General features: G+C 43.2%; 2 protein-coding genes across 2 annotated transcripts; one reads left to right on the forward strand and one right to left on the reverse strand.

Moving 5' to 3' along the window:
• Positions 1 to 60,729: 60,729 nt before the first annotated feature.
• Positions 60,730 to 96,346, forward strand: LOC309807692 (BCL-6 corepressor-like). The gene is given in 20 exon segments (XM_082627547.1): positions 60,730 to 60,858; positions 73,157 to 73,284; positions 74,604 to 74,623; positions 74,626 to 74,681; positions 75,630 to 75,686; positions 75,688 to 77,811; positions 77,813 to 77,833; positions 77,837 to 78,454; positions 79,097 to 79,150; positions 79,617 to 79,803; positions 85,172 to 85,417; positions 85,859 to 85,915; positions 85,918 to 86,085; positions 86,667 to 86,848; positions 87,076 to 87,330; positions 92,219 to 92,385; positions 93,536 to 93,681; positions 94,117 to 94,194; positions 94,359 to 94,515; positions 95,942 to 96,346. Coding segments are annotated over 20 exon segments (5,127 nt in total). The 5' UTR covers positions 60,730 to 60,744; the 3' UTR covers positions 96,234 to 96,346.
• A 2,970-nt stretch (positions 96,347 to 99,316) lies between these two features.
• On the reverse strand, positions 99,317 to 100,807 carry LOC309808873 (uncharacterized protein; the record flags this gene model as incomplete). The annotated part of the gene is made up of 1 exon (XM_082629448.1): positions 99,317 to 100,807. Exon 1 carries the CDS (start codon positions 100,742 to 100,744, stop codon positions 99,317 to 99,319), a length of 1,428 nt encoding a protein of 475 aa, XP_082485574.1. The 5' UTR covers positions 100,745 to 100,807.
• Between the last annotated feature and the right edge of the window lie 43,372 nt (positions 100,808 to 144,179).

Consider the following 144,179-nt stretch of genomic DNA (forward strand, 5'->3'; position numbering starts at 1 on the left):
CAAAAGTTGTAAACTTAACAAGTGACATGTCTAGGATTCAGGCACAAAAGATTTGAGCCCAGAGGCCATGCTCTTAACCATGAAGTTAAACCCTCTAGGAAGAAGTTAACACCTGTTCAAGGGAAATGGAGGGTCCATACTAGCTCCCTTATTTATACCAGCCTCCAGAGGGGAAAGTTTAACAGAAAAGTGCTCCCATTTAATTTTTCTATTTCTTTAACCACTGAATTAAACAATAACACATCCTCCTTAAATGTAATCTCTCTTTGATTCAAGCTTTCTGATTATTTCAGAAACTTCAGTGAATAGTTTATATCTTCATAATTGTTTTCTTTAATTTCAGAACTTTGTGAGAAGGATAATGCTATTTTCTTTTAAGTGATTAGATAATTTTGTAATTTTCTATGCTAAAAAGTATACTTACAGTATATATAAAATTCGATGTATTTAATGTGTACTTTTGTTAAAGCATTGTAAAATAACAACTGAATTGTACTCAAATAAATACATCGTTTTCCTCAACATTGACTTAATGTGCACTATAGTTCATATTTTTTTCTGATTAGTTCAGAGTTATCAAATTAGAGAATTATCATTTTGAGACTGGTTTTTACTAACTCTAACTTCCATGTTCCTAACGAATAAACTAAGCTTTATTTATCCTTAATATTTTCTGACCTCTTCACTTCAATTGAAATCTGGATTGTTTCAAATGATTCCCCTACCATCTCCACCACAAATTTACCTTTCTCTTTCTCTAGTATAAGAAGAGCCAGACTGCTTCTTACATTTATGCCACTTTCTGATTATTATTCTATGATCTCTGCATTCCCCTAATTTTAACTTACTGTTAGGAAGTAAAGTTGGCCCTCTCTCTATGCAAACCACTCCTGTATCCTCCAGAACCAGTGCCCACTTCTACTTTCCTGAACGAGGTCAACTACAGTTCACCAAGCTTACCATTTTTAAATTTTAATTAATTAATTAAAATAAATTAATTTTATTGAAGTATAGTTGATTTACAGTGTGTTAGTTTTAGGTGTACAGCAAAGTGATTCAGTTATACATATACATATATCTATTCTTTTTCAGATTCTTTGCTCATATAGGTTCTCATAGACCAAGCTTACCAATTTTATAGTTTCATTGCCTGTCTGCATCTATGCCATGACCTCATTTCTCATTCACGTCTCAAAATTAAACTTTCAGAACTCTACTGCAACAACGATCAGTGGTCTAATGAACTTGTATAAGATGACCAGAAGTTGAAGTATTGTAAGCATTAGTAATATAAAAGTCCAACTACTGTCTGTTCTGCAAATGAATATATGTTTAATACTAAAAGTTTCACCATGGTAGTGTGAGTCTTTCCAAAATTTATTACATTCCTATTATATGCCAAGCACTGACTTACTCTTTGATTTCATTTTTCCCCCAATTTTGTTTTCCAAACACAGAATGACAACTTGGTGAAAAAAACCCTGCGGCATATACCAAATACCAAGATGTGCATCCTCTGCCCATCCTCATTTCTGTATTCCCACTCATCCCATCGTAATTAGATTCTGCCACTTTTCTCCTGAGCCCTATAATAGTCTCATGTCTACTCACTTCCCATCTCTTCCCCGTCTTTTAATCTCAAATACAGTTCATACATACAGAACATCACCTGAATGATGTTCATAACTGATGGCTGCTTGCTTTCTTAAGAATGCTTAAAAGATGCAGTGTTGGAAGAGAAAGCTGTCACCACCTGCTGACTTGTGCCCAAAGTCTCCGAGGCTGAAACTTCTGCTTTCATAAATGGGGAGGCCCAGCACAGAAGTGAAATGAAGAAGTGCCATAAAAGAGCTTATGAGCCTTTTAAAGACTTCCCAGGAGATATACACACACACATACATGTACACAAGATGTTCAGTGTGATTTCAGAGAAATTCTCAGAGACCTCATATGTCTCGAACACTGGGTAAGACCTCTGCTTCCAGACATTCTAAAATTTACTCTTGAATAATGCAACCCAGAGAGCGGTGTACTTGGACCAAATTACTTATATCCCTTATAGTATTATTTCTGGCAAATTACCCCATCTGCTTTTGGCTTGCATAACAGACAATGGCAAGAATTTCTTTTCTATCTATTGGTAGAGGTCCTCTTCCATCACATCCTTTATACAAAGACTATATAAATGCACATAATGTCTTACATATTATTTCATAGGTTTAAGAGATACTTGGTGTCCAATGTAGAATAACATGGACTATGGGCTAACCATGTTCTCTAAAGAATAAAGTAGTTCTTTGTAAACTAGACTGTTTATATATTTCATACACACTCTGTTTCCCAGTTATTCTCTCTTATCACTTAATAAATTCTTTTGATGTCTTTTCTATATCATTTGTACTAAAGTGAAACAAAGCGAGATGTTTTTGATTGCTCCATACCTGGACAAAAGTGTTAGAATGGAAGCCTAGAGGCTGCTATGGTGGTAGCAGTCATAATGAAAATGAGAGAACCCCTAAATGGATGTGGTTTTCCTGCTTCAATTACCTGGAGATTGTTTTCCAGTGCTGACACCAGGATGTTCTGAATTTTGCTTTAGTGAAAGGAATTAGTGTTTCCTCTACAGTTTTAATTATAATTTTGTTTCCTCCAAAATTGCTATGTAATTTCATTGACCATTGAGTTAATACAAAGTGAACTCCTTGGCCTGGCCCTCCAGGCACTCCAACTGTTCTAACCTATCCCTGCTGCTCCATCACCTCCCCTTCTCCTACACATGGGCCTGTGCTGCCATCAAACTGCACAAACCTCTCTTCTCTCAAGTGCTGGGGAGTTTTCTAATCTCTGTGTCACTTTTCATTCTGCTGATTATGTCAGGAATTGGCTTTTCTTAGATGTGATGCATATTAAATCTACTTTACATGTATAACATGTTTATATAGTTAATAAATTTGACAAAAAATTATTAAGTGATGCCTAATGATGACTACGTTACAAAATCATATATATATATGCCTTTTCATATATATCCATGTCTTTCAACACTAACCTCACCCTCTACATTCTCATAATACTTAAAATATGCTTGCCTTATGTTTTCCAGGCCATTGCATGTGGTGCTCTCTTTGCCTGGAGTTCTCTCCTTCCTCCGTTCTTCTACTTGCCACCACTGCCCCATGTAATGACCTGATTTGGAGAAGACTTGTGTCTGCCCCTCTTATGGGTTCCCTTAGTACCCTATTCTAAGTTCTATTAATTCAGACTGCATTGTAACTCCCTGTTCATTGCCTTACTTCATCATTGTGTCCCCAATGCGTATACAGCACCTAAGGTTTGGAAAGTACTCAAATAAATGAAAGTTGGTGACATTGAAATACATGTATAACTGGTTTAGAAGAGTTAAATGATCATTGTTATTGAAAGTCATAAAGATACTTATGCCTTTGACCCAGTAATCCAGGAGTCAAAAATTCACATGCTTTCAGGGTCAAGCAAGTAATCTAAATGTGCCATGTTGGCCTGGGGGGGGAAGGCAATAGGAATACAGGTTACTGTACTTGCCTCACCTAAACACATTCAGATTTACACTTTTATAAATACTGTCGATACAAGCCAAACAACCATAACCCCTGTCTCATTCAAAGAAACAATTCTGTAGAGGAAAAAAATATTCATAATAATGTTATTTGTGAATCTATCTGTAATAAGGAAAAAATGAAGACAAATGGCTAGTAATAGGAATCTGATTAAATTAAATAGATTGTATCCATTAAATATCATGTATTCTTTAACATTAAAATAATCCCCCAATTGTAATATATGAAAAATGCTTTAGTTATTGGAAATAGTGAAGGAATAACACAAAACCCTGTGTTTGCTGTAATTGCAACCATGTAAAAATGTACATCCTTGTTTAAAAAAAAGGATTAATCAAAATGAAGATAACTATGTTAGGGTGCTCAAAATAGAAATGATTTTTGTAAAGTGCAGCATTTAATAATGCCGTCGTTTTTCCAATCCCAGTCTCTGGAGAAAACTTTGGCAATATCTCTTGGAGACTTAGAAGATGATACCTAGCAAGCAGAACCAGGTTACTTTGGGTAAAAGCTGAAGAATATGAATTGTGGGCTGAGCTACAAATAACATTGTCATAGCAACCTCCAAAGACTTCATAGAAAAGGCATGACTTGGATTTCTCTTTTTTTTTTTAAGGAAAATGACTAACAAGATCCCTTTTGAAACAGTTCTGATGCAGTGAGGGATAAGATACAATAAGTTTGATAAAGAGTTTTGTTGAGAACTTGGGATAAACTGGAATAACCTTGAGATCAGAAGTGAGACTCCCTAGTGTAGTGAGACTCCCTAGTGTAGCCTTAGCACATTATTTTGTGTGTGTGTATTGATTAGTTTTCAGTGACGTAACACTTATGTGATGCCAATCTGCCTTCCATGCAGATAATATTTATTTAATAATAAAATATTAAGAACAATATAATAATTCTATAATGATAATAATGGTTATTATAAGTAAAAAAGTTCAATTCTCCTTGTTAAGAGACATTTAGTATATTTCTCTGATTCTTTATAATAAAGGCTTGATTATCTGTTCTCAGGGTTCTTCTGTGATACTATATATAACCTCCTGGAAACAGGACTGTGGAAATACTGATAGTATCAACGGAAATCATTGTAACTTCTTCCTTGGAAAGGGCGTATTCCATCAGTCTCATTGCCTCATTTGTTAAGCTGAATCGCCATCCTCAGTGAGAGATCATTTCAGTGTCCAAACTTCCTGCAAGGATTTATGTATTAAGCCCATTCTGTTTGAGTTTAGACCAGGAGTGTCCCGTAGGTTATTTTATGAACCCAGGTTTCCTGTAGTTTGCAAAAGCTGGCCCAGCCCACTGGCAGAAAATCTGCTTCTGATAGCATAGTCCTGTGGTAACAACTTTGGTATCTTGCACAGATAAGCAGCCTTGATATAGGTCCATGTGGTTAAGGAGGAAGACATTGTCAGTAATTACCTTTACGGGGGATATTCTAGTTAGCAATTTTTTCCCAGTTCGAGGTAAACATGTAAGTCTGGGCTTATCATAAATAGCAATATATGCAAAGTATCATTCTCAGACTACACACACATTTTTGACTCTAGCTTTCTGTGTAACGTTAGAGAAACAAACAAACCAAAAAGCATAGTCAGATCACCTGTTACCTCAAAATAAGGAGCTGTGTGGCAGCATCAGGAGGCATAACGAGTGAAGCCAGAATTAACAAGCAGCGGGCGGAGTGGGAAACCCCTGCGGTTCAGGCCTGACCATTGAAACTGGCACCTGATTGCCCTTACAAGTACTACCTGTTCGCTCAGTTCTTGAAACAATCAAATATGTACAGTAAATATCATGGTTCTGCTAACACCTTTTGTATGTTTTCTGAAGCCACTGGTAGAGCTAACCTTTTTAACCATCTGCTGAGGACAGAAGTCACGTTATAAGTCAAGTGGAACTTTGAGTTCTATTTCCATTTCTAAACGTTTGACCACAAAATTAAACCTCAGATTCTTAAAGAAGAATTCAGTCTTCTGGGTAAGTGGGTTAAAAGATGTTTGAGGAGATTACTGTCTCAGTTAGCCATCCAACTAATCATCACTCATGCTGAAGTTTTGAATCAGAAAAAAAAAAAAGAGTTGAACCAATATTTGTTAAATTTTGCACACAAATAGCCCTAGGGAGCACAGAAGGGAAGAGTTTTTCCATTGAAAAAATGTATGACTTTTCTGAATAAATTAATATGTATCTTAATCATGTATGTTTCAAATGAGGCAAAGATTAATTTAATAGAATCATTCTGTAAAACCACTACTGCTTTGAATCCTATGAAAACTTGTTGCTAATTTGAGGCTTTCAAATTTAAAGTCATAAGATAAGTTGAGCAATCAATAACCTTGAAATTTAGGAAAGTGACTGACATGGACTAGCCAGAACGTTTTTTGCAGTAATTTGATATCTAAATCTGCCCTAATCACTCTTAAAAATCAGCTAGACAGTAAAAAGTTCTCTACCTTCAAACCTCTTGATAAAGTTTTGCAGATTAATCTGAATGGGTTTAAAATTTGATGAAAGGATGGAGAGCATCTAAATTTAGTTTTTCTGGATAGCCACGTGCAAAAGAATGAGATTAGACCACTATCTTATACCATACATAGATATCAACTCAAAATGGATTAGAGACTCCAATGTAAGATCTGAAACAATAAAACTCCTAGAAGAAAACATAGGCAGTATTCGCTTTGACTTTGGTTTTAGCAATATCTTTCTGCATAGGCCTCCTCAGGCAAGGAGACAAAAGCATAACTAAACAAATGGGACTATTATCAAACTAAAAAGCTTCTGTACAACAAAGGAAACATCAACAAAATGAAAACCTACCAAATGGGAGAAGATATTTGCAAATCATGTATCTAATATCCAAAATAGATAAAGAATTCATGCAACTCAACAACAAAAAAGCTAACAATCCAATTAAGAAATGAGTAGAGAAACTGAATAGATATTTTTCCAGAGAAGGTATATAGATGGGCAACAAGCATGTAAAAAATGTTCAACATCACTAATTATCAGGGAAATGTAAATCAACACAACAGGGAGATATCACTTCACACCCATTAGAATGGCTATTATCAAAAAGACAAGAAATAAGTGCTGGAGAGGAAGTGAAGAAAAGGGAACCCTTGTGCACTTTTGGTGGGAATGTAAATTAGTGCAGCCACTATGGTAAATTACATGGAGATTCCTCAAAAAAATTAATAGAACTATCACGTGATGTAGCTATTCCACTTGTGGGTGTTTATCCAAGGAATACAAAAACACTAATCTGAAAAGATATATGCACCCCTGTGTTCATCACAGCATTATTTAGAATAGACAAGATATGGAGACAACCTAAGTGTCCACTGATGGATGAATGGATAAAGAAGATACACACACACTTACAATGGAATAATAGCCATAAAAAGATGAAATCTTGGCATTTGGGACAACATGGATGGACCATGTGGGTATTACGTTAAGTGAAATAAACCAGATGGAGAAAGACCAATACCATATGATTTAACTCATATGTGGCATATAAAAACAAGCAAAACAAAATGAATGAAGAAACCAAACTGAAACAAGTAGATACAGAGAACAGAGTAGTGGTTAGCAGAGGAGAAGGGGGTGGAGGGAGGGCAAGATGGGTAAAGGGGGTCAACAATATGATGACAGTTGACAACCTTTTGGTGGTGAGCACACTGTAGTTTATATAAATGTCAAAATATAATATTATACACATGAACCTTATGTGTTATAAACCCATGAAAATATAAATAAATAAAAATTTAATAAATAAATTTACTTTCATTAACTTATGAAACAGTAACATACTTTGCCCAATTTACTTAGCTTCAGAATTTTCATTTGTACAGTTTGAACCAGAAGAAGTACCTTTATTGGTTTATTTTTTTTTTCTAAAATTCTAAGACTAAATTGTTATTACAATGTCTTCAAAAAATTATTAATAGAATGCTTTCATAATTATCTCACGTAAATATTTAGGTAAATAGCTATGTAATAGCTGAATTTTCTCAAACTGTTAAAATATTATTTCTAAAGGTATATTTCAGGTTAAGAAGGATTAAGCTGCAGAGATATAACGTTTAATGATATTTCTCAAGTGATAAGAACTTACTATCAGAAGCATGTACTATATTAGTACCCTCATTCTGAAGTTCAGATTCTCCAGCAGAAAATGCTCAGGGCATATGTGAGTGATGATAATTTTTTTTCTATGCCTATATTCCTATAGCATTTCTTATCATGATGTCATTGTGTAACTGCATTTAAAGTGGGCTCTTAGGGACTTCCCTGGTGGCACAGTGGTTAAGAATCCGCCTGTCAATGCAGGGGACACAGGTTCGAGCCCTGGTCCGGGAGGATCCCACATGCCATGGAGCAACTAAGCCCATGCGCCACAACTACTGATGCCCACGTGCCTAGAGCCCGTGCTCTGCAACAAGAGAAGGCACCGCAATGAGAAGCCCGCACACCGCAATGAAGAGTAGCCCCCACTCCCCGCAACTAGAGAAAGTCCACGTGCAGCAACGAAGATCCAACACAGCCAAAAATAAATAAATTTAAAAAAAAAGATGATTCTTTAATCAATCAATCAATCAATAAATAAAGTGTGCTCTTAAGCATTTGCCAATTAAAGAAACTCAACATAAAGACCCAAAGACCCCATCTGAGTTTGCTAAGGGATGCAGTGTTAATAAAACTGTGGCTCATTGGAATCTAGTGTGTTACAGGATTTTTTGCACACTTAGCTCTTCAACTGATTTGGTTTGGATTCTAGTCAAATTACTTGGTACCTTTGTTAAGTGGGCTTGTGAAAAATACTGATGTATACAACCAGTTCCTATGGAGCTAATAGCTATGTGTTTGCTAAGTATTTTGTGAGAAGAAAAGATCAGAGAGCAAAGAAAGCTGGATTTCCTTAAAAGCACTGAACTAACTGTAACATGTATGTAAAGACTGGGTAATTATTGGGCAGAAAGAGGCCTGCCAGTAAAAGCCAACTATATGCAGCTCCCTTCTTTTGCTGAAAATCTGTCCTAGTTTCATGTTAAATTATATATTAAAAGAATACTACATTTTTCTATAATGATGTTTTTATAATATAGAGGGTATGTTTCTGACCAAAGACTCTACATCCACAATATATGATAAAAGCAAAGGTATAATGATAAAATATCATACTCAACTCATTTAAGTAGTAAAGTATATTCTAAACCTCATAATGGACAAATATAGTCACTGTGAGGTGGTTCTATAAGTCTCTAATATATTTTAAAAAGGTATATATCATATTCAAACGAATTTCTACTATATCTTAAATTATAACTATATAAAAGGAACACATTAACTTTAATGACCACTTATTTACACTAATATAAGTCTGTTCCCCAACAAGAAAGATGTACATATGTACATGGGTGTTTGTATGAGTTAGGTAACTGGCATCTTTTAAAAAAACTGTTCAAGAAAGTTTGAAGTAATGAATTTTCATGTAGCATGAGGAGGTAATCAAAATCATTCTCCCATATTTCCTTAATTCTAAGGTACCGTATGTTGTATATGTCCTTAAGTTAGGGAAACTTTTTTTGGAAATAAAAAGCAAGTACACCAAATGTGCACATTAGAAGGAAAATTCTGGTTTTATAAATTTTATAATGAAAAAAGAAAATGGAATACATATTTTTATTTACCTTAGAATGAAATTTGAATTTAAGCTTAATTTCTACAGTAACCTTTAGAAATTTTTATTATGCAGTCTTTCTTGATGATAATTTGTAATTTGCTATGATTGATTTAGAATTTCCAAATTTCCATCCATTTTTAGAATTCAAAATTTTGGCTAAAACCATCAATTATTTGAAATCCTCTCTCAATCTAGACTGTGCCTGAGGCCAGTACCTGAGCTGATCCTCTAGAGAGCTTCATGGAGAGTATAATAAGGGGAGCCCTTGTTGAGTAATTTATACTTGATTAACATCATCACGAATTGCTCCCAACTTTATTCATGATTCTGAACACTTGAGATAATTGAAATACCAAAAGAATGAGTATAAAGCTATTAGGACGAGTGGATACTTGAGCCTGCTCAGAGTCTCTTTGAGGCAGAGACTCATTTTGTGCATAAGTGTAAAGAAATATATTTTTGGAAAAATAATTCTAGTTCCAGTTAGAAGATGGTGAACTCAGAGATTTCATTTATCACTGCTCAAAGTGTTTAGAGCCATTGAAAACATTTCCCCCTAGACATTGACATGATGGACTTATTTTAATCAGCAATTACAAAAGTTGACCAAGTGCCAGGCATCAGTGAGTAGATTATTGGGCAAAAATCCGTTTTTTCCCCTTGTACACAACCTGGATGCATCCTGTCCAAGGACAGACTTAAACAGGCAAGGGAAAGTTGATTGCAAACGATTGCAGTTGGAGAGAGAGATTGGACTAAACTCTGCTGAAACAAAAGGTGGGACAGTTTATCAATTCTGGAGTGAGCTAGTGGACTGGTACTGGAGGACATTAGGAGGAGACTGGTTAATGTGATTAGGCCATCTGTGTTTGCTAATCAGCACTTATTGAAGTTAGACTCTTGCCGTCCCACAGAGAATGTGGTGCTATCTTTCTTGATGATTACATTTCGAAAAATGGCTCCCATGTCCGTGAGAAAGACATTCCTGGGTTGTAAATCTGGCAAGATTACTAGAAGAAGATTTACGTGTCAAAGGGGTGAAAAAAGAATTTGCATGTTTTTTAGAGTAAATGTTCTAAATAAGGGGAGGTCAAGGGCCTATAAGTCAGGAAGAAACCTGTCTAAAGTTTTATTAAGCTGAAAGGAATGTTAAGGCTGTCTTGGTCAATCTAAACCTTGAACACAGGTACAGATGTTTACCAACTCTAGAGAAAAGCCTACAAGTACGACCAGCTCCTTTACCTTTAATTTCCCATCCTCCCTAATCTGATTTAGGTCTTTCACTTGTGTTGTCACAGGCTTACCAATATCACAGAATTTATCGGGTCAAATTGCAATTTTTTGTCTGTTTACTACTCTTGACACTAGACTGTAAGGTACCTGAGAACAGGGATCCTGTTTACATTTGTAACCATAGGACCTACTGTAATTCCCCTTACCTCAATTAATGCCTGCTAAAATAAACTGAATTCTATAAAATTAACAGAAAAGTAGCTGAGATAGGAAATAAAAATGTGGGAATTACAAAAAAATTAAGAGCCTTTAGTTTAGTAAAATGAAGATGGTAAGGGAATATGATCAGAAGCCATATATTCCTAGAAGGTATGAAATTTTCTAGTAACTCCTAGAAAACTAGAAGTTGGCCACACCCAGTGGAGATAGGAAAGAGGGCTCACATTTAATGTACACTATATGGTAGACACTATGTTAGCATATCAAATTGCATCGTTTATCTGTGAAGAAAGCACTGCAAACCCTATTTTATAAGTAAGAAAACTGATTCCTGGAGTGGCCATATACCACCTACAGAACAGTGAACCAAGACTGAAACACTCACCTTTATGGCCCCAAGTCATAAAGCTATTAAACGTGGCTGCCTTAAACGTAAATTATAATAGTTTAAGTTTAGGAGAGAAAAATGATCAATACTTTTAACTTTGCATATGAGATGATATCCCTAAGAAGGGATCACCCTCAAAATATAAATGGAATCAATAAGTATCAGATGTACCTTTAAATACTAGAGACAAGCAAGGGTGTAAAGAAAACGGGTGATGTTTGGGGGCACCTTCCAAAACTTTTGAAGGTGGTGTCACCACAAGGAGACTCTGTCTCTTGGTGGCACCATCAGCTCTGCTTCTGGATTGGATGGATATTGAGATGACGTTAGAAGTGCTCTTCTCTCAGAGTTAGGACATTCTCTGATTCTTTAGTAATGAAATACCTTTGATTCTTTGCTTTATCACCAAAAAAGATTGTTTAAAGGAACAACCTTTTTGTTTTTCCAGATACACACTGGGAATGCTATTTACCAACTCTCACTACATGCTAGAGATATGATGGTAGTCCCCTTATATATCCCAGTATACCGTACAGAAAATATTAAGGCTACTGGCATCAGTCCCATATGGTTAAATAAGCTATTTAAAGGAGGATATTCCTGAACTGGAGAGGGATGTCTGGGACAAGAGCAAGCAGGATGGAGAGGATTTAATCAACAATTTAGTTTTATCTGGAAGCCTGATAAAATTCAAATACCCATGTCTCGCTTACATGGGACTTATTTTTCAACATAATATGGCTTGACAATTTTTCTTAAGAATTTGGGATTTGAGAAGGAAAAACATAATAATTTAATCTAGTCAATAAAAGGAATATTGATGTTCTTCTTATTTCTTTGAAATCCTTTGCTAAATTTCTTGACTTGTCATCTGACTGACTTTTACCCTTTTCTAGAAAAAAAGCATAACGGGAGGAAGTAAGACCTAGTGCTTTTTAGTGTACTCTTGGCATTCTTCCAACTCTTCTGGCAAACATCATTCTATCACTTATATTCCTGTAGAACTGTAAGTTGAAATGAAGAACCCTCTTACCCAGCCTCTTACACAAAAGTATCACGATATTCTTTAAAAGACCCTATCCAAACGGACACATTTTAAATAATTATTAGTTCACCATCATGACCCAACAAGACTGCAAGGTTGCTTAGCAACAGAATCAGGCACTCTTAACAGGAACATGCATGGGAACAATGGTGAAAAGTGATGGAGATCTTACAAAGGCAAATTCTTTGAATTAAATCTTTGTGAAACGACATCATAGGGAAAATGAGTTTTTTAACCTAAGAATTGTTTCCTGAGATTGATACATTATTTCATAGCTAAACATCAACCACTTTCCATAGAATAGATAGAACAATGGAACTTTTAGTCTTTACATAATTTAGGGCACTTACAAAACATTATTTATCAGTGTTAGCTTGAAAGTGAATAATATTTCTGTGTCGTCCCATTATCTTTAAAACTGTATAGATATATAAAGAAAGGAAGTTACTTACAAAAATAAATACTGCAAATGTATTTGATTAACGATGTTCTATTTTTATGTCATACATAAGTAGACTATAAAAATTGTATTCTTTTAAATTTGAACAAGATATAAGTATATATATATATATATATATATGTATACATACATACACACAAACATGCATTATCTATCTAATTCCCATTTCCAGTGGAAAAAAAAAGAAAAGAAAAGAAAAAGCCTGCAAAGCATTGTCTCTTTGGGACTCCTAGATTGACTAATTTTTGGCTGAATGGGCTGATTTTATACTACAATACCTGTAAAGGCACTAACTTCCTTCTATTAGTAAATGGAAGAAAATCCAGTACATTTGGGCTCTGTTGATGCAATATGTAAACACCCAGCAAGTTCAAAGAGTAAGCTCAACATCCTGGCAGAAGACCTCAACTTTGACCCTAGTCCCATCTCTGGCTTGGACAATTCACTTAACCACCATAGACCTCATATTCCTCATCTCTAAAAGGAGGCCTCCAAGATTATTTTCAGCTCTAAAATTCCTAAAGTTCATGTCCATCAACTCTAAGTAGCATCATTCTTTTTTCTCACAGAAGAATTGTTTGTTTTAGTGCATTGGTTATTTGACTACTGTCTTTATGTAAATACTAGAAGTAGCAGGCTTGTTCGCCAATACATTCAAGTATCAGGCAGAATATTTTCAATACTGGGTTTTTGTTTGTTTCTTTCTTTCTTCGTGGCTGATTGCATGTTGCAGAGGTGATTTTTAGTTTCTGGAAGTTAAAAACATGCAGGTGTAGATATAATATGCTGCAGCCATTTATATCACCAGCCATAATGTTTTAAAACAACTGGCTTTTTTGCATAGTCTTTAGAAGAGGGTTAGATGAGCACTTCTGTTTTCCTTTCCTTGAGAAGTTTTATAACAACACCGAAAAGTCATCTTTAAAATGTCAGACAATATTAACAACAAAATCTTGGAAGACAGCCAGTCCACCAAGGAAACAAACCCAAAGGACTCTTTACAGATGCAAATCTTAAATAAGCAACAGAACCTGAGAGTGGGGTGAGGGCAGGGGAGAGAAATACTTTGTAGCAAAGAAATACATTCAAGAGATGCCTCATGGCCTTGAACTGTTGGAAAGGAGTAGCAGTAAACAAACCTGGCCCCCAGCAATTGCTAAAGGGCACATTCATTAGGAAGTTGGAAGCAAGAAGTCTAAGATCATGAGTCAGAGAAGCAGAATCATGAGCCACACCCACACTGGGTTCTATATGCTATTGTTAAAACCAAGAGAAGTTGATGTAAATATTTTAATTGCAAGGAATTTGAAAAAGTGGTTTTTAATCTCACTAGTTGATGCCAGGCCAGGTTTTTGATTATACAACTGAGGATGTAGCTCTATAGTCCTGACAGCTGAGTAGTAGAGAAGATGCAGTTTTCTTCCCACAAAAATACCACTTCTCCTACTAACAATTCTAAAGGGAGAGAAAGCCTTTAACAGAGAACACATTAAAGGAGAGTCACAGTTATTTAAAACCAGAAACTTAAATATTGATGGAAGAAGCAAGTAGGTTTAGGAAGAGAGCAAGCTACAGAAATTGATAAAAGCTTTGCACTTTTAGTTGAAATTTTTAAAATTATAAACAAAAATGGAGAATTCTCTGCAATTTGTATTTTATCCAGTATTCAACTAAGTGGCCTATTAGTTTAGTAGGATGAAAAGTATCTTGCTGGCAAATGTGGAAGCTAATACTGAAACAAAAATAGAAGGCAGAGACATATTTTTTTTTTTTTTTTTTTTTTTTTTTTTTTTTTTTTTTTCTTTTTGCGGTATGCGGGCCTCTCACTGTTGTGGCCTCTCCCGCTGCGGAGCACAGGCTCCGGACGCGCAGGCCCAGCGGCCATGGCTCACGGGCCCAGCCGCTCCGCGGCATATGGGATCCTCCCAGACCGGGGCACGAACCCGTATCCCCTGCATCGGCAGGCGGACTCTCAACCACTGCGCCACCAGGGAGGCCCAGAGACATATTTTTGTAGCAGAGGATTTCACCAGCTTTGTCAAGGTTGACACAAGAATCATATTATAGTTATACTTAATATAAATGTTAGATTATGTAATACATAAATGTATATTCAGTAGAAATAGTCAATAAATTGTACATAATGTACTACAGTAGTAAATGTTAGGTTCTTTTCAATGAATACTTTATAGTGTTTTTGCGATCTTTATAAAGAGCCTAGTTTTTAAATAAATACTATTTCAAATTTGGGGAATGAGAAGTTTAAAATAAGATGAACCAGATTTCTACAGTCCATTTTCTGATGCTCAAAGTGGGCAGACTACAAAATGGAGCATGGCTGAGGCCATGTGGTAATCTGTGTGTTCCTTGCACTGTTTGAATTATATTATACATCCGTAATATGCAGGGGCACAAATCACTCATAGGTTCTGCTTTTTAGGCAAACTTTTACACACGAATAACAACTAATTAGAATAGACCTTAGCAAAACCGTGATGTTTGCTTGTTTCATCAAGCTCCACTTTCTGAGTTTCCCCTGTGAGTCTATTTATTGCTCTGTCTTCTCTATTCCCTGATACCCTCTGCAGAACACTTATACCCTCAAGTTCTCTTCCCTCTTGCACATCATCAAAACTTGCTTTTGGATCATTCAGGCTGAGGTAAAAATGACTACGATCTTAAAGCACAACCAGTATTTGAATTTTAATGGGAAAAAAAGATTTAAGCTAAAGGGATGAGATTCCGAGATAAAGGGATGAGAGTTGAGTGCCAACCATCAGTTAGTAGATGAGAAGACATTTTTAGGCATCAAAACTTTTCTGCATCTCTAGTCATAATACTAATTCTGCAAGCTGTATAGTTGGAGAGATGCAACCATACGAAAGGCTCAAGATATCAGAAAATAGAAACCAAAACTACTTCCTCTTAGTTCATGAATAGGGTGTAGGTTTACTAAAGAGGACATTAAAATTACTCCCTGTTTCCTGAACCCAATCCAACCAGCAAGGGAAAGGAGTTGAATAATGTGGCATTTGAGTTGGTTAATGGCAGGGAGAATTCAGAGTGGAATTACAGATGTAAAATGGATATGAGGATGTTATTTGTGTGTATGTGTCCGTTGTGTATGTGTATAGAGGCCACCTCTGTCATCTAGGAAAAGACATTTAAATCTTCCAGAGTTATAAATTCACTGAGAAGAAACGATAAACTTCAGCATCATTTTGTTGCTCAATTGGGTCCTATTTGAGGGATGAATCAATAACAATGATTTCCTTGAATGGTCTCTTAAGGCTATTGTGTTTTTTTGTTGTTGTTGTTGTTGTTGTTTTTTGTGTGGTACGCGGGCCTCTCACTGTTGTGGCCTCTCCCGTTGCGGAGCACAGGCTCCGGACGCGCAGGCTCAGCGGCCCTGGCTCACGGGCCCAGCCGCTCTGCGGCATGTGGGATCTTCCCGGACCGGGGCACGAACCCGTGTCCCCTGCATCGGCAGGCGGACTGTCAACCACTGTGCCACCAGGGAAGCCCAAGGCTATTGTTTTTTTATGGCCTTGGTATGCAAGGGGGTTGTTCTGAAAGGACACAAACAGGTAATTCTCTCTTTCAAGGATTTTGGTCGTAGTAGTTGAGCAAAAACTACAGTATGATAGAAAGCAGTTCGTTTTCTTTGTCTCATATACAGAGTTAAAATTAAAAAGTGAAAAGACCCTACGTTTTATCATTTTATATTCAACACTTATCTACATAAGTGTTAAAACAAATTGATCTTGCTACCCATTATGATTATTAAGGTACCAAAAAAAATTCACTTTGAAAACGATTCCTGAATATGGATACATTTTGTATTCAGAATCACATGGAAAAAGAAGCCTCTTAATTTACATGGGCCAGTGTCCCATAGTTATTGATCATTATTCATGGGAAATAAATTAATTTTCTAACATTCCATCATTTGCTATTTTTTTTAACAAAAGAGGGATTTTATTGTTCAGCACAGGGAAATATAGCCATCATTTTATAATAATTAAATGTAGTATAATCTATAAAAATATTGAATCACTATGTTGTACACCTGAAACTAATATAATATCGTAAATCATTTATACATCAATAAAAAGAGGTATTTTAGTTTTCTTATCAGCTGTTCTGTTCTTTGTTAAGAAGTGAGGGAAAAAACACTTACTGATTCTAAGGAAGTCAGATCCTTGATTTGCCTGATGATTATGAATATGGAAAAAGTGTTCTCTACAGAACAGTAGCTCTTAATCAAGAAAAGGCCGGCTCTAACATATTCTACAAAGAAGAGTGTGCCAAGATATAGCAATCCTTTTTGATTCTTTTGAAGTTTAAACAAATAGTGTACTCCGCATGAATTTTATCTTTCAACTAAATCATTCTACTGTGGAATTTATGATGCTATACTACTAGTTTACGAAGCAAGTGTAGTAGGCTTCACATATCTCCATATCTTATATTGATGGCATTTAAATTCTAATACCAAACTGTTATTGTTTCATGAACTAGGAGAAAATTACGCTTATAACAAGCAGGAGAAGCTGGCAGAAACAACAGATTTTCCATTCTTTGCTTTCTATTGTTTGTAAGCCTAGTTACCCTAGTTGACCAGTTAATGACAACACATGATGAAATTTTCCTGACTGCTAATTAATTAGCTCTAATTTCACTAGTTTTGTTACTGCTAAGGCTTCCACTAATTCTATGTGTGAATGTCTTCTTACCCTACTCCTCCTACTTTCCTCTTTGAACTTCCTCATATGTAGAGAACCCATTTGATTGACTTAAGCATCAGAAGATACTTATAATCAGAGAAAAAGCAAAAAAGAATGACTATAATGCCAATTAGTATAACTATTAATTAGAAATTATGTCTTGAGGATGTACAGACAGAAGAGGAGTAGAAATGATAATAGTTTAGTTTTAGGAGAGCTGTGGTACACAAATAGAACCCCAAATCACACCACAGAGAATTTTGCAGGAATTTAATATATCTGATATACACTCAATTTGTGCCCATGAATGGTGAGCAACTAGAAGTAAAGGAGAATCACATAGTTACATTTCTGGACAAATCAGGTTATCAGAATGAGGTAATAATGGCAGTTTACCTCAATCACTTCTTAGGCTTTCTTATTTACTATGCTAAATGTTAAGTGAGGTTTCTGAGTAAAAGCATTACAATGACTTCAGCATTGTGGGACATGAAACACAGTGAGAACTCAGAGCAAGGAAGGAAATAAGGCAGGTAAGAAGGAAAAAGAATTGAAAGAGCTGAAAGATGTATTACTTGGCTGTCAGGTGTTAGGAGAGTTTATTTGTGCTTTTTCTTAATCTTCATAATGCTCTTGTCAGAATGGTAGTAACATACCCATTTTTTTTTTTAGATGAGCGACCTTTAACTGTAGGTTGCACTTGATTGTCTGCCAGGTTTTCAAGTCTGTGATGGGGACAGTAATGTCAGAAATTTCAATCCCAGTCAAATCAAGACCTGGTAGAAACACCATTATGGAAGTGCATAGTTTTGACCCAAATTTGACCCCATTAAAATGTTGTTCTTTCTTCTCCAGGATGATAGTCTGTATTTCAAGAAGAATTCTAATTCTTGCCCCATAACAATTTCTCTGAGTTCTTTGTGCCAACTAAAGCCTTTGATTGATTTTCATATTAGCAAAGCCCTGGAATTATATGCAAAATGCTATGAATAGTTAGCAAATAGCAAAAGGATGCAGAGCCGTTATCAGATTCTCAAAACTCAATCAGATTATCTAAGAGTTTACATTAAATGAGGTAATGAATGCCCTTTCTGGATCCAAACATTATAATATTTTTAATCCTTACCGTGGTCCCTGAAATGTCTATTATCTCTAATTATCAGTAAGGGAACTGAGGCGTCGTAAAGTCTAAGTAAGTGAGAGGTCTGGAATTCAAATCCAGGTCAGTTTCAGTCTTGAACACCACTAATTCTATAGCCTACACTGCATTCTATACTCTCACTGTAGATAATCAATAAATGTTCATTTATTTCCTTTACCCCAGTTGGGGACAAAGAACATGGGTGTGTGAAAGAAAGTACAGGTTAGTTTTCATGGAAATGATATAATAATAATGCTGGTCAGCAGTTACAGAATATTCATATTGTGCTAGGAGTTGAGCATCAAGTACTTTACAGGCATTCTTTTATTTAAAATCTCATATATATAATACCTACCTTAGGAAGTAGGTAATATAAATGTGCCAAGGTGATTGAAATAACGTGGTCACGTACAGGCAGTGAAACTGGGAAGGAGTTTTCTGGGCTGATGGTTGAATTTTGGCCAAGACATTAAGGGGAGAAGGGATGAGCACTGGTGGGGAGACTGAAAACTTATTCATCATAGGGAGAAAGCACTGGTGGAAGCATTGTGCTGCTTGCTTAAGAACTGTTACCCTCATAACCCAAAAACTGAGGTTTTGCTGAAAGCTGAAGGCAGATTTCTTGCAGTGTGAAAAAGAACTTACTGATATCTCTTCATGTTTGAACATGACTGTTTGGCAGATTTGTTGAAATGACTCAAGTTCTCTTTCAGATCTGGACTAAATGTCTGTATCATAGCATTAGGGCCCATGAAGCAGCATTTGCAAGCCCATACTCACCTCCCCCCTTTTTAGTGTTTTGCACTCTGGAAAAGCAAACAACAGCAACAACAATATCTTATTTCCTTTTATCTATAGTTATTATTAATCTTGTCAAGAAACCCATTTGATATATTTATGCTAAACTATAAATGAGATTTTTCCAGTTTTATTGAGATTGAATTGATATATAATATTGCATCTGTCCAAGGTGTACAATGTGATGATTGATATATATATATAGTGTGTGAAATGACTACCACAATAAGTTTAGTTAACCTTAATTCACATAATTACAAATTTTATTTTTGTGATGAGAACTTTCAAGATCTACTCTCTTAGCAACTTTCAAACATAAAATACAGTATTGTTAACTGTAGCGACCAAGCTGTACATGACATCACGATTACTCACTTATCTTATAACTAGAAGTTTTTATCTTTTGATCATCTTCACTCATTTTCCTCACCTCCAACCCCCAGCTCTGGCAACCATCATTCCATTCTTTCTATCGTGAGTTCAGTATTTTAGATTTCACATATGAGATCCTAAAGTATTTATCTTTCTCTGTCTGACATTTCATTTAGCATAATGCCCCCCAAATCCACCCATGTGGTCACAAATAGCCAGATTTCCTTCTTTATCACGGCTGAATAATAGTAGGTTGTATGCACCCCATTTTCTTCATCCATTCATCCACAAAAATCACTGAGGTTGTTTCCATGTCTTGGCTACTGTATTGGGTTGGCCACAAAGTTCATACAGTTAATGAATACACTGTTCAATAAAACTTGGTGAAAATGAAAAATGTGTCTTTCATTTTTACTTAAAGTAAATCTTTGACAAAGCCAGCTAGGCATCCCTTTGAGTAATGACTTATATCGCATTGAAATATTTTAAACATATGAACAGTAATAGCTTAAATGACAAATGTTACTAATATTGACACAATTGATCAAGGAGAATATGTTAGAATATGTTAAAATGCAGATGGACAGTGAAAGAACAAATATAACTTTTAACTAAATATTGTCTTGATATTTAGACCATTGGTTAAGAACATGATAACAGGTTTCATCCATTTCAAGAAAGCAGAATATTTGCAGATCACTTAACATTTACTAGGTATGTTCTCAGTCTGGAAGGATATATTTCATTTACATGTGTCATTTAATTTAACCACATCCCTCTGTAATAGATAGTGTTATCCCTATTTGCAGATAGGAAACAGGTTCAGAAAGATTAAGAATGTTACCTAATTCTAGTAAGTAGCCAAGCCTAAACTGATCTAATTCCAGGGCAAAGCTCTTTCTGACACATCAGTGTGGGTCTTTATCTCTTTGAGAATTGTTGAACATTAAAAGCCTTCTTCCAGGTAAATGCATAAAGAAACAACATGAGCAATGGTATAACCATATAAGTCTCACTAAATAATTGGTGTGTTTGGCCTTGCTTTTGCTGATAGATCTTTTGCAAAATTGCTTTTCTCTGAGATAGTGGACTTTAAATATTTTGTTTGAAGACTTTCCTAAATTATACCTATCAGAAAGCTACTTTGCTTTAAGGCTAAAGAAAAATGAAAGCTTACTTAACTACACTTAGGTGCCAGGGTCATACTATGAACTCTACACCTGCCAGGATTCACGCTAAGATAGGGTGGCTCTGCAAACTGTCCATAGTACTGTGATTTCTTTCTGATATTTTGAAGTAGAAATAATTTAATAACTATTCACAAAAGAGAAAAACACTGTTTCTTCGTCCTCAATATCATACTGCTGTAGGCTAATTCTTTTTCTCTTCTGTTGCCCCTTAGTATAGAGAGTGTGTTTTGGGGGCCCTCCTTCACGATCTTCTCCATTCCAAGAGCATCTTACATAAATCCAGGACTTCTCAAGCAGCCAGTTTTGCCAGATGGTCTTAGGGTTGGTTGTACCCATATATGTATAATCCTGAACTTCTCAAGTAAGGTCCTTATAGAGCATAATGGCTAAGAGAATTGGTGCTGATACCAGACCTGAGTTCAAATCCTGCCTATGCCCCTAAATAGCTGTGTAACCTTGGAGAAGTAACTTAATCCTTAAAGGGATTAGATTTCTCACCCGGAAAATGGTATAATAAATGCATCTACCCCATATGGTTAGTGTGTAAATTAATGTAACTTGAGATGGTGCATGTTAAGCATTAGCACAGTGCCTGTCTCTTGTTAGTAATACCTGCTTTTATTATTAATTATTCTCTTTATATTCCCAGTTTCAGCTAGGTGCCTAACATATAATAGTTGTTCAGCAAATATTTACTGGATTGAACTAGCTCTGAAATTTAAGCATTGGGTCAACAGCAAAGTAGTCACCCCATCAATATTTCTCCCACAGAAAGGGAGAATAGATGGAAGCCAGCCATCATACTTTCTTTTCTTATTCTAAACTTCCCATCCAGGCCCAGCAATAAAATAATCTTCCTGAACCCCAACAATTGCGAGACTTTTTCAAATCACACTATTTGAAAATAGTTGGGTTTCCCTAATCTAATATGTCCCAGGGCCCCAAGGTCACCAAGCTTATATTAATGAAGTCTAGTTAAGATAAATGATTACACTTAGTAAACCAACTGCTTAGGAGCTCATTGGGCTTTTTAAAATTTACTATCTGCACTTCATAGAGACACAAGTATTTTGCTTTTGTAGGACACTCAGCAGTCAAAGTAGTCTTTTAAAAAGCACAAATCAGATGCTATTATCGCACTGCTTCTGACCTCTAAAGGCTGTCTATTGTAAAGAGATTAAATTTTCAGCTACTTAGCCAGGCTCACAGGGACCATGGGCTCTGGTCACTTACTACATCTTTCCCTGACCTTCATGGGGTTCGAGGCACAGTTGTCTTTTTCAGTCCCTCAGATGCAACAAGCTCTACTTCTTGCTCTCCCGGCTTTAGATTGGCTAATCCTTCTACCCAGACCAATTTCCCTCTGATCATTAAGGTCTCGGTTCAAACGCCACCACTACTATCTTGACCAAAGAGACCTGCCTCCTCACTGCCTCTCCGTCCCATTGTCCAGTCGTATTTCTGTCTCTGTACAAAATTTATTTACATGTTTACTCTGTCTTCCTCCACCACTGGACATTTGCTTAAGAGCAAGGACTTTGTAATTTTTTGCTCACCACTGAATCTTCCAAGGCTTGCAGCAGACACTGGCACATAGCAGGTGTGTAGGAAATGTGTGTCTAATAAATGAATAAATATGTGAATGAAAAAAAACTGAAACACTAACACGAGAATATTCTCCTTTCAAAAGAATAATGAAAAATAATTTCATTCAATAAGAGTCATTCTTAGTTACTGAAACATGACTTAGTAGTTCCCAATCAATTTAAAATGTTCCATTATTTTCTGATACTTCACAAGTCATTAATTAAATGTTGCTCACATTTAAGGCCAATCTGTGAGACATTGTTAACTTGTCTACTCTAAAGTTCCAGCATTAACTCAGGCCGGGCTTCACCAAGTACTGATCCTGTGACCTTGGCCTCTCATTGCCTCAGTTTTCTCACTTGTAACATGGGTATAATAATAGGCTTATTTCATAGGCCTGTGAGGAAACCCTCATATATGTGTGTGTGTGTGTGTGTCTATATATATGGATTTAAACGGTGTCTTAGGATAGTGTCTGGCACGTGAGAAGCATCACAGAGTGTTGACTGCTGCTACTAGAACCGTTATTATGAGAACTACCTGTTGAGAATAATCCTTCATATACTGGTTTATTCCACTGGAGGTAAAGGAAACTAATAGAATGTTAGAAAGCAGATTAAACACAGAAAGCCAATAAAATATACCAAGACAGAAGATGAGAGTGTAAAAGCATAGAAGAAAAAAATGGTTTTTGTGTTTCTAATTCTTTTTCTTTTTTAAAGAAGGAAAGAGCCTAGAAATAGGACAAAAACTATTCATTGGCTATACTGACATGGGGATCGCTGGTGACCTTCATAAGTAAAATTTCAGGACAGTGGGCAGTGAGATTACGGTGAGAGAAGTCAGATGGATGGAAATTATAGAGTAAATGGGACGTGAGGAAATAGAAACAATATATGAAGATAACAATTTTGAAAAGTTCAGACATGAATTGGCTAAAGAAGATATGCAGGGATTAGGGGAGGAGGGAGGCTTTCATGTTACACGTATAGTTTTTAACATTTTAAGGTGGAGTTACTAGTCTAGAATGAGGTTGAACTTTGGCAAGAATCCTTCCTAAGGAGTAGATGGGCTGTAGAAGATGCAGGGCTGTGAAGTACTTGAGAAGATGAGGGAGAATGAAATGCTCTCTGTAGTGCACACGGCCTTTTAACTTTCACTCCTGTAGTAAAAGGGAATACAAAGGTCAACGCAAATGCTAATGAATTAATGGATTTGGCAGTGGACTATTTACTGACTTCTGTGTTCTTAATGAGCTATGAAGCACCTCACCGGCTCAGAGTGAAGGAAGTAGAGAGGATGGAGGTTAAGTAAAGCTTCTAAGAAAATAGTCCTTAAGGAGAATTAGAAAGAGCTTACTGTAAGTCAGAGCAATATTTCCAGTCTTGAAAATCCATTTGAAGCTGGTGATTATTAATTTATTGGAATACCAATTTGCCCTGCCACATGATTCTTCTCCAGCTACCTGGATATAAGTTACACAGAGGCAGAAGAGAGTGAGAGATAACAATGGAGGGAAAATACAATTCGTATATTTTTTTTACCTTTTTCCACTTCCCCGCTCCAACTCTGGGGAGCCTTCACGGACATGGCTGCCCTCCCAGCCTCCAGCAGCACTCTGTTATCAAAGCATTCAAAGAAATGGAACATAGGTTTCCAACTTATTAATTTAGCAAAATCAAAAATTATATATAATGTCTTCCGTTGGCAAAGATTTTTGCAATATAATTTGGTTCCATCTTTTGACAAGTAATTTGGCAATGTCTAGCAAGATAAAATGTTAATAGCTTTTTACACATTAATTCTAATTCTGGAAGCTTATGCCAATAAATAATTTATAATCCAGAAAATTATTATATAAAGATGCTCATTGTCATGTCATTTGTAATAACAAAAAATTGGAAACACCTTTAATTGTTAACAATAGGAAAACAGTTTAGGAAATATCCACTTAGTAGAAAGTTACACAGTTACTCTATTATAATTACAAGATGATGGAGCAAAATAGAATAATGCTTAATAAAGAAAGAATGAAGAAAGTTGATCTACAGTTGTGTCTTCCTTATGACAGTAATTATGTAAACATATAAATATTTATTAAAACTTAAAACCAAAATAAAGTTTTAAAAGCTCTGTACCAGTAATGGGGATTTTATGTTTGTTTCAAAATATTTTTTAACATAACTCTTATAATTTTGTTTTTTCTACTCCTTTTCTTAAGAATTTCTGATTATTACCTCATTTTTCATTCCATAGTTTCAAATAAAGTCAGCAATTTTATCATCAGAGAAGAATAGACTTATTTGACAGTTCATAATTCCGAGTTATTTGGTGTAAAAAGACCATATACACTTGTAGGTGCTTTCAAAATAATATTTCGAGAATTTTTTTTTTTTGCTTAGTCTTTCCTAGTATGGAGATTCAGCAAACTACCTAAAATTGCTAGCCATTCTTTTTTCACTTTTCTCATTTTATTCATTTATCTTGCCCTTCACAGAAATGATAACAAATGAGTCTGCAGTCGCATCTGCCAATTTCTTAAATCCTCTATTATCCACATTATGAAATCATACTTATATGAATGCTTCCAGTATTTTCAGAGCTCTTTAGTTATTATACTTGAGCATTCTGTATGAAGTATCTTATGTAAGTGTAAAATTTAGACTCAACTTCTGGAAGCTTTTGATTTCTTAGTTCAAAAGTGAGAGATCCTTAGTTCAGCCATATGATTAACAATTACTTGTATAGTAAGAAGCTCCTAAATTATTGTTTTATGGATACCTGGCAGTTTTCTTGCCATTTCTCAGAGGTTCTCTATTAAACACATTCTCTCTCTTTCTCTCTCTCTCTCTCTATCTCTCTCTCACACACACACATTGTGATTAAAAGCACAGACTTTGGCATTATGAAGTCTAAGGTTCAATTTCCAGTTCTGTAGTTTCTGGGCCACTTCACTTTAGGCAAGTAACCTAATGTCTCTGAACCTTGTTATTTTCATCTGTAAAATGGAGATTACAATTATATCAGACAATCATCAGAACATCCGTAATGATTTTAGAGTTTCAGAGTCAGGTACAAGCAGGCACTCAGTAAATGGCTAGTGCTTTTATTACTTTATTATTATTTAGGTCTTGGTTTTCCTTGAGTCTGTGAGTCCCCATAATGAAATGTAATTTCCAGTAGATTGAGTAATACCTATTTTCACCAAAAATTTTAACTGAGTTCATTACTTTCTGTGCAACCCAGATTAGTTTTCTGCCTTTTTTTCTGTGCCGTCTGTAGGTGTTCAATAGATTTATTTAATAAATGTATGAATGCATGAACGCGTAGATGAATTTTTAAATGCTTCTTTTTGAGAAGGTAGAACAAATGTGACACCGTAAAACAGATAAGAAAATAGTCCATGGAAAAAATGACAAAGTCACATATGTGCCCAGGGCCAGCCTAAGGAGAACTGCTTTTTTTTTTTTTTTTTTAAGGAAAAATGTGTTGAATAGCGTATTTTAATTATTTTTAAAAGTTAAGTACAGGGGGCTTCCCTGGTTGCGCAGTGATTGAGAGTCCGCCCGCCGATGCAGGGGAAACGGGTTCGTGCCCCGGTCCGGGAAGATCCCACATGCCGCAGAGCGGCTGGGCCCGTGAGCCATGGCCGCTGAGCCTGCGCGTCCGGAGCCTGTGCTCCGCAACGGGAGAGGCCGCAGCAGTGAGAGGCCCGTGTACCGCAAAAAAAAAAAAAAAAGTTAAGTACAGGCAGGGACTTCCCTGGCGGTCCAGTGGTTAAGACTTCACCTTCCAATGCAGGGGGTGTGGGTTCAATCCCTAGTCGGGGAGCTATGGTCCCACATGCCTCACAGCCAAGAAACCAAAACATAAAACAGAAGCAGTATTGTAACAAATTCAATAAAGACTTTAAAAAGTGGTCCACATCCAAAAAAAAAAAAAGTTAAGTACAAAAATTTGCTGATGATTTACATATTTAGCACCAATAAAATAATGTGAGATTAGCTGTACTAAAACAGAATGTTGAGCTACATTCACATTAAGTGACATTATATAGTCTAAATTTATGGAAAACTTCTGAAATGGCTGATAAAAAGTAAGATGGTGAGTGACCTTTGAGCAGAAAAAGACAGAAAGAGAAATGGCCTTTTCTACATTCTATTGTGCCTCTAAGTAAAATGCTTGGTAATCTAGCTACAAAGCTATATGTCATTTGGCTTTAGGCACCTACTGTGATTTACCTTGTGAGGATCAGATTTTGCCATGGAGAGGATTTGTAAAAGTATCACACATTCCAGTACCATTGGCAACCACAGCTACCAAAAACTCCAATTTAAATTGATGAACCTAATGTCAGATGATAGTATCATTTCCTTGTGGGTGTCTTGGGAAAAGACGGGTAGGAAATGTATAAAAGTGAATACTTTATTGACTGAAATAACAATTCATCACTTTGAAAACATAAAATACATTAAAGTTGTTATAGCATCATGCATTAATATTTCACTGTACTTTAGACATCGCCTACAATCAATGTTTTCTGCCCTTTGAAACAGAATCTTGCTTGTGGTATGCATTAACCATATAAAAGATTAAACACTGAAAAGAAATTCAGCCTTTAAGGACAATTTGCTTTGATTTATTCAGTGGGTTCTTCCAAAAAGTTAATACAAGAATTATTGCTTGTTGAACTGGAGTTACAAATTCTTTCAGAGTTACTTAGTATTTTCTGTAATATCAGTATCAAGGAAGGTAAAGCAAATTTACATATTCATTAGGAAATACAGGCACATAATCATAAAACAAGACAACACAGCGTTTTTATAGACTTTATTTTTTAGAAGTGTTTTAATTTCACAGAAAACTTGAGAAGATAGTGTAAAGTGTTTCCATATACACTAGACCCATTTCCCTCTATGATGATCCACTTACATTAGTATGTTACATTGTTACAATCAGTTAACAAATATTGATACATTATCATTTACTATAGTCCATACATTAGTCCAGTTCCTTAGTTTTTACCTAATGTCCTTTTTCTATTCCAGGATTTCATCCAAAACATCACATTACATTTAGTTGCCATGTTTCCTTAGGCTCCTCTTGGGTTTGATAGCTTCTCAGATTTTCCTTGGATGACCTTGACAATTTTGAGTCGTTAGGGTTTTGTAGGATGCCCACTACTAGAATTTGTTTGATGCATTTTTCATGATAATATTGGGATTATGTGTTTTGGGGAGGAAGACCACAGAGTAGAAGGGTTATTTTGTCAGATCACATCAAGTGTACAAAGTATGAATATGCATTATGAATGCTGAGGTCGACTTGGATCACCAGGCTGAGGTAGTGTTTTTCAGGTTTCTCCATCGTAAGATGACTGTCTTCCCTTTTTCATACTGTACTTTTTTGGAAGGAAGTCAATATGCTCAGCCCACAACTAAGGAATAGGGAGTTATGCTTAAGATGGAGTACTACATAAACTATTTGGAATTCCTTTGCACGGGAGATTTATCCATTCTCCTGCATTTATGTATCCACTTATTTATTTATATCAGAAGAACTCATGGATTTTTATTTTATACTTTGGGTTATAATCTAATTCTACTTTAGTTACTTTATTCCTCAAATTGCTCTAGTCCTGACCCTTGTGAACTCTTTTCAGTTGGCTCTTGTGCCACTCTGAGGTATCCCCATCCTGTATTTTTTTTTGGAACTTCCTTACTTTCTGACACTATAAGATGGTCTTGTATATAAATCTTGTATATTTACTGCCCTAGTCCTAGAATCAGCTATTTCTTCAAAGATAACTAGGTCTTTTTAGTGGAGAACGGTATTAGACAGCAGGATCTGGGTGTGGGGTGTGCTAATTGCTGCTCGGATGTCATTGCTTCTAGATCTTCTCAGCTGACAGAGCAAAGAGATAATATGTGCGCACATTACCCATGTATACGCACATATCTATAAGTATCTCTCTACATAGCCATGTGTATTAAGGTAATATGAAGCAATATTAAGCTAAACATGAATGTATATTGATGTTTCCAACTTTAATCTGTTACCACATAGATCACCTTAGCCTCATCTCTTGCTTATCTTTAAATTTCAACTCCAGCAAAACAGTTGGCTTTTAGAAGTATGAAAACCAAATTGTAGCAACTTTGGGAAGCCACATCATCTAGTAGAATAATTCTTAAAGGGCAAGGTGTATATCATCAAATTTTAATTTACAGTCAGCAGTACTTTTTAACATCAAAAGGCCTCCAGACCTCTGCTTCCAAGAAGATGAAGTAGCCCATTTCTCCCAGGTTCTCCCACTTAAAACTAAAACCCTGAACATAACAACAAACAAACATAGGAAGACGCTGAAAGGTGGAAATGAGAAGGCAGACTTAACTAGGGACTTTGGGACTTGAGGAATAACATGGTGATGAGTCCCCTGTATTTCCTGTTGCTTCCCATACATCCTGGAGAGGGTATTACAGGCACCCCCAATCAATAACCACCAACAGAACAACAGACAAAAAAGCTTCAGAAAAAAACACAAAACCCTGTTCCCCCTAGCCAAAGTATGAGGAAAGGGGTTGCTAAAGACAGAAGACCATTTGGGCAATAATATACACACTACTCGAGCCAAGTGCCAGTGGAATATACACACTACTCGAGCCAAGTGCCAGTGGAATATTGCACCCATTCCCTATGTCCTGTCGTTTCAGTTGGGCCAACGTAGGATTTGATCTTCCACACCACCCCACTCCTGCCCTCCAGAAGAGCCAGCGCTCTGATTCCCCACCAGGGTTGTTTCAGTGTGGTCCAGTGGTGAGCTGAGCCTCCACCCCTTTCCATTAGCAAACAGACTTTAAAAGGTGGTGCCTGGGCTTCCCTGGTGGCGCAGTGGTTGAGAATCTGCCTGCCAATGCAGAGGACACAGGTTCGAGCCCTGGTCTGGGAAGATCCCACATGCCGCGGAGCAGCTGGGCCCGTGAGCCACAGCTACTGAGCCTGCGCTTCGCAACAAGAGAGGCCGCAACAGTGAGAGGCCCGCGCACCACGATGAACAGTGGCACCCGCTCGCCACAACTAGAGAAAGCCCTTGCACAGAAAGGAAGACCCAACACAGCCAAATAAATAAATAAATTTACTTATTAAAAAAAAAAAAAGTGGTGCCTGACAGGCTTGTTAACACTGGGCTGCCCTCACACAGTCGTGGGGTCCAATGGTGGGACTTAGCGTCCATCTCTCCCGGACATCAATAAGAATAGGATGTTACAGGTTGGCGGGAGTAGGCACCCCACTAACCCCCAACACATGGTGTCAGTGAGACCCACTGGGGTGCTGAATCCCCAGAACCACCCTGAGGCAACAAGACAGAATGAGACGGCACGAGCAGGGCGAGTCGTCAGTCCTCTTCCTCTTACCCTGGCGTCAGTGGGGCCAGCAGGGAGCTGACCCTCTACCCACACCCGGCGTCAACAAGAGGGAATGAAGTGGGAGGAAGGAGAGCAAACACTTCACTTCTCCCCTCCCCTGTGTCAAGAAATCTACTGGGGAGATGAACTTCCACTCCTACTAAAAGGCAACACAATGATATTAATGTTCCCACTTTTGGGGGGAAGGTGTCAGAAGGGCCAGTAGGATAGCTGAACTTCTACTTGATCTGTCTGCAGTGAGACAATGTAAGTGCCCACTTTTGCTGGGGTATTGTCAGTAGGGCCCAATGGAAATCTGTACGTAACCCCCCAGTCCTCATACTATGCCTCAAATAGGATGACTTCCTTCTAAAAAGTAATAATAAAATTAAATGGGTTACAGAGTCATATAATAACTCACAATGTTTAGAATACAATGGCAAAATACTCATGACACCAAGAACCAGGAAATCACAGAATAAATGAGAAAAGACAATAAACATACACCAACACTGAGATAAAACATCTACTGAAATGATCAGACAAGGATTTTAAATAAGCTGTCACATAAATGCTTCAATTAGCAATTATGTGTTCCTTGACAGAAATGGGAAAAATAGAAAATGTAAACAAAGAACTAGAAGCTATAACAATAAAAACAAATGAGAACAGTAGAACTGAAAAATACAACAATCAAAAAACATTGCTCAAGAATAGAGTCGAGGGCTTCCCTGGTGGCGCTGTGGTTGAGAGTCTGCCTGCGGATGCAGGGGACACGGGTTCGTGCCCCGGTCCGGGAGGATCCCACATGCCGCGGAGCGGCTGGGCTTGTGAGCCATGGCCGCTGAGCCTGCGTGTCCGGAGCCTGTGCTCCGCAATGGGAGGGGCCACAACAGTGAGAGGCCCGCGTAATGCAAAAAAAAAAAAAAAAAAAAAGAATAGAGTGGAGATTACAAAGCATAGAATCATGAACTTAGAAGAGATCAATACAATGTACCAAATGTACAGAGAAAAATAGACTGAGGGGTAAAGATGGGAGAAAGAACAGGATCTCAAGAACCTGTGAACAGTAACAAAAGCACTAACATTCATATCATCAAAGTTCCAGAATGAAAAAAGAGAGCAAGTAGGACTGACAAAGTATTCAAAGAAATCATGGCTAAAAAGTTCCCAATTTTTTAGAAGACATAAACACAAATTCAAGAATCTGAACAAACCCAAAGAGGAAAAACGCAAAGATATCCTTACCAAGACGTGTCATAACTAAACTTCTGAAAAGTAGAGACAAAAAAAATCTCGAAAGTGGACAGGAAGAAACGATGCATTGCTTATTGAGAAACACCAATTCCAGTGACAGCATATTTCTTGTCTAAAACTCTGGAGTCAGAAGCATTGACGTAACATTTTTCAAGTGCTAAAAGAAAAGAACTCTCAGCCACAAATTCACACTTTTTATCTCCACTTTCTTGTTTGACTTACATTAATGGACTACTAACTCATCTTTCTATATCCGGGACTGCCATCACCCTTCTCCAAAAATCTAGTCACAGTATTTCCAGAGTGATCTTTCTGAAAATGAAACAAATGTTTCTTATAAAAATGCCTGATTGTGTTATGAAACTTTTCTCTCTTCTAAGTTACCAGTTAAAATCCTTCAATGGATTCCCATCTTTCTTGGAGTAAAATCTCACATCCCAACTCTCTTTGTCCTTTTGGGCTGCTGTAAGATTATACTGCAGGTTGGGTGGCTCATAAACAACAGGATTTTTTTTCTCACAGTTCTGGAGGCTGCAAGTTCAAGAATAGGGTGCCAGTATGGTCAGATGAGGGCCCTCTTCTGAGTCACAGACTTCTCATTGTAACCTCACATGGCAGAAGAGCTTAGGGAGCTCTGTGGGGTCTCTTTTATAAGAGCACTAATACCTTTATCATTTCCCAAAGGCCCCACCTACTACTACTATCACCTCCGGAAATTAAGATTTCAACGTATAAATTTGGAGGGGAACACAAAGACTAGACCATAGCACTTAGTATACATACATGGACCATTCATGGTCTGGCTTCTACCACCCTCTCCATTGTCTTCTTTTCTTACACTCCAGTGAGCATTTCTTTCTTTTTTTTTTTTTTTTTGCGGTACGCGGGCCTCTCCCTGTTGTGGCCTCTCCCGTTGCAGAGCACAGGCTCCGGACGCGCAGGCTCAGCGGCCGTGGCTCACGGGCCCAGCTGCTCCGTGGCATGTGGGATCTTCCCGGACGGGGGCACGAACCCGTGTCCCCAGCGTCGGCAGGCGGACTCTCAACCGCTTCGTCATCAGGGAAGCCCCAGTGACATTTCTTATACTGATTATGAATGGAACTCCTTTCTGGACTGATCCTTAACCATTCATTTTCTGGCAAACATGAATTTATCTTCTCTCTTCCTCAAAAATTCACCCTTCCTTCATGTTACATATCCATTTCAATTGCCTTCTACAGGAAGCCCTACTGATATCCCCCATATACTACTGTCCACAGCATGAATTAAGGTCTTACCGTGTCTTCCTATATCATTCTGTAATAATTTTTACGGTAACTATGGATTTTCTTATTTGAGTGTCACAATACATTGACTTCTAGGTGGCACGATAATGATTTTAGTAACAGTAACACTGGTGCCTAGTTTAACCCATGGCATACTTTAGGTGTTCAATAAATGTTTGTTGAATGAGTGAATGAATGAATGAATGGATGGTCAGTTTGAAATCTTAATCATGTTACTTTTCAAAAATCTGTTAAAAAGATACCCACAGTTTTCCAGAAGATTAGGGACTTAGGATCTTCAACTTGATTTAATAGAGGAAATTTTTACTCATACATCATGCTTAAATACCTCAAAGTAAAACCATTAACCCAGGAATTTAAGGTTACCCATTTGGACTTGCAAGCCAATAATTAATACCTCCTGCCCCGACTGTATTAGATGGTTTCAATGCTCCACTCATATCTCCCCAGCACTCATCATTCCAGTATATGCTGATAGACTCATGCTACCACCTGCAATTATCCACCTTAGGGCAGGCCAGAAATGTACAGGAGTTAATGTATCTGGGTGTAGCTTTCAACCAAGGACAGAGGGGACTGGAAGATAAGTACTTCAAGTTTCTCACCAATTCTTGGGATAACTCTGAGACATGTTCTATAGAGTTTCACAGAACTCCCCCGAAGTACTGGCAGCAGTTCCCTGCAGGAGTAATTTATTCAGTAATGCACCTCTGTTGGCTTCCTTCCGTTCCTCCATTCTCAATTCCCACTCCACTTCTGAGTTTTCTGGAAGCACCTCCCACATGAACAGTTTGCATTCAAATTATTGCCTCAGGTTCTGCTTCTAGGGGAATTCAATTTATAGCCTCCTAACAATCCAGTGCTCCTTACAGAGCCATCACTGGTACAAGTACCAAGGCATGGCACATTATGTATCACCCCTCCTAAATCCTAATATTTTTAAACAGATAGGAAAGAGCATGACCTTGAAGAGAAAAATCATTTATATGAGAATGGCCAATGGATAAAGGGAAGGAGAGACAGTGCCATTTGTTTTCCATTAATGATAGTGTGAAATTTATGGGCAGATGGTCTAACAGGTGTGACTGTAATTTGAGGAGCCTGCTCCCTTGGTTACAGAAGACTGCTATTGTTATTATTATGGAAGCACAACCTCATGACTTTATTGCTTCACTTGATGTAGCCTTTTCCTTTACCCTTAAATCTTTCTACATCGCTGAATTGCAGCCAATAGATTTATTTTCTCCCTATGGCTCCATCACACAAAAAAGACACACATGTGCACACACACACAGAGTTTTGTGTACGCCAGTGCTAGAAAAGACAAGCTCATGGTGCATGTATGCAATGGGTATTGTACATTACAGGTCTCTGTGAAATAGTCTTCTGCAGGTTCGTATGTTTATTTTATGAATAATTAACTTTAGTAAAGTTAATTTCCTGAAGATCTTGATGAAGGCTGAAGAAAGGAAGTGAATTTTAAAGAAAAAGACTTAGAAACTTGCCCTTTTTGCCCTCTCTTTGTGTCTTTTTGTTTATTAGTTTCTTCTTTATAACAAAGTGAATCAGTCATACATATACATCTGTTCCCACATCCCTTCCCTCATGCATCTCCCTCCCTCCCACCCTCCCCATCCCACCCCTCCAGGCGGTCACAAAGCACCGAGCTGATCTCCCTGTGCTCTGCAGCTGCTTCCCACTATCTATCTACCCTACGTTTGGTAGTGTATATATGTCCATGCCTCTCTTTCGCTTTGTCACAGCTTACCCTTCCCCCTCCCCATATCCTCAAGTCCATTCTCAAGTAGGTCTGTGTCTTTATTCCCGTTTTACCCCTAGGTTCTTCATGACATTTTTAAAAAATTCCATATATATGTGTTAGCATACAGTATTTGTCTTTCTCTTTCTGACTTACTTCACTCTGTATGACAGACTCTGAGTCTATCCACCTCATTACAAATAGCTCAGTTTCATTTGTTTTTATGGCTGAGTAATATTCCATTGTATATATGTGTCACATCTTCTTTATCCATTCATCCGATGATGGACACTTAGGTTGTTTCCATCTCCGGGCTATTGTGAATAGAGCTGCAATGAACATTTTGGTACATGTCTCTTTTTGAATAATGGTTTTCTCAGGGTATATGCCTAGTAGTGGGATTGCTGGGTCATATGGTAGTTCTATTTTTAGTTTTTTAAAGAACCTCCATACTGTTCTCCATAGCGGCTGTACCAATTCACATTCCCACCAGCAGTGCAAGAGTGTTCCCTGTTCTCCACACCCTCTCCAGCACTTATTGTTTCTAGATTTCTTGATGATGGCCATTCTGACTGGTGTGAGATGATATCTCATTGTAGTTTTGATTTGCATTTCTCTAATGATTAATGATGTTGAGCATTCTTTCATGTGTTTGTTGGCAGTCTGTATATCTTCTTTGGAGAAATGCCTATTTAAGTCTTCTGCCCATTTTTGGATTGGGTTGTTTGTTTTTTTGCTATTGAGCTGCATGAGCTGCTTATAAATTTTGGAGATTAATCCTCTGTCAGTTGCTTCATTTGCAAATATTTTCTCCTATTCTGAGGGTTCTCTTTTGGTCTTGTTTATGGTTTCCTTTGCTGTGCAAAAGCTTTTAAGTTTCATTAGGTCCCATGTGTTTATTTTTGTCTTTATTTCCATTTCTCTAGGAGGTGGGTCCAAAAGGATCTTGCTGTGATTTATGTCATAGAGTGTTCTGCCTATGTTTTCCTCTAAGAGTTTGATAGTTTCTGGCCTTACATTTAGGTCTTTAATCCATTTTCAGCTTATTTTTGTGTATGGTGTTAGGGAATGATCTAATCTCATACTTTTACATGTCCCTGTCCAGTTTTCCCAGCACCACTTATTGAAGAGGCTGTCCTTTCTCCACTGTACATTCCTGCCTCCTTTATCAAAGATAAGTTGACCATATGTGCGTGGGTTTATCTCTGGGCTTTCTATCTTGTTCCATTGATCTATCTTTCTGTTTTTCTGCCAGTACCACACTGTCTTGATTACTGTAGCTTTGTAGTATAGTCTGAAGTCAGGTAGCCTGATTCCTCCAGCTCCGTTTTTTGTTCTCAAGATTGCTTTGGCTATTCGGGGTCTTTTGTTTTTCCAAACAAATTTTGAAATTTTTTGTTCTAGTTCTCTGAAAAATGCCAGTGGTAGTTTGATAGGGATTGCATTGAATCTGTAGATTGCTTTGGGTAGTAGAGTCATTTTCACAATATTGATTCTTCCAATCGAGGCGCATGGTATATCTCTCCATCTGTTTGTATCTTCTTTAATTCCTTTCATCAGTGCCTTATAATTTTCTGCATACAGGTCTTTTGTCTCCTTAGGTAGGTTTATTCCTAGATATTTTATTCTTTTTGTTGCAGTGGTAAATGGGAGTGTTTTCTTGATTTCACTTTCAGATTTTTCATCATTAGTGTACAGGAATGCCAGAGATTTCTGTGCATTAATTTTGTATCCTGCTACTTTACCAAATTCATTGATTAGCTCTAGTAATTTTCTGGTGGCCTCTTCAGGATTCTCTATGTATAGTATCATGTCATCTGCAAACAGTGACAGCTTTACTTCTTCTTTTCCAATTTGGATTCCTTTTATTTCCTTTTCTTCTCTGATTGCTGTGGCTAAAACTTCCAAAACGAAGTTGAATAAGAGTGGTGAGAGTGGGCAGCCTTGTCTTGTTCCTGATCTTAGTGGAAATGGTTTCAGTTTTTCACCATTGAGGACGATGTTGGCTGTGGGTTTGTCATATATGGCCTTTATTATGTTGAGGAAAGTTCCCTCTATGCCTACTTTATGCAGGGTTTTTATCATAAATGGGTGTTGAATTTTGTCAAAAGCTTTCTCTGCATCTATTGAGATGATCATGTGGTTTTTCTTCTTCAATTTGTTAATATGGTGTATCACATTGATTGATTTGCGTATATTGAAGAATCCTTGCATTCCTGGAATAAATCCCACTTGATCATGGTGTATGATCCTTTTAATGTCCTGTTGGATTCTGTTTGCTAGTATTTTGTGGGGGATTTTTGCATCTATGTTCATCAGTGATATTGGCCTGTAGGTTTCTTTCTTTGTGACATCCTTGTCTGGTTTTGGTATCAGGGTGATGGTGGCCTCATAGAATGAGTTTGGGAGTGCTCCTCCCTCTGCTATATTTTGGAAGAGTTTGAGAAGGATAGGTGTTAGCTCTTCTCTAAATGCTTGATAGAATTCACCTGTGAAGCCATCTGGTCCTGGGCTTTTGTTTGTTGGAAGATTTTTAATCACAGTTTCAATTTCAGTGCTTGTGATTGTTCTATTCATATTTTCTATTTCTTCCTGATTCAGTCTTGGCAGGTTGTGCATTTCTAAGAATTTGTCCATTTCTTCCAGGTTGTCCATTTTATTTGCATAGAGTTTCTTGTAGTAATCTCTCCTGATCTTTTGTATTTCTGCAGTGTCAGTTGTTACTTCTCCTTTTTCATTTCTAATTCTATTGATTTGAGTCTTCTCCCTTTATTTCTTGATGAGTCTGGCTAATGGTTTATCAATTTTGTTTATCTTCTCAAAGAACCAGCTTTTAGTTTTATTGATCTTTGCTATCATTTCCTTCATTTCTTTTTCATTTATTTCTGATCTGATCTTTATGACTTCTTTCCTTCTGCTAACTTTGGGGGTTTTTTATTCTTCTTTCTCTAATTGCTTTAGGTGCTAGGTCAGGTTATTTACTCGAGATGTTTCCTGTTTCTTAAGGTGGGATTGTATTGCTATAAACTTCCCCCTTAGAACTGCTTTTGCTGCGTCCCATAGGTTTTGGGTCGTCGTGTCTCCATTGTCATTTGTTTCTAGGTATTTTTTAATTTCCTCTTTGATTTCTGCTGTGATCACTTCATTATTGAGTAGTGTATTGTTTAGCCTCCATGTGTTTGTATTTTTTACAGATCTTTTCCTGTAATTGATGTGTAGTCTCATAGCATTGTGGTCGGAAGATACCTGATACAATTTCAATTTTCTTAAATTTACCAAGGCTTGATTTGTGACCCAAGATATGATCTATCCTGGAGAATGTTCCATGAGCACTTGAGAAAAATGTGTATTCTGTTGTTTTTGGATGGAATGTCCTATAAATATCAATTAAGTCCATCTTTTTTAATGTATCATTTAAAGCTTGTGTTTCCTTATTTATTTTCATTTTGGATGATCTGTCCATTGGTGAGAGTGGGGTGTTAAAGTCCCCTACTATGAGTGTGTTACTGTCGATTTCCCCTTTTATGGCTGTTAGTATTTGCCTTATGTATTGAGGTGCTCCTATGTTGGGTGCATAAATATTTACAATTGTTATATCTTCTTGGATCGATCCCTTTATCATTATGTAGTTTCCTTGTTTGTCTCTTCTAATAGTCTTTATTTTAAAGTCTATTTTGTCTGATATAAGAATTGCTACTCCAGCTTTCTTTTGATTTCCATTTGCATGGAATATCTTTTTCCATCCCCTTACTTTCAATCTGTATGTGTCTCTAGGTCTGAAGTGGGTCTCTTGTAGACAGCATATATATGGGTCTTGTTTTTGTATCCATTCAGCCAATCTGTATCTTTTGGTGGGAGCATTTAGTCCATTTACATTTAAGGTAATTATTGATATGTATGTTCCTATTCCCATTTCCTTAATTGCTTTGGGTTCGTTATTGTAGGTATATTCCTTCAGTTGTGTTTCTTGCCTAGAGAAGTTCCTTTAGCATTTGTTGTAAAGCTGGTTTGGTGGTGCTGAACTCTCTCAGCTTTTGCTTGTCTGTAAAGGTTTTAATTTCTCCATCAAATCTGATTGCGATCCTTGTTGGGTAGAGTAATCTTGGTTGCAGGTTTGTCTCCTTCATCACTTTAATTATGTCCTGCCACTCCCTTCTGGCTTGTAGAGTTTCTGCTGAGAGATCAGCTGTTAACCTGATGGGGATTCCCTTGCGTGTTATCTGTTGTTTTTCCCTTGCTGCTTTTAATATGATTTCTTTGTGTTTAATTTTTGACAGTTTGATTAATATGTGTCTTGGCGTATTTCTCCTTGGATTTATTCTGTATGGGACTCTCTGTGCCTCCTGGACTTGAATAACTATTTCCTTTCCCATATTAGGGAAGTTTTCAACTATAATCTCTTCAAATGTTTTCTCAGTCCCTTTCTTTTTCTCTTCTTCTTCTGGAACCCGTATAATTCGAATGTTGGTGCGTTTAATGTTGTCCCAGAGGTCTCTGAGACTGTCCTCTCTTCTTTTCATTCTTTTTTCTTTATTTTGCTCTGCATCAGTTATTCCCACTATTTTACCTTCCACCTCACTTATCCGTTCTTCTGCCTCAGATATTCTGCTATTGATCCCATCTAGAGTATTTTTCATTTCATTTATTGTGTTTTTAATCGATGCTTGATCCATCTTTAGTTCTTCTAGGTCCTTGTTAACTGTTTCTTTCATTTTGTCTATTCTATTTCCAAGATTTTGGATCTTGGAAATAGAATCTTGGATCAGCTTTACTATCATTATTCTGAATTCTTTTTCAGGTAGACTGCCTATTACCTCTTCATTTGTTAGGTCTGGTAGGTTTTTATCTTGCTCCTTCACCTGCTGTGTGTTTTTCTGTCTTCTCATTTTGCTTATCTTACTGTGTTTGGGGTCTCCTTTTTGCAGGCTGCAGATTCCTAGTTCCCGTTGTTTTTGGTGGCTGTCCCCAGTGGCTAAGGTTGTTTCAGTAGGTTGTGTAGGCTTCCTGGTGGGGGGGACTAATGCCTGTGTTCTGGTGGTTGAGGCTCGATCTTGTCTTTCTGGTGGACAGGTCCACGTCTGGTGGTGTGTTTTGGGGTGCCTGTGGCCTTATTATGTTTTTAGGCAGCCTCTCTGCTAATGGGTGGGGTTGTGTTCCTGTCTTGCTAGTTGCTTGGCATAGGGTGACCAGCACTGTAGCCTGCTGGTCGTTGACTGAAGCTGGGTGCTGGTGTTGAGATGGAGATCTCTGGGAGATTTTCGCCGCTTGATATTCTGTGGAGCTGGGAGGTCTCTTGTGGACCCGTGTCCTGAAGTTGGCTCTCCCACTTCAGAGGCACAGCACTGACTCCTGGCTGCAGCACCAAGAGCTTTTCATAATGTAGAGAACATATCATGGGAAGCACATAGACAGTTGTTAAGCTACTCCACTGTATGATAAAATTCTTGAATTATTACATTATAAACCGGTCCGGGGAGGAAGGCGCCATCCGGGAGCGCGTAAGGGCTGCGCGGCGCAGGCGGCGGGCAGGGCCGAGCGGTGGCGGCGGCGCTGTCCTAGGAGAGGTACTGGAGCCGGGGGACGCCGAAGCGGCGACAGCGGCGGCGGGGGCACGGGGCCCTCTCTTTGTGTCTTAATGAACAAAGGATAACTGGGCCTTTTTTGAAGTCTTTGCTTGAGTTGAAGACACAAAATACAACCTGTACTCTTATAATATGTTCAGTTTATCAGTACACAAACTTATAAACCGTGAATTTCCCTAAAGTTATTATACCATTTAGAAGATGTTTGCTGGGACGTTTACTTAAAACCAAACAATTGAGGTCTATATGTCCAAATAATTTCCTTCTCTCTTGCTGTCTCCATTTCAGTTTCCTGAGTTTCTGGGAAGGCCTGGTTTCCCCAAAGGAACGATTTCTGGTAGAAGTCTGAAGGTCTGACCCAAGAAAAATAATCCAGTATAGCCAATGAATTGAGGACAAGAAGGTTTCCAGTCAGGAACATTTCATCTCGTACATTACAATCACCTTAAGTAAGGTGTGCTGATAGCTGGATATGATTTAACTTCTTGGAAAAAGATGCATATATAACCTACCCCACAAGGAAGCTGTTCTCAATTCCCTTAGTGGTTGTGGTGTTTATCAGAGAGTGCCTTGGGGGAAGATGAATACAATAACAGTATGATGCTTTTCTTTTCATTTTTAGCTCATTGTTGCCACGTACACTTGGTGATCTTGGTGCCTGTGGTTTAATCCCAGGAGGTTAGACATGTGGAACAGCACATTAACCCTTTTTAGTATTTTCTCCCAAGACAAATCATTTTTATAGGTTGTCTCCATGGTCTTCTAGTTGCTTATCAAACTTAAGCATCAAGTCTTCTAAGTGAGCAATAGCCCCAGTCAGTGTGAGGAAATCAGCTTGGTTCTTATTGGGGCACAAATTCTTGGTCTTGGCACAAAGTGAGTTCACATAGGGAGTTAGAAGGAGAAGAATGGGTCATGCAAAAGGGGAGTTCTCTGTTCTCATTTACCTATGCATGTTGAAACTCCACTAACAGTTTTATTTTCATTAGCAATTTGTGATAAAAACTTAGGGTAAAGGGAATAATGAAGCTGTCCCACTATATGGCACAACAAAAGATAGTAGTGACATCAAAATCAGGGCCTGTCCATCTCATTTGCAGTTACATACTCAGTGTTTAGCATAGCATTTGACCCCTCATCAGTATTCAGTAAGAAGATGTGTGTTGAATGACTTAAGGATGAATTAATGAATGAAAAAAGTTAATATGGTAGAAAATGTGTTTTATCCTTGTTTTTTCGTGTGTTGACTTCTGTATTTCAAGACCCAGCACTGTAACTGACACATAGAATATAAGCAGTAAAATTTGCTGAAAGAATGAATGAGTCCCCACAATTCTAAGAATAATTTTAAGACCAACACAGACCCCATATCTGCCAAGGTCTATGACAGAAGTATCCAGAGAAGAAAGCCTGATCTCAGCTAGTGGTAGAGCTGACAGAATTTATCTAGTTTTAATAATTTACAGCTCATCCCATTACATCTAGGCATAGTACCTACGTGAGCCATACAATTAAATGTTGACTGAAAAAAATGCACAACCTAAAAGTTGAGAATTATGTTTTATTTGGAGGACATACTGAGGACTTAAATCAGGAGACAGCCTCTCAGATAGCTCTGAGGGACTGTTCTGAAGAGGTAAGGGAGGGCACAGGATATTTAGGGGTTCTTGCAAAAAAACCCCCAGGTAGTTGGAACATCAAAAGATTACTGTTAATTAAAGAAACTAGACATCTTAAGTTAATAAATTTAGTACTTTTCTATATATGGTGAGATGCAAGAATCTGGTCTCATGGAAATCATTCCCTTGATATGCACTTTAATTATCTAGGGCCAGTATCCTGTTTTCTCCATCCTGAATCCCCTCAGGGTGCAGCATTGGGGGTGGCTTCAGTGGCTGATGGCTTGATGGCTATAACATCCTTTGTAACTGATACTGCAGGCTACATTCTTTGTCCACGTAAATGACTTGAATATGGATAGTAAATCTGTGGATTTGCAAAACGTAATTCTTGGAGCATTTTTAGAAGGACAAAATTAAGGGCAATTTCAGAATCACTAGCAGCTAAAATTGCTATTTATACTTTTCCACCGGTAGGTAGTAATCTGCTGTTGCTATCTTCAGTATTCCCAAGGGATAACAAAAGCCATTTAATTGAAGAAAGAAATGTAAACTTTAGCACAATGCAACTTCCACAAAACCAAACACACAAACACACACCCAACTCTCGCAGATATGAAGTAATAATCTAAAATAGAATCCTGGAACTAATTGCAAAAAAAGAGCAAATGTACTCATATTGGATTTTATTCTTTTATTAATGTTTGATATATATATGTATTTATTAATAAAATTCAGAGTTGCTATATGGAGAAATAGCTTTGTACGAATATTGTCTTTGTATGTGTTTATCAATAATGTATGAGATTGCCTCCTGTGCTCCTTTTCCTTTATTCTCTTGCAGGCAGTAGATGTAGTTATCAGTTGTTTTTAAAATTTCTAGGCAGCCAAAGGACTAGTATCACTTAAATAAAGAAGGCAAATTGTCCCAAAGTAGGAACAGTTTTCCTTCATTATGGAACATAAAGTCCTCATATGAAGGGGGAAGAATTTCATAGCTAAAAGCTTTCAACTACAGAAGATTTATGAGTAACTATGTATGTTGTTTCAAAGTGGACTCTCTATAATTAATGTCTAGGGGTTATCTTTGGTATATAATGGATTTTGATTTTTTAAATATTATTAGATAATATACAGAAGAATATATTTAATTGTATGTAAGTTATGAGAAATAATAAAAACTCCTGCAAACACACCACCAAAACTAAGAAGTAGAATCAAAACTGCTGAGTCTTCTCTCTGTTCTCTACCCTGATCCCACCTTCCTGCTTTCACCAAAGAAATCACTCTGATCTTGGCTTTATGTTCAACATCCACATAATTTTTATCTGATTTTGCTTATTATTGAGATTTATAAAATTGATATCATACTTTAGTCTTCTGTGCTTGCTTTTTTTACTCAACATTATGTTTCTAAGGTTCATCCACTTTAACTAGTGTTCATTCATTTGTACTACTGTATAATATTTTATTGTATAAATACAAGAAAATGTGTTTATTATTCTATTAATGATATTTGGGTTGTTTGGGGCCTATTACGGACAGTACTTCCATGAACATTTATTTTAATGTTTCGTGGTACACATGTGCAAGATTTAACATAAGTAAAAGAGTAGACATACTAAGAGTAGAATTGCTGAGTTGTAGGGAATTCAAATATTCAGCTTTAAAAATTCATGTCAAAATGTTTTCCAAAGTTATGGCATCAATTTTCAGCCCTTTTGCTCTATAGCTTCACCAGTTAGAATGGCCATTCTAGTCTTTTGTTCCTTGTATTAGTCTGCTCAGGTTGTCCTAGCAAAATACCTCAGATTCAGTGGCTTAAAAAACAAGAGATTTATCTTCTGACAGTTCTGGAGGCTGGAAGTCCAGGCTCAAGATGTTGGCAGTTTTGGGTCCTCCTGAGGCCTCTTTCCTTGACTTGCAGATGACCACTGCTTTCTTGCTATGTCCTCACATGGCTTTTTCTCTGTGTGTATACATCCCTCTTATCTCTTTCTCTTCTTATAAGGACACCAGTCATATCAGTTAGGGCCCCACCATTATGACCTCATTTAACCATAATTATGTTTTTAAAGTCCCTGTCTCCAAACAGCCACATTGGGAGATGGGGCATCAACATACGAATTTTAGGGAACACAATTCAGTGCATAACAATTTTAATTTGTATTTCCCTAATTACTGATAGGCTGAGAATCCTTTCATTTGTTTAATAGTGGCCTATGTTTCCTATTCTGTGAAGTCCAGAGAATATCTTTTGTCCATTTTTCTACTGTTTATCTTTTTCTTACTTATTTGTATTGTTTTTTAAATACAGCAAATAATCTTTGGTCAGCTATATATTACACAAATAAGTTATTTCATACCTTCTAACTTTTTAATGTTGTCTTTTGATAAATAGCGGCTCTCAATTTTAATGAAATCAAATTTATCTTTTAGCTTAGTCTTTTTGTTCGACTTAAAATGTCCTTCCCTAGTTTAATGCTACCCAGATATAGTATATTTTCTTTTGAAAGTTCTAGTGTATCTTTGTTTTATATTCAAGCCATTAATGCACTTACAATCAACTTGTCTGTATTATCCAATTTCTTTGTTTTCTTATGAATAATTAAGTTTTCCAGGACCATTTTGGAATGAATGGATTTTTTAGGTGTGTCTGAGCTGTTCTTGACCATTCACATAAATTTCAGAATTGGCACTCCTGTAAAACCTCTATTAAGTATTTTTATTGTAATTGTATTGACTATTTAAATTAAGTTGGGGGAAACTTACACCATTATGATGAGTCTTTTCTATCCATAAACAAGATGTACCTCTCCGTTTATTTAAGACTTCTTTAATGTCTTTCAATAAGATTTTATTTTCTCCATAAATGTCTTGCACATTTTTATTTAGATTTATTCCTAGGTAGTTTTTTTTTTTCCATTTTAAATAATTTTTAAGCTCTCTCTTTGTTGCTAGATTATAGAAATCCAATAGATTTTTGCATCTTGAGCTTATATCTAGCCATCTTGCTAATATTGTTTTTTAGTAAGAGAGGATTTTCTTAGCAAAGAGGAATAAATGTAAAATTAAATAAAAAGGTTATGGGTCAGCTCTGGTCAATAGAACTTTCCATGATAATGGAAATGTTCTTAGTGCTGTCAAAAACGACAGCCATTAGTCACATGTGTTTTTAAATTTTTAAATGTAAGTTCAATAAAATTAAAATTTCAGTTCCTAAGTCAAACTTGCCCACATTTCAAGTATTTAATAGCCACTTGTGACTAATGGACACTATACTGGACATTGTATCTCTAGACTATTAGACTGTGAAGCCATGGCGTCCTGGGATTTTATCTTTGTCAATGGCATAGTGAGATCTTTCATGTGACAGTTATTCTGTTATTAAAAAGAGAAGTTACTTAACCTAGTCATCCCTAACTTTTTGAAATAATCCAACATAGCTTTCACCATCCATGAATTTCTTGAATCATATTTATGTTTCTAAACTATTTCTTATGTCATGTGTTCACTTTGTAGCAAGTTCATTGTCCTAAAATGGCACATACTAAAGTATCAAGAGGTTACCTTATTCCTGATAAGCTGTGATTGGATGAAGAAGACCTTGTTACCCTGCCTATCTGATTTTTATTATAATCAGATATTAATCTGTATCAGTCTCCATATTCAAAATTCACCTTCCAAATTATATGTTATTCACATGATGGTTGTCTTTATTTCATTTAGCTAGTATCGTGACCTTATAAATGCAGTTCTGGTCATTTTCTACTAAAACCTCATATTTATCTGTGTGGAAATACATCTCCTACTTGTTTGCCCTCTTATAAACTCTTCCTGTAATTTAATCCTCATGAGCTTTATTTCCCCGAATTTTAATTACTTAATATTTTGTAAAACATTTAAGAGATCACTGGTATGCTCTTTTTTTCAATCATCTATACATTTAATCAGTGTGTTGCAATAAGAAATAGTACTGGTAATCAGAAGACCAGAGTCCTAGTTTTACCCATAAAAATGAACTATATGTGCATTTAAATAAGTTTTATATAAGGTTATATAAGGTTTATTCTGATTCTAAAATTGTTATGATTATTTAGAAAATTATGTTTGAAATATGACGTTATTCAAAACCAATAGAGGTTTGAAATTATTAAAAATCTACAAAGAATTCAACTATTTCACCTTTTTCCCTGATTTGATATTAAACTGTAATCCTTCATCTTTCACTTACAGCATGCTGTAGCTGCTGTTGACACAAAGACAAAATATAATGTCTAAATATTGTGTACTTGTTTTTAAATGAATACTTTTGTTTAAAATTGTCTTTTACATAGATTCTTGATTCCCTTTTCACAATTTTTCCATTCCCCATGCTACTGCAATCAATCACTCATGATAGAAAATTATTCTCTTTCCTGTTTGCTAAAGCTCTTTTTAAAATACCAAGTTTCAAATGATCATCAATTCAAGAAACTTTGGGAAATGAACCTCATAATTTCCAGAATGAATATTTTGTTTCATTGGCTACCAGGACACCATCCTCTCCTAGATTTCTCCCCTCTCACTCACCATTCCTTGGCAGTCTCCCTTGGTGATGCCTCCCATCCCTCAATGTCTGTTAGAATGCCCTAAGGCTCATTCCTGGCCCCCTTCACTCTCCATCTACCTTAACTACTCATGAGTTTTAATCTAGTCCCATTACTTTAATGGGAAGATGACTTATGACTCCCCAATTCATACTTCTAGCCCTAAGCACTCACCTAACCTCCAGACTCCGAATTCCAATTTCCCACTAAATATCTCCAATCTATGCATAATAGACATTTCAAACTTAGCAAATAAAACTAAATATTTTGCTTTGATCCATCCATTGCACTCCAGTTTTCCCTGGCTCCATAACTCATCCAGTTGCTCAGGCCAAAAATGTTAGATTCATCCTTAAACTCTCACTTTCCCACAATTCCTATGTCCAGTCCATCAGAAATTCTTGCCAGTCTAACTTGAAAATACATCCTGAATCCACCTACCTCTCACCTCACTCTTGCCGTCTTTACTTACTCCAAGCCATCATTGCTTGCCTCATCTAATGCGATAGGCAGCCTCTTCCTTCCTTCCTCCCCTCTTGCCCCAATCCTTATAGTCTATAACCAATACAATAGCCAGAATAATCACACAAAAAAACATGAATCATATTACATTATTTCCCAAAACCTGTTCCCATCACTTTAGAATAAAAATTAAACTTTTTACCTGTCCCACATGCTTTATTCAGTATTTCTTCTGCCCTACTCTCCAAGCTCGTTTACTACTACTATTCTCTCACACACACATCCAGATTTTCTTTCTGCAGTGGCTTTCCCAACATCAGGGCCTTTGCACTTGCTATTCCCTAAAACCTGGAAGATTTTTAAAATCTGTAAGATTCCTCCAAGCAAGATCTTAGAAGGTATTTACATTTCATTTTGTAGAGACATTTGGTAGAAGACATTTTTGCAGAAGATGGATACATTTTACTTTGGCGGCTATTCACACATCTGGCAATTTCCAAGTTGGTTAAATAACAAATGTGAATTGATGAAACTAAAATAAAAGAACTGTAGTTGGTGAGACCTATGTGTTTTAAACCGTGAACTTTGAGGAATTGTAGACATGCAAACTACACCATGGTTTCAGTGTTAATGTGTGAGAATTAGCTAAGGTATTTTCCAAATACTCATTACTCTCTAAAGAGCTTCTGAGCAGGAAATCAGAACAGGGCCTGTGGACCTGAATTTTATCTAGTACCACAGTTGATTCTGTTGCAGATGGTTTTCAGTCAGCCCTTTGAGAGACACCAAGCTGGGGTATTTGCCCAGATATGATTACCAGTGGTCATGCAAGTCACCAATGAGATACAATCGAGAATCAACAAATGACTGAAAAGAGTGACAAAAGAAGAAGAGGATCCAGTAAGGACCAGTAGAGACGCTATCCCAAGCACTCTTGGCTAGGAGTTTTACAAATCCATTCATATAAATGGATGATAGTTAACAGCCAAATGGCACTGCATACTTTTTTAAGTTGCTGAGTATTAAAGTGTATGGCTAAGCATCATAAGTTTTGTTAAATTATATTTTGGTTGCTATAAAATTAGGTGTACATTGTGTGTCATAGATGTAGGGATACAGATGTGTAAATATATGTCGTCGTTTCAGTTCTTCAGCTGATACTTCATAATGTCTTTGCAACTTCTAAATGAAGGACTTCAAATATTGTTTAGAAAGAAAAGATGCCTGTTCATCCCTGTCCACCTCCCTTTCTTCATCCCCTTCCTTGTCCCTTCCCTTCTTTTTTTTTATATCTTTATTGGAGTATAACTGCTTTATAGTGTTGTGATCCCTTCCCTTCTTGAACAAATTAGTCCATTAAGTGAGGTAAAATAACCCTTTGTCAGCATGGGGGAGGTGGGCATTCAAGGAACCACATAACTTGGCATTGGGTCTCAGAGTCTGAGAAAGGGGAGAGGATGTCTGCATAAGGGAGCCTGGAGTTGACTGCTGAAATCTGATTCGTGTGAAAGGGCATCCACATGAGGAAGTGGCCTTGGCAACCACTCTGTACAGATTGTCATAACCCGTGCCAGGTGGAGAAAATGTGTGGATGGGAAAGTGGCAGCTACAAGAATTTACTTAAATACAGGAAGATTGATCAAATAATTAAGGATATTAAGAATATGGTAATCAGTATTATTTTAATATCTGTGGAGGGAGTTAAAATATGAAAAGGGCAAAAACTAGAATGAAAGGGTGTTGAAAGGGAATGGAGGATGTTAATGTGAACACATGATTTTCAATATAGAGACATTATAGAAATAAACATAGACTATATGTATGCATATGTTTATGAATGTGTTTGTGAATATGTGTAAATGGTTATGAATATGTGTTTTCATATGTGTGTATGTATATATGTACATAAATCCCCTAGCTCTGCCTATTGAGAGTACCTGGGACCACTGCTTCCCAAGAGCAATGAATACACCTAGTGTCCAGATCTTGGTTTCTAAATACAGCTCTCCAACTGAAGGAACTAAAGGTCTTTGGAGAAATGGCTGATTCTAGAACCACTACAGGGAAAATATAAGATGACCCTAGAACATACTATGGTTTCAAGAAGTAAGGGATCAGCCATAAAAAGAAACGAAATTGAGTTATTTGTAGTGAGGTGGATGGACCTAGAGTCTGTCATACAGAGTGAAGTAAGAAAGAGAAAGACAAATACCGTATGCTAACACATATATATGGAATCTAAAAAAAAAATGTCATGAAGAACCTAGGGGTAAGACAGGAATAAAGGCACAGACCTACTAGAGAATGGACTTGAGGATATGGGGAGGGGGAAGGATAAGCTGTGACAAAGTGAGAGAGCGGCATGGACATATATACGCTACCGAACGTAAAATAGATAGCTAGTGGGAAGCAGCCGCATAGCACAGGGAGATCAGCTCGGTGCTTTGTGACCACCTAGAGGGTTGGGTTAAGGAGGGTGGGAGGGAGGGAGACGCAAGAGGGAGGGGATATGGGGATGTATGTATATGTATAGCTGATTCACTTTGTTATAAAGCAGAAACTAACACACCATTGTAAAGCAATTATACTCCAATAAAGATGTTAAAAAAAAGAAGGGAGATATCAAAGAATAATTGGGAAACATCAAAGGATATAGAAGCCAAACTGAAGGGGTTTCCACTGGACAAATCTTGAACAATCTAAGCCTCAAAATAAATAATGGTAGAAACGTATTATAGTCAATTGAATAAAATAGGAGTCTATGAGTTCATACTGATTTAAATAATTAAATTGAATAAATTATGTTTGATGAGGAACAGGATATTTACATAATTACAAAGTGCCTTACCACAAAAATTATTAATAATGAAGGAGAAAAAAATAACTTTACAATGGAGAAGACTGGGTGATATACACCTTAATCAAATGAGTAAAATAATATTCCAGTGAGGTTACAAGTTAAAAGTTTGCCGAAATTGTTTGATAGGAAGCAGTGAGAAGAACAGAGCTTCACCACTGTGTTATTCCTGCCAACTACACATATCCTGAATGATCATGAGACAAATACAAACAGCTAAATCCTACAAAATAGCTGATCCATATTCTTTAAAATTTTCTAGTTTATGAAATTCAAGGGAAGCCTGAGAAAATTTTCCAGATTAAAAAACTAAAGAGACAGGACAACTAAATGCAACATGCGACACTGGGCTGATCCTTTCATTATGAAGGACATGATTGGGATAATTGACAAAACTTGAAAGGGGTCTGAGGATTAGTAGCTCTGTAGTCATGTGTCAGTGTTAATTTCCTGATTTTCATGATTATATTTGGATATATGTTTGTAGGAAATACTAGAGGATTTGGGGGAGACATTGCATTGTGTTGGCAACTACTCTCAAATGGTTTGGGAAATAAATTATTTTTATTGTCATTTCAACCTTTCTTTAATTTTCGAGATTGTTAAAAGAAGTCAAACAAAGGAGAAGACCCCTGAGTCAGGTAACCCTCCTTTTCCTGGCGACTCCCATAGTTAAAAGCTCAGTTTACAATGGTGGTCAGTTTTTCAGTCTATTTGTGCTAATTTCTGTTACTAACAACATAGCATCTTATTTTCTATTTGAGGTTTTTGGATTTTTCCTAATTATGCTTTTGCTTTTTATTCTATCAAATGTCTATGAATTTGATAAAGTCCTCGGTATTAACACAAAATCAGTAAGATTCATAAAAATAAAAATAAGTTCTTGGAGAAATTTATAAATTTCTACCTGCATTCAAATTGGAGTAAGTTGGCAAGAAATTTATAAGGGGAAAATACTATAAGGAGCACTCCCATTCAGAAACTCAAAATGGTTGCACGTGTTTATCCTGTAAGACGTCTGTGATGAAACAGCAGGATGAAGGCTATATGTCCAAACTTAAATGCAATCTTGTAAATCACCTTTCATGTCAGGCCATGTAAGAACTGGGCAATTCAAGAAGTAAATTAGAACAATTCTTATTTTCAATAATTTCTTAGGTCAACACTTAGAATAATGAAAAACTTATCTTTAACTCCAAGAAATCTGGACAGTTATTAAAGCAAATGTGTTGTCCTACTGGCCTACACCTGGTTATAAACAGCAGTACGACTTCAGAAAACCCTGGACACTGAGTGGACTTTCTAAATATAGCTTTTTCTTTCTATAAAGGTGTTTTACAAGAATGCTATCTTTTGTGAAAATGTGGCCTTTATAAAGGGTACACTAAGGTCTGTGACTTTTAGACCTAGAAAAGATATGAAATATTTTCCTGGCCTGGGAATCCACATTTTAGAGGCATAGAAAGAGAAACCCAATGAAATTAAATATTTTGCCCACCATCAAATGGCAAACAAGCAGTAACGACAGCACCCAAGCCTCTGTCTTCTAAATCCATTGAATGCAGCATAAATAGATTGCAATAACTGCTGATTTTCATTGTCCTCAACACTACATTTCTTCTGCGCCTTATCCCTCTTCTTTTAAGAGGGATGACAACATTATCTGCAAACTTTATCTATAACTATTTTTTTAAAATTTTGCTGTTTTGTAACTCATTTTTGAAGAATTCTGTTTCTATGTTGAAAATGTGTAAGGACATTTACCTTCTTTCTTGAAACACCTTTGCCTGCATTTATCACATTTTATTTTGAACTATTGTGTAGCAATAAGTATAAAAGCGCGTCTAGTAGAGGAGATAATGTCAGAGGCAACAAGGTGTGTGTATGGGGGGGGGGTCGGGGTTAGAGTTGACATACCTTAAGGGAGATGAGGAGAGAAGGAAGAGAATAGAAATTTTATTTATTTGAAAAAATATGATGGCAAGTTAGAGAATTTTGGCTAAACTTAATACAATATAGCTTTCCTTAAATTCCGGGTTAACTTCCACTGTTTACATTGCCACAGACTAGGGAATAAACAAAGCAAAAAGATTTTTGGTACCACCATTTTGTGTTAATTTCATAAAGATTTCTACGAGACTTTTTAAAAATAAATTGAAAAACGAAAGTCTTGTCTTTAGCTTATTTTCCCTGCATGCTTGCACTTTAATAAGTTGATAAATGACATTTAAACTCAATAGTTATGATTAATTCTGTCCCACAATTTTTAAAAGCACTGGGGATTGTGTGCACGTGCATGCGCGCACCTTTACAACCAGTAAAATAAAGTTCTTGATCAAAAAATTATTATCACTTAGACTATTGAATAAAATCAGATATGATAGAGGGGCCAGCTGTTGATAGGTTTAAAAGTCACCCTAGATGATTAATTCATGCAGCAGTGTTGCACGCTTCTCTTTAGATGAAGCACTTAGAAGTATAACCAAGCTTGGCTCTAATTTCATATCTGAGACCTGTTTTATTTAGAGTTCTTTGGCAAGTGCTTGCTCTGTGTTTTTATAGTCTTTGGTTGTGCTATAAAAATGTCAAAATTATGAATTAACAGATATGCAAAAGTGAAATCCTAGAAGATAGGATAAACATGAAGTCCTCTAATTAACACTCAAATAAGTTTGGTTGACACAGAACTGGGAATCAGATAAAGACATTAATAATTCATAATGCTGAAGTTAAAATCTTCTAGTTACAGTACAAAAGAAATCCTAATTTGTACCACAAGGTAATGAATTCAGTACTTTTCATTTGTTAAATATTTGCTTATTACCCTGCACCGTGCATATAACACCGTTCCCAAATTTGGAGGGCAAACAGGAAAAACAGACACTCTCTACCCTCAAGTTGTTTATACTGCAGTCAGTGAAATTTCTCTACTTTGAGATCTTTTAATTCCTCAGTTCATTGTAACATCTTCTTCAGATGAATTGTTTTTTATTTGTTAAAACCAATGTTTAGCACTTTAAATAGTTTCTTCAATGTTCCTGATGGTGAAATAGAGTCATCATGCTAATTTCCAATACTAATGATAGAGTTGATAGGAGAAATGCTCAAGATTGATAGTAAAGTGATTTCGATAATCTACAAAATGTCTTGAGGTTTCCCAGATAACAACTTGTCTCCCAGACAAAAATGCACTTATTACTGATATTCCAAGCTTATAAAAATTTTTGTACTTTAATCATATAGCGGTTTTACAACATCTTTTCATTCACATTTTAAGATATTTTGTTCAGTAGATTATCTCATTTTGAAACTATTGATTTATATATACATACTATGTAAATCTTAGTATATATTTCTCAATGACTAGATTAGTGCTTTCTTAACTACTTAAATTTGTTTAATTCATATTGTTTTCTTCAGCATTTCTTTTACTCACTGGAGCCTATCCCACTGACTTCAAAAAGCCTGAAAACTCTGAAAATCCCATTTAAAGTAACTGTATGGAAAATCGTTAAAATAACATATAATAATGGTAGAGAAGAAGTGTATTTAACATTGTGCTGAGATTATTCCATTAATAAAGAGATTCATCAATAATTCTAACATTCAGACATATAATCAAAATGAAAAACAATCATAATACTGAGCAATGACATTTTCAATAAAGGGAGATATTAAATATTGTATAGGAAACTAGTATCTGCAAAGCAGATAAGTTGGCAATGATTATACATATATTTAAAATACGTTGAAACAGTCATAGACAGTTTTTCTTTCTGGATGGAAAGAGGCATATTGAAGTGTTCAAGCACTACTTCAACTGGAATAGATATTTAGACACTATACAGAAAACACATGATTGCAGAAGAGCAGATATTAGCAGGTGTGTGAATGTGTATGTCTTGGATTAATGCATTTTCTTTTATTCAAAAAGGAGGAGAATGCCAAATTTACTTTAAAGGTGGCATTGTGATATGTTAAAGTTCCATTCTTAGACTTTTGCTGCTGTTACTGTTCCTTTAGTATCCACCAAAGAGTACCGTCCTGTCATTTATCCAAGTTAGAAATCTAGAAGCAATCCTAGGATTCTCATTATAGGGTCCCCTACCTTCATGCTCCCCCCTCAAGAAGTAACAAATTCTTGGCTCTCCTATATAGGAAAGCTCTCTCCAATGTACGCCTGCTCTGTAACTCTCCGGGTCTCGGCGCGCGGCTGGGAGAGCCGCCCCCGCCGCCCCCCATCCCCTCGGCTCAGGATCAACGGGCCGCCCGCGCCGCCGCCGCCGCCCAAGTCGGTCTCTCACTCGCCCAGGACGCGCGCCCGGGCGGGGTGTGCGCAGCCAACTCGGTCCAAGCGGGGGAGGGGAGGACATGGGGCGAGGGGGACGCCACCCAGGTGGTCTGGGGTTCGGACCCAGCTAGGCGAAACGCGCCGGGAATCGATGACGGCTGGGGAAACTCGGGCAAACCTTTCTTGGGGAATCACCCCTCCGACACCCCACCGCCCAGGCGCTGCAACGGAGGGTGAGCGGAGGGTGAGCGGAGGCTGGGGGAGCTCAAACTTGCGAGAGCTGGAGGAGGCGTCGGGCAGGCGGCTGTCGCCCGAGCGCTGCGCCTGCGGGGGGAGGGGAGGCGGCTGCTGGGAGGGAGGGCGAGCTAGAGGGCGGAGGGAGGGGGAGGAGGAAGAGGAGGGAACCAGGGAGGGGGGACGCGTTGGGATCGCGGCGCGCGGCGTCAGACGGAGCCTGGGCTCCCAGCGGCGAGGTGAGGCGGAGCTACGCTCCTTGCTGAACGCGAACCGAGCTCGGCGGCAGCGGGGAAGACGCGCCGGAGCCCAGACCGCGACCGAGAGCGGGAGCGAGGCGGCAGCGGCGGCGGAGGGGGAGCCCGCGAGCTGCCGGGCGGGGAGCCCCAGCCGCGCTGTCGCCGCGCAGGGAAGACTTGGCCAACACACTCACACACACACGTTCACACACCCAGCCCGAGCTGGCGCTCGCGGCTAATCGTCAGCATGGCGCTGGGGCTCCTGCCCGAGCGCGGGCGGCAGCAGCGGCGACGCGACAGCTGCTGAGCCCGGCCGAGCCCGGCCGAGCCCGGCCCAGCCGCCGGAGCCCGGAGGATCGCGCGGGGCTGTCGCCACCTGCCAGGAAGCTTTGAGCCCGCCCCGCCCTGCCCCGCCCCGCCCCCGCCCCCACCCGGCCCAGAGCCCACCCCTCGGCGGGGCCGACCCCGAGGGCAGCCGGCTGGCAGCAGACGGCGGGGGAGGCGAGCGGGCGCGGCGCCGCGAGCGGGTTGCGGGCAGCGGGGGACGGCAAACTTTGCAGTTCGCCGCGCTTCCCCGGCCCAGCCCGGCCCCTTCTCCCATCGCCAACGTCGCCACCCCACTTTCCTCCAACCCCGCACACCTCTCCCCACCCACCCCACCTCCCGTCGCTCCTCCTCGCCGCCTCGACTCTGCTCCAGGGAAAACTTCAAAGCGCCGGATCGCAGGCTCCCCGCTTACTCCCCGGCTGGGGATTTCAGGTCAGTGCCCGGAACACCTTTCCCCGCGTAGGCCGCGCGGGCTGGCGGGCGTGCGTGCGGCGGGCTGCAGTCGGCCCCCTCCCTCGGGGCCCAGACTAGCGGCGGGTGGCTCCTCTGACTCTCTCGCGTACCCCTCGAAGCTTGTGCCTCGCGCTTCACTTTGGCTGCTTTGCTCGCTTTCGTTTTTATTTCCTAGCTGTAAGTTATTAAAAATGCAGCCAACCTAAGCGGCCCAGCGTGGGCTTCGGGGAGGAAGGGGCGCGGCGGGGGGGGGGCTGCCGCCCCCCTCGGGGCTGGGAGGAGAGCAGGGAGTTCGCGAAGTGGAAGTTTGCAGGCAGTGTGCCTGTGTGCGCGGGAGCGCGGTCGTCGCTGAGTGCCGCGAGTCGGGCGTGGGGGGCGGGGGGGGTGAGCTGGTCTGGAAGTTGGGAAGCTCGGCTCGGCGTTAGCTCGCTAGCAGGAAAGGGAGGGCGGCGGGTTCCCGTCTGCTTTCTTTTTCGACTCGGGAAAGAACTGTAAAAACCCCCAGCCGCCGCTGCCTCGTCTCGCCTCTCCGGGGGCAGCTCGTTCTTGCTCGTGGAACGACGGCGTGTGCGTGCGCGAGGGTGTGTGTGGCGGGCGCCCCGGGCCGAGCCGAGCTCGACCTGCCGCCGCTGCCGCGCGACTCGGGAGGGGAGTCCCGGTTTTGGGGGTTTTTTTTGGCTTTTTTTGGCTTGCTCCAAAGCGTGAATCACGTGGATTAAAACAAAAATACTAGGAAATGGAGCAGAGCGAGGGGTTCCGACTCCGCCCGCCCGCCAGCCAGTCAGGTCAGACGCTTTGTTTTGTAAATGTTCTTTTAAAATTGTAATCTGCCACCCTGGTCCACCCCCACTTTCCCCGCGACGTCGTGGGGTTGGTTTTAAGTTGTGAGACCCCAGGGGTGGGGGTAGATCGTGCGGGGGCGGGGGCGGCGGCGGGCGGGGGGGCGAGACCTGGGTCCTCCTCTGGGTAGCGTGGAGTCTGGTGGAAAGCCCTGTAGGGCGTGTGCGAGTCTGCGGCCGGAGGAAGTTGGTCCCACTCGGAGGGCGTGCGGCGCAGAGGCTGAGGGCGAAGAGGAACTTGCGCACCCGGGCGCGATCCTCGGCCGAGGCGGGGAGGGCGAGGCGCCGCTGCGCCTTGGGGCCCGCGCTCGGAGCAGGCGGGCGGCTGCGCTGCAGAGCCTCCGCCAACTAGGGGGCTCGGGGCGGCGGCGACGTGCTCCTGCTGTTTACCAAGCAAGCCCCGGGGCGCCGTGTGCGGAGTAGGGCGGCTCGAGGCACGCGTGGTCCCGGCGGGCTTCCCGCCGCCTGCACTCTTGAGTGGGCACGTCCCCGGGTCCCTGAGACGGCTGAGCCTGGCCGCGTGTAGGCCGAAGCCGGGGCGAGGCTTAATTTGCAGTTAATGAATCTTTTCCAGAAAGTTCGCGATCTCCAGCTAGAGGCTGTGAGTGCCCGCGCGCGAGGGCGCGCGCCGCCGGCGTCTAAAGGGTTGGGGGGTTGCGGGGATGGAAGAGCGAAGGAGGGGGAGGGTTATGTGTATTTAAAAGCAAACCTTAAAAAAAGAAACCAGCGCGCTTCAAATAGGTATTCGTACAGCCTCTTGTGTCTAGAGTAGACAGCTCAGGGTTTTAGCTGTTTTTTTTGTTTGTTTGTTTGTTTCTTTTTTGAGAGAAGGCCAGAGGAGGGGTAGTGGTATTTGCTTCTAGGGGTAGTCTCTGGAGAAAAATCCTTAAAATGACTTAGGAATAAAAACGAGGAGGAAATGGCCCACCCCAGAAGGTGGTGGGTGGTGAACGCAGACAGACTTGGGTATTTGTAGCCATGTGACACTTGCTGTGGCACTGGAAACGGACACCGCGGGCCGAAATCAATCCTTAGGAGGTGTTGGATTCGGTTTGGCCAACAGAATTGCTTGTGTGGAAGGCATTTTAATTGTCGGCCTCCGAGACTCCTGTACGTGGGCACTTGGAAAACACATTTGCTTCTCGACCCTTCCCACTCCACCCCCGACCCGTTAATCTGGTCTGGGCCTTGCAGTGTCGGTTCCCGTGTTTATTTTGGGCATGATTTCACCGCGAGGAGGAAGCGGGGAGATGGCGGTGATTAATATGCCGTCCAGGTTTAATCCGAGGCTGGCCTTTAGTGTGCGGGTTTACGCCGCCACTCACCGGGATTGCCTGGGGTAGTTGGGGGGGGCGCGGGGTTCGGGCGCCAGGCGCTCCGCGGGCAGGTCGGGGTTGGGGCTCGGACGGCCCCAGCGCTGTCCTTTGAGGCACTGTCACCAGTAGGTGACTGAGAGTTAATTAGGAAGTGTTCTCCGGATCAATGGGCCGCACAGCTCATTAGCGATTCTCTCCAGCCCTTTGCAGGGCCGGCCGGGCCTGTGCCTCCCACACAGGCCGGGACCCCGCGGCCCGGGCTGCGGAGAGCGCCTCTGGGAAGTGGGGAGGGATGGGCGGCGAGGGGCGAGCGGGAGGTGAGTGTAGCTTGGCCGGGCGGCGCGTTGCGTGCGGCGCCTCGAGGCCCGCGCAGCCCGCTCTTTCTTCCTGCTCTCGGTCGCCTCGACTGTGTCTTTAACTCGCTCCCGCTCGCGTCGCTGCCTGGCTGCTGCTCCCCGCCCAGTTTGGGATTAGACAAGATAAAAATCGGACTGCCCAGCGCGCAGAGCTGTGACTGTGCCCCGGCAGCCGGGCTGGCGGGAGCGCTGTGGGCCGGGGCCGGGGCGGACCCGCTGTGCCCTCGGGGCAGCCCGAGCCCGTAGAGTCCCACCCCGACCCTGCAGGCGCGGTCACGCTCCAGCGTTCTGTCCACCGGGAACCGTGCGGGCAGGGGGACCTGGGTAGGGTCTCCGCGCTCTCGTGGGTGTTGTTGGTGTGCCTGTGATAGATGGGTCTAGACAGGCATGCAGGCTCCCTCCCGGCTGAAGGACTGGAAGGGGGGGGCGGGCCGCGGAGGCGGCGGCAGACCCCCGTGAGCGAGCGAGCCTTCGGGCCCAGCGACCAGGGTGGAGGGAAGGCTGCGAGGGTTTCTCTTAACCCTTTAAAGACGATAGGGAGAGTGGGGGTGGGGAGTGTAGTAGAAATTCCTGGAGGCAAAGTAGCCCCCTGGGGAGAGGAGGCGGGAGTCTGGGCTTAGGGTTTTCCTTTCTCTTCTGTGTATGCAATCTCACATCCTGGTACATTGGGCTCGATTCTTCGACGAACCAAACGCAGCTGCTAGGTGATCTAATTTGACCCGATACTTCTCAATGGGGAAGGTGTGAACACACACAGTGGGCACCCTCACTTAAGGAACTGAGTTGGGGAGATGCAGAGGTTAGACCTTACCGTTCCCAGCGGCCCAGTATGTGAAGGTCTGCTCAGAGCTTTAGTCAGTGGGGCCTCTGACCGAGAGTGTTGCCTACCAAAGACCCAAGCCTGAAATGCCTGTCCAGTGCGTACAGGTATGCGTCGGAGAGAGCAAAGGGGTCCTTGAGTTGTCTATGGAAATAAAAACACTTTTAACCATGAACTTGTGGAGAGTTCAAATAAGATATGTGCAGGGAGGCAGCCTCCAAACAGGAGTTGGACAGCGATGTGTACAAGATCAATCATTTGTATACACATCCATGGGGTCAACATTGAATGGGTCTAAAAATTTAATACAACTCTGCAGGCATTGGTCTCGTTCTTTCCCTGAGGTAGACCCCTGAGGCAGGTGGGTTACCCTATAGAGAAATGAATCATTAGTCACACTCCTCTCTCCTTCCCCCTCCTCTTCCTTTTAGGGTTTGTAGTCTTAGGGGATCCTCTAGTTACATTAAACTGCAAACCCATATTGGTCTGGGAACGAGCCCCATTATAGGCAAAGCAAGAATGTAAGTCGTGGGGAGGTGTACGTGTTAGACAGGAATGCACAGATTAAGATGTGCGCCTGAATGACATGTGCTGAGACAAATCAAGACACTTGGGCTCTGGTGCCCACATGGAACAAGAGATAGAGAAGAGAGAAAGAACTGGCCGCGAGGAATGTAAACATGGGTATGCAAATACTGAGACGTAGAGCGAGATTCTAGGAGAAAATCCCAGACTTTGTTGAGCTGGAAACTGGAGCAGAATTTCTGTAAGTTCGTTCGAGAGACAAAAGCCCATTTAAAGGTGTGAAGAGGGTCACTTGGAAACACAAAAAGCATTCACATGCATACATCCATGCTTAGATACACAGGCTGAACGACAAAAACTCCTCAGTGCCTGATGAAGATTTTCCTGCCCGGTGAGACACAGCAGGGCACGGAAGTGTGGGCCACACAACCACATTCGCACACTCATTCACTGGGAAATACTGTGTCTTCGGCTAGAGGGAAAGTGAGGGCGACGGTGCCTAGCTAAGGGTGGATGGCCCTTGGTTACTAAGATTGCTTCTGGTTATAGTTTCTTCCCATCTAGAGTGGGGAAGAGAGTATGTCTTGAGCAGGTAGGAGGATTTCTGAAAGATTTTTGAGTTCTGGACCCTGAGAGGATGGATGGTGGAGGAAAAAGAGGAGTAGCTTTGCATTCTGGGTCGGAAGCAAGGGATGTTGCGCTCCTCTAAGCCCTGTTTGCTAAGGTGGCGCAGGGCCTAGTGAACTGAGAGAGACTGAACCGAAAGAAGTGCGAAGCTCGGCCTCTGGGCGGAATCAAGGGGAGGTATGCTTACTTTCCCTCCGCCCCCCCCCCCAGGAGACCGTGCGGGGACGGCCAGCGTAGGGAGGATTAGCAGGCTGCCTCGCCCGAGTGAACGGCCGGCAGGATTCCCGTCTGTTTGCAAGGCTGGCTGCGCTGCCGGGGCCTAGATGGTGGCGCTGGCTTGAGAAGCGGCCGGGGCAGGAGTGGAAGGTCTTCTCAGGCCACCCCCGTGGCAGCCAAGCCGCCTGTGCCCCGAGCACTTGGCCGGGGACGTCTCCCAACCTCCAGCCCGGCCCGTCGGCTTTCGCTGGTTGCCCCCCATGTGTTCCTCCGGAAGGGATAGCTGACTTTCTGTTGGATGGGAATTAACCAACGAGCTTTTCCCGCCCCCGCAACGTTTCTGTAGCAGGCCCCCTTTCCCAGCGCAGGCTCATTTCCGCCGGCCTCTAGTCGAGGGTATTGGAATTGGGGGGGGGCGTCCCCGCACTTTGTTATTTCTTAGAACCATGTCTCCCCGGCCAGTCATCGCCCCTCGGCACCCATGGGCTCCGGCGCCCCGTGATTAGACTAGCGGGGAAGTCCGCTAGGAGAAGATCCTGACAGCATTAAATAGAATTTGATCTAAAAGACAGTTTCCAGTATAATCTCGTTATGCATCACAGACTCCCGGTGTTATTTTGTGGAAGGCGGACAATGATCTATTTACATTGGCCCGGGGCTGGGCGAGCTTTTAGATGGTAATTGTCATATTGATTTGCATGCAAAAAGGAGACCTGCTAAAATTAAAGACCGGAAGCTAAATGAAACTAAATTTATTGTCTAGGTGCAAACCAGAGGAACTACTGTGGGGGAAGAGGGTGAGTGAGGTCAGGGTGCCAGGGGCAGAGCAGGTGAGAGGCCCAAGAGCTCCGGGAGGTCACAGATTTGGGAGCGATCTTTGCCCTGGTGATTGCAAAACGTGAGGAGGGGGCTTGTTTAGGGTATGGGGACCCAGCAGGGAAAAGTTATAAACAGGCATTATTGCATTGAAGGCACTGGGATCTTTTAATGCTAATAGTAACTGCGAGGGGGGAGGAGAGGTTTATAGGGTTATAGGGGTCTTCCTGCACCATTTCCGGCACCCCCCATTTCTATTGTTCTACCCTAGCGCTCATAACCGTGCCAAGGGCACCCAAATTCTTGCATCTGAAGAGTTAAATGTTTTTTTTAAAGACAGGCCTTAAACTTTCCCCGCCCCCCTCCCCCCGCGTCTGGTCTTTCGAAGAGAGCGCGAGTAGGGGGCGGTTCTGCATGCCGCTGCGGGCAGGCCTGGACCTTTGGAGGCTGCGGGAGTTCCTCCCCGGACGCAGCAGCAGCCCCAGACTCGGCCGGACGCCGATCGCTTTGGGAAGCGGCTCGTTCCAGGTGGCCCAAGTGGCGGGGGCGGGGGAGGGTCTGGCGGGGCCAGGGACTCACGGTGCCCGGGGGCGGGGGTCACCTCCCTGGAGGTTGGAAGGGCCTGCACGGAGGGTGTGGAGGAGGGAAGGCGGGGGCTGGAAATCCTGTCCCAATTGGCAAGGCCGGAAGGTTTAAAAAAGAGAGAAAGCCACTGGCTGCAAGCCAGGGGCTGCCGGGCCGCCGGGGCGTGTTTGGCTGACTAGAGAGATGAGGACCCGGCTCCGCCATCGCCTCGGTCCCTCCCGCTGCGTAGGCCCTGGCCTGCCCCAGGCGCTCCTGGAGCCATTTCACGCATCCGGAGCCTCGGCCACTGGAGGAGCCACCCGCCCGGGGCCGGGAAGCCGCAGGGGCGGCTGAGTGTCCGGCGCTCCTGCCCGTTCCCCTTGCCACCGAGCTGAGCTGGAGACGGCCCTGGGTCGTGGAGCCTGTGGCGTCTGTGGCATCGGGTGTGGATGGTTCCCGGAGCTTCTGAAAGCCCGGGACAGAGCAGGAAATTGAAGATGGGGTGGGGAGGGGATGTTGAGCGCTGACCCTGCGCTGCTGGGATGAGAAGTTGGGGAGAGGAGAGAGAACCCCAACCTCCGGCTTGTCTCGGGACTTGGCTTTTTGTGGGGACCCCCAGGAGTCCAGGAGGGTCCAGCATCTTGCAAGCCGCTTCCCCCTCAGTTGCCTCCCCAGCCCACTTTGGGTTTTTCATTAAAGTCCTAGGAAAGGTAGATGTAGGCAGTCTTTCCAAAGGGCTTTTGCTCTGTCTAGATAATTTGATTGATTGCTTTATGTGGCAAAACTAGTGTGGCAAGCCTTCTTGTAGTTCCAGGTGTCAGCACTTTTTCCAGAGACCTAAGAGTAGCACCCACCTCCCACTGCCTGTTCTGGGCTTCTGGAGGAGGGGAAAGTGGAGCCTTGTTGGGAATCCCTGGCCTCACACCAGGGTGTTCCAGTGTAGGGAGATGGGTAGGATGTTGGCAGAAATTTCAAAAGACTTCACATGGACCAAGAGATTTCTGGATGTAGGAGAAACTAGGATGCGGGCTCCTTGTGGACCGAATTTCATAGGTGTTAAGTGCTATCCTTTTACTCTGTATTGGAGTACAAGGGCTAAGGAAGCCTTCCGAACTTCTTGGGGATTCTGGATGGCACAATTTGACCGATAATTGGCTCCTCTCCGCAACTCCAGGACTGAGTTTGACCGTGGCCCAGTTTTACTAGCTGTGTGACCTTGGGGACAGGTTATTTATGGCCTCTGAGCCTCAGTAAGTTTCTTCATTTGTAAAACTGGGTATAATTTTCCACCTTTAGGATCAAAGAATACTTGGCACATAGTAGGCCCGGAGAATTAGTAATTGCTTTGAATGACTGGTCAGATTCCTATAGGTTGCTTCTCCGTTCCCTGCTGCCCCTGAGATGCCCGCCGCCCCCGCCCCCCCCCCCCCCGCCAAGACCTGCGTAGGCCAGTGTCTGGGGACCAACCTGCAGGTTAAGCTCCCCTCCAAGGGTATTCCTGAGGCTATTCCTCCAGGTCTGCCTCCGTGGGTTCCTCTTTCTTTCCCTTTGTTACAGTTCTTTGCATTCTGGGCTTTAAAGGAATCCATATGAAAAGGCTGGGATTTTTTTTTCTCCCCCTAAGTGGGATCATTTATATGGTTAGGAATTGATTCCAGAACCGGTATCTAGGTGCTCTTTGGCAAGTCCTCCCGTCATTCTTTTGGGGGGAGGGAACAGCAGCGGCTGGAGGGGAGAGACCTTGTGGGAAGAGGTGAAAGGGTCTGGCCCGCTGCAGAGGCCAGAGGTGCTGTGGTTTGTCTGATAGAGATTAAGTCCGGATGTTATGAGGTCTCAGTGTGGTTTTCAGTAAAAGTCTGTCAGGGATTGCTTCTTTTCTATGGATATGTATTTTAAAAAATTTACTAGCATGAGAAGAAAACCAGACCTGTATGGATCCAGGCCGGTAGTAAGCTACTGTGATCAGGTTTCCTACTAGACTCCCAGAGGGGAAGTCAGCGTTTGATTGAAGCTACACTTGGTTCTTGACTCTCTGGGGATGCCTGCTCTGAAACAGGAGCCCTCCCTTTCTCTCCTCCCCCCCACCCCCCTTTTCCCTTCTTCCCCTAAAAGCCTTTGTGCTGAAAGAGCTTCAGTAGGCATGAGTCCCTGGTACCTCTCTAAAGAATGCCTTCCAGTCTTTGCTGACATTGTTTTGTGAACAGTGGGTTTTACCAGGCCAGCAGTTTTCCCCCGATCTTAGCTCACTATTTTAGAGGTTCGAGTGTGCCCAGGATGCGCCCAACTGCAGTGCTTTCCAGTGTGTGTAGCCAGGGCCTTGCCTGTAATCTGAAGACACCTTAACCTTTGCCCTAGGTGCCCCCCCGCGGGTGGGGGTGGTGAAGGTGGGGAGAGCAAGGACAGGGGATCTTGTTGAGGGTCTGTTTGTTTTCTCCAGCCACAGAGGCAGAGGGGTGGAGTGGGGCGAGGCCGAGAGTACGTTCCAGCCTTGGGTCTGATTTAAAACTTGGTTTAATTGGAGAAACTCTTAGGCATTTAACAGTTCTGTACAAATGCAAACTTGACATAGCTCTAGGCCTACGTCACTTAGGAAAGAATAAATGAAGTACAGAAATGTCCAAACTATGTAATTCCTAGAGTTGTTTGCCCTCCCGTAAACACATGACAAGTGCCAAGGCATTTCCAGTCAAAACACCCATGGAACCAGCAGCCTCCATCCTTTGTATTTATTATTTTATTAACAGCATTTTACAGAGCATTTAACAAGCACAGCCTGCCTGCTTTCCACCACGGCTCTCAGCAGACTGAGGGGTGGAAAACAGATGGGGGTGGCGAGGAGTGGTCTCTAGAAGAGACTTCTAAGCTGGAGAAATCTCTTCAGATGGGCAAGGAAAAGGAACATTTGGGGTTCCTTTCTCCTGGCCCCAAAGAGAAGACAAAAGTAATGCTTTGGAGGAAGAAATCCCCTCTCCCTTCTCCGGAGGAAAGTTGTGCAGATGTGGTCTGTCTAGTCTCCACTTGGATTCCAGAAGGTGTGAAGCAGGGTCTGCTTTCCCAATACTCTGCCCATCAGTTATTGGTGCTTTTCAAAGAATAAGTATTTGTCTGCTATCATTATTCTATATCCTGGTGGAAAGTTTATAAGGAAAACTAATGCCTTTCTTAAGTCATAAAATGAGCCTTGTATGATTATTTAATTAAAATCTATTTAAGGACCGATTAGGCGTGTAATTTGCGCTAATAATGACGATGATGGAAATGTTCGACTTAACCAAAAATCATAAAGGAGACATTTTGATCAGTGGGGCGACCAGGAAGGATTCAGGGAGTTGGACGGTTTTCCGAAACACGAGGCTTTGGGCTGCAGAAAGTGCCAAGCTGCCTAGCCTCTGGGACCACGGTAGAGAGGGCTGCAGGACCCCAGGCTTGGCCGGGGCAGGCCGACCCACGCTTTGCTGAGCAGAGAAACCCACCCTGGGAGTCTGAACAACCTTTATTCCCAGCTGAGGAAATGGGGGAGGGGGCCTGAGAGGAGGAAACTCTGGGAGAGAGCTGATGAACCCCACAGAACTCTGCGCGAAATGGCTGTGTTCTCTTGCTTTAACAATCAGCAGCGACACACGCATTGCTGCCTAGGCTAGCCTTGGCTGGAGCCTGGAAGGGTGGGGGGAGGGGGGTCTCTTGTTCCGGAGAAACCTGCCAGCTGCTGGGCTTGGTGCGAAGGAGACACAATGCTGCTGTTGGTTTGACCTCTAACTGGATTGTTAGTCCGGCTTTAACTGTGTGGTGAGCGGGGAGTGTGAAGGCTGTTTCCAGCGAGTGCAAATAATGTGACAGCTGTTGATGCAGGAGCAGCGCTGTGCCTCCTCGGCGCCCACACAATGCGCGCACCGTGCAGGCCCGCGGAGAGCTGCAGAGGTGGCCGCCCCTTGCTGGCCCGGGAGCCCTCGGATGCGCTGCGAGAGAGCCCTCCGGCGGCGGCACCCGCACCCCCGCACCCCGCGACACGCATCTTTCTGGCTCCTGGGATCGTGGTGGACGTGCGCGCTGGTTGGTGTGTTGTGGATTAGGGAACTTGTTAGGCAGAGGTGGCAGGAGAAGGCCTGCGGGGTCATGAGTGTCAACTGTCTGGAGGGGTTTGGCCGGGATCTGTTGACCTGGGGCCTCAGTGGCTTGTGACCGGGTTGTTAAGATTTGGGAAAGTAACTTTCCACCCTAAAGCAAGCCTGTTGGAAAGAATGTATTAACTGAAGGCTTTCTGGAAATTGCAGAGGCTCTGAAGGCCGTTGTTCTTCCTCTGAAATGGCCCTGTTATTCAGACAAGTTCAAGAGACGGGCGGCCGCTGTGTTCTATGCCCTCGGCCCCGTTTCCTGGATTGGAAACACAAGTGTGTAGGTTCAGGACCCGAAGGGGGGTGATGGGGGTGGGGAGGGGTGCAAGTCGGCTTTTGATCACCCGCCTCCCTTTGCCTTCCCGGTTTTTAAGAGCGCACTTGCCTTTCAGCTGCAGGACCAGCGGTGCTGTCTTGAGGTCTGCCCACAGCGCCACCCACTCTGTGACTTAATCAACGAGATGCCCACAGCCCGGCCTTCTCTGAGTTCCTGGTCCTCTGCCAGGCACTGCGGGGAGGCGCCAGGGTGGGAGGGAGAACAGTTGGTGGGTGGCAGCAATACCCCGCTGGGCCGGTCCAAGCTGGCGGGCTCAGGATGGTCCTCAGGATGGTCCAGAAGCTGGGCCTGCCCCTGGGCTGTCCTGGGGCAAGCTGGGTGTAAGCACCACTCCCCCCAACCTCAAGGTTGAAGGCTTCCGCAGCCCTGGCCCCCGGGCTTTGGAGGATCATTTAGAGCTGACTTAATTCTATATCCTGCCCTTCTGTGTGACTTCGGCCCCTGAGTGTACAGCTTGCAGGATATCTGCAAATTACGGGTCCACCTCCGCTCCCCCCTGCCCCCACATCTACTCTCTGAGTTATAATGTGGACTTCTACATCTAGTTGGGTTCCCTAGTGGGGAGCTGGGAGATGCTTCTGGAATGATACATGAACTTCGGTGCCAGTTCTATAAATTGGTCTCTTTTTAGGACGTGTGCCATTTTCTGTAGGAATGTTGCTTGCAAAACGAGTTTCGCCTTGGAGGAAAGGCGGAAAGATAAACAAGCCTGCAACGCCAAAGCGCTGGCAGTCTTTCCCTCCTTCCAGCTCTCTTAAAGCAGCCGGGCTGCATTTCCAGGATTAGACTCGTGCTTGTGAAGAGGGACTCTAGTTGGCTTTTTTTTCCCCCGAAGCAAATGCAAATTAGAGAAAAATAATTTTTTTTCAACGATATGCAACGTATGAGTCACTTGTTATCGTGCTCCGAGGCAGGTCTCATTTGCGCGTCTGGCAGCTCGCTCACATCTGCTGGGCGCTGTTTGGGGCATTTTAACCTTGGTGGTGTCGTGTCTGGTCCCACGGGTCAAGGAGGAGTAATTAAGCTCTGAACAGCTAGAAGAATTCACGGGCCCCCACGTCTACCGCAGTTTTCCCACAGCTTTGTTTGGGGTGTTCCGGGTTCCAAGATGAACAGACGTGGGGTTCCTATTGTTCCTCGTAAAGAAAGTGGGAGCCCCTGTCCTCCTCTGACCCTCATCCCCAGCCTTCCCAGGCCTCCCAGGCTGCACACAATCAGCAGGGAAGCCGGGTGCAGGTCACAGGACCCTGTGTTTTATGCATCTTTTATTCGTAAAAAGTTCCTTTGTGCTTCCTGTGTGTACTAATGATAGCTGTCGTTAATAGCTTTCTGGTCTAGCTTGTTCCTTGTGGGGGGAGGAGTTTGCAGTGAGTTCACTTTATTTCTACAAAGCCCCGATGGAGGCTGCAGTGCAGTGACACCCCCTCTAGAGTCGTGGTCTATGGATCGTTTATTCTGGATTTGCCTCCAGGTTGTGTAGACTCCAAGTGGGAACCCGGCCTGTAGGGACCAGACTCGAGGGGGTGTGGAGGGTGGGTGGGCGGGGAGGAGAGGAGTCAGGTTGGTTAATTGCATTCAACCGAGGTTTCCTGTCCTGGGCTGCTGCCTCCTGTTGAGGGACGCCAGCTTCCAAATGGGGCCCCCTCTTGCATACACGCGTGGTTGTGTGTGGCACAACCGTGAAAGAAAGTGAAAGGAACAAAAAGCCGAGGCCTGGCGTCGGGAGGGGGGGTTGGCGGGGGGAAGGGGAAGTGTCTGAGGTTGGTCCAAGAGCTGACGGGGGGGCCACGGCTCTGTTTTTGGGAAAGGGGGTGTGTGGCGGGCAGCCCCGGTTTGGCAGCGGCTCTCCCGGTCGATCCTTGCTGGTGCCCCCCTCCCCAAGCCCCCGAGCCCCCTTTTACAGCTGGCTACACCTGGCTTGCATCTTTGAATCGGGGAAGGTGGGGGGAGGCTTCCACGGAGAGAACACTCCAGACTGGCCGAAGGGAGCGCAGGACGATGGGCCGGAGCGGTCTCCAGTCAATGCCCACTCCCCTGGGGCGCGCCGCCGCACATCCTGGGTTCTCCGTGCGCCCACCCAAAGTTGCTTTTTGTCAGAGATTCAGCGGCAGGCGCCTGGGAAGGGGGAGCCCAGAGGAGCGCGCGGGCGGGGTGAGCTGGGGTCGGGGGCTGGCCGAGAGAGCCGGGGGTCCTGGAAGGTCGGGCGGGGGGTGCGTGTGGGGGGGGCGGCCCCGCGCGGGGACCTGGCGTAGGAGAGGCGCGGAGCCTGCGGCAGCGCGGGTGTGTGTGGTGGGAGAGAAAATCCCTTTGCTGCCGACCGATCCGTGCTCGGGGCTGAGGCGGGGGAGGGGGCGCCCCTCCCCCACTCGCCGCTGCCGCTGCCGCTGTGGGCCAAGTTCACTCCCGACTGACCCGAGTGGCTCGCGGCGCTATCCTGGCGCCCTAGGAGGAGGCAGGGAAGGTTCTGGTTGCTCAAAAGGTCAGGGCCAGCCGCGTGAGTTTCCCGTCCCCCACCCCGTCACACCCGCACTCCTGCTCCGCAGCTCTGTTACTAATGCAAAACGGGTCGTGAGTGGGGACGCCTCTGGAGGCGGCGACAGCCATGACTTGGAGTGTGCCAAGAGACAGCGCCTGGGCAGGCTGGATCACTCCTTCCACCCCTCACTCCCCCCCAGCACCCATGCCCGGCTGCAGGACCCGTCGGGCGACCTCCTTCAGCCACACCCCAGGAAGCCTGCGACCCTCGCCCCGACCTGGGGGCATCCTTGGGGTTCCCTTCTCCCCACTGCTACACATACTGGGGAAAACATCCCAGGAGGACTTGCCCCAACACTGCACACCCTGGACCGCTTTTTCTCATCTCCCACCTCCTCGCGGCCCCCAGTGCTAAAATAGGAACTTCTTCTTCCCTCTCTTCCTTGACACCAGTAGAGAAGTGTCTGTGTGTGACTCAGTCTGCGCTTGGAGCAGTCCCAGGAAGGGCTCCCACGCCATGAGCTTTGGGCTTCCATGAAAGCCACACACTCTGCAGAAGGTCACCCCTCCCTGGCCCCCTCTGTGTCCCTGCCTCAGCCTTCCCTCTGCCGCAAGGAAACTATGTAGCCATTCTGGGGTTTGTTTGTTACGTAGAATGTTTAGTGGAGTCAGATGCTGTTTAATGGGTTAGATGTGGCCTGCACCAGTTATTGCCAGGCAGAACTCAAGTCCATAGTGCAGTTTAATCTTCTGGAAAACACGGTGCCAAATATTTACAGATGAGGGGGCCAGAGTTGAAGAGGTCCGGCCACCTGCCCAGAGACACGCCGTGGATGAGAGTGGGAGCTGGGAGGCTGTGGTGACTGCGCGCGCGCGCGCGCGCGCGTGTCCTCCACAGAGAACCAGCCATGCCGGTGCAGCGAGAGACACCCCTTCCCCGAAGAGGTCCCCAGCCTACGGAGGACCGTGGCACATGGCATGCTGGCTGGGAGCCCTGCCGTCTGCCCGGCCTTCTGAGCCGGAAGCTCCCCAAAACCCGTCCAGGTCTTCTTGGTCACTAACTGGATAAGTGCCTGAGGCGGCATGGGGTGCCTAGAGAGTGAGGCCCTAGGAAGGGGCACCGTTCGTATTGGAGTGGGGTTGGGATGGTTTGGTGGCACTGCTTCCCATTCCGTCGCTGTCACTTGACAAGCGTGCTGTGCAGACTTGAACCAATCCATCAGCGCCTCAAGGGCGGAGGCAGTGGAAAGTGGCCCGGTGCCAGGAGGAGCTGGGGTGGAGAGAAAGGAGAGGTGGCAGGAGTGGCCTGGTGCTGCCTTCCTCCCTGCGCTCACGCCAGCCTCTCACGGCCACTGCTCCTTCCTTTGCAGCCTGTTTGTTGCCTGCCAAGGGAAGTCGCCTTTAAAGAAAAAAAACAAAATAAACGTTCTCTCCTTCTCCTCATTCCATAATGGTGTCTTCATGGCAGGAATCGGCAGAACGGTGGTGGGTGCAGCTGGGGACCCGTGTGCCCCCTCGTGTCTTTTCACAGAGGGCCAAAGTGCCCTCGCTCAGGGATGCCGAGGTTGGGGGGACAGCTCCTAATCTTGGTCCCTCTGACCTCTTTCTGCCAATCAGGCTCTTCTCCCCAGCGTCCAGGCCAAGCTCGGATGCTAATCATAACTCTTGGCTCCCGGACCAGATGACTGCCCAAGTCTGTCGAGGGAGACTCAAGCTCTCCTGTGCTTGCCCCTAGGGCCAGACCGAAAGCCGGAGACCACGCGGCAAGTCTGCGTTTTGCAAGCCGGGTCTCTCCCAGAACTGGGTGTTCAGCGGGCAGCCACCACAATTCCTGGTCTGTTCTTCAGAAACCAGACGCTCTTCCGTCTCCCCAGCTGACCCCTTCTGTTGGCCACCTTCCCTCTTCATCCCTGTCCCACATCCTTGCCCCCTTCTCTCCACTGCTGGAAAAAAAGGGTTAAAACCCAGAGCCAGGGTATAGCTTAGCAGCTCCCACTGGAAACAGGTTGGTGCTTGTAAAGTGCTTTTCATGACTGACTTCACACATCTTGGCACTCCAGAAGCATCACCCACCTGTGGAAGAAAAGGGGGGGTCGTTGAGAAATAAGGGCAGATGAGCCTCTTATATACAGCAGCAAAGCGCCTGCTCTGTCTGTTATCTAAATCACGTCATTTGCACCCTGCAGCATGACCCACAGCCAAGGGTCAGGGAAGTCACTTTTGAAGAACTTTTCCTTGGAGGTTAAAAAAAAAAGAAGAAGAAGAAAGTAAGAAAGACCCCCAACTATTTCAATAGCCGCTTCTAGAAGAGGAATGGGGTGAGCGTGGCGGTGTCTCTGACCCTATCTCTGTGTCCCTTGTGCCCACGATCCCCTTAGTTAGTTTAGTTCTACATCCCAGAGAGATGGGGGGTGGGCCCGTTCTTCAGTGATGGTGGGGTGTACGCAGTATGGCCTTTGCCCAGGATGAGGGTGTTCCTGCCCAGGATTTGGGCTGTCACTCTGGAGAAGGGCCTCACGCCAGGCAGGGCCCCCGGCTCCTTGGCCCTTTCCGCTCAGGTCCATCTTTGGCCCGGAACCTGAAGAGTTAAAAGTCTTTAGCTCGTTGCAATGAAATTATGGCTGGCAGTGGCGCCGCTGTTTGTTCAACAGACCTCCACTTTTAAACGGTTCACAAAAAGTTCATGGGGCAGCTAAAGTTTATAAGTGTGTGTGTGTGGGGGGGGGTAGTCAGCAGGATCCAGTACTGAGCCTTGCCCCTCCTCCTCTTGTTTCTTCACGGCCAGCCCCCCGCCCCGCCCCGCCTCCACTCCCGTGACACCGGACCACGCGCGGGGCCTCAACCCTCCATCTGACCCTGTGCACGTAAGAACACTTCATCCTGACACTGGGTGTTATTTATCTGTGCGGCGTTAATATTGAAAACCCCACCAGTCAAGACCTGGAAGGGCGGGGAGAGGCTTTGAAAGCACCCCATGGTCCCAGGTGTCTCTAAAGTGCATTCCCCTCTCATGCTAAGTCCAGACCGCCCTTTCTAAAGAAAAGCCCTTTCAAGGGAAGGGGGCTGCTGGCCCTTTTTGAGGGGAGGGGAGAGGGTTCAGTAGGATGATTGTGGCAGGGGCCTTTCTGTTTCCTCAGTCAGGTGCTCAGAGGTCCTTGTCCCAAGGTGACAACTGAAGGAGACATGTAAGAGGCAGCTTGTGTAAGTTTTGAAGACTGGAGCACCAGAAGAAGATTGGGGCTTCGAGGGCACACACGCTTCGTCCCTCATCCTTTTCTTAAGGGTTTGATGGAGTGACCCTTTGGCTTCTGGTATAATGTCCAAATTTCATCATGACACCCAGCCAGGGGGTGGCATGGTGTGGTCCTCCCGCTGCAGCCGCGGCCAGGACACTTGCACCGAGGAATGTTGCTCCTCCACCTTGTAGATGAGGCTTCCCTGGACATCTTCCTTTTGGTCTTCCTTTTGTAGAAGGGGCTGCAGGGGTTAGGGAGGGGACACTTTGTTGAACGTGCCTTCTGGTCGGCCCCGCACTAGTGGTGGCCTGCCCCCAACTTGATTTGTATGTTCGAAACACGGAAGAACAGCCCGTGAGCCCCCCACAGAACCTTCCTTGATGCCCAAGTCCATCTGAGTCCACCTTTTCGGGGCACTGTGGCCAGCCACTGGAAATGCCCCAGTCTGTCTAAAGAAAGGGACGCTTCCTAAAGAAATAGCTTCTCTAGAATCCCACCAGGCCGGACACAACTGGGAGATCCCTGCCTCTCCTCCAGCTTCATCGTTGAGCTCTAACTACGTGCCGTGTGTCTGCGGCGTGGGGCTCTTGATGAACAGATGGTGTTCTCTTCTGTATAGGGGCCGATGGGGGGTGCTGGTGGACAAAAGCCTGTGTTAGGACAAAGAAATGCAGAGGGCTAGCCTGGCTGGATTTGGGATTCAGGTCTCCCAGGTGCTCCCCGACCCCACCCCTAGTCACTCTCGGAAAAAGAGTCCCCAGTCCTTGGTGGCTCCCACCCAACAGACCTGGCAGTCAGCTCCGTGTGCTAAAGTGTAAAAGCAAGCATTTGCGTATTTTTTCCTGCTAACAAAGGAAATGTGTCGACTTGGGGAACATTTGGGCTTTCGGGAGCTGTGTGGGTGGGTGTGTGAGGGAGGAGAAAGAAAAGTTGCCCCCATGAGCTGCACACCAGTGATTTCACACTCAGGTTTGGGTCCTGTGTAAAAAGGCCGTGGCTGGGGGGGGCCCTCCCCCGCCACCCCGCCCCGGACAAGGGAGTCTGTGAGCAGGGGAATTGCCTAGGGCCATCGGCCAAGGGCTCCCCTACTTATTAACCCAGCATTTAACAGCAGGATATGGAGCTCAAGCGCAGTCAAAAGAAACGGCTCAACCTCCAAAGAGCAATTAAAATCCTGCACGAGGATAAATCACGCGCCGCGATAATCCTGTGAATAAAATGCAGCTTGTCCTGACGCTTCACTCATGCAGCAAACTAGAATGTGGTGTGGGTGGGGCTGGTGGGCCGGGAAGTTAAGGAGGGGGCGGGGCTCTCCCCTGTGCCTGAGCAGCCTCCCCCGTCCTCCCGGTAGACGGAAAACGGGTGGCTTCTGCTTGCTCCCCGTGGGCCGGAATCTTGCAGCCCCAGCCCCAGCCCCAGCCCGGCAGCCTGGGCTGCTACGATTTCTGCACTCGCTCCTGATTGCTGGTCCCCAGCGAGCAGGCGTCATTGAATTACTCAGCCCCCTCCCTCTGCAGCTCCCAGGCCAAACCACCCAGGTTTGGGGCTTAATCTAATCTAGGGCTCGGGTGGTGTGGCTCGCCAGCCCACTGACTCTTTTTACCCCTCCATCTGTAAGTCACACGCACCGCAGCCGTGGAAGTGAGTCGTAGTTTGGGCCGCCACACCGGACTGTTGTGCCTTTTATCCCACACCCCACCCCTGTCCCCAATCCTTTCAGCCACAAGAAGAGTCAATGTGGGGCTCCCTGGAATCTAGCACCGTCCACTTTCGATCCAAGTGTGTTCTCCAAAAGGCTGGGAAAGGGGAAGGGAGAAGGGAGAAGGGCAGGTTAAGGGTGTCATGTGCTGTACCTTGAATGGTGTGGCCTGTGGCTCTTGAACTCTCTGCATCCCCAGCGCCTCCTGCCAGGGAAGTTCCACCTCCCTCCTTGAACCTCTGGCTCAGGTGTGTTCCTTTGCTTCTGGCCATCTGTAGAACGTGGAGCAGGGTCTGCCTTCCCAAGTGCATTCTGTATGAAGTGCCTAGAAGGAGGGTTTCTCTTGTTCCCTCTTTGGCTCCTTTTTTATTCAACCTCCTGGGCTTCTTTTTGTTTTAAACAGACTAGACGCTTGAAGAAAAGCTGCCATCCAAGAAGACGACATGCTTTCAGCACCCCCCCCCCGTATGGGAATGTTCACAGCTGGATGAACAGCGAGAGGGTCCGCATGTGTGGGATCAGCGACGACAGGTAAATGCGCGTGTCCGGCTGAGGCCTGGGGAGAGCGTGGGTCCTTCCTCAGGGCTCCTGAGCAGAGCCCCCCCTTCATGTCCTCACAGCCAGAGTGGGCCCTAAGGGGGTAGGGGGGAGATCTCCTGCCTAGCTGGTGGCCCTTGATTTACAGTTTTAACAGGCAACCTGGCTCAGCGAAGCATTGCCGCCCTTTAAGAGGTTAGCCCCTAAAGCGGCCTTTGAGTGCACTTTCGTCCTTAATTTATTATTTCATATTTACGAAGGAGAATTAATCCCAGTCTATATGCTGCTTTAACTCTAAATGTCAGGAGTGTGGGCCCAGGTGGATCGGCCTTCGATGTGCTTTTAAAACAAATAGTTTGCTCAGTAATAAATGGGACGATAGCCACCCTTCACACCATTGAAGCCCAGGGTTTCTCTGCATCCTCCGCCACCTGTTAAGCGAGGCCACTGGCTCCTGGTTTCAGTCACCCGGCAGCTCTGTTATGCTTCCTCATCAGTAATTTTGGAGTGCGGGGTAGAGGCAGCTAAGCAGTAGATAATTGAAGCTGCTCTTCCGGGTAATGATGAAACTTCTCTCTGCCGCTTGTCAGTGATTTTATCCTGGGGATTTGGAAGTTGGCACCAAGCACTTTCTTTATCGATGCTCTCTGATAACAAGTTCCAGGGGCAGCCGCAAGCAGCCTGGCACAGATGTGCGGCTTCCCCTGGAGCAGCTGACATTTGTATGATATTAGTGTGTTATCCCCCCATCATTTTGATAGAGGCAGTCAAATATGGCTTCATTATCACCATGGAAACCAGTTTCATAGGACATGGTACCTAACTTGGTTTGGGGAAAAGTTTTGAAAGCCTGTCCTCACCGGTAACACAGAAGTGATTGATGTAGCCAGCTCGCAGACTCCAGCCTTGAGGTCCCCACTTTGGCTTTGGACATTGTATTACTTCATTCCTGTCCTCAGGTAGAGCTTATAAGGGTCTGCTAGGACAGCAGAGCCCGGACTGTCCTGCCCGGCCTCTCTGGAGGAAAAATTGTGAGGGTGACGTGGTTGTGCAGAATTTCTGCCTTACCCACCTCGAGGACATAGCATCTGTGATTTCACATCCCTGTTGCCCTGCCTTTCCTTTGTTTTTCCCAGTCCCGTTGAATCACCATTCGGGGACAACTTTCAATATGGGCCATTGGGGAGGATTTTTTTTTTTTAAGGGCAGTTGGAAAAACGGAGTTATTAGAAACTGGTCTATTCTGGGGCAATCTATGAAAGATGGATTAAGTGAGGAATGCTTTCATGAAGTTGGTGTGTCCTTCTAAATAGGAAACTTCCTGTAAACGAAGGTGCACTTCAAAGGCCGTACTGGAACTAAGGGAAGAAAACCCCTTGAATCACAATGTGGTAAGAGATTAATGGCTTCTGTTGATGTGCTGAGTATCAGTGATCTGTAATCAATCGTGCATTCATTTGCATACCATTAAAGGGCCTTTTGGGGGCGGGGCGGGGTGTTTCAGGGCAGGGCTGAGTAGAAAGCCTAGGCCGCAGGACGAAGCCTCACCCAATTTCTTCCTGGCTCGCTTTCTTGGCTGTGCTCGCCATTTACATCCTCGTCCCCTGGTGACTGGTGGGATACGTACCGCCTTTTCTTCGATAAGCTACGTGCCACATCAGTGCTCCCAGCTGGATAAATGTGTAGCCTCCAAGTAGACCCTTAGGGTTTCCCTTCCCAGTAAAATATGAAACAGAGCTGTCTTCAGATACCAGGGAGAGGAAGTCAAAAGACACAACTACAGTTTGACCCGTGGCCTCTTTATTGATTTAGAAATGAGACAGCTCAAGTCCTTCATTCCTTACTGTCCCCCTGAAGATTGGTTTTTGTTATGTTAAAGAATGCCTCCCCGCTCCATCGGGGGGAAAAACGCAGTGCACATCGCCCCGCCCTAACCTGACTGGGGCCTGGGGAGGGTGAGTCCGAGTTCTGTACCCCACGAGGGTGGTTCTGAGAGCAGTGGAGTTGGTATCACCTCAGTTGCAGCAAAGAATTTCTGCTGAGAAGGTGGATCTTCCAGAGTTAATAGATGACTAAATTAATGCAGGGGCCTCAAGTCTACAGGGGCCAACGTTTTCCGTGCTTTGAGGACACTAGTTGGACACAGGTGAGGCGGCAGGCAGAGGAGGCTTCTGAATAAGCGGGGAGGGGGCCAAAGACCTTGTGAATCCTTTAGTTTTTAACCGTTTCGGCTCAGATGTTGAGGCTGATGTCCTATTGAGCTAGTCCGCGGTTTCTCTTTGGGATGGGCTGCTTTGAAGGCATGTCCTCGGTAATACCCATATTCTTCTTCTGCGAAGGTGGACGCGACCACGGCCCATCGGATCGATGGCCTGGCAGCGCTGAGCATGGACCGCACACACCGGCCTGATCCGGGAAGGGCTGCGTGTCCCCGGAAACATCGTCTATTCTAGCTCGTGTGGACTGGGCTCAGAGAAAGGGCAGGAGGCTGCCACAACCATAGGTGGTCTGGGGTTTTCTTCCGAAAGAAACCCAGAGATGCAGTTCAAACCGAATACACCCGAGACGGTGGAGGCCTCCGCTGTCTCCGGAAAACCCCCAAATGGCTTCAGTGATATATACAAAACGCCACCCAGAATACAAAAAAGTGCTGTCCCCACGGCAGAAACACTGGGCTTGGACAGACCTGCCAGCGACAAACAGAGCCCGCTCAACATCAATGGTGCTAGTTACCTGCGGCTGCCCTGGGTCAATCCCTACATGGAGGGGGCCACGCCAGCCATCTACCCTTTCCTCGACTCGCCAAAGAAGTATTCCCTGAACACGTACAAGGCCTTGCTACCTCAGCAGTCCTACGGCGTGGCCCAGCCGCTGTATTCTCCGGTCTGTACCAATGGGGAGCAATTTCTCTACCTGCCGCCACCTCACCACATCAGTCCCCACATCCCATCATCCCTGGCCTCGCCCATGAGACTCTCGACGCCTTCGGCCTCACCAGCCATCCCGCCTCTGGTCCACTGCGCAGACAAAAGCCTGCCCTGGAAGATGGGCGTCAGTCCTGGGAACCCGGTCGATTCCCACTCGTATCCCCACATCCAGAACAGTAAGCAGCCTAGGGTGCCCTCTGCCAAGGCGGTCACCAGCGGCCTGCCGGGGGACACGGCTCTCCTGTTGCCCCCCTCGCCTCGGCCTTCACCCCGCGTCCACCTTCCCTCCCAGCCCGCTGCGGACACCTACTCCGCGTTCCATAAGCACTGTGCCAGGATCTCCACCTCGCCCTCGGTCACCCTGTCGAAGCCATACATGACGGTCAGCAGCGAGTTCCCCGCGGCCAGGCTCTGCAGCAGCAAGTATCCAAAGGCTCCAGAAGGAGCCGAAAGCACCCAGCCAGCTCCCGGGCACACCCGGAAAACAGCAGGTGAAGACAGAAAAGATGGCAGCTCACCTCCTCTCTTGGAGAAGCAGACGGTTACCAAAGGCGTCACCGATAAGCCACTAGACTTGTCCTGTAAAGTGGTGGATGTAGATGCTTCCAAAGCTGACCACATGAAAAAGGTGGCTCCCACCGTCCTGGTTCACAGCAGAGCTGGAAGCGGCCTAGTGCTCTCCGGAAGTGAGATTCCGAAAGAAACTCTGTCTCCTCCAGGAAATGGCTGTGCTATCTATAGATCTGAGATCATTAGCACGGCTCCCTCGTCCTGGGTGGTGCCCGGGCCAAGTCCTAACGAAGAGAACAATGGCAAAGGCCTGCCGCTGAAAAACAAGGCCTTGGACTGGGCCATCCCGCAGCAGCGCAGTTCTTCGTGTCCCCGCATGGGTGCCGCCGACGCCGTGGTCACTAACGTTTCGGGGTCGGTGTCGAGCGCCGGCCGCCCAGCCTCTGCGTCGCCGGCCCCAAATGCCACCGCCGAGGGCAGCGAGACCAGCAGGAGCTCCGTGGATACCACGCCATCCGTCATCCAGCACGTGGGCCAGCCCTCGACCACACCTGCCAAGCACAGCGGCGGCACTGGCAGCAAGGACGCCAAAGCCAGCAACCCAGAGCCGAGCTTCAAAGCGAATGAGAATGGCCTCCCGCCGAGCTCAGTATTTCTCTCACCAAACGAGGCGTTCAGGTCCCCACCAATCCCCTACCCCAGGAGTTACCTGCCTTACCCAGCACCCGAGGGCATTGCCATAAGTCCCCTCTCCTTACACGGCAAAGGCCCTGTCTACCCTCACCCGGTGTTGCCCAATGGCAGTCTCTTTCCTGGGCACCTCGCCCCAAAGCCGGGACTGCCCTACGGGCTACCCACGGGCGGGCCGGAGTTTGTGACCTACCAGGACGCGCTGGGGTTGGGCATGGTGCATCCCATGTTGATACCTCATACGCCCATCGAGATCACTAAAGAGGAGAAACCGGAGAGGAGGTACCGGTCCCACGAGAGGACCCGCTACGAGGACCCAAGCCTCTGGAACCGGTTTTCTGAGATGCTGGAAGCCGGCAGCACCAAGTTACATCCAGAAGTCCCCGCGGACATAGAACCTAAAGCCCAGCCCCAGCTGAAATCAAGGGAAGACCGTCGTCAAGAGTGACAAGCTTGTCTATGTAGACCTCCTCCGGGAAGAGCCAGATGCGAAAACCGACACTAACGTGTCCAAACCCGGCTTCACAGCTGAGAGTGTCAGCCAGAGTGCCGAGCCCACCAAACCCCCGCCTGACCCGGCTCTACAGCCACACCGGGATTTCATTGCCCTGAGAGAGGAGTTGGGGCGCATCAGTGACTTCCATGAAGCCTATACTTTCAAACAGGCTCCGGGCCAGCCAGTCTCCGGCTTAAGCAAGGAGAATGTTCCAGCGGTAACCAACAAGGAGAACCTGGCGACGCCGGTCTCGACTCCATTCCTGGAGCCGACCCTGGGGAGCGACAGCTCTGCGGTCACTTTCGGGAAAACCCAAGAGGATCCCAAACCATTTTGCGTGGTGGACGTCACCCCCACCTACACCAAAGACGGAGCTGACGAGGCAGGATCAACCGATGGCAAAGTTCTGAAACCGAAGCCATCTAAGCTGGCAAAGAGAATCGCAAACTCCGCTGGTTACGTGGGTGCCCGGTTCAAGTGTGTCGCTACCGGACTGTACGCAGACTCCAGTCAGCTCGGCCGGGAGCAGCGGGCATTGCAGGTGAGCCCCCCTCACCCGAATTTCAGGAGCCTGACCAGTTGTCAGGTTTTTGTAATGTGTGAAGAGGAGGGGGCCGGGGGTATGATAGGGCAGGACACCGGGCTGATTTGGTTAATGAAGCTTAGGATAATTTAAATGTTTGAAATGTGTCCAGTAAGGGGACGTAAGTGGATACTTGAAGTTATTCTGTAGATTTTAAGCGAACTCCACTCGAATGCTGATAACGGAAGTTTTAATTATTGCGAAGGATGTCTAAAAGACATTTACCTATCAATCGCTTTGATTTCTCTGCCGTTACTGTACGTTAACAAATATACCTAAAAGCGCTGCTTAGAATGCCTTACGTGATACTTGGTGGAGGTGTGTAGCGGCCGCATGTCTGTGAGATTCGTGCAATTTTTTTTTCCACCAAAAAAACAAACAAAACAAAAACACAAACCTTGCTTAAAGGGATAGAGTATTATTTAACCTGCTAGTGAATGATAGATGTTGTAGAGGAATTTCCTTAAGATATTTTACTTTTAATTAAAAGACAAATAAAGCCAAATTGTTCTGCAATGTTAAGAAAAAAATTGGTTTATGCTTATAAAAATGGATGAAGTTATCTAAATGATCCATTGACTGCCGATTTTAATGACATAGATGGAAGGATTACAAGAGGACAGTATTTTATGTCTACCTGCTGCTTACTGTGAGGTCAGTTCTTCAAATTTTTATTACTAGAATCTTCCATAAACCTTTTGAGTTAAATTTCATTTCCAAATATACAAAGGGAAGTTTGTGGGCCATGGTCGTCTTTATTCACTGTGCATTTGTTTTCTGTTGTGTTTTTGTTTCGCTTTCTTTGCATTGTGTTTTTGTTTTGTTTTATTTACCTTCGAAAGAGAATGTCTGTCTCTATGCCACAGTGTATGTATGGCTATACATACACACCACATATATCTCTACATACATATGGCTTTACGAAGAAAGAGTGTGTGACTAGTTACACATAGACACACTTACGTTTTTATCGTTCAATTTTAAAATATCTCAGTTGTATCATAAATTGTGGTTGGTTTTGGGCAAACTTTTCTTTGAAGATACTTTCCTTTAAGGTAAGGGCAGTGAAATAGCTTTGGTGGTAAGGTGTGTCTTTTTACCATCTCCGTTCTCTTTGTAGCGTGCAGTGATGCGCTTCTCCGAGTTGGAGATGAAAGTGCGAGAAGGTGGCCACCCCACGACCAAAGACTCCGAGGTGCGCAAATTCAGCCCCGCTGACTGGGAAAGGCTGAAAGGAAGTCAGGACAAAAAGCCAAAGTCGGTCGCCCTGGAGGAGGCCATTGCCGACCAGAACGACAGTGAGAGATGTAAGTGAACCCAGGCGGCTCGCGTGTGGTACCACGTCGGTGGGAATGGGGCGGTTCCGCTCCCAGTGCCGAGGGAGGTGAGAGGAAACAATACGCTTCCGACGGCCCAGCGTCTGGGTGCTGGCTGTTCGGAGAACGGGCTGCTCTGGCCACCCTTCCCAGCTGTGGATTGCAAGGCTGGTTGTCCTTTTGAGTGTTGCGGCATCCAGGAGTGAAGCACCTATGAAATGTTGTTTCCTGGCACGCATCTCCTTTTTCCGGAGCAATGCTAGTCCTGTAGTTGGTAATAGTCTGATACAGTAGAGCAGAGGAATGGCGGTGCAAGACCTCCAGCATAGCAGGTATGTGTTCTGTTTTGGAGCAGGTACGGATACGGGTTTTTGGTAGCAGTGGAATGACACTTGCAGCCAGAGCCAGACCCTCCAGAGTGACAGTCTCCTGTGGGAGGGAGTGGAGAGTACTCGGATTCTCCCTCCAAAGGCAGAGGTTTCATTAAAGTGAGATGAGGGCTGATGAAGGCACCAGAAAGACGAGCATAATTATTTTCTGTGGCAGGCTTGTTTGCAGTCATTAGGAGTTGACAGCACGCTCCAAGGGCGTGGGATCAACGAGGGCGTTCTTCCTACCAGACGGGGTGTATTCTGTTTTGGAGGCCAAATTGGAGAGAAAGCTAGTGTTTGCCTCGAGTCACACTCTGCGGTCCCATCAGCTGCTCCCCCACTGGGGTTGACTTCGGGCTTTGCCCTCGAGACTTCCTGGGCTAATGAGATGTGTTGGCAGCAAGTGGAGGTCTTTCTCCCGCTTTCTTCAGTGTGCGTGCTTGTGGCCTGTGGCCTGCAGCCTGCTCCGGACCCCAGAAACCTCACCGGCGATGGTGAGTGAGGGCACCTAGGTGAACGTCGAGGACAGGGTGGGCGTGAAATCCTCCTGAGACAGGACAGTCGGGGGTGGTGGGCACGTTTGGGAGGCCCAGGCCCTTGGACCCAGTCGTAGGGTCAGCGTTCGCCCGCACGCTTGGGTCGTGGGTGCCTGATGCAGTTTGGGAAAATTGTGGTCAGCCACAGCGTGTGCTCTCTCTGCTGCTTGGAGCACTGCCCTCCCCCAGCTCATCTTTGGGGTCAGACAAAGGCCTGTGGCCAGGGTTCTGGGTAAGCCACACCGGGACCGGTTTGTCCTACGTGGCTCCCGTAGAAGGGGATTTCTGGGGCTAGTCAGTGGCGGCCTTACCCGAGGGATGGGGCTCTTGATGTGCCTGGAGTAGCCGATTCCGAGCTCCTCCCCCTCGGGATTGGAATGAAAAACGGAGGGTCCAGGCCTCCCTCCTTGCCTGTGCTCACAGCTGACACGCAGCCCTTACCCTCCCGAGTGGCCTCATAACTCAGCTCTTGGGGAAGTTTCTCAGAGAGATGTGATAAAAGTGGGCAAGGCCAAGTTCACGGGGCTGCACTTTTCTGAGGAGGGGATCTGCGTGTTGTGGGTGGACGGTGAGGGAGGCTGGAGGAAGGGAGCGGGCAGTTAACCGGCCTCGAGTCTTCTCGCCCTTTTCTCCAGCAACGTGGCCAAACCCAGGGTGGCCGCTGCCCTTCACGTCTCAGTGGCCTCACCCGCCCTTCTTCCCAGAGACGTTTGTGTGCGTCCTTCCCAGTCTTTCCTGCTGAGCGTGGAGACGAGAACTCGGTGTGGCTGATGGGGAGCAGGACCTGAGCCCCAGATGATTCCGAAAGCCCCCTCCCCCCACCGCCTGTCTCCAATCTCAGACCGACCGACGGGTCTCTTCCTGGAGCACCCGGGACATGGCCCAGTGAGCCATGAATCGCCACCATGGCAGGGCAGGAGTAGGGTTGGGGAAGGTGAGGGGCTCTGTTTGAAAGGTTGGGGCAACGGAGGTGGGTTCCCCACCCACCCTCTGTCTTGTAGAGACGTGGGGTTTGTAAATAGCTGGTCAGGAAAGGTCACCTGAAGGGGCCACTGTTCTTACCGCGGCCTCCACGTCCAAGGCCCAGCAGGTGTTCACTCCATTCAGCTGGATATGAACGGGCCTTCTTGTTCTCGGGCCATCATGTCTTGAGCTGATATGGGCTCAGGTCCTTCTCATGGGTGTCGGTGTGGCCGAGAGCCGAGCTGTGAGCACATGGGAGCTGGGGCGGGGATTTGGGGCGGGCAGGGGTCACAGAGAGGGTCCAGGATGCCTTCAAGATGCCTTCCCCCTTCTGAGGCAGCCCCTACCCATGGAGGGACCAGGAGCTTCCAAGGTGGTGGGTGCTGTTTGCGTGGCCCTGGTTGTCCTGGTGCGGGTGCATCTTGTTGCTAGGGGCTTGTTTAAAGAAAGGAATTAACTTGAAAACACAGTGGCCGAGATACTCATTTATTCTTTATGATCACATGGGTGGCTGAGTGAAATTTTTATTTTGGAAGTTCACCAAATGAGTTGGGAGGTTCCTCAGACTTGGAAGTTCATCACTAGGAACCCTCAGTGGCATTTGAAGATGGGGCGGGGCAAGGAGGCATTGGTCCCTTCCTTCTCAACCTTGGAGTAACCATCTCCCTTGCCAACCACTTGGCTGGGACAGGCCTAGGACCTGCTCAGTGGCAGTGCCTGGCCAGGAGCTGGAGGAAGCCTCAGTCGAGGGGCTTCATGAAACTTCTTTGCTCAGGGAACTTCTCTTCCAGCTGAGCACCTGCACGTTTGTAAACTACTTTGGAACAGAGACCCCCTGCACCCCTTGTGTAGCGGGTGTAACTTTGAACAAGGTTAGCCCTGACTGGAGGTGCTATAGTTAAGCTACAGAGAAGGGGATTTTAATCCTGGGGAGCCTTCCAGCGACTCAGAACCCTCTCACCTTGTTTAGGCCTCACTGGGCATGGCTCAACAGTGGTGAGGGTGCTTTGCTGCCACAGTGACTTGTAAATGTTGCTGTGCTGATGCTTCTGTGAGGTGATGCTATGGTACAACCATAATGAATTTGGGATATAGGTGCTGTGAGTCATAGGACCATGCTGCAGGGACCACGTTCACATCTTGCTTAGACTGGGTGACCAAGGGCACATGGCTTCCCACTTTTAGAAGGGCCAAAAGTAGCAATGATGGCAAAGCCTGATGGTTAGGATCCCCGTGTATCTATTTATCTCCCCATCTCCTTTGCCCTCAAGGGTCATCCTCCTGTGGGTCGTGGTTAGAACAGTCTTTGAGAAGCTCCAAGTGACACGGAGCCTCTACCCCATAGCTGGTGGCCATGGGCATCTTGGGCAGTCGGGGTGGGTGTCCTTCAGGGTTATTAGTGGCCTGGGTAAGGTCACACTAGCGTAAGGTCTTGGGGGGCCTTAGCTGAGGGGACTTGAGATCTTTGCCCTAAAAGGCTCCGGGGTTGGGGGAAGGGTGGATGGACCTAGTTTGGAAAAAGAAACTTTCAAATTGGACATGGGGGTTCTTAAGGTAGCCCTTCCATTCCTCCATGGATCCCCTCCCACGGAGCTTTTAGGGAAGGCTGATTGGACCAGATTGGACCCGAGAAGTCCAATGGTGTAACCAGCAGGGCTCACCTCTTAAAATTTCCTACATTTCAGGCCTGAGATTCAGGCTGGTCTGAAAGTCTTGGCATCTTTTGGTTAAAGGGATTTTTCCAGCCTTTCTCTGTGCTGAGCCCGGCCCGTGATTATGAAGCCCACCCCTGGAGGGAGGCTAGCAGTAACATTCCCACTTTACAAGTGAAGGGGGCCGAGTTGTAAAGCGGCGCCATTCCTGCCCGAGTGTTTAAGAGGGTCACAGAGCAGCCGGAGTGAGAGTTACAGCACGCCGTCTTCACCGGGCCTGCGGTAGCCTGGGCTGCATCACCCGTAAGCACAGGCCAGGAGTTTGGGGTTTCTCCTGCTGCCATGGCAGGAGACCCTCGCGGTTGGGGTGATTCCACCATTCCGGCAAGAGTAGATGGGGATCTGCCCCACCTTGGGATACCCTTGGAGAAAAGCTAAGTGTGTTCCACCATTGAGAGCACAGGTCAGGCTAGCCCAGGCCAGGGTGAGGTTCATCCCCACAACTGGCTGCCATTAAATGCTGGGAATGCCCCCAAGAGAGGCTGATCAGGGGACCAGCCGGCTGGGCAGAAGTGGGAGTGATACTTGAAGTGGTCTAGGGAGAGGAGGAATGCGAGCAGCATGTGAAGGGTGTGTCCATGATTTCATCTAGAAAAACGGGCTGTGGGAGCTTAGCTCAGGTGTTAACGAAATACCAAACTCATACACCCACCCCCACCCCCGGCCAGTGATGGACACAGGGTCATCTTCGGGGAACTCTTTAACAGCACAGTGATCATTATGGAATTCTTTGTATGTTAGAAACAATGTGACTAGCAAAGCAGTTGAACTGTTTCTTTGGCTAGAGCAAAAGTGAGGAGTGATGTTAGGCTGGGGTGATTGGAGGAAAAGCCCCAAGTGGATGCTAGATTGAGCAGAGGGGGCAGGAGCAACACAGGCGGAGCTGGGGTGTGAGCAGTTCAGCCCTGCCCGCCACATCCCCCCACCCCACCCCCATGAAGGGGGTTGGAGTCTTGTCTTTGAAATGTCCTTAGATGCTTGTTGCCTGGGAAGGAAGGCGTGGAGACGTGCCAGGTGGGTGACTGGTGTCACTGAGGGCCTTCTTCCTAGACAGGAAATAGGAGCAGCCCCTTGATGGCAGTGAAATGCTTTTCCCCCCACGGGTGTGGAAAGAGGACAGACGGACTTGTAGCAATCTGGTTGAGTTCTTTGAAATTGCCGTTGACCCTTGTGTGTGCACCAGGAAGCCTTTCCTTTCCCTTTGCCAGGCTCCTCTTGCCTTGGTCTCCCCAGCTTCCCAGCCTCCCACCATTCTTTCCCTACCCTTTTTCTTCACCCTCGCCCCTGCTGACCCAAGTGAACATGGGTGCTATGTCTGTATAGATGGCAGTTGGGGGCTATTTGGTCTCTTGATGACATCAGCCTTTTTTGTTGACTAGCAGCTGTTTCCATAGTCATTTGTAGCTCTGCCCTGATTGGTTGGCTCTTACTGTGAGGTCACTCACCCCCCCTTTAACAGTAAGCCACCTTGGAGAGTTAAGCAGTTAGGGAGTGATCTCACATGCCTATAGAGGGATGGTGTAGATGCCTCACCTCGACCCTTGAAGGATGGATTGTGAGTGGGCTACGCGCCTCATTTTCTGCTTTCTTTGCTGGTTGTGTTCAGCTGTCCTTCCTTTGGGACGTCTTTCTGAGGGTTTTGTGCTTCCGGCGTGTGAGGCCCCTGGTCTCCAAAGGGGGGTGCGTCTGTTGGTAGCAGATTGCCTTGGGCATGGGGGTCCTGCCTGCTCCTGGTGACCTTTGTTCCCTCCTTTCCGGGTTGTCTCCCCTCCCCTAGGGGAGTGTTATGATGGAAGCAAAGCTGACCGCTTTGAAGCCCCAGAAGACAGTGATCTTCCTGAGGACATGGACACGGAGCCCCCCAGAGAGTCCCCCGCCGACCAGGCGGCCCCGGACGCGTCACGCAGCCCCACCCTCCGGCTGAACAGAAAGCGCAAGGTGTCTGGCAATAGGAACCACACTGAGACCACTGTGCTCCCGGAGGACTCACTGCTGAAAGCCAAGCCGAGACGGGTCTCCAAAGGTGGGCTTGGTTTGGCTTCGGGCCCGCAGGGCACCCTACGGAAGTCCTGGAGCGGAGCAGTGGAAAGTTCCAGTCCCACCCTGGATCCCTGGGGGGAGCCACTCACACCTCCCCACCCCCCACCCCCATGCCACCCCCCACCCCCCCAAAGCCAGGTGCCAGGGCTGGAGCCCAAAGGTGGCCAAAGGCAAATAGGCCCCCTCCCGAGACTTGGTGACAAGTTCCAGCCAACACAGTGACCACACCCCTCCCCTCCCCCACTCCTGTTAGTGATGTGTACGACAGTTTGTTCCCCGCCCCGGGGGGCTTCTTCATTAATTTGTAGTTATTTCTCCATTAGCTGACTGGCCTGAGAGGGAAATGACAAACAGTTCCTCTAACCATTTAGAAGAGCCACATTATAGTGAGCTGACCAACCTGAGGTGTGCATTGAATTAACAGGGCTCCATCCCAGAAAGCAGCGCCGCTTGCTGCACCTTAGAGAACGGCGGGAGCAGAGAGCAAACCTGGCCGGCAGGGCAGGACGGAAGTGACTCAGGCGGTCCAGCCTGCGGTCACCCCCCAGGGCAATAGTATCTCCGAAGAGAAACCTGGCAGGAAAAGGGCAGAGGCCAAAAGCAACAGAAGCTGGTTGGAGGAGTCCCTTAAATGCAGTGACAATGAACAAGGTACGCACGGGGCGGGGGGCGCTCCTGGAGGGTGGATCACCCGCCCTCTGTGGGAAGCGGCCCTGGAGGGGACCTGAGCGCCATCCAAGTTGACAAGAGTAGCGTGTGGCGAGCGGGGAGTTTTCTTCATGAGGTCCTTTCAGCCTGCACACTTCCTTATGGAATGGACAGTGAGGCGGGAGCTCGACTTCCTGGGCTGCTCCTCATCACCCAGCCCGCAGCTGGGCAGGAAGGGAAGTCTTGGGTGACCCCGGGCGCTTGTCAGTGCCCTCATTCCAGCCTCAGGCTGTCCCCAGTCGCCCTGTCCCGAGCACCCAGGCCCCCCACGGGTGGGGACGGGAGCGCACGAAGGGCTGGCTTCTGCCCTGTCTTGCGGCCCTTTGAAGCGACTTGCCATTTGGCGTTTCGTGGGTTAGCCTATTTGCCGGTTGAATGTGGGATAATTAAAATATTAGTGCTTTGAAAACATAATTGGTATATCTTTAAAAACTGAATCTGCTCCAATGATCAGTGCTAACAATGGGCTTTTCTTTCCTCACCGGCTACAACTGTGTAACGCCCGCTGCTTCTCCCCCTGACAGATGTGCTGTGCATGGACGGAGAAATGGATCGGCAGCCTTCGCCCCTGCCGCAGAAATACACCGACAACAGCGAGAAACCATCCGCGAAGCGACCGTGCAAAACCAAGCATTTGATCCCTCAGGAGCCCAGGCGGGGCTTGTCGCTGCCAGGGGACTCCTACGTGGACAATGCGGATGGCAAGGTACCTCTTGCCCCTGGCTCTCCCCCGCCCCCCGGGCCTGTGCAGGCACATCCCGCCTGCCTACTTCTCTGCTTCTGGGGACAAAGCTTTCCTTTTCCTGAACCCCTCCCCCAAAAATGTCACTGCCCCTTCCTAGGGGACCTGTCTCCTGGGTGGTGGTGAAGTTTCCAGCGAGTAAAAATGCAGCCCCTTCCTCGCGCCCCGCCTCCCTCAGACAGAGAGGAGGAAAAGTGCTTTCCTCCACTCAGGAGCGGCCTGAGCCCAGTTCCGACTATGATCTTTCGCCGGCCAAGCAGGACCAGAAGCCCTTGGACCGTTTGCAGCAATTGTTACCATCTTCCCAGGTCTCGCAGCTGACATGCTCAAGCTCCCCTCCAGAGACCACCCAGTCCCGCCCGATGCCACCGGAAGCGCGGAGACTTATTGTCAATAAGAACGCAGGCAAGACCCTCCTACAGCAGGCCTCCCGGCTTGGCTACGAGGTGAGCATCCTTGTGGGTGCCCCGGATTAGGATCCGCCGGCTGCTGCTCCTTGGGTGGGGGACACACTGGCTGGGGATGGGGGGCGGGTCTCAGAGCCCAGCCCCCTCCACGTGGCGGACTGGGCTGGGTGTTCCAGCAGGGTGTTTGCGTTGGCCCCGCTCACACTGCGGGCTCTTTGGTGGCTTGTTCAGTCGTGGTGTGAAAAGAAAGGCAGGCCTCTCTGATGTTCCGTTCCCGTTCAGGCAGGTAGGCTGCTTCGGCCAGTCCGGCTCACTTATCTCTGATACAAAATCTGACCTAACCCAGGGCTTGGCGACCAGGGGAATTTTAATGAGCCTTTTGGATTCTGAATAGCAAGAAGGAGAGTAGTTATTAGCTCTACTAACTTGTGCTGTTTGGGGCAGAGTGATGCCCCTGTGGGGTAGCGGGTGGGACGTGTCTGTGCAGAGTAGGGGTGGGAGTGGGGCAGACCTGAGCAGTCTCTTTCTGAGAGGGCACGGGAGCCGAGGGCTGATGGGCGGGGAGCAGGGGTTGAGCCTTGCACAAAACTCCCTGTCCACACTGCTGTATCCCAACCCAGCACGGCTGATGACAGTGATGGCCTCTATTGCTAGAGCAACATAGAAAGAGAGCTGATATCTGCCTAAGCCCGTGTGATCTGTAGTAACTCCTTTCACCCTGTTAACATCTTCACTTGGGAGTAACGAGTACTAGCCCACTCTCGGATGAGGAAACTGAGCCTCAGAGGGGTTAGCTGATCCCCGTACAGGTAGCAATCCAGCAGTGCTCCACAGCCCACCACGCTCCTCAGCAAGACTGGCTCACACTGGAATTGCCCTTTTTACAGTTCAAAACCTCTGTGAGACAGATGCCTCTCCATGCCCTGTGCAGTTCCCCCACCATACTCGTCAGTAACAATTGTGATGTGATAGCCCACAGGGCAAAGGCATTTTTCTGTGCTGGCATCAGCCCTCTGGGAGTTGAATGGTGACAGTAAAACGCGGTTCAGCAGGCTGAGCGTGGAGGTGTGGCTGAGCACTGGGGTGGCAGGACCCAGGCTGGCCCGGAGCCCTGGTGCCCACACCCTCAGCCAGCTCTGTGCCCCTGTCCCCCGTCTCCCGTCGTGTCCCCCCACGCCGGTCCATAGTGCCGTGAGCCCTTGGAAGTGTGCCTGCCTTGGCCCTAAGGCCTGACTGTGGGTGGGAAGTTGGAAGCACTAGGGCTATGCTTAGTTTGGGGGTGTTTTTTTGTTGTTGTGGGTTGAATGTGCTCTTGTGTATATCTACACGTCTCTTGGAGACCTCTCCATTAGCTAGAGAGCACTTTGTGGTAGTTAGCGCAGTTACTTGCAGGTGAAGTCCAAGGAGCACCCAGTGGGTTTCCCAAGAGCTGAGAGCGGGCGCCTGGGAGGACAGAGCAGATGTTGCACATAGTGTTGAGCTAGACCCCCCCGTGGTTGAGAAAATAGTCTCCTTGCTTCCAGCAAACGCTGGAGGTAGGGGGGAGACCCCTAACCCCAACTTTTGGGTTAGGGTTGAGAAAGTCGACTCCCGCTTCCAGCAAATGCTGGAGATGGGGGTGGCGGGGTGCTGCTGCACCCGCCGTGGAGGGCGGGGCTCCGAGCCCCACCTGTGAACTTGGCATCATTTCCAGCAGCCTCCCTTTGGGACCAGAGACGTCAAAAGACCCTCGTTGGTCCTCTAAGACAGTTTCCATTTTGGTTTGGTGGCTCTGAGGCCTGGACCAAGGGGCACTTGATCCATACTTTTTTAGGCTACCTGGCCTTTGACTGCACAGGAAGCCTTGGGAATGTTTACGGTCGGATTTGTTTTTTTCTTCAAATGTAAATTTCAATATGTAGATTCCACAGATCACCAGTGTTGATGCTGAACATTGTGACAAGTAGATGAACGCTTTCAACTTTGAATCCAACTTTCTGGGATTTCTCTGGGCAGAATTTTAAATGTTGGGATGATGGCCCAGTTGGGAGATGTGGCAGCTTCAACCTTTTAAAATTGAAGGACAGTTTGCTTAAGCAGATAAGGGTGTGGTTTGGGAGGGTTTTCCTGAAGTTTTGTCTTCAGCATTCTTGGTTATTTTCTTCTGCTTAGCCAAAGATACCATGTGCAGTATAAAGGCTGTCTGAGCTTTATGTCATGATAATCTGGTTCTGGAAGTTTAGAAACACACTCTGGCTTCAGATCCGCGTTAAATAGATCACTTGCGTGGCCAAAGACCTCAAACCATTCCCTCCTGGGAAAAAGGCTTCTATTTCTTAGGCTAAAACGCCCGTGTGCAACCACATGCTTGTGCCTTTAGCGGTGATGATTAAATTTTCTATGAATTGAATAAGTCATGTTTTTTTAAAAAGTTAATGAGGCATTTAATTAACTCACAACGTCGGGCTTATGGCCTTTATGGTTACATTTTGCAGGTAATGGCATTCGGCTTATAGCCGCTGAACAGAGAGCTGTCCGACAAAAGCAGTTTGACTTTGCTTGGGAATGGCTGGGCTGCCCTTCGGACACTCCCGTTTATTTCTAGCGGAGAAAATAAAACCAAGGAATGTGTTGCATCGACAGACTCGCCCCGCCTCTTCACCTTTCAGTTAGAGAAAGTGTTGGTGGCGACGGTTGCCATCCATTTAGAGGCCATCACCCTCTTAGCTAGGAGAGTGTAGTTAGCCCACTTGACCCCCAACAGAGAAGGCCTGTGGGATGCTCGTCACAGCTGGATTGCATCCCTCTAACTGGGGCCCTCTTGGGCCTTTTGAATCTTCCCAGCTGACCAGGTACCAAAGACCTGAGTTATAGGTCTAGTACTTCATGTTAATTGAACTTGGGGTTTAATATCTCTGGGCCTCAGTTTCCAAGTGTTGAATGAGGATAGTACTACCTTCCTTTCCTGCTAGCTCCTGGGTTCCTGTGGGTGACAGAAGACGTCCTCGTCTGGGGAAATGAGAAGCACTGTGTAAACAGTGGGATCAACGTGGTTGAGTTAGGACAGCCCGTGGCCAAAAGTCTGACCTGGCCATGGGGCTACTGCTGCCTTTGCTGCCATCTTCCAGGAGAAGAGAGTTGACTTACCCACCAGCTTAGACGGCCTTTCATTTCTAGGTACCCTTGAATCTGCCCTAGTAGTGATGAAGGTTTCCAGGCGAAGGCCATGATTGTCACAGCAAATAAACCCTGGGTTGAGTAAATTGATGTGTGCACAGCAGTTGGTGGCCTTCAGACATGATCCCAGAGCCACGTGACAGGGCCTCTCCCTGGCTGGGGCACACAACTCATTAGCTTGCAGCCGTCCACTCAAGTCTGGCTAGTGAGGGCCTGCTAAAAGCGCAGCAGCTTCATGCGGTATCCTGGATACCAGGGCTCGGGGCAGGTGGCCTGGGAGCCCAGAGGATTGTGGGCTTTCTGGCAGGTTGGGATGTAAACGGAGAAACGCATTCGTGGGCGTGCCTTTTCTCTTCCTCCTCTTGTTTTGGAAGGGAGCTGCTGCAGTGACCTGAAGTAACAGGGCACCGATGGCCAGGTTTACCAGCATGCCCCATTGGGTTCACGTGGTAAGCAAATGGAACATTCTAGTTCGCTCCCAAGTGAGTGGTCACCTTTGATTGGCGTGTCCTCCAAAGGGCATAAAAGGTTTTACAGAACCCATCTCGCACTTATGGGCGGCTAGAATGACGCCCTTTTTGGGTTTAACAGATGAGTTACCTGAGAGATGTCACAAGGAGGCCTGTTCTGACCCCATCGCATCCCCCCTTACCCTGCAGACCATGTGTTGGGCCACATGCACGTTCTGCCTACTCCCAGCTCTCAGAACCTGCCGGCTCTCTGCTGGGCACGACTTACCCAGTATAAACAGTATAACGTGTTTTCTGGTGGCAAATACTTTCGATGTGTCTGAAAACTTTCTTAAGGTAATAAAACATTGAATAAGTTCCTGCTCTGCTTACTGGGAGTGGTTCATATTAATATTTTAACAAGCCAAAGAAAGAAGGTTAATAACAGTGATTCTAATGCACAGTGTTGACACAGAACATCTCCGGGGTGGGGGGTGGGGCGGTGAACGTTTTATTTGATTCTTGAAATGTGGAGGTTGCATCCTGTGGTGTATCAGGTTCCTGTCATTAACTTGGGGCAGAATCAGTCTAAAATTTTCATATTTACTCGAGAGGGTGGAGTGAGGCAAAATAGAGGGTGGGGTTATTGGAGGCATTTTGTGTCATTCCTCGAGGATGGAGGAAGAGAGCTTCTCTTTAACTCTACTTAACGTACAGACAAGAGCATCTGAGGCCCAGGTTCTGATTTGGGGTCTTAACAAGGGGCGCGAGGATGTAGCTGACCTGGGTGTCCCTGCTTCTCTAAGCTGGGGAATGTTCTCCGGCTGATTTAAGCTCTCTTTAAGTGTTGGTCATCCATACTTTGATCTAAACTTGTGTTATCGTCCACTGCCACTGACCGAACAGACCCATCAAGTGAGAATGGTCTGTGCTTGGCAATGTGTCATCTAAGATGTTAGCAGCCGTGACACCTCTGTACTGGTCACGTCGGCCCCTGGGCTGAGGGCTTTCATCGCTATCCGAATGCGTCCTCTCAGCAGCCCTGTGGAAGCTTGGAGAAGTTCAAGGGTAACTTGCCCATGGCCAGGCCAGTGGTGCAGCAGAGCCTTAGACAACACTGTCTGCATCTCCAAGCCCTTCTCACGCACTCTCGCCCCCCACCAGGATGCCTGCCGCCTGCCCGCGCCATGGTGGGCTTTTGGCCCCGAGGATGTATGCCTTTGAAAGTGGGCACCGCCAAGCTATGGGGAGGTCACGCTTACAAGGTTCACTGTATCGTGGTCTGATGGTATCTCCTCTCCTCTCCTCTCCTCTCCCCGTAGGAAGTGGTCTTGTACTGCCTGGAGAACAAGATTTGTGATGTGAACCACCGCGACAACGCGGGTTACTGTGCCCTGCACGAGGCTTGTGCAAGAGGTTGGCTCAACATCGTACGACACCTCCTTGAATATGGCGCCGATGTCAACTGCAGTGCCCAGGATGGAACCGGGTCAGTGGTGGTCTTGCTCTTGGCCTGGCCCTGCTGGGGCATAGGCAGTGGTTCTCAGGGTGTGCGGGGAACCCCAGAAGGAAAGATGGAGAGTGAGTGCCATGTAAGCACACTGATGGCGGAGTCCTCTAGAATGGAATCGGACAGATCTTTCTGGCAAATTTACATAGAACTTTAAAACTCTGTGACGCTCTTATGGACAGAAGTCCCTGAAAATGTTGAGCCTGCATGAATAATCAGGGGTGTTCTCTTTTAAGACCCTGGACTCTTCACCAGCGTCTGTTGAATCTCAATCTTGAACATATATGTGAGTTGAAAGTTGCAGGAGTACAGACAGGTCCAGTGGCAACTGGCTTGATAGGACCTGCCGTGTCCACCCACATCCCCGGGCCTGGCCCCCACTCTGTCCTTGACCTCGGTTTATTGGCCAGAGGCCCAGGTCTGAGTCAGCCCAAGCATCTTCCTGGTTGTACCTGGGATGCCACCACGAGGCAGGGCACTGGGGCTTTCCTGACGGTCATAAAATGAGCAAAACCGTAAGGTATTTGGTGGTTCATGGTTTCCAAATAGCATCCTTTCTGGATGGGACTGTGAACAGTGTTCCTGACCCCAGCCGACACGAGCAGGAGGACTCTGTATCCTCCTGAGAACTCGCCCTGCCTGTCGACTGCTTCTGGGCGAGAGGGTTGATCACTCATCTCCAAGTTGGTTTCAGGAGAGGTTCCACTTTGCCCCTAGTTTCTTTTACAAACTGCACTTTTTGGGTTTTGTTTGTAATGGTGTAACAATGGCTTGTCGTATCTGCTTCCGTGGTGCTGGGGTTCTTCCCCCCAGCCCGCCGTATGTTACCTTCTTACAGTCTGTCACTATTTAAGTTCATTGGAAACGTTTTCATCGTGGCCTGAGTTCCTCCTTGGGCCATGCATTAAGAGAGATTTGCATTGAAGAATTAGGCCTGAGATGGTCCCTTCACCTGTCCCGTAAAGGGTTATGTGTTGAAATAACAGAGTAATTTGTCGCAGCGACCGTACACTCACCTCCTCGGTGAAATAGTGCGCCTACGAGGCTTGGCCACACACGCTCGATTTTGCCCCGTGTCCTTAGAAGCAAGCGTCGCGTGCACAGGTGTAATCCCCCGCACCTCTCCTAGGCCTCTCCACGATGCTGTCAAGAATGATCATCTCGAAATTGTCCGCTTGCTCCTCTCCTACAGTGCTGATCCTACCCTGGCTACGTACTCAGGTAGAACCATCAAGAAAGTGAACCACAGCGAACTTCTGGAGAAGTTCTTAACAAGTACGGCAGAGGTCAAGACACGGTCTTGTTCAAGCATCTAGACGGTGACTTCACAGCCTTTCACCTGGGTTCCCCCTACCCCCACCCCCCGTTTGCTCTAAGTGACCCTTTACTGGGAAAAGCGGCCCAACGTTAGTCTGTCAAAGAAGAGATACATACTTTGAGTTTTGCGAGGTGGGGGGCTGGAAAACTCTTAGCTAGCCAGGCTAGCTTTTGTTTGGCAGGCTGGGGCGGTGAGGCGGGCAGTCCCTCAGGAAGGCGGGTGGACGCGTGAGGAGGTTTCAGTCAGATACCTGGAGGCGTGTGCAGTGGGACTTGTCAGGAGGTGACACCAGCCCCAGCGTGAGATGTTCCCGAACTCCAGCAGCATTTGCCTCTTACCAGCAGGCGTTATCTTGTTTCTCTTTCTCTCTCTCTCTCCCCCTCTCTCTGCAGACTGTTTAAATAACCTGCAGGCTCCTGACGATGGTAGCCCCGGTTGCTCTTCGGAGTTCTCTGGCAGCTCTGTGTGTGGTGAGCAGCCTTGTTCGTTTCAGTTGGGCTTGTGGGGGTGGGGGTGGGGGTGGTGCTGTGAGCAGGACTTGCTTGGGAAAGAATTTTTCCAGGGTCCTTTTTGGCGAACAGCTGGAATCTTGCTCCAGTTTACTGACCTCTCTCTTGTTTGCCCCCCCGTTTAGAACCAGATGATGAAAGTGGTTACGATGTTTTAGCAAATCCCCCACGACCAGAGGACCAGGATGACAGCAACGAGGCCTATGGTGACCTATTGGAATCTGAATTTTCCCAAGACCCCCTTTTGCCGTGTTATAACGTCCAGGTGTCCGTCGCTCAGGGGTGAGCGTGGCCAGCGTGTGGTCGAGAGCCAGCCCAGCTGCTCTGTGGGGTGGCAGGAGTTAGAAATCCCCTTCAGCAGATGAGGGTGGCTGGGTTGGGGGGTGAGTGAATTCCTCACCAAGTGTCCACCGACCTCACATAATGCAGTGGAACTTTTCCAGAAAAGTTTGGGGGGTGGGAGGGCTCCCCAGCCAACTGCCCTCATTGGAACACACCCCTAGAGCCCAAAGGACACGGGAGTCAGCGACTGCAATTGCAGTTTCAGTCAGTAAACTCTTGGGGAAGGGATCCTCCCCAAACGGCTACCATAGGGGCCTTCCAAGGCGCATGAGGTCCACGGGACGATACTGATGTGTACCCTCTTCTCGTATAAGATTAGAGAAAGCCGTATGTGTCACCTGGGCTCTTATGTGTCTTCAGATTTGCTTAGATCGAGTCTTGTCCCCACGGTCGGGCCACTGTGCCCCATGACCAACCCTTCGGAGTGAACACATCAGGAGACCTTGCTCTGCTGTGTGTTGACCCCGGTGCTTAAGGAGTAGCATCCTCCTTGGACTCTGAGGCTGGGAACGTGTCTGCCTTTGTGGTGACATTCTATTCGGGATAGAGATGATAAAGCGTGACAGGGTATCAGGAAGGATTGTACCACCTCCCTTCTCGAAAAATCCTCACTCACGGCAGCATTGAGGGGCGGGTTGGAGGTGTGGGAAAGGAAAGGAAAGCCAGGTGACCTCGAGCGTTTCTCATGCTCTCTCCGTGAGGGCCGGAGGAGAGGAGAGGTCAAAGAGGTGTTTGCCATCTCCCTTGGGTTGGCATACAGACTGGTTTTCCCTAGTGACTAGAACGGGGTGCACTTACTTGGAGACGGGTGACCTGAGTTGTGACCAGAGCCAAGGCAGCACTGGGGTGGCCTGCAACGAGGCTCATTCAGGGGCGCTGCTCCTGCTTTTGTCTAAGTTGGCTGATCCGCCCTAGGTGGCCTCTTAACACATGCACATGAGTCCAGAGTTCCCCCGCTAGAAGTAGATCTTCCGGGCTTCCCTGGTGGCACAGTGGTTAAGAATCCGCCTGCCAGTGCAGGGGACACAGGTTCGAGCCCTGGTCTTGGAAGATCCCACATGCCACGGAGCAACTAAGCCCATGCGCCACAGCTACTGAGCCTGCGCTCTAGAGCCCGCGAGCCACAACTAGAGAAAGCCCGTGCGCAGCAACAGGCCCAACGCAGCCAAAAATAAATAAATAAATAAAATTTAAAAAGAAAAAGAAGAAGAAGTAGGCCTTCTAAGGACAGTGAGAAGTGGGGTGGGGGTGGGGTAATCAAAGTGGAAGTAGCAGGCCCTTTCCCCGCCAGGAGACGGGTAGTTCATAGTTGGGAGCGCCTCTAATTTTGCCGGAAACTCAAACCACTGTCCTTTCTCTTGTGTAGGCCTCGTAACTGGCTGTTGCTCTCAGACCTGCTCAAGAAACTGCAAATGTCCTCCTGCATATTCCGCTGCAATTTCCCAAATGTGAAAATCGTCACCATCGCGGAGGCCGAGTTCTGCCGGCAAGTGTCAGCAAGTCTCTTATTCTCTTGCCCCAAAGACCTGGAGTCCTGTAATCCAGAAAGTAAGGAGCTCTTAGATCTGGTGGAGTTCACGAACGAGCTTCAGACTCTGCTGGGCTCATCCGTGGAGTGGATCCTCCCCAGAGACCTGGACTCAGACGACGACTGGTGAGCTCGCCGGGGCCCGCCGTGTACAGTGTGTCATGGTGTTAATCCTTGTGCATATGTGTCCTAATACGACTATTTCTGTAAAGAAAGGACACTATGAGACACGACTCCAGTCGGAAGGACCTCAAAACATGTTTTTTTCTTTTTAAAATTTGAAGTCAGTTTTTATGAAGTTGTTAATAAAGTTTCTTTACTTTTCAATGTACACATGCTTCGGAATATGTTTGTTTTTACTCGGAACAATTGTTTCTTTTCTTTTTTAAGGAGAAAAAAAAAAGGCAAAGGAGCTCCACACTTTGACTTAATTTCATACAAAGCTCCGACGACAGAGGCCATAACTGTTGAGAGTTGCTTTTGGGGCAAATTAAACCAGTAAAATTTTAAACTCTTCCTGCATATTAAAGGGATTGAATAAATTGGCCACTTTGGTGCACCTGTGTCCTGCGAATTGTCCAGTTGGAGATGGAGGTTTAGAAAGTGAGTTTCAGTCTTGTTTAAGTCTCTTCCCATCAGACTTGTCTCGTGATTTCCTACGCACCATGTTACTTCCTGTCTACCTTGCCTTGGTGTTGTTCATGCCTGGATTGTCTCCTGTACCTGCTCAAACCTTGGTCCATTCTCGTTTGTACCATGGAAGTTTGTCATGCTGGATACTGTCAGAACTAATTTTACTTAAGTTTGCGTTAAGGTGCAAAGCACACGTTTTGTATATTTTCTGTTTTTTGTGTTTGTCTATATTTTATGGTTTCGCTTCAAGAAATATTATGGGACGGGAAATAGCAAGATGTAAAGAGCAAAAAAGTCATCATTCTCTTTCAATTGTTAGAACATCTATCTGCAGTCATAATTATGATGCACTGTGGTATGTGTTAAAATAGTAAATACATGTAACGTCCCGTAGGAGAAGCAAACTCAGTGGTGTTGGTGAGGGTGTGTCATGGAAGTAATCACAAAGCAGGTGACTGTTGGTTGGGGTCCTGCAACATTAGTGTGCCTTCCCTGTGTCCAGTAGTGGTCTGGAGGGGTCAGGAAGCCTGCCTTTGAATTTGAGGGAACAGAGGGTTTGAGGTCCTCTCTCTTCTATTGCTCTAGTACACTGCATAGCAGCAGTATACTGGGTTTATAGTTGACGTTTAAATCGCTGATTGATCATTAAGATTGGGATGTATCTTTGGAAATGAAAATAGGAAGAATCGTATGCTTTTTCTTTTTTTCCCCTATATCTGAAAAGGTATGTAGTACTTTGCTGAGTGGTTGGGAATAAAGTTTGCAGTATTCAGTGTATTCAGTTTTAGTATCTAAGTAGAATTAAACTGTTGCTGTAAACTGGAATAGCGCTTTGTTACTGACAAGTTTTAGAATGCATCTGTTCGTCAATTACCTGTTTGGGAAGATTGTAGTTAATGATTTTGAGAATGTGGCTATAAACCTCCAACTGACTCAAGAAAAGCAAATAAGTCAAGATTGACAAATGTATAGGCTCTTCATCTTATTGTGTGTGTGGTTTTTTTTTTTTTTTTCCTTTTAGTTATTTGTCAAGGTATAAAGAATTCTATCACACTTAAGACAAGTTAAGTAAACTTAACGGGGTGTGTTCTGACATGGCATGGAGCAGATCACATGGCCTAGATCTTAAAGGTGATTTTATGTTTAAACTTTCATGAAAACATATGTGATTGAAACACATTAATATATTGATACAGAGGGCAGTTAATTTTTGTCTTTTGTGTGTGTGTGTGTGGTACTGTTGTGGCCTCTCCCGTTGCGGAGCACAGGCTCTGGACGCGCAGGCTCAGCAGCCATGGCTCACGGGCCTAGCCGCTCTGCGGCATGTGGGATCTTCCCAGCCCGGGGCACAAACCCACGTCCCCTGCATTGGCAGGCGGACTCTCAACCACTGCGCCACCAGGGAAGCCCTAATTTTTGTCTTTTAATACATGTGAGCGCAGCTTTCATTTTGCTGAAAGAATATGACCAGTTTTCAGTTTGGGATTCTACCATTTAGTAAAGATAGTCCACTTAATTTTAGAAATAAGAGATTTAATATATAATACCTAATAATACTTTTATGTATGTTTTTTTACTGAAAACATTTATTGTAATACTGTGAAGAAACTATGCCATTTTAGTCTTCAAGACTTAAATGAATCAAGTGTTTATTAGCTGTTGTAGTTTTTAAACTAATAAAAGTCAGTACATCAGCAATTTGTAAATACAGTTTTTAAAATAATGCCTTAACAACTTTACAGTGGTTATAATGACTGTATTTAGGCCTAAAGTTAGTTAATAATTTGACATGAAGGCTTTTTAATAGTTTGATGGTGCAGATCAGGGATAGGTAAACTCTGGCTGGTGGGCCAGATCCAGCCCGTCGCCTGGCTTTGTAAAGGAAGTTTTTCTGGAACAGAGTCGCACCCATTGTTTACATGGTAGTTGTGGCTCCTTTCACCCTACACCAGTGGGGCAGAGTAGTTGCAACAGAAACTGTATAGCCCACAAATCTGGAAATGTTTAAATTTAGATTTTAAAAATTGAAAAATTCTTTGAGCCTGTACAGGGCGAGTCCATTGACCCCTGAGGTAGAAAACAGTCAGGAACTTGGGTGCGGAAGCCAAATGACCTAGGTTCAAATCTCCTTTCTCCCATTTCTTTCTTTTTTTTTTTTTTTGAAATTTACAATCAACCATTTTTAAGTATGCAGTTCAGTGACATTAAGTACATGCATATTTTTGTGCTACCATCACCACCAGCCATCCACAGACTCTTTTAATCATGCAAAACTCTGTACCAATTAAACAGTAATTCTCCATTTCTCCCCCTTTCCCAGCACCTGACAACTACCATTCTTTTTGTCTCTATGAATTTAACTACTCTAGATACCTCATATAATTGGAATCATACAATATTTGTTCTTTTGTGACTGGCTTATTTCTCTTTACATAATGTCCTCAAGGTTCATCCATGTTGTATCATGTGACACAATATCTTTACTTTTTAAGGCTGAATAATGTTCCATTGTATGTGTATACCACATTTTGTTTATCCATTCATCTGTTGATGGACACTTGGGTTGCTTTTGCATTTTGGCTATTGTGAATAATGCTGCCATGAGCATGACTGTGCAAATATCTCTTCGAGAGCCTGCTTCCAGTTCTGGTAGAAGTGATCTGTCAGCCACTTTTGGTAGAAGGATGGCCCACTGTAGACACCAGGAAAATTTTTTCGACCACGGCCATATCCGTAACTGGTAATTCCCATTACAAAATATCGTTTACGTTCTGGTAAGTAGCACATTAATGGTCCACCACTATCACCCCTGCAAGTATCAAAAACTCCATCTTCATCACCTGCACAAAATGAAGTGTAAGGAATTATATCCCCATAGCTCTTGTCAGAATTACAAAAACTTCGAGAAATATAATGCACTTCTGCTTCGTGTAATTTTTTTGTAATATTACCTTCTTCTTTTGTTCTTCCCCATCCACTTATAAAACACTTCGTGTTTCGGTTCAGTCTTTGGAAAACACCAAAAGGTAGACAGATAGGCTGAATATAATCATTATATCTCACTGCTTTCTTTAAATGAAAAAGCGCAATATCATTTTCATAAGATTCCACATCGAAGTCTGGATGGATAATGATCACTTTAACTTTCATCATCTTGGAGTGTGGCTGATGCCCATCTATGTTATTAGTTCCAATCACAGCTCTCCACATTACAGGATCTCTATTTTTCATCAACCTTATTTCTCTTTTCAGTTGGGGGTCATCTGTCTTAGTTGTCTGAGATGTAAGGGTTACGGGAGATGTCATCACCACGGTTTGTGGTAGCAAAGTAGCTGAAGGTGTGGTACGGATCTGATATGTCTGCATATCTCCTGATGCAGTTTGTACAACCACCTGGTTGCTGGGCACAAGTATTTGCTGTCCATCAGAGGTCTGTGCATACTGGAGAATTGTTGTACCTTGTTGAGTACTGCCTGAATTTGTCATGGTTAATGTCTGAAGCCCCTGTACTCCATCTGTACCTGGACTGGCCAGCTGTAAGGCTCCATTTGGGGCAATGGCAATGTACTGTCCGGTGCTAGTCTGATAGATGGGAGTTGGAACAGACATAGAAGTGACAGCAGAAACTCCAGGATTTTCTCCGTCTCCTTTTCTGCCCCGTGTATCTTCAGAAGATAGGTCTTTCAAAATTTTTCTGTAAGATGGGCGCCGTGCTAGGATCCCGTGGGTTTTCTGTGAGGAGCCTATGCTGTCAGATGAGTCCTGAGACTCTTCACTTTCTGATAAAGATGATACCGTTTGCACGTGTGGTGGGTGAATTACAGAAGACTGAGCTGTCTGGATGACCCCCTGAACCTGTACTTGCTCTCCAGGAAGAGGTACAATTGTCACTGGCGCAGATCCTCTTAATGACATCTGTTGAGGAATATGAGAAATATGAGCTCCCTGAACTGTTGAACCAGACTGAGGTGCTGTCTCTGAAGCGTTATTCTTGTGAGAATCTTCCATAATCAACTGCGGTTCCTTTTTGCTTCAGGAGCTCTGTCCCCACTGCTCCCACACGTGTTTTCGGAGGCCAGCACCTGCTCGGGGGGTCAGGAGACCGCTCGGTGTGGGGCAGTTTTCTTCGGTTGGGGCGTCGCGCTCAGCCCTTACTTGCTGTGGCCTAGAGGTGTCGTCCTCTCCGGCCTTGATCCACGCCTGACCTGCCCGCCTCTTGTAGACAGAGTGAATTCCTTTCTCCCATTTCATAGCTAGTGACCATGGGCAAATCACTTAACCTCTATGCCTCATTATGAGGTTTAAATGCACTTATTTGTATAAATAGTGCCTGGCACATACTAAGCACTGTGTAAGTGATTGCTGTTGTTTCTGCTTGGAGCTTTAATAAGTTATTGTTAATAGAAAAATGACACTAATGATTTTCCTTTTAGAGTAACAAAGGCACTTTGAGTCTTTTACTTTTTCAGGAATGTAATAAGACTTTTTTCATTTACAGTCAGTGTTCCCTGTTACCAAAATTTACTTTATGAACATAAAGAATTGAATGTCTTCAAGACAGTACTTTTGCTTAAATGTCAAACCATTATTTTCCCAAGGCACATCAAACTGGCTCTGCATAGTCCAGGCCTCTAAAGCTTGTGTGCACACCCAAGGTAGCATGTGAGATACATTTTGTAAATATAGTTTTTTAAATAATGCTTGAGACTTCCCTGGCGGTCCAGCAGTTAACACTATGTGCTCCCAATGTAGGGGGCTTGGGTTCGATCCCTGCTCAAGGAACTAGATCCCACGTGCCTGCCATAACTAAGAGCCCACATGCCACAACTAAAAGATCCGGCATGCTGCAACTAAAGACCCGGCACAGCCAAACAAACAAACAAACAAATAAATAAATCTTTATAAAAAAATAAGTAAAATAAAATAATGCCTTAGGAGTTAGGAAAAGAAAATATTAGAACATTTTTACCTTTGTATTATTTTTAAAAATCTGTGTAGTTTATCATGTACATAAATACTATGTATGGAACAATTTGTTAATAAATAAGATGCATATTAAAAAGTTTTCTTATGGTTTGCCCAGTGAGGTGTTTGGAGGCCATTGGAGGACAGGATGATGAAATATAGGGCCTCAGCAAAGATAGAATTTAGAACCAATTCCCTGACTTAGAAGATAAGGAAAATAATTCATAGACTGTAATTGAGTTGTCCAACTTTACGTAAGTGTTCAGAAACAGGAAATGCAGTGGCTAGAATCTAATCACTGACCGAGCAGAATCTGGGTCACTGGACTCGTAAACCAGAAGTGACTGTTGAATTTCTCAGGTTGATGCTCCTGGCATATATGCTTGATCTGTGTGTGTGTGTAAATCTCTGACAGAATAAGCCATACTCAGGCACACCCTGTTTCCTTATTCAAGCATCTTAATTTCATCCCATTAACTCTTTGAAGTATCAGACTACCAGAAGGCATGAAGAAACCTGGGCTGAGAGTCTTCATTCCAGGAGACGTGATCTTGACTGCATGGCTGGTTTGAGGCGCATCACTCTGAACTGCAACCCGCTCATTGGTGACCTGGGTGCAAGTGCTTTGGCAGAATCTCTTAGTGAGGATTTATGGCTTAGAGGGAAATTCTAAAATTGAAAATATTGAATTTTTAATATGCTTAGCTTTTGGCATGATACTATTGTGATAGGATTTTTTAAAGCCTCATTTTACTGATAGCTTTTATTTTGCTTTTAAACTTTCTCTAAGAGTTGCATATATCCTTTATAGAAAATACAGAGTAACAAGAGAACAATTACCTATAATTTTAATACCCAGATATAATCACTGTTCATTTTGACGTATATACTTTCAGTCTTTTTTTTTTCTACAAATATACATGTACACTTAGGGATTACAAAAATAGAATTGTAGTATACCTGCTATTTCATATTCCTGCTTTTTTCACTTAATGATGTATCATGTAGTATTGTGTCGTATTGATGTCCCATAGTTTAATCGATTCTTTGCAATTCTATTTAGACAGTTTGCTTTTCCCTGTCAGAAACAATGTGAATACGTTGTATATACATCTCTGTGTCCATCGGGATTACTTCTGTAGAATAAGGTACTACAAGTGGAATGACTAAGTGTGACCTATTTTTAAGACATTTGATACACATGGCCAAATTACCACCCAGAAAGGCTATGCCAATTTGTAGTCCACCCCAACAGTAGATGCGAAGCCTGCCTCTCACAAACACTGGCCTGTAGCACTTGTAAAAAAATGTAAAACTAAAAAAATGAGTACCTCTCCATTTTCTATGCAAGTGGGATTACTCCAAATTTTATAACTTTTTTCAATTAATTTAGTATGAGCAATTTAGCAAGTCAGTAAATTTGCATCTCCTGCATCATTTTTTGTGATTGTTCAGTATTCCATTATATGAATATGCCACAGTGCACATAGCTTATCCATTCTTGTATATAAGCTTTGCCCAGTTTTTCAGTTACAAATAGTACTCTGATATATATCCTTACCTATATCTCTGACTATTTCTTTTGGTTAAATTCTTAGAAAGAGAGTTGTTGGATCCAAAGGGTATAGACATTATTTAAAGGCTTTTCTTACAGAATCTTGGCTTCATCTGATAGGAGAATAACCACATTGTGTTTTATTTTGTATTCATTTGATTGACTGGTGAGGTTTACTGGCTGTTTGTATTAATTTGGCTATTTGGTTAATTATACCCTGTGTCCATTCTTCTGTAGTGAGAGCTTGTAAGGGTTGTATCATATCCTGTCAGATCCGTATGTCTGACTTGCTATTTCTGTGTGTCATGGGGGTGTTGAAAGACTCCAGTTATTTTAATGTGATGGTCCACACAACACTTAAACAAAAGACTCATGATAGTTTCCTTTCATGTAATAGTTTTTAATCCCTGGGCTTTAGTGATGATCCCTTTGGTTTAAATGAGTAGGTTGTTCAGCCCCAGAACTACTAGAATTCATGATCCGTTTTTCTGGTTTTTGTCTGACCTTTTACTGCGAGGGTTCTTGACCATCATACTTTCATGATAGGTTTTTAGTATGTATTCTGTATTCACACATTGTTGAAAGTTTTTATTATTTGTATCCTCTTAGACTTGTCTTTTTTTCCTCTAAAACTAACAGTTATTACATTTCTTCTATTTTGTTTTCCCCTTTGAACTAGTTTCAAGTGTGATTTGGAGCTGAAGATCATGATCAGAAGAATGCAGTGCATTTCTGAGCTCCACCAGGTTTTGCTTGTGAGGTTTACACGCCCCTGCCGCCCTTGCTAATTATGAACTGAGATTCATTTTGTGATGCTTTTTGCTCATAGGTTATATACAGTTATTCTTCAGTTCTGTAATTGTAAAATATGTTGTCTGATTTATTGTTACTAAAGCCAGGGTTATCATTGCACATCCAAGAAGAGGTTTTTAAATTGGATTATGCATTATGTGTGTGCGTATATGTTTCTGTTTTTTTCCATACCCAAAATTACAAACCTGCCATGACTTGTCTTGTGCAGGACTCTTCCACACGTGAGAAAATGAGAGTTGTCTATATGTTAAATCTGTAGAGTTAGCAAGTGACCTTTTGTCTTTCATCGAAAAGCACTTGACCTGCAGCAGTGCGGCCTCACCAGTGAAGGAGCAAAGGCTTTCCTAAAGGCCCTTGAAACCAACAGAACTCTGCTCGTTCTGGATATAAGAAAAAATCTGCTTGTTGGTATGTGGTCACTTTTTTTAAATTGATAAACACATAGCAAAACAAAAAATTTGTTCAGGTATTGACAGTTTTTTAAAACTTAATGTGTTTAACTTTCCTCATCATATACAGTGGGCCCTTGAACAACGTGGGCTTAGGGGTGTCGACCCCTACGCAGTTGAAGATCTGGGTATAAGTTTATAGTCAGTGGTTCCACATGTGTGGATTCAACCAACCTTGGATCATGTAGGACGATAGTACATATGTATTGAAAACTATGCGTGTGTCAGTGGACCCGTGAGGTTCAAACCCATGTTGTTCAAGCTTCAACTGTACTTTTCTAGTGTTGCACTTCCCTTATGTTTTTAGCAGCTAAGGTACTAATTAAAGTGAATTATACTTGTCAATTTTTCTTATCTCTACTCTGAATAGAGGTGAACCTAGATACTAAGCCTGCTTCCACCAAGAGCATTCTTTCTTTCCTGTGCAACCTCTGAATTCTTGCCAGGAGTACTTTATTCATTTGTCAGATTCACAAGTAATTTTGTAATCATCTTCTGTGTGCCAGATACGGGTTTAGGGACTAGGGATAAAGCAGTGAACCAGACAGACAAAAGTCTTGCCCTCATGTAGCTTACATTCTAGTGAAGGAGATCAGATAGAAATGAGTAAATAGATAAGTCATATAATTTTAGAGAGTAGGAAGTGCAAAACTATCTTAATGTAAGGAGAGTGAGGGAGAGCAGGTAGGACTCCATTGGATAGATTTGTTAGGGGACAGCTTCACTGGAGAAGTGGCATTTGAACGGAGACCTGAATGAAGAGAGGAGCAAGCCATGGAAGATGTGGAGTAAGCACATTCCAGGACAAGGAGGCAATGAGTATGTAGGCATGTAGGTGGGTGGAGTATTTAAGGAAAAGCAAGGAGACCAATCTGGGCAGAGTACCGAGTGAAGAAGAGTGTGGTATGACATGAGGTCAAGGAGCTAGCCAGGGGTCTGCTCTTGTAAAGTCTTGAAGGCCAGAGTAAAGATGTGGATTATTCTAAATGAGTAGAGGGGTTTGAACTGGAAAAAGGCATGATGCAAATCGTATCTGAATAAGGTGACCTGGTATAGAGAAGGGACTTGGGAGGATAAAGAAGAGGAACAGGGGGCTTTCCTGGTGGCGCAGTGGTTGAGAATCCGCCTGCCGATGCATGGGACGCGGGTTCGTGCCCCGGTCCGGGAAGATCCCACGTGCCGCGGAATGGCTAGGCCCGTGAGCCATGGCCGCTGAGCCTGCGCGTCCTGAGCCTGTGCTCCGCAACGGGAGAGGCCACAACAGTGAGAGGCCCGTGTACCTCAAAAAAAAAAAAAAAAAAAAAAAAAGAGGAACAGGGAGACCAGTTAGGAGACTATCCCAGTGCTCCAAATAAGAGATGTTTATGGCCTAGGTTAGGTTGGAAGTTTGCAGCAAGTGAAAAGTGGTTGAATTCAGGTTGTGTTTTGAGGGTGTAGCTATCAAGACCTGCAGATAGATGTGAGGTATGAAAGAAATAGTAACAAGGAGACAAGTCGTTGATGATTATGTGTGCAACTGGGTAGTATCCCTTAGAAGAAGGGGGCTGATGGGAGGAGCAGCTTTTGAGGGACTTGATTTGTTATCTTGGATGCCCTGGTTTGATATCTTAGATGCTCTTTAGGTATCTAAGCGTCTGGACGGTGCTCAGACTGTACTTTGTATCCAAAGGTAGCCAAAGCCACTTTAGATGCAAAATGTTTCAAGTTGACCTTTGCTGCTGCCAAAATAGTAGCCACTGTGGGCAGTCTGCAAGATGGCATCTTAGGTTTCTGAGGAAGAAATTAGAATACACAAGGGGAAATAAGTGTATAATTATATAATGTAGATTTCATATTTAAATTTATGGGAAAAGCAATAATTAGTTGGCTTTTGGTTTTAAATGGAAATAGCCACTCACTGGAAAATAATTACTCTAATTTCAATTCATTTTACTTTAGATCATTCTGTGATGAAAACAGTTACCAAAAAAGTTCTCCAGATGGAAGGAGTGCCAAGTCAGAGTTATATAACATGTTTCAGTTCTCTCGGAAGAATTTCTCTTTAATGGCTTGGTTTTCTTTCTTTCTTAAAAGAAAATTATCAAGGTACTTTCTGCCATCTTAAAACTAAGATTTTAGTCAAATCACATGGCTTTTCTGTTTTTGAAAATGTTGTGTGATGCTTTAATTTAGGTTCCCAGATATGCAGATTGAAAACCTTTTAACTTTTTATTTTCTGTAACATATTATCGTTAGTCACAAATAGTCTTTTTTTTTTGGTGATAAGAATGAATAGCAGGAGCAGCATTTGTGAAACCAAATCTAATATGAAACTGTTTCTTGTGAGTAAATTTGAATTTTGAAACAGCAAAACAATAAGGTTTAATAAAAAGCAAAATAAATTTTTTATTTTTATGATCTGCCAATTTCCCAGAAAGAGTTTTGTGGTGACTTTAGTTATATACCAGATACATTAAAATCACCAGTGGACAGCACATCTTTTATTCAGGTGCCCTCTGAAAGTTTTAAAAATTTGTTGACTTCATATCACAGAACGGTCCACTTTAAAATGGTTAAAATTATAAATTTTCTGTTTTGTGTAGTCTACCACAATTTTAAAAAAATGTGTTGTTTGAAGATTTTTGAGTTTTATAAAGGTATTGTATTAGCATAAAAATGAAAAATTTAAAAGACCACCTCTAATCCCATTATCCTATCAAGCAATATTTACATTTTAGTTTTCTCTTCCTGCTGTCTATAAACATAATTCCACATAGCTTCAATATAATTTGCCATTCTTTTCATACTAAATTTAAATTCTGTGATTCATAGTTATACTTTTTAACATTGCATTCACAAGGTTTCATTGAGTAGGTCAATTTCTTAAATTTCTTAATTCCAATTTCTTAAAAATTGGAAATAACCTCAAATAAACTATTGTAAACATCTTCATAAATACAGCTTTTTTTTTTCTACTTAAAGTTGTATGTTTTTGATTGTCTATTAATCAACTTGCTTGGACAATAGTGTATTAAATAAGTTGTTAAGAGTGTTTATGAAGTCAAAAAAAAGCTTATGATCGTCTGCCAATTGTTATTTCAAGAGAGTGATATTTTAATAATCAAATAGTACATTCAAAGAAGTTAAGATTTGTGATATCACACTAATTAGATATTATTATTAAAAGTTTATATCCTATGTAAAGCATTCTTAAAATAGCTACATTGACTTTTGCTATGATATTAGAAATGGAAAGATATATAAATAAAACATGTATATGTAAAACATATTAGGAATTCTGTAAAATTAGTACAGAATAATAGGGCATCATGGAATGAGAACAGTTAAACATTTTTTTTTAGTTAGCATGATTAAACAAAGTGGAAATGTAACTGAAGTATACAAGCTCATTGAGCTCTTTTAAGAGTAATTTTATTTCTTGGGCTTTTTTTTGTATTTGCCTCAGTTATTTGGAGACATAGAGGTAAGCCAAATCAGTATCTGGGTATATACCTAGATCCAGGTGAGTATAGGAGTGAAATAATGGTTTGAATTGTGTCACATTTGTATTGTACTTATGTATGCCTAATAAAAGATGGGAACTTTTATTAGAAATTTTTTAATCTCCTAACAAGAAAAGTGTAATTTAAAAAAATTTTAATACAAATGTATTTGCATTAGTTTCTGAAAGTAAAGGAAGGGTATACACATACAAACCGTATTCATACAAACATTTTTTTTGATGGCAATGAAGTTAAAAAACACAATAAAATAGCACAAAATGAACTGAGCTCCTATATATTTTTAAGAGGCATGTAAATCACACAGGATCGTGTGGTGATTATCAATAAGCTACACTCTATGAAATATTTGTCCTATATTACCACATACACTCCATTTTACCCTGCATCCTAATGCTGCTAAAATATAGTAGAAAGCAGCAGCATAGCACAGGGAGATCAGCTTGGTGCTTTGCGATGACCTAGAGGGGTGGGATAGGGAGGGTGGGAGGGAGGCTCAAGAGGGTGGGATATGGGGACATGTGTATGCATATATGGCTGATTCGCTTTGTTGTGTAACAAACTAACACAGAATTGTGAAGCAATTATACTCCAATCAAGATCTATTAAAATAAATAAATAAAATAAAATATAGTAGCTTTGAAGGATAAATATAACCATTTTAACCTATGATGTTTGTTTTCAGTAAATTCAAATTAAATATTTAAATGTGAATTTTAATATATGGCTTGTTCTAAGTAAAATATTAACACGTAGGTCTAGTTTCTGCAACCAAATGTTTCATATAAAGATACTTGCCTCTTTACTGCTGAAATATAGGGTAAGTCTCCACATTTCACTCTTTCATCCAGTGGGTTTCATTTGGTTTTTTTGTGTTTTCTATATGAAATCAAAGGAGCAGTGAAGGTTGACAGGCTTATAGGAAGGTAAAATTGACTCACCTACCCCCCAGCAACTTGCAGCCTTATAATTTGTATTGTTTTTACATAGAAAAATTCATCTTAAATTTAACTTTTGGTCTACTTCTGAAGATTCTGTTTGGCAGAAGTCATGGGTATATCTGTGTTTCTGTGTCCTTGAGATTCAGAAATGCCAAAGGTGTTCTACGATTCAGGAAACTTGAGTGTTTCTGCATGATACATAAAATGTATCATACTTTGGGATCTTTTTTTAAACTTTATTTTTGCATTTCTGCACATCTCAATACTTTTGTTTTAGTTAAAATAACTTGTTACTGTAGAGAACTTATATTTTTTAAAAATGCTGGCTTAGGGCTTCCCTGGTGGCGCAGTGGTTGAGAGTCCGCCTGCTGATGCAGGGGACACGGGTTCGTGCCCTGGTCTGGGAAGATCCCACATGCCGCGGAGCGGCTGGGCCCGTGAGCCATGGCCGCTGAGCCTGCGCGTCCGGAGCCTGTGCTCCGCAACGGGAGAGGCCACAACAGTGAGAAGCCCGCGTACCGCAAAAAAAAAAAAAAAAAAAAAATGCTGGCTTATGTAAAACCTTTGTACAAAACCGATCCTCTTTTTAAATGGGCTTGGCATCATTGTCAAGTGCCTTTTTGATTCCTTTCGACGTGTGCACGTGTGACAGTTGCTCTGTAGACCTTTGGTGCATCTTGATTCCTTCTTTCCATGCTTTGTCAAACGTAGTCTTGGCCGCAAAGAAGCCTGTAAGTAATGGAAGGAAACACTCTGCTGGTAAAGAATGCTACCCTCCTGAAGCGCTAGCACCTGGAGTGTCTGGTTTCCGGCCATTGTGTCCTGCAGAAAGTGCAAAAAGCAACAGGTAACCTGTTTGCATTCCCTGTCTTTTTCAGTCATTTAGAGTTCTTTATTTTGGAACTTGTATTATGTGGGTGGTCTCTGGTGCTTTGTGTAGAGGAAAAAAGGTAACTCACACATGGCTTGGCTTCTGCCTAATGAGCCCTCTAAGGAAGAAAAATTAAAAGTAATTGGGAGTTTCAAGTTGTTTCTCAAGTGTCACAACAGAGGTAACTCCGTGGGAGTCTTGAGGAGACTAAAATGATCACCAATTGTGCATGTGAGAAAAGTTTGATTAAAGGCAGGTGTAGTTGAGCGAAGCCCTACAGCACAGAAGTAGGAATTTGGATACGTACGAATGGGAAAAAAGACATTTTAGGCATGGGAAATAGTTTAATGCAGAATGGATGAAAAATATGCATTAGACCTAAATCAACTGGCTTATTAACTCAGTAAATCAGATTTAGTGAGTCAAACTAGCATTACCTGGGCCTCCCTGGTGGCGCAGTGGTTGAGAGTCCGCCTGCCGATGCAGGGGATACGGGTTCGTGCCCCGGTCTGGGAGGATCCCATGTGCCGCGGAGCGGCTGGGCCCGTGAGCCATGGCCGCTGGGCCTGCGCATCCGGAGCCTGTGCTCCGCAACGGGAGAGGCCGCAACAGTGAGAGGCCCGCATACAGCAAAAAAAAAAAAAAAAAAAAAAAACTAGCATTACCTGATTTCTTATCCAGGGGATAGCTGTTCATAGTAATTTTTGTCCCAGAACAGTAAATAAAATGGTTGAATTATAGCTTTAGGCTTGCTAAGTGAAATAGATGGCTCTAGATGATCTTCAGGTGACTTACTTGGTAGTAATCAGGAAATTGGGGATTAACAATTGCTTAAGAAAACAAAGAGAATTGATTTTAAATAGTACTTGAAGTAGTTCCTGTGTAAAATATCTGTTCAGTTGCTCATGTTAAATGGATGTTTCTAATCCCCACTGGACAACCAACTACTTTTTTGCAAATGGTAATGTGAATTGCTGTTGCATAAACTATAGTGTTGAATCCCCAGTGTTTGCACTTGAGTTTCACAGCTCTGTGGTTTCCTGTCTTCTTCCTGAGACACTTAATCGCAGGTCCATCCTCGTCACACAGGGGGGTAAATTAGAGAACGATTAATATCACCATTTAAAGAAGAGAGACTGAAATCTCAACCATCCTGAACATAGGAGCTGAAGGGGCCTCTCAGCAGTTCAGAGCGTTATTAGCAAGCCAGTAGGCTGAATTCTGTTGTGTTTTCTCCGTAGCAGAGCCCTCCAGGTCCTTGTTTTGAGCTTATTTATTTTTATACACAATTCTGTATGGATACTGTTCATACTACTAAATAGTTGTATTAACTGGGTTTAACTGGTGATGTATTTACATGAAGATCTAACTTTGTTTTGTTGCTATCTTTTTAGGGGCTTTCCATTCATCAAAGCTCGTGATGTATGTAATCAGTTGGTGGTGTGTAGCTATCATATTTATGATATATAGGGCTTGAATTGGGAAAGGTGGATGGTCATTCTTCTTGCTTTTTATTTTTTATTTATTTATTTATTTATTTATTTTATTTTTTTATTTATTTTTATTTTATTTTATTTTATTTTATTTTATTGCTTTATAACAAATTTAATCAGTTATACATATACATATGTTTCCATATCCCCTCCCTTTTGCGTCTGCCTCCCACCCTCCCTATCCCACCCCTCCAGGCAGTCACAAAGTATCGAGCTGATCTCCCTGTGCTATGCGGCTGCTTCCCACTAGCTATCTACCTCACGTTTGGTAGTGTATATATGTCCATGCCGCTCTTTCACTTTGTCACAGCTTACCCTTCCCCCTCCCCATATCCTCAAGTCCATTCTCTAGTAGGTCTGTGTCTTTATTCCTGTCTTACCCCTATGTTCTTCATGACATTTTTTTTTCTTAAATTCCATATATATGTGTTAGCATACAGTATTTGTCTTTCTCTTTCTGACTTACTTCACTCTGTATGACAGACTCTAGGTCTATCCATCTCATTACAAATAGCTCAATTTCGTTTCTTTTTATGGCTGAGTAATATTCCATTGTATATATGTGCCACATCTTCTTTATCCATTCATCCGATGATGGGCACTTAGGTTGTTTCCATCTCCGGGCTATTGTAAATAGGGCTGCTATGAACATTTTGGTACATGTCTCTTTTTGAATTATGGTTTTCTCAGGGTATATGCCCAGTAGTGGGATTGCTGGGTCATATGGTAGTTCTATTTGTAGGTTTTTAAGGAACCTCCATACCATTCTCCATAGTGGCTGTACCAATTCACATTCCCACCAGCAGTGCAAGAGTGTTCCCTTTTTTCCACACCCTCTCCAGCATTTATTGTTTCTAGATTTTTTGATGATGGCCATTCTGACTGGTGTGAGATGATATCTCATGGTAGTTTTGATTTGCATTTCTATAATGAGTAAAGATGTTGAGCATCCTTTCATGTGTTTGTTGGCAGTCTGTATATCTTCTTTGGAGAAATGTCTATTTAGGTCTTCTGCCCATTTTTGGATTGGGTTGTTTGTTTTTTTGTTATTGAGCTGCATGAGCTGCTTATAAATTTTGGAGATTAATCCTTTGTCAGTTGCTTCATTTGCAAATATTTTCTCCCATTCTGAGGGTTGTCTTTTGGTCTTGTTTATGGTTTCCTTTGCTGTGCAAAAGCTTTTAAGTTTCATTAGGTCCCATGTGTTTATTTTTGTCTTTATTTCCATTTCTCTAGGAGGTGGGTCCAAAAGGATCTTGCTGTGATTTATGTCATAGAGTGTACTGCCTATGTTTTCCTCTAAGAGTTTGATAGTGTCTGGCCTTACATTTAGGTCTTTAATCCATTTTGAGCTTATTTTTGTGTATGGTGTTAGGGAGTGATCTAATCTCATACTTTTACATGTCCCTATCCAGTTTTCCCAGCACCACTTATTGAAGAGACTGTCCTTTCTCCACTGTACATTCCTGCCTCCTTTATCAAAGATAAGGTGACCATATGTCCGTGGGTTTAACTCTTGGCTTTCTATCCTGTTCCACTGATCTATCTTTCTGTTTTTGTGCCAGTACCATACTGTCTTGATTACTGTAGCTTTGTAGTATAGTCTGAAGTCAGGGAGCCTGATTCCTCCAGCTCCATTTTTCGTTCTCAAGATTGCTTTGGCTATTCGGGGTCTTTTGTGTTTCCATACAAATTGTGAAAGTTTTTGTTCTAGTTCTGTGAAAAATGCCAGTGGTAGTTTGATAGGGATTGCATTGAATCTGTAGATTGCTTTGGGTAGTAGAGTCATTTTCACAATGTTGATTCTTCCAATCCAAGAACATGGTACATCTCTCCATCTATTTGTATCATCTTTAATTTCTTTCATCAGTGTCTTATAATTTTCTGCATACAGGTCTTTTGTCTCCTTAGGTAGGTTTATTCCTAGATATTTTATTCTTTTTGTTGCAATGGTAAATGGGAGTGTTTCCTTGATTTCACTTTCAGATTTTTCATCATCAGTATATAGGAATGCCAGAGATTTCTGTGCATTAATTTTGTATCCTGCAACTTTACCAAATTCATTGATTAACTCTAGTAGTTTTCTGGTAGCATCTTTAGGATTCTCTATGTATAGTATCATGTCATCTGCAAACAGTGACAGCTTTACTTCTTCTTTTCCAATTTGGATTCCTTTTATTTCCTTTTCTTCTCTGATTGCTGTGGCTAAAACTTCCAAAACTAGGTTGAATAAGAGTGGTGAAAGTGGGCAACCTTGTCTTGTTCCTGATCTTAGTGGAAATGGTTTCAGTTTTTCACCATTGAGGACGATGCTGGCTGTGGGTTTGTCATATATGGCCTTTATTATGTTGAGGAAAGTTCCCTCTATGCCTACTTTCTGCAGGGTTTTTATCATAAATGGATGTTGAATTTTGTCGAAAGCTTTCTCTGCATCTATTGAGATGATCATATGGTTTTTCTCCAATTTGTTAATATGGTGTATCACGTTGATTGATTTGCGTATATTGAAGAATCCTTGCATTCCTGGAATAAACCCCACTTGATCATGGTGTATGATCCTTTTAATGTGCTGTTGGATTCTGTTTGCTAGTATTTTGTTGAGGATTTTTGCATCTATGTTCATCAGTGATATTGGCCTGTAGTTTTCTTTCTTTGTGACATCCTTGTCTGGTTTTGGTATCAAGGTGATGGTGGCCTCGTAGAATGAATTTGGGAGTGTTCCTCCCTCTGCTATATTTTGGAAGAGTTTCAGAAGGATGGGTGTTAGCTCTTCTCTAAATGCTTGATAGAATTCGCCTGTGAAGCCATCTGGTCCTGGGCTTTTGTTTGTTGGAAGATTTTTTATCACAGTTTCAATTTCAGTGCTTGTGATTTGTCTGTTCATACTTTCTATTTCTTCCTGGTTCACTCTCGGCAGGTTGTGCATTTCTAAGAATTTGTCCATTTCTTCCAGGTTGTCCATTTTATTGGCATAGAGTTGCTTATAGTAATCTCTTATGATCTTTTGTATTTCTGCAGTGTCAGTTGTTACTTCTCCTTTTTCATTTCTAATTCTATTGATTTGAGTCTTCTCCCTTTTTTTCTTGATGAGTCTGGCTAATGGTTTATCAATTTTGTTTATCTTCTCAAAGAACCAGCTTTTAGTTTTATTGATCTTTGCTATCGTTTCCTTCATTTCTTTTTCATTTATTTCTGATCTGATCTTTATGATTTCTTTCCTTCTGCTAACTTTGGGATGTTTTTGTTCTTCTTTCTCTAATTGCTTTAGGTGCAAGGTTAGGTTGTTTATTCGAGATGTTTCCTGTTTCTTAAGGTGGGATTGTATTGCTATAAACTTCCCTCTTAGAACTGCTTTTGCTGCATCCCATAGGTTTTGGGTCGTCGTGTCTCCATTGTCATTTGTTTCTAGGTATTTTTTAATTTCCTCTTTGATTTCTTCAGTGATCACTTCGTTATTAAGTAGTGTATTGTTTAGCCTCCATGTGTTTGTATTTTTTACAGCTCTTTTCCTGTAATTGATATCTAGTCTCATAGCATCGTGGTCGGAAAAGATACTTGATACAATTTCAATTTTCTTAAATTTACCAAGGCTTGATTTGTGACCCAAGATATGATCTATCCTGGAGAATGTTCCATGAGCACTTGAGAAAAATGTGTATTCTGTTGTTTTTGGATGGAATGTCCTATAAATATCAATTAAGTCCATCTTGTTTAATGTATCATTTAAAGCTTGTGTTTCCTTATTTATTTTCATTTTGGATGATCTGTCCATTGGTGAAAGTGGGGTGTTAAAGTCCCCTACTATGAGTGTGTTACTGTCGATTTCTCCTTTTATGGCTGTTAGTATTTGCCTTATGTATTGAGGTGCTCCTATGTTGGGTGCATAAATATTTACAATTGTTATATCTTCTTCTTGGATCGATCCCTTGATCATTATGTAGTGTCCTTCTTTGTCTCTTCTAGTAGTCTTTATTTTAAAGTCTATTTTGTCTGATATGAGAATTGCTACTCCAGCTTCTTCTTGCTTTTTAAATTGACAGAGCCTTACATGAAGCATTTCCCTCTCTGAAATAAATCCATGTAAAACATGTTTAGTCGCTCTCCCAATGCAACTGTGTAGTTGTGTGGATTTGGCACACAACGGGCAGCCTTGTGGCTATGTCTGTAAACAAGGAAGCCTGTTTTCCAGTCCGCAAATCAGCTGTTACCCAGTGAAACGAACTTGACTGCCATTTCTGACCCCTCACATGGAGCTGTCATACTCAAGAATATTCGCATGTTTTCAAGAAACGTTGTTTGCGGGCTATATGTACAAATTCCTGATCTGAAAGCCAATATAAAGCAACATCTCCCAAACCTCTGCTCTCTCACCAAGGCCACACACATTCCCTCGCTTATGGCCTCGTGGCAAGCGAATACTGTCAGTATCAGATTCTCCTTCCCAGTGGTCTTGGGAGACTGCCTAGTTGCTCTGTGAAAGGCACCACTGCTGAGGTTGAGAGAAGAGCATCTTGGGTGTCAGTCCTGGCCTTGCGTTCCCGGAGAGAGGGGTGTGCACCTCGTTCTCCTTTAGGGTTTTCCTAGGCTGCAGGGTTTGCTGCTTGTTGTCAACATGATGTCCTAGTGACTTGTCCTCTGCGTGGTTATATAATCCCAGCACAGCTCTTTATGATGTGTAGACTTTTATGGGGTTGTGGCCAGGTCAGTTTTAAATGTTTGGAAATGTCCTATTGAACAACACTGCAGTGGCAGTGAAGCTTGCTGGGAGAATCGTTGCCCTAGTTTTGGCTTAAGGGTGGTGAGAAGATGAAGTTTTTGATGGGTCAGTTTTAGTTGTGTGTGTGTATGTGATTTATTTTTAAAATTCTAATGTCTATTATTCACAGCTTAGATATGTTGACTTCCTGATTATTCATCAGTCCCTTTACTGATGTATTTTCCTCTGAAAAACTACATTTTCTTCCAGACTGTTTTTGTCTGATGGTGAAGAATAAATTTTTCATTTGCAGTATAAAGTTGATCTGAGAAAAAATGTTTACCTTGGATCTTCACTTGGCTTCTGTGAAAGAAGCTTAATAAAATAATATGGGCAATTCCCATTACTAATCCTAACCACGTACAACAGAGGTCTGTACAGTAACATAGCAAAAATAAGTTCCTGTACTTTTACTTAGTCATTGCCTGTTTTACACTAAAGAGCAGTGAGAGACATTTATAAATAATGATACCTCAGATCACTTTTGTTAAATGTCCTCTAATATTTGGATATTTGGTATCTGGCTTGTGTTATCTATTTTACAATCTTGTCTTCTTTCTTTGCACTTTAGTGTAACAACTCTGTGGTTTCCTATCTTCTTCTTGTGACACTCAGGTCCATCAGAATTTCCTGTGACTGTGACAGTAGAGAGTCCTTCCTCCTCAGAAATCGAAGAGGTCGATGATTCCTCAGAACGTGTTCAGGAGGAGCCAGAGAAAATCCGTTTGAAACAAGAAGCATTGCAGGTACAAAGTTATCACTTTAAAGCTATAGAGAAGATTATTTTTCAATCGGAAGGCTGATTGCAACACAGCACAGCTTGTGTGAGGGTTCTGTTTTCTCCTCCCACCTGCATTGTATCCCCTTGAATGATTCCTTAAGCTTAGACCAAGGTGAATGGTGGACATTTGAACTCTAAGAAACTAAAATCAAAACATGTCGTTAGTAATATATTTTCCTTTCCTTAGAACCTTAGTATATTAGATTTAGGGTGAACCTTAGTGATCATAAGATAAGGAAATTGAGTTCTGAATGAATACAGTCAGCTGATTCAGTGCTCTTGTTTTACAGATGAGAAAATTGACAGTTCTAGTTGAACTCTCTTTTTATAAGAGGAAAATATGGCCTCATTTTAAATAAAAGTAAAGTTGAAAAAAGTTTTGATGTTGATATTCTCCTTTCCTAAAATCAAAAATATCAAGAAGCTACGTTCTATTACCAAATAAACCTGACCTCTCATGTCATTCCATACTTTTGTTTGTATGGATAGAAAAGAAAAATTGATTTTTATAAGAAATTTTTGCACCTCAAAGTTAATATATTTATTTTATTTCAACTTTAATGCAGAGCTGAACATTTCTAGTAAATAAAGGAACACCATTTCGGGGGGACCTTGTCTTTGTGCTACAAAGTCCACGTTTAATTTTTTAAAATTATTTAATATGATTTTCTCTTCATATGAAACATGACACTTGACAGGTTTCAGAACTAATTATCCCATTATTGTAGGACTACGGGAATTACTCTTTGATTTTGAAAAGAGTTAGTTTTTTATTTTTTAATTAAAATTAATGATAATATAGAGAAATTTTAAGAAAAGAACTTAGAAAATTATGAAATGTTAGAGTAGGAGAAATCTATAGTTCATGTAGAGTTACTCCCTTTCGTTTTATAAATGAGCACCTACAATTTGTAGAACGTAAGTGGTTTATTAGTAAATGGCAGAGTATGACAAGACCCTAGAGCATCTAACCCGCATTCCTTGTCCTTTTAGTTGTGGTGTATTCATTTCCTTCACGAATAGACCACGAGATTGTATTTGTAAAAGCAGTAATAGACAGTGGGGAAGTCCAAGAAGTTTAAACACTGGGACCACAGAATAGCAGATTCAGAATGCACTAAGAACCCTTTTAGCTCTTCTCTGTTTTGACAAGACACTACAATGATGGTATCAAAGTGTTTAAGTATATATGCCCACAACAATCAAGAGATTTCAACATAGTTTTGAAAGAGAGAAGACAGGTGGAAGAGTGTGAAACTGAAGCAGTAGAACAGAGGAAAAGCATCACCTAGAATATGCACAGGGACCACGTGCAACTGAGGAGGATTCTGACCCCACCTGCAGAAGTAGCTCCGTGCTTTGATGCGCATGTAGGAGAGAGTGTGGAGTTAGTTAAAAGTGTGACTGAAATAGGGGAGCTCATTGAAGGGTTGTGTTTGGAGGAGTGGACTCCCAGCCCCGCCCTCACCCTCCTGAAATGAGATGATTTCATTTTGAAAACAGTGAAACTGGCGAGAACTGGGGCAGCTAGTGTGAGTTTTTTCACGCTAGAAAATTGTGTTTGGGGAGATCCTATTACAGTTACTGCCCGCTTCTTCCTGCATAAGAAGCCAATCAATCGTTGACTTCAGGGAGCTTTCTGCGCTCATTCTTAAATAGAAAATAACTGTCATTTGCCTGTTAGTTGAGTAAAGCTTACAACATGAGAGAGGGGGAAAAAGAGTGAAAGCATATCCTAGTAGGACCAGGGACAATTTAGGGAACAGAATAATTTAAGAAAAAACCCTAATTAGTATCCTGAGAGAGGTTTAAAAAGAGCTAGCAACTATAAAATAAGACTAGGGTATTAATGAAAAGGAGAATGGTCAGAAAGCAAAAGAGTTCTCCTGGAAATGAAAATATGGTTGCTGAAATAAATTCAGTAGGAATTTAAAAAATTTCTCAGTATATAAAAAAGAAAGACACAATGGAAAATGTGATAGAAATATGTTAGAGAGGCTGCATCTGGGAGATCCCACATGTTACTATTAGAAACTCCAGACCCAGAAAAAAAATGGAGGGAAGCTGTCAAAGGGCAACAAAATTCCCCACAGCTGAAAGTAGACATCAGGCCTCAGATTGAAAATAGTTATGCAAGATGAGCAAGAATAGACTCATACCTAGGCACCCTTCCTTGTGAAACTTTCAAATACTGAAAAAATAAATTAAAATAGAATAAAATACTGAGAGGATACATCCATTCCAGAGAGAAAAATACTGGTCACCTAAAAAAAAAGGTTAAAATCTGACTTTATCATACTTGTCATGAGCACCATGGATCCTGGAAGGCATTAGAAAGATACCTCCAAAGTTTTTCAGGCACATAATTTTCACCCTAGGGGTTTGTATCCAGCCAAACTATCAGTCATACGTGGAGGCTGAAGAAGATATTTTGTACCCAAAGAAATTTGAAAAATTGACTTCCTGTGCTATACCTTAAGCTATTTATAGAAATAATCCAGCAAAATGAGGCAATAAACCAAGAAGGAAGGTAATAGGGCATTCAGTGCAGATTGCAGCTAGTCTAGAATGGAGAGGCTTCTATTGATTGTGTGATTGAGAGCTTCGAAACACCTTGAGGCATATCGTACTTACTAGGTGTTAGGCACTGTTGGAAGGGAGGAGGGAGAGGAAGAGGAGAAGGAACTTGAACTCCAGAGGAGAAAAGGCTCTACGGACATAAACCTGAAGCACACTAAACTATGGTTGATTTTTAACCTACTATTGGTGAGGAAGGGAAGAATCCACTTCAGCTTGACACTATAGATGTCCCCCTTTTCAGTGACACACAGGGGTAATGACCACCTATCTAATTTGTTGTCTAAACCGGAACTTGTCCAAACTCCTTACACTTCAACAGTGTAAGGAGGCACTCTAATGCTGTAACATCAGGACAACAGGTATAAACTGGAACAGCCCAAGGTGGCTTGGGGTATGTGGTCACCCTGCACAAGGGCAGTGACACTGGCACAGTATGGAACGAGGTGTAGTCTATACACAGAGACACAGTACATCTGCAGTGGGCAATATTAATTTCATTGTAATAATGGCAATACTGTCTTGGTTTGCAGCTTTTATTGTCAACGTGCATGTAATCACAAATAACTAAAGTAAACAATACTTAGTATGTATGAGTATTAACTTGGTATGTACTGAAATGTATTGTGTAGTAGTATGTACTTAGTATATATTAGGCTCTAAGTGTTTTTGCATATATTAACTCATTTAATCCTCTGAATAGCCTTATGAGGTTGGTGCTAATATCATTCCTACTTTTGAGAACAGGAAGCTAAGACAGGGAAGGAACTTGCCCAGGCTGTACCTAATTTAAGGTTGGATCGAGGCTTTGAGTTTAGGCTCTCTGCCTGTTCTCTTAAACCTTACTCCGTACTGACTCTCAAATAACAGAAGAATTAACTGCACATAGAATAGAATATAAATTTCAACTTTGACAATGTAAGAGCTAGGTTTGGAAGGTAGACAGGAGGTTGAAAAAAGGGAAGATGGTATGAATGTCCTTATTTTACAAAGCGTGACGTTGAGAGAGTTTCTAGTTGATCAACAATGTAGGTTTTTAAGTATATCACTACATGTCAAAGAGATCATGAGCAGTGGAATAACTCATGATGACATAACTTTACTGAGCAGTGTGGACATAGGAAAGAATGTAGAGGAACTAAACCCTTACTTGTTAGTAATTCAGAAAGTGAACAGATAATGCCTCCAATTTAGTGAGAAAATAGTCATGTGAGAGTATTACTTGGAAATGCAGAAGAATTCAAAATGACAATAGTTGGATCTCCCAGGTGGCGCAGTGGTTAAGAAACTGCCTGCCAGGGCCTCCCTGGTGGCGCAGTGGTTGAGGGTCCGCCTGCCGATGCAGGGGATACGGGTTCGTGCCCCGGTCTGGGAGGATCCCATATGCCGCGGAGCGGCTGGGCCCGTGAGCCATGGCCGCTGAGCCTGCGCATCCGGAGCCTGTGCTCCGCAACGGGAGAGGCCACAACAGTGAGAGGCCCGCGTACGGAAAAAAAAAAAAAAAAAAAAAAAGAAACTGCCTGCCAAGGCAGGGGACATGGGTTCGAGCCCTGGTCTGGGAAGATCCCACATGCCACGGAGCAGCGAAGCCCGTGCACCAGAACTACGGAGCCTGTGCTCTAGAGCCCGTGAGCCACAACTACTGAGCCCATGTGCCACAACTACTGAAGCCTGCGCACCTAGATCCTGTGCTTCATAACAAGAGAAGCCACCGCAATGAAGAGTAGCCCCCACTCGCCGCAACTAGAGAAAACCTGCACGCAGCAACGAAGACCCAATACAGCCAAAAGTAAATAATAATAATAAAATAATAAAAAATAACAATATTTGACGTAAACCTCATAAAAAAGGAAATCCATACAGCCAGTAAACAGAGAAAAGTGTACAACTTCATTAAGTAATAAGTGAAAAGTGAGTCAAAACCAAGGAAACTACATGTCAATCAGATTGACAAATACATAAATAAAAAGTCTGGTAGTATCAGGTATTGTAGGCCTGAAGTACTATGGGAATCATCTACCCTGTTTATACTGGAGTATAAATCGACACAACTACTTTGGAAAGCATTTAGCCCTCTCCATCAACTGAAGGTATATAAATAGCCTGTGAGCCAGCAGCCCTCACCCCCGCCCTGTGTAAATGCACCAGAATAACGGGCACAGCAGGATTCCTGTCCATGATTTGCATTAGCACAAACTGAAAACAAACCAAATGTCCATTAACAGTCAAAAATAAATGATGTGTATTTGTACAGTGGGAAAACTATCCAGCAATAAAATTGAATGAACTAGAGCTACAGGCAGCAATGTGGATGAATTTTTTAAACCAACGTTGAGAGAAAGAAATAAGATAGAAAAGACTTCATATACTATGATCCTGTACATAAAGTTAGATGTTGACACAACTAAACTCTTTTGTTAGGGATGCATGCAGGTTAAAGGAAATGACTGTCAAGAAGTGAGGTTGGTGTTTAACCGGGAAGAGGGAAGGAGCTTGTGATGAGAAAAGGATATGGGGGGTTTTTGCGATGCTGACAAGTATCAATACTTTCAGATTCGAGTAGTGCTTATGTAAGTATTCTCTTTTTATTTGTCACATTGACAGTTTTGTTCTGTGCACTTCTCAGTGCACATATCGTATTTTACAATTAAAAACTGCGTAAAGAATCGGTCGCTTCTTGAGTGCTGGATGTGGGAGTGGGATGAGACCGTTTCATTTTAAGCCCTTCACTACTGTTTGCATTCGCATGTTCATTCATTCAGCATTAATTGCACATATTCTATGTACCAAGCACTCTTCTAATTTTATATGTGTTTTAACTCATGTAATTCTCACAAGAGCTCTGTAATATGGGAGCTTATCTCCATTTTATAGATGAGGAAGTTGAGGCCTAGAGTTACAGAACTTGTCCAAGGTTATGTAGCTAATGGGTAGTGCCAGGCCCATTTGCCTCAGAGAATCTGAATATTTACAATATAATCTAAAAGAGAAATTTAATGACTAATTATAAGCAAAAAAATTGCACACTAAAGAAGATGACAAGTTTTCATCTATCCAGTTAGAGAAAAACACACAGTCTGTCTTTCACACTCGTACATCTTATATGTACGTGTGTGGCAGGGATTTTCCTTATTAAGCAATTATTTATTGACCGTCTACGTTGTGCTAGGCACAGGTGCTGGGGATAAACACTTAATAAAATACACCCCCTATCTTCAAATAACTTGCACTCTAAGTGAGGAAGTAAGCCAACAGTTATAGTAGAGGTTATATACCAAGTGATACATCGCTGATGGCAGTGTAAATCTCAGAAATCTTTTGGAAAGAAGTCTGGAGGTAGGTACCTCAGAGCCTTAAAAATGTTCATTTGCTTTGATCTCAAACTCATTTTTATGGATTTATTTTAAGAATGTTATTCTCAATATGGAAAAAGGCCTTCATGCATAAAAACGGTTATTTTGTCTGATAATACTGAAAAGTTGGAAAGAATTTAAATGTGTAAAATGGTTAACCAGTAAACCCACTCAGTGGAATATTTTGTAGCCCACACAAAAAAATCAAGGTTATGAATCCCCTGATTATATGAGAAATGCTTGATTTCAATGTTAAATGGAGAAAAGTTGAACATAAAATTTGATATCCAATATGATGGGAGCTTTGTCCCAGAAAAATCACCCTAGCCAGTGTACAGAAGGGTGGAATGGAGAGCAGATGGCAGGAAGGAAAATTATTCCAAAGCCTTATCATTAGTCTTACTTAAGTAATAGAATATCAAGCAATTTTACTTTCTAACTTTTTTGGTTCCATATTTCCATGTAAGGGACATGAATTCTGAATACTTTGTAGGAGGAGGGTACACTTTTTCACAAAAATTGAACACTGTGTTCTAATTCCCTCCATTAGAGGGAGAAACTGTTGCATGTAATTGCACTTTGATGTGCTATTTAGAACCAGTCAGGAATTTTAATCTACCTTCCTCTGACCGTGCTGAGGGTTTTTTGTTTTTTTGTTTATTTGTTTAGAATTTCTTTGAAATCAGTTTTAGAAGATTGATTAAACCATTATATTAAAAGTAGAGGAATTTTGCAATTTTTTCCCTTTTTCCCCATTGAAAACTTGACTGGCTTTAGTAATGAACCATTAAAGAATTTGAAGTTCTTAGACTCTCAATTTTTTAAACATGTTCTGAATATAAAAATATATGTTCATTGAGCAAATGTTTGAAAACAATGAACTTCTTGAAGGAAATAAAAGCCACCTCTGCATGTACACACACCTAATCTGCTCTTTTGTCTTAAAAAAGTATCCGAAATATTTTGCCATGTCACTAACTACTCTTCTACATCAGAGAATTTGATTAAGCTTATGCATCATCTCCCAGGAAAAACGCACAGATATATTTTGAATGTAGCACTCCTGAAGCCCATTCATGAACTCTGGTTGAGACCTCTTGTCATTCTTAGTGGCTTCATAGCGCATTCCTTCAGACGATGAGCTGTTTTTATTTAAACCAGTCCCAATTCGGAGGCTCTTAGCTTTCTTCTAGGGTTTGGTTATAAACAATCTTATGAAATCATGTTGGTAGATAAATCTTTGCCCACATCTTTGATTTCCTTAGGGTAAACTCCTGATGTAGGATTGTTGTTAGGTACCAAAAGCTACTGTCCAGAAAGTGATACCAGCTCCTCTCCCAATGATGGCAGGTAATAGAGTTCCTCATTCTTTAAGTGATTGTTCAAAGCAGTTAACATGTATAAATATACCTTACTGTTTTCATAAGTATAGGTATTATGATTGTTTATCACTGCATAAGAAACCACCCCTAAACAGTGGCCTAAAACAATGACAATCATTTATTTTGCTCACGAACCTGGAGGTTGAGTAGAATATTAATTCTTTTACTACACTCTTACTGACTGAAAACAATACCTATATGACTAGCTCAGAGTTCTGTAGGTCAGAAGTCCAGGCACAGCGTGACTGGTCTTCCTGCTCAGATACACATGGGAACATGTGGGTTCCCTCCTGAGAGTGTTAAAGCACGTGAAATTTAAGTGTAAGATATTGAGCCCCAAACGTTGGATGTTCACCATAGTTTGTGTGGGCCACAGAGCTGAAATCAAGATGTCAGTCTGGCTGTGTTAGCGTCCAGAGGCTCTGGGAAAGAATGCCTACAGGCTTCTTCCGGCTTGTTGGCATAATTCAGATTCTGCAGTTGCAGGACAGAGGGCCCCATTTCCTTGCTGGCTGTCAGTCGGGGGAGAGTTTCAGCTCCTAGAGGCCTCTCGCTTGCCTTCCCTGCCACAGCATTGGACCTCTTCAGAGCCAGCAATGGAGAGTCTCCCTCTTGTCCCTTTTGTACTTCAATTCAGGAAGAGTTCAGGTCCTTTTCATGGGGTGCCTGAGTAGGCCACATCCACCTAAAATAATCTCCCTATCTTAAAAGATCAACTGATGTTGAACCTTAATTCCATGTGCAAAATCCCTTCACTACAGCACCTACATTTAGAGTTTGATTGGATAAGTGGAAGGTTTGTGTACTTCAGTAAGTGGTCATCTTGGGGGCTCTGTCAGAATTCTGCCTATTGCAAGCAGTGTCCCCACTTCAAGGACCGAAGTGTCTTAGTTCCTAAAACTCCTAAGATAGTTTATCAGTGTTCATTTTATTTCAGTGACCTTGGTGAAGGGAAGACTACCACCTCCGTGAGCAGGAATGGCAGCCAGCTTCCTGAGTCCACAGTGTGGCTCTGCTACTTAGTGGTGTGACCTCGGCTGTGCTGCTCTACTTACTCTACTTCTCTGCCTCTGTTTCCCTCATCTGTAAAATAACATGGAGTTAGTGATCGTTCTTTCCTCGTAGGGTTTTTTGTTTTATAAATTTATTTTTGGCCGCATTGGGTCTTCGTTGCTGCTCGCCAGCTTTCTCCAGTTGCGTCGAGCGGGGGGCTACTCTTCGTTGCGGTGCGGTGGCTTCTCTTATTGCGGAGCACAGGCTCTAGGCGCGCAGGCTTCAGGAGTTGTGGCACGTGGGTTCTAGAGCGTAGGCTCAGTAGTCGTGACGCACAGGCTTAGTTGCTCTGCGGCATGTGGGTTCTTCCTGGACTAGGGCTCGAACCCGTGTCCCCTGCACTGGCAGGCGGATTCTTAACCACTGTGCCAGTAGGGAAGCCCCCTCTTAGGGTTTTGATGATTCGATTATTTAATACCCAGGGAACTCCAGGAACTGTAAATTGCTTTAAAAGTGATCACTTTTTTAAAACATGCTTTTGAATCTGCAATTATGCAATTCAGGTATGCTAAGCAGGTTCGTTAATAGGACTTCCTGCTATAAAGAGACCCACAAATAAAAATAGAATTTTTCTTTCTTGGTCGTAACTTCTTATTTCTGACTTACTATGTTATATGCATATGCCTTTTATGGTGGGCTGCCACAAATTTATGTTGGAAAGAGTGGAATTTAAATAAATCTTTGCAAATTTGATAGATTTTGATCATTCATTTCACTGGCATGGTATGATATGACCAGTAGCAGACTAAAATCTGAGTTCACTTCTGCCTCTGCCCCTAAATCCTGATGAGACCAATAGCTGGAAAGGCTTTTGGATATTATACTATGAATTAGTTATAATATTGACTCTGTTTGCTTAGGAAACCCTGGAGGAGTGCCTAAAGCAGTTAAAGGAGGAAAGAGTAATAAGACTGAAGGCTGATAGACGAGTCAGTGAGGTAAACACGTTTCATCTGCTTTTGAGAGTGTTTTGGTTTTATTTTGATTTGATTTTAAGCCATATACACATATTTTGTAAGCTTTAGAACTGTAATATGTTGCAAATTGGTGGTATCATATGGACTTTTGCATTTACTGGTATTTAGTGATCATATGATCTATATTCCAGAAAGCATGTTTTTAAAGATGTGAAAATCTGGTTTTGTGTATGTGTGTGTGCTTTTATATGACATTAGCTTATTTCCTGTTCATGATTCTTTGATTCAAGAAGGCACCTTCTGTGCATGTATTGTATATACAGTAACATAAAAGACATGATGAGACTCTCCTGGCAATGAATTAGGAAAGTGAATCATTGAAATAAATTTAAGATATTGGAAAACTTCTAAGAATGCAATGAAAGATAAAAATATATACTATGAGAATTACATTAGGTAATGTGCATGAAAGCAGGGCATAATCTAAAAAGTTCTATCTAAATATAATTTATCACAGGGTGAGTGTATGGAGGAATTTTTGAAAGTGCATCCATTGGATTGGCAGACACTCATTCAATAAATGTTGAGCACCTGCTCATGTAAGGCAAAAGGGGCATCATGAACATTAACGGCCTTTCTGAGAAATACGAGAGTTGAGCTTACAGGGGGTTTTAAGTGCGTAGATGATGAGCAGAAGGGGAAGAGTGCACGGGGGTGAATATGTTGAAGAAGCCAAAGAAAATATTGGTGATCGTACATTTAATAAATTGGGTTGGGTATGATTTAGGACTTTTAAACGTAAGCATTAGATATTTTACTCACTAAAGTTAATTCTTAACATTCAGCAGAGTTGTAATATGTTTTGTTCAAATCAGATTCTATAACTCACTTTCTAATTTAAGGGAAACTTAAAGCAGGTCATTTTCTAATGTGGAATGAGGCTCCATTATGAATTGAACCAGTTAGAAATGTGATCTTTTGTGAAAGATCATTAATAAAACGGTAGCTTGGGTTTATTTATATACCACCTAAGTGTTATATAGGAAACTTTGTTGGGTGCCTGTGAGTTTTGGTTATTATGTGATAAGGTCTCTGTCTTTACTGGCGGAGGGTTACATTAATTATAAATTAATTACATTTTGAGTGTTTTAGTTTTGTTCCTTGAAACTAGGCAAGACTACTTTTTGTTTGTTTGTTTGTTGTTTTTTTGGGTTTTTTTTTGCGGTATGTGAGCCTCTCACTGTTGTGGCCTCTCCCGTTGCGGAGCACAGACTCCGGACGCACAGGCTCAGCGGCCATGGCTCACGGGCCCAGCCGCTACGCAGCATGTGGGATCTTCCCGGACTGGGGCACGAACCCGTGTCCCCTGCATCGGCAGGCGGACTCGCAACCACTGCGCCACCAGGGAAGCCCAAGGCAAGACTACTTTTGATGACAATGAGAAAAAATCATGTCAGACGTTTTCAGTCTTCTTGTATAGCTGGAACATGAAAATGCCCAGTTAAGAAACACAACTTTCTCTTTGTCTGAAGCCCTTCATGCCCACTCATTGACAAGCATGATCCTGGATGATGAAGGTGTTTTGGGCAGCACTGAGAATTCTCTTCAGAAGTTCCATGCTTTCCTGGTTCTCCTTAAAGATGCTGGGTTAGTTCATTTCTCTTCCTGGCATTCTTCTCTTTGCGACTCTAATGGTAGTTTGCTGAGGAACTGGAGCAATTTTCATCACTTACGTGGCTATATTTAGCCAAATTTAGTGTAATTATAGGTAATATAGTTGACGTTTTAAAATGAGGAATTAAATTTTTTAAGAAATGCAAATAGGGAAGCCTGCTTTGGTAGAGTGGGGAGCCCATTATAAAAGAGTAACCTGTAGACAGAGTAATTAGTAGGTATAGTTGTTTTGTAAAGACTAAATTAAAGGCAGTTTTCATTGAAAATAGTCGGGAATGCATAAGAATTTTCCTATCTTTCACTTCTTTTGCTTGTTTGATAAGTTTGAATTAAAGTTATCTTTGCCTTAGACATAAAAATGATTATTAATCTGCAGGGGAGATATAGGTCAGTGGTTCTCAACCGGGAGCAATTTTGCTGAAAGAGGGAAGTGGAGATTGATAGTTGATGGAGCGGTGTTTTGTCAGTGAATGAATTGGTGTTGGTGTTGGGAAGGAAGGAACAAACACATTCTTGGAAACTGGAGGAAAGGTGGTAAAGAAGTGTGGGAATGGAGGTGTGACAGGCAGTGGACAGGGTGCACGGTACATATTGAAGCTGCTAGTGAGACAGTGGGATGTCTCCTAGAGGATGAATCTGGAAAGGGCTGAGGATTTGGGGGAGAGAGAGGCTTGTAGTCTGGAGTAGGATGTTGGCTTTTAAGATTTTAGAAGTAAGGCTTCCCTGGTGGCGGGGTGGTTGAGAGTCCGCCTGCCGATGCAGGGGCTAAGGGTTCGTGCCCCGGTCTGGGAGGATCCCGCATGGCGCGGAGCGGCTGGGCCCGTGAGCCATGGCCGCTGAGCCTGCGCGTCCGGAGCCTGTGCTCTGCAACGGGAGAGGCCACAGGAGTGAGAGGCCCGCGTACCGCAAAAAAAAAAAAAAAAAAGATTTTAGAAGTATTTCATGATTGTAGGTCTGGGGAAATCTAAACTGCTCTTCTGTGATTATAATAACCTTTGTCTTTTCTCCTTTCCTCCTCTCGTCTAGGCTTGGGCAGTTGGCCAAAATGGCTGGTATAGATCAGTCAGATTTTCATTTACTAGGTCGTCCCCAGGTGAATTCTACTGTTAGTAGTCCACCTAAAGAAGAAAAGAAGGCACTTGAAGAAGGAAAATCAGAATCAAAACAGAGTGCCCCATAACAAATGCAAAATAGCCAAGTAAATGGACAGAACAGCACTTAATGATTCTAAGAGTGATTAGCAAAAAGGAAATGACCAAGTCAGGGAGAAAACAATAATGATCAGTCTCGAATAGTTCACATGCTCGGGAGCTAGAAGACTCTGGAGTCCTTTCCAAATCTGAGATTAGTAAATGTGTGCCCATTTCATGATACTGTACTTTTGTAAATAAGGAGACTGGAAGTTCTTTAGAAAATTTATGAGTTAAAGCAAACTATCCTTAATGAAGAAAGAAGACATTAGAGAAAATATTCCAGATTTTAAATTGTATAAATGTCTGTTCTGTTCATATTTTATCTAGGTTTCTATTTGTATTCAGTCAGCTTACAATGAAGGAACACTAATGAAGGTACACATACTGATATAATTTTTAAAATAAGTAATCCAGACATAGCTAATAGGTAACATATTAGAGTGAATCACCTGGTTATGGGAATGGGAGGGGAAAACCTGTCAGCTTTTCCTCTAGCCTTACTTGGAGCCCCCATCAGCCAATCTCAGAGTGGCCTTGGGAACTGACAGCTTGAGAACACAGTCTGGTCACAAACTATATACGGTTTACATGTGCCTGGAGGATAGCAAAGAAATTAATTATCTTACAGAATAGGGTTTTATTTTTAGTGAGGGAAAGGAAATGGGTAATAACTACCCCAATCACCAAAGTCTGAAAACGTAGCGGACATAGCCTTGGATGTAGCTAGGTTAAGCTGAGAATCACTTGGCAAGATATAATTACAAAAAAAACTGGCTCTGAAATCTTCTGATTAATCAATTGACTGTGTTAATAATAAGATTACAGAGTAACATTGAAGTTTTGAACTCTACTTTTTAATGGTTGGCTTTGTTCATCACTGAATTTTTGTCTTGTCTTTTGTCTTCCCCTCCACTTTCCGAAAATTACAGGTGATGCTAGGATTCCTTTGCCTCTCGACTCCTTCCGTGTCCCAGCGTCTACTCAGGAGGCCTTAGAAACTTCCAAAGACAACCTGGGGGTGCCAGTCACAGAGCAGCGGCAGGAGTCTTTTGAAGATTTCATTGCTAGAACATGTTCTCCTTCAGCAGATGTCATTTCTGGAACTGGAAGTCAAAGAAAAGAAGAGGAATTATCTAGAAATAGCAGGTCTTCTTCAGAGAAAATGAGCAAAGCAGGTGAATAGACCAAAAACTACTCTGCTAAGAAACAACCTGGGAAGGACCTGCATTCCTGCTCTGACTCACCTGTAAAGCAGAAAAGCAAAGGAATTGGGCAAAATAATTCTTTGGTTAATAAACCAATTAAAAGTGAGTCTTCGAAAAAACACATTTCTGTTAAGAAAGAGAGTAGAATAGTGACTGTTTCATCAAAGACAACTAAAAGTAAACTCAGTCTACTAGAACAGTCTGAAAGTGATACTCTTGGATCTGATTGTGAATTTCAAGAAAGCATCCATACTCTATCACGCCTAACATAGGTCTAAATCTTTTAAAATTATGTTTTTGCCTTCAAATTTTCATAAATTACTTATGTTTTTATTATAGCATATGGTGTTTTCAGTTACTTGACTGGAAGCCATTAGAGAAAGATTTTTTTATCTATACTTTTTTATTATAATGAAAGTTTTGGTGTACTTTTCCTTGTAACACTTTGCACCATTCATTCAGCTAGTGTTTACTGAGGGCTTCATATGTACAGTACTTTTCTGGGTGCTGTTGCTTTCAGCAGTGAACAAAATAAAGCCTTTACTCTCCTGGAACTAGCACTCTGTGGTGGGAGAAAACATAAACAACAAAGCAGGCTAAGGGTTAAAAAGAGATGGGAATAATAAATGGAATAGTTTTACCATTTGGTTAAACATCAAACTATTATATAAATCACACGGCCAGAAGCCATTGACATATTTTAATTCATAATAACCAGAGAGCCTCAAACATTTACCAAGGCACTTAACCGTGTTTATGGATTACAGCAACGCTCTGAGGTAGGGAACTCTTACCATCCCCATTTTATAGATGAACAGTCTGAGGAGACATTATGTGAGTTGCCCAGAATTACACAGCTATAAGTAAGTGGGAAGTTGCAATGTGACCCGAACCCATGCTCTTTTTTTTTTTTAATGTATGGACTTTATTATCTTTCATTTGTTTCTGATTTATGTGAATTTTTTCTTTAAAGATTTTTTCTGATGTCAACCATTTTTAAAGTGTTTATTGCATTTGTTACAGTATTGCTTCTGTTTTATATTTTGGTTTTTTGGCCTCAAGGCATGTGGGATCTTAGCTCCCCGACCAGGGATTGAACCCTCACCCCCTCCATTGGAAGGCGAAGTCTTAACCACTGGACCACCAGGGAAGTTCCCCTTATGTGATCATTTTTCTGGCATTTTTTTTAAATTTTATTTTTTATTGACATACACTTGAATTACAGTGTTGTGTTAATTACTGCTGTACAGGAAAGTGACTCAGTTACACATTTATGTACATTCTTTTTCATATTCTTTTCCATTACGGTTTATCACAGGATATAGAATATAGTTCCCTGTGCTCTACAGTAGGACCTTTTTGGGTTTTTTTTAAATACATGCACTTTTTAAAAATAAATGTATGTATGTATTTATTTTTGGCTGTGTTTGGCCTTTGTTGCTTCACGCGGGCTTCCTCTAGTTGAGGGGCACATGCTTCTCATTGTGGTGGCTTCTCTTGTTGCAGAGCACGGGCTCTAGGTGCCTGGACTTCAGTAGTTGTGACATCCGGCTTAGTTGCTCTCTGGCATGTGGGATCTTCCCGGACCAGGGCTTGAACCCATGTCCCCTGCATTGGCAGGCATATGCTTAACCACTGCGCCACCAGGGAAGTCGCATGTAGGACCTTTTTGTTTATCCATCCTGTATATACACCAGTTTGCATCTGCTAATCCCAAACTCCCAATCCAACCCTCTCCCACCCCCTCCTCCTTGGCAACCGCCAGTCTATTCTCTATGTCCTCGGTTATGTTTCTGTTCACACATAGGCTGTAACCAGGCTCTTAATTACTTTGTTATCCTGTTTCCTTGTTAAGAGAAGAAGGGTTTAAGGAAGGCACTGAGAGAAGCCAGTGACCAGTAAAAGTGCAAAAACAGTGGGGCTGTCAGAAAGCACACCTGTCTCCTTCCCCCATCTGAGCAGAACTTTTAAATGGCAGAGTATGTAAGAGTATGTGATGACACATCTCTGGATTAAATGATGTCTCCCTGGTAAAACATGTACAGATAAGTCTTTAGTTCAATCAGAGTGAAAGGTGAGATCAGAGAAAAGCTGGAGTGTCAGATTTCTGGTAGAAGGTCCTGCCTGATTGTTACTAAGAGGGCTACTACAGTACTAGTTAGTTCCTTAGTCATGGGTTGAGTGTTAGAGGAGTGAAACAACGAGCAAGATGTAGTGTTGGCCCTTTAGCAGTGGAGTGAGAGGGGAAGACGCACAGATGTCTCATCCTGCACGTGACCTGCCGTGACGGGCATATTCAGGGCGTTTAGTCAGTGTTTGTGGAAGAAGAGGGGGAGCCATGAGGCAAAGAAAAGTCATCAAAAGAGGCAGTCCCTAAGCTAAGTCTTAAAGGACTCGTGAGAAACTGGTGAGTCAGCCGGTGAAAGGCAAGGATACTCAAGGCAGAGTGGACAGCGGAAGTCCAGAGCCGTGAGTGTGCGAGGGGTGTGTCACAGAGCCACAGGCACAGGCTCTGGAGGATCAGTGCAGTGTCCCCAGGCAGCGGCAAGTGCCCCTAAAGGAGGCAGCGAGGAGGAGGAGAGCGGGTCTTAACCATCCATGTGCGTGGAGCTGGTTTCCTCAGAAAATAGCTAAGAATGGAAAGGACAAGTTCAGGTGGCATTTTAGACCACTGACGTCAGTATGGATGAGGAATCTGAAGAAGCCTGGAGATAATTATGCCCCACTCTTCTGAGGAGCAGTGCTTTATATTTTCAAGTGGGATTTTCACGCTGCCACCTCCTCTCCTGTCCCTACTGAAAGGTTTATAGACCGGCAGAAGGGAGAACCTGGCTTAAGGAAAGTTAATCAGGTTCCTTTACTGTACAGCTTCTCGGGGCTGCTGTAGGCTAATGTTCATTCTGGATCGTCACAGCAGGCGTATGGTACACAGCCATCCTCAAAGCTATTTGACCCTAGAGTCCTTTTTTAATAGAATGTCTTAACAACTGGTTCCACCAAACAGCAATTTCGTAACTTCTAGACCAGGTTATGGCAAGAAGAAAGGGGTCTGAAATAAGGTATAGATGAAGGGAGGAAGTAAGTTCTAATTGTATTTAGGAAATTACCAGCAAGACTTGACCTTGGGAAGTAAGGAAGAAGTAGGAGGCGGAGGCTGAGCCCCCATCTGTGTGACTAAGGTTGGGTGGTGGTATCATTGAGTTTGGATATAGGGGATAAAGAACTGAAGTGGGGAAAAGACTTTAGTTCTGGACATGTAGAATTTGAAAGCACCTGTAGAATTCCGAAGACAAACTGGTAGATAACTGGACATGCACGTGAAGACATGGAAAGATAAAAATTTGAATGTCATCAGCACATATCAGCAGTCATTAAAATCATGAAAATGGATGAGATTTCAGAGAATTGTGAGTACTGACAACGTTTAAGTAATAAGCAGAGAAAGAATTCTGGGAAAGAGAGAGGTGATAGAGTTTCAAGAAGGAGGAAGTAGATGACAGTGTCATCCTTCAGAGAATGTGAGTGTCCATTGGATTTGGGCAGTTAGGTCCCCAGTGACCTTAGAGCAGTTCAGTGAAGTGGTGGACAAAAAGCCAGATGGCAATAAACTGAGGGTGTAGGGCTGCCTGTCGGGGCCAGGCGGGGCTAGTGAGGACAGTGGGAATAGGCTACTCTCAAGGAGTTTGGATGAAAAGAGAAAATAATTAGCAAAAAAGAATTTTTTTAGAATGAGAAGGACATATTTTATATGTTGAAATGAAGGAACCAATAAAGGAGATCCTGAAGATGTAGATAACAATTTAGAGAATTGGGGAAACATGGACATATGAATAAGAAAAAAAACCTTGCACAGTATATAAAAATCACTTGTATCCTTCGAGCTGGATGGATACTGGTAAGTTTGGGAGGAAATAAAGGTAAGAAGAGATAGAAGTTAAGTAAGTTTATACTGATAGCCTCAGTTTTCTTTGACACAGATTTTTCAGAGACACATATATACACATACATAATTACCGTTTGAAAATTCTTTCATAGTTACATGTTTTATTAATCACGTCTGAGAAAAGTCACTGATTTTCATTTTGTACAGCATTATCTTGTAAGGACAAGATACAGTGACAACTTCCATGCTTTTTGCATATCAGAGCTGACATTGAAAGTATCTGCATAATTGAATTTTCACTTCTTATTTGTAATAAGTTTATCCTTAGGAGGATACTTTCATAGTGTTTGATCACAGATGAGTTTGGGCGTTGCTATCACTCAATAATGTTAAGCATCTGTCAGGTTCTCTCCTATACTATATATTAATTTTTTGTCCGTTAAGCAAATATTTATTGGCGGCCTGTGGGAATAAGATACACCTAGGCCCTCTTTCCTTGGTATATTCACAAAAGCCTCTGAAACTAAATTTCCAAGTCAGGCCATACTAAGGCCTGGCATAATAAGTTTTCATTGTTAACAGTTTTTTTTGTGTTTGTGGGGGTTTTTTGTTTTTATTTTTTGAAGCAAGGATAAGACACTGTCTTAACTCAGTAGTTGTCCATTCATTAATAAGTCAAAGAAGACATTGATGAAGCATGGTATTTTGAATATCCTTTCCACAGCATAGGTAATGGGCCATCCTGAAACTCTGGTGAGATGCTTATCATTTTCAGATTTTGGAGTGGCTGAGAAAACCCTATTACACCTTGAATTATCACTAGAAACATGAATTCAGCCAAATAAAAACAGTGCCTCTGCCTACTGAGGTGGTCAATTTCCATCTCAACAAAAGTGACCATTTCTCCTTTAGATTAAAATCAAGAAAATCCCCTCTGTCCAGGATGCAATAATGGGGTGCACGAAAGAGGAAAACTGAAGCTATTCCCTCTTTACACCTGAACAGTGAATTCATTCTGATATCAAATATTTGTTATGATTCTGTTATGACCAGGTGCTTTATTGTTTAGAGATCAAGTTACTGTTCATTCTTGGTAAGTAAGAAAAATCCACGTTTTAGGACTCTGAATAGTAACTTTATATATATATTATATATATATATATTAAAAATAAATATGTATATTATATGTAATATATATTCCACCTATTCAACAAAATTGTAACTTTCATCATCTCTTACGAATGATGAACTGTATTCACTCTTTGGAAAGGGCTTATAGGGAATTAAAGTCTCCATATACTTTTTATATAAGACCATGGAAACCAAATTCTCAACTGGGAGCAAACTTAGGTTTTGCTCTGAAGGTTTATGCTTGCCTGGCCTTAGAGTGGTAGGCCAGGAACTCAAGTTTTTTTCCTCTAAGTTACTTTCATTGATGCCACCCTGAAAAAATTTGGAGGGAGTATTTTTGAAATAGCTTTATCTCAGTAACCCTTTAAAAATGCTTCAGGGTATGGGGAACATAACTGTCAAAATGTTCAAGCAACTCTTGTTGATGTAAGTGTAATTGATCAGGAGCAATACAGGAAGGAGCTGGGTACAAAAGACAAAAGGCGTGAGGCTATTTCATGTATTGTTTTTGGCTTATTGTACAAAACAGAGAACGTCTCATACACTCGCGCAGCCAAGGTCCCCTACTGTTCTCTCCTTTTAGTAGAAATAAAAGAGAGCTCGTTTCTCAATAGCAGCATTCTATCCTTAAGTGGGTACACAGTGATATTCTGATGGTCTCTGGAGCAGAGAATAATTCCGTGGCAGCTCTGACCTCCAGTCACCGGGTTCTCTGTAACTTAGTCTTTCATGGCCAAGGACTATAATCATTATTTCGATTTATATTTAGCATCTCAAAATGGAAAGGATTCCATGGACAACAAAGCAGGAAGTGATTTCATGAAGTGTTTTAGTATGGATAAAACAATAAACTATAAAAATACAAATCATCAGTGAAGCTTTTTCTTTCCGGAGAACTATATTCAGAAATTAATGTAAGCCTCTAAGGTGCGCATGTGTGTTTTTTCACCCATGATCATGTTTGTATGTGTGTGCATTCCACTGCTACAGGAGACATGCACAATGATATCAGATTTGTACTGGTTTCTCCCAAGAACTGTGTGCTCGCAGGGTTCGTTCAGGAAGGTGAGTGCCCTACCACCACATCACAGTCATATCTCATCACCTTCGGCGGGAATAGTTGACACTTTAACCTCACATGCAGGCTTATTAAATTAGTATTACTCATCAGAACTTGCTTACTAATAAAACAAGCTGAATTAGCCACTGCAGAATCATATTTGGAAATTCAATGAAAATTTTACCTTTTTAATAAAGGCCCAGAAATATTATTTCAGAGCAGGTGGTACAGAAAACTGTGGTCAAATTTGACATTCATTCATCATGGAAGTGTGGAACGTGACGGGTGAAAATTGATATTGAATTCTTTCCTCTAATATTTGGAAGAGTTCTAACAGGTAAATCAAATGAGATAACAAGACATATCAAGTCTCACTCATTTCTATGATCACATCCTCCCCACATATCACTCCTTCGCCTGCCATGTTTTGAATAATTCAATGCCCATAGTCTTTCCAGTCCAGTGTATTATAAGACACACTCAAGCTGGGTTTCAATCATATTAGACTGAAAGCTGAACATTTTAGGAAGGATTATTTAAAACCAAATGCATCTTGAGCCCAACAGCCTTTGAAACCAAACAATCCTGGGAGTTCAGTTGGATTCAGAAAAATTCAGTAATCCTATTTGATGTATGTTTACCGTATCAATATTAACAACCTTCTGCTGGATTTCAGCACTGATTCGAGAGCTGAGTTACTACTGGTCTTGTATTTTACCTAGTTGTGAAAGCACTGAGAGAGTTGTTCTTGGGTTGAACTTGACCCGCCTCTGGGAATGCTCTCTGTTCTATCCATCTTGAAAAGCTTTATTCAAGTGCATTTCTCTGCCTGCCTTCTCTTCACTTGCACCCCTTGGGAAAACGAAAGATGCTCAAATATAGATGTGAACACGGCAGGTGCTCTGCTTGGCAATGGTGTCTTTCAGCTTCCCAATAAAAAATTATATTGCTGACCACCCATTTGACTGAAAAGTGACTCATTTTACTGACAGATATCTGGATTGAGAGGCCAAAAGAAATAGGTCATTTCACATTTCCTTTTTAAGTCATAGCTTTGTGTTGCCACACTACTTGTTCAAAACTTAGATCATGAAGGTTCCTTCCTATGACCTGCAAATAATGAAAATGTTCTTCAACAGGCTCTATGAAAAGCAAGCAGAGGGGCTTCCCTGGTGGCACAGTGGTTGGGAGTCCGCCTGCCGATGCAGGGGACACGGGTTCGTGCCCCGGTCCGGGAGGATCCCACATGCCGCGGAGCGGCTGGGCCCGTGGGCCATGGCCGCTGGGCCCGCGCGTTCGGAGCCTGTGCTCCGCAACGGGAGAGGCCGCAACAGTGAGAGGCCCGCGTACCGCAACAACAAAAAAAATAAATAAAATAAAGCAAGCAGAATATTCCTAATTATCAATCTTTGTCTTGAGTCATATAGTTCTTGTAATTTCAAGGAAGAGAAACTCAAATGTAAAGTGTTACAATAGCCAAGCACACCAGCACTATTATCTAACCATTCAGCAATTTTCTCTGCCAAGTCACTCTGAACCTTAGACTACTGAGGATGTCTTCTTAATTAATTTTTTTTGTTTTGTTTTGTTTTGTTTTTTTGCGGTACGCGGGCCTCCCACTGTTGTGGCCTCTCCTGTTGCAGAGCACAGGCTCCTGACGCGCAGGCTCAGTGGCCATGGCTCACGGGCCTAGCCGCTCCGCGGCATGTGGGCTCTTCCCAGACCGGGGCACGAACCCGTGTCCCCTGCATCGGCAGGCGGACTCCCAACCACTGTGCCACCAGGGAAGCCCTTAATTAATTTTTAAAATTCTCCTCTTTTGAGTTAAAAATGGTCACAATTTTATAAGTAAAATTAAAGAAAAATACCAAATAGAACATCTGAGATGTTTCCATTAGGCATTATATATATATACATAAATTTAATAGATATACATATATAAATGCACTGGGATAAATCTCCATCTTCTGTGTCAGTCGGACATAGGTCCGTTTTCTTAGGAATAGGGAACTCCTTTCACAATGGACGTGAGGAAATTGGCAAATGTACACCATATAAGTACTTTTGGATGGTAGTGACCAAGTTCTCAAGACACACACACACACACACACACACACACACACTGAAGAATATCAGAACACTTAACGTTTCAAAGACACAGGAAGAGAAATGCAAGTTTCCCCTAGAAAGCCTTTTGTTTTTTTGAAGTCAGAATTCTGAAAAGATGTTTTTATCAAGCCAGCTTTTTCTAACTTAACTGCATATGCAATAAAAGAGTCCTATCTTAGTCATTTTTAGGGCAAGATTTTCTTTAAGTCCCAAGAAAATAAGCACTTGTAAATGTAAATTTTGTATGTACATAAACCTGGCCAGGATATCCGTTGGAGGCTGGAAATCTGTTGTTGTTCCTTTTCCTTTTGTATTGAAAGCTAAGTTCCCCATTCTGAGTTCAATTTGTGAAGATCACTTTTATTTTGACAAACTCTATTAAAGTAGCCAATTCAAGGAAGACAGGTTAGTCTTCCACCTAATTACCCAGTCCAACTTTTACTCAGTGTCTTTCACCTGAGCAAAGTCTCCCCAGTCTTTCAACTGAGGATAAACCACGCAGTGTCTAAACTGAGCAAGATCTTCCCAGTGTCTTTTAAGTGAGGCTAACCCACTTGAGCAAAAGTCTTCCCAGTGTTTTTCTACCGAGGTTAAACTCTCAGTGTTTAAACTGAGTAAAAATCTTCCCAGTGTCTTTCACTGAGGATGACCCAGGTACTTCTTCTTGAAACCAAGTTTCAAGGATAACCTACTACTCAAGAGAAGAGTTTAACACCACTGAATAAAACTTAGGATCATCAACCAAAACTGGAGATCCAAGAACCAGGAGATACTCACCCAAATTCGTCTGGACTCTCGGAGAAAGCGGACAGGCCCAAGAAGCCTCTGCTGGTGCCAGGACTCTGGATCCTCATAGAGTTCAGGCAAAGAAGAAAAGTCTGCTCTGGGCCCCTTCATTGGTTGCCAAGACTGCTGACTGAAAAATATGCACAACCCAAAAGGAGAATTATGTTTTATTTGGCAGATTTTCTGAGGACTTAAGCCCAGAACACAGCCTGTCAGATCACTCTGAGGAACTGCTCAGAAGACCTAAGGGAGGAGTCAACAAAAACCAGGTAGTCAGAACATCAAAAGATTACTATTAATTAAAGAAAACTAGACCTCTCAAGTTAAGGACTTTAGCACTTTTCTATGTATGAGAAGATGAAAGAATCTGGGCTCCGTGAAATCATTCCTTTGATATGCACCTTAACTCTAGAACCAGTACCCTGTTTTTCTCCATCCCGAATCCCCTCAAGGTGCACAGTTGAGGGTTCCTGCTTTGACATCTGACTTGATGACTGCAACATCCTTTGTCTACTGATATGGCAGGGAACATTTTTCATCCACGGGTAAGAAATTGAGGAGAAAATTAACATAATTCAAGATATAAAACCATTACAATACTAAAAATTCCCAAATGTCAAACAAACATAAGTACCCTTGACCTGTAAAATGGAAGATGCCAAAGAAGGGAAAAAAAGAAACAATAAAGAAAATGTAGAAAATAAAGCATAAAATAAGATGGCAGAAATCAATAACAGTAGAACAATAATTAAATAAATCAAGGTAAATGTTATCATAAGATTTTTAAATTTCAAAAAAAACCCCCATCAAACAAAACATATTGAAAATAAAGTAATAGAGAAAATTTAGAGAGCAAATATGAATGCAAGGAAGACCTGTTAGGTAGTTAGTCAGACATTAGCAGCAAGGAGGTGACAGTGGTGAGAAAGACAAGAAGAAGAAATTGAGTCACACCCAGCCATCTGGGGACTCTCCCTTGACTCCACCCAGAAAGGGAGAAACTATGGTCGGGTGGTGGGCAGCTTATCCTGATAAAGAGAGGCACAGTAACACAAGGGGACTTCTCCAGGCTGTGCATGCCCAGACCAGACAGGCGTATAACCTATAGTAAATCCAAACTCATTATACCATAATTACAATAAACTACATGTGGTTTTGCCCCTCCCCCCACCCAGTAGGCATTTCTTGGGGATTCAAGGATGAGAGCATGCGCAGCAGAAAACTTGTTCCATAGCTCAGGACTGTCAATCAAATAATGATCCTTGTCACTCACCCCCACCTCTCTGCAAAATGCTCCTTAAAAGCGCTCGTAAGCCTTTATAGGAATGCTGCTTTCAATTTGCAGAAACAGTACACCCATCCCCCCCCACCCCGAGAGTGTACCTTTGCTTCGATATACTTTGCTTTGGGCTTGCTTCACTTCGCTGAAATAGCCTGTTCTCAGAAACAGCCTGCTCTTTCTCTCTCCTTCTCTCTCTCCCTCTCTGAGAGTGTACCTATGCTTAACTAAACTTTGCTTTCTGCTTAAGCTTAACATGGGAGTTTGCGATCCTTTGCTTACTATCATGGAACCAAGATAGCTGGTCCAGGCCTTCCACTGACCTCCTCGGTTGAAGCTATTTTGTTACAAAGCATGTCCACATGGTGACAGACCTAAGTCTAAATTTTGATAAAAGGTTGAATTAAGGTGAGAATATCACATGGGAGGAAAAGACTGTAGGAACAATAGTAGATGTAGGAGATATGTTTGTGAAAGTGCACATTCATGGCAATATAGCCAAATAAACTCACATGCCCACGTTCCCACTAAAACTGTATAAAATTATGACCAACAAGCAGAGAATACACATTATTTTAAAGCCCTCATGGGGCATTAAGACATATTTACCATGTGAATCCTTCAGTGAATCTTGTGTTACTGCTAAGGGATAGGAAGTGGTGTCATAAGGGAATTTTGTGTAAGACTCAAAGCTCCCTTTCTATATGGTTCAGGCTGGACTTGAAGCTTCAGGGGCCTGGGAGGATGGGGCAGGAAAGGCAAGGCACACTCAGAAAAGAGAATACATACATAACACACTAGGGATAGCTGAAGAGGCTGCTCAAGACCTGGCTCAGCCCCAAGGGTTTGACCCCTAGTCCTACTCTTCACCCTACAGCCCTTTAGGGTCAGGACCTTGGCTCACCCTAACCCATTCCTAGCTTCCGGGTATAGAATGCGTGCACATGTCTGAATGTTAATGTTCTCTCAAAATTTACATGTTGAAATCCTACCTCTTAAAGATAGGAGGCCGGGCCATGCAAAAGTGCTTATGAGCTTTCATGAATGGGATTAGTGCCTTATAAAAGAGACTCCAGAGATATCTCTAGCCTCCTCCCATCATATGAGGATACAGAGAGAAGGCTCCAGCTGTGAACCAAGAAGAGAGCTCTCACTACGAGGTGGCCATACTGGTGACTTGATCTTGGGCTTCCCAGCCTCCAGAACTGTGATAATAAATGTCTCTTGTCTTTAATCTACCCAGTCTATGGTATATTGTTATAGCAGCCCTAATGGATTCAAAATTTATCTGGAGAGTGGGGACTGTCTTATCGTTGCAAACTAAGAAGTTGGGTTGAGACAACATATGAACGATTTTTTTTTAAGTAGAAAATTATGGATTATTGGATTTGAAAGTACTAGATTGGTTAAGGAAAATGAGTACGTGTGTGTGTGCGTGTTTGCAGTGTGTCCCAAAAGTTTTTGTGCAGTTTAAAGGTTTACTAACTCCAGAATTATAAACACTACAAACTTACAAAAATATCATTTGAAGGTTTAACTGTTACCAGATGCAAGTCTGTGTGCCTGATGCACAGTGAGGCTAAATACTGAAACATCAGAGTTTGGAGCAGAGAAAGGTTTACACAGTGCCATGCAAGAAGACACGTGGCTCATGCCCAGGAAAAACCCCAAACTCCCTGAAGGCTTTCAGCAAAGCCTTTTTAAAGGCAAGGTGAGGGAGGGGCATGGCTAATTGTTGCAAATATCTTGGTGTTGGATCCTTTGCTCTAGCAGCTGGCCAGATGGGTCAGATCCTGGTCAGGTCACGTGTTCCTGTAAACCGCCAACAAAACAATTATTCTTCTCTGTTCTGCAACTTTTTATCTCCATGAATGGGCTCTTAAAAGTCAGAGCCTTAGAAATAGGCTATCCTGTATATTTCAGGCTCTAGGCAACATTGTTTTACAAAAAGTGCAGAGCCAGCCTGGGTCACAGGGATGGACAGAGTTAGCTCAGGCAACAAAGCATAAAGATTAAAGTAAAAAAGATCTGATGTGGAGTCAGATTTGTTCTTCCCTATTACATAACTATTTATAATTCTTTCATACTTATGAATTTTGAAAAATAAATTATTTTAATTTTTGTGTGTAGTTCCCTCTGATAGAAAATGAGGCAAAACATACACTATTCAAAATTCACAAAACTAAATAAGTGTAAAAGAAATTCAAGTTCTATCCCTGGGTTTACACAAGACACAAACATGACGTGGGAAAGTTGGAGCTGAGGACAAAGGAAATCCTGAGTAAAAATGTCTGTGAAACAGCCAGTCTTCCAGGGTCAGCTTAAGATGTTCAAGAGTTATCAAGTTGGTGGGCCTCAAGTAAAGGTCTCTAATGGATGAAGGAACCAGGTTCCAGATGGAATGAACAGAAAATTGACTAAGGTCTCTCTGACAGGATGAGAGTAGTTGGAAGGAGGGATCTGGAAGCCCCAGGAGGGTGCAGGTGTCTGTGGGTCTGGATGGGAAGGAAGGGCAGTGATTCAGCCTCTTTCTCTTATTGCCCCTCCCCCACACTCAGGAGCCCTTTGTGACAAGGCCACAGCTCTGTGATGCAGGCCTGGGGTTCTGCCATCAAGTGAACTCCCAGTGCTCTGTTGCCTGAGGGCAGCAATGCAGTTCAGAAGATGGAGAATCTCTTTTCTTTGAAAAACACGGTTGCTATCTGGCTGAGATCCAGCCCAACTTCCTGGGTGATTGATATCATCCTTGGGTTCCTGTGTGGACTGGGGCTCTTCCTAATGTTACTCCCCTGCTTCCAGAGTAATCCATTCTTAGCACCACCTAGGAAACATAGAAACATCAGGAAGGTAAGAAACCTTTGGCTTAATCCCAGCAGAGATTATCTCTTTTTTTCTTATTCTTATTTCCACTTTTCTAAACCACCTAGAGAGACTCCTGAGATGGGAACTCTCAGAAAAGTAGAGAACATCATCCTTCTAGGGAAAAGCCAGGCCAGAGAGGGGTTAGAGTGGGCATGAGGATTTCTAGCCTAAGATCGTAGACCAGGAGTTCAGGTATGGTAGAGGGCTCCAGGGCAAGTCCCCAATGCAGTGACTAATGGTTAAGGACTGGATTACTAAGAGTTCAATCTCTGCAGGAAGGCTGACCCCTGAGCCCTGGTTCACCAGCCACCTTCCCACAGCGGGTGTCTCAAGTGAGACCTTCCTCTGTGTTGGGGCTGATCTAAGGGCAATGCTGAGCCCCTGAGAGCCTGAGAGAAGAGGCTGGAGTGGAGGTCTGGCCTTGGGAAGCAGAATCCTATCTGACAAAGCTCACGTGGGCATTTAGGTCTGAGAATGTGTGTGTTTCTTGATCAGAGGAACAGTGACAGAAGAAATCTATGGTGATTAAAACTTAAAAAATCCTTCTTGGGCTACCCTGGTGGTGCAGTGGTTGAGAGTCCACCTGCCAATGCAGGGGACGTGGGTTCGTGCCCCGGTCCGGGAGGATCCCACATGCCGCGGCGCGGCTGGGCCCATGAGCCATGGCCGCTGGGCCTGTGCGTCCGGAGCCTGTGCTCCGCAACGGGAGAGGCCACAACAGTGAGAGGCCCGCGTACCGCAAAAAAAAAAAAAAAAAAAAAAAAAAATCCTTCTTTGCACTCTTCAAAGAAGAAAAACTGAAAATATTTTTATCCACTTTAAAAATAAGTAAAAGGGGAAAAAACCCCACAGAGT

This window comes from Mesoplodon mirus, assembly GCF_964341445.2.
Source record: "Mesoplodon mirus genome assembly, chromosome: 7".
Lineage (NCBI taxonomy): Eukaryota > Metazoa > Chordata > Mammalia > Artiodactyla > Ziphiidae > Mesoplodon > Mesoplodon mirus.